The sequence below is a fragment of the Hyperoodon ampullatus genome, assembly GCF_949752795.1.
Source record: "Hyperoodon ampullatus genome assembly, chromosome: 4".
NCBI lineage: Eukaryota > Metazoa > Chordata > Mammalia > Artiodactyla > Ziphiidae > Hyperoodon > Hyperoodon ampullatus.
The window spans coordinates 139780241-139924419 of NC_136917.1; the positions used below are offsets into that span (position 1 = coordinate 139780241).

Below are 144179 nucleotides of genomic sequence, written 5' to 3' on the forward strand. Positions count from 1 at the left end.
TTTTTTTCTTTTTTGGCTGCGTTGGGTCTTCACTGCCGCGCGGGGGCTTTCTCTAGTTGCAGCGAGACATGGCTACTCTTCGTTGCGGTGCTCAGGCTTCTCATTGTGGTGGCTTCTCTTTTTGCAGAACACGGGCTCTAGGTGCGCAGGCTTCCATAGTTGTGGCATGCGGGCTTCAGTAGTTGTGGCTCACGGGCTCTAGAGTGCAGGCTCAGTAGTTGTGGTGCATGGGCTTAGTTGCTCCGCAGCACGTGGGATCTTCCCGAACTAGGGCTGGAACCCGTGTCCCCTGCATTGGCAGGTGGATTCTTAACCACTGTGCCACCAGGAAAGCCCATGTCACGTAATTCTATAATTATTGCTTTTCCTCCATTAGAATGTAAGCCCCGTGCCTTGTCCTCCACAGTATCCCCAACCCCTAGAACAGTGCATAGCATGTAGTAGGTGCTAAGTAATTTCTGTTGCATAAATGAACGAACAAATCAATGAATCAAAAGAGTTAGAATGGTAACAGTATGAGATAGATACCATACATGTAGACTTTGAGTCTTTTAGGAGAGTCGTACTTGGAGGAATTTTGCCTGAATTGGCTCCAGCATATGCTTCATCTTGTATTAATACTTTATGTCACTAAATCTTCTCCACAAGCCTAGACAGTTAAAATTTTCTATGAAAGTAGGCAATTATGTATGGCCCTAAGGATTCATTATGTCGTTTGTACTATTGCACACAGTTGCCTGAGTTTCCATTTAATTTCATTCTTTGTGATCTCCCCGAGCATGAATGCAGAGTTATTAGTGGAGATTAATGACAACACTGGAGAGAAAAATATCCCTACATGTGAGAGCTGTTCTGTTTCACTTTGGAGAGTTATATGAAAAGGAATAACGGGAAATGTTGAGTTGTATTGTTTCTTATTTTCCTTTGAGTCCAATACAATTCAAAAGACAGACATTCCCATTATCTCCTATTTCAAATATTCATAGTTTGTATATGGATTTGAGTTTCAGTAAAAAGAGCTAGTTAACTAGTATGGGACGAGCATTCTATGAAATGGGAAGTGGTTGAGGATTCTTTTAAGCAGAATATGAGTAGACAGGGTTAGCTCTAACTAGTTTTAATAGAACAGTCTATCTGCTGACTTGTCATGATTTTACTGTTGTTTCTGCTCCCAGGGCTTTCCTTCAGAGGCAGCAAATTTAGCTGATTGCCTCCACCACAAGCTTTGTGGGATCCTATTTCTTATACTGGGCAGACTCAGAGAAATTTCCCAGTGGATGGAAGGAGGTAGGTTTACCAGATGGTGGAGAGACACAGGTCATATGAAAACAATCAGCCTGTGAATCCCTCCGCCATTATTACCACAACAAGTGAAGCAGAGTCATGCCTTTCCTGGCTTGAGCTTTCTCCCTTTGTCCCTACCCCTACCTAAAGGCATCTTTGATGTTGATTTTGACTTAACTTCATCTGAAACAAGATGCTGACAAAGACAGTAAAGTGAAGTATGTTCTTTTTGTTTTTAATTTATCGAAGAGTTACATAGCTTACTATTTGTCAGACATTGCTCTAAGCATTTAAAATGTTATCAGGGGCTTCCCTAGTGGCACAGTGGTTGAGAGTCCGCCTGCCGATGCAGGGAACACGGGTTCGTGCCCCAGTCTGGGAAGATCCCACATGCCGCGGAGCGGCTGGGTCCGTGAGCCATGGCCGCTGAGCTTGAGAGTCTGGAGCCTGTGCTCTGCAACGGGAGAGGCCACAACAGTGAGAGGCCCGAGTACTGCAAAAACAAACAAACAAACAAAAAACTGTTACCGGATGCTCTAAGCGTTTAGAACGTTATCTGATTTAATCTTCACATCAACACTATTAGGTCAAAGCTACTTAATGATTAATTAGTTAATTGATTTGTCCACATCACATAGCCAGAGACTAGACGTCCCAGGATTTGACCCTAGCAGAGTGACTCTGGCGTCCACGCTTATAACCACAACTATGCTGCCCTTATGCCACTTGCCTCTGACAGTTTGGGGAGAGCAAAATCTTATCATAACTTTTTCTTTTTAATTAAAAAAAGCTATTTGTAAAAACTGTCAATTAAAAATGGAATAGCAATGGGCTTCCCTGGTGGCACAGTGGTTGAGAGTCTGCCTGCTAATGCAGGGGACATGGGTTTGAGCCCTGGTCTGGGAAGATCCCACATGCCGCAGAGCAACTAGACCCGTGAGCCACAACTACTGAGCTTGCGCGTCTGGAGCCTGTGCTCCGCAACGAGAGGCCGCGATAGTGAGAGGCCCACGCACCACGATGAAGAGTGACCCCCGCTTGCCACAACTAGAGAAAGCCCTCGCACAGAAACGAAGACCCAACGCAGCCAAAAATAAAAATAAATTAATTAAAAGAAGGCTCAACATTTAAAATTTAAAAAAAAATGGAATAGCAACAAAATGGAACGACTATTTCTGTTTTAAAGCGTATCTACCATTTTAGCAAAACCTAGCTTGAGAAAGAAAAATTTTATTTGAAGAAAAGAACAAGTAAAATATTAATGCTTAATGTCCTGGATTTATGTTACACCACAACTATTTGCCAATGATAATTGCACTTTCATTGATAATTTAACAACCTGTTTCAGAAAGTGGTTCTCTTTCACAGGAACATCCATTTATAAGCCTTGTAATCTGTGGTTAATTCCTATAGGATTTCATTCACCCCAAGTTGTACAAACAAAATTAGGCTAGGTTTGTGTTGTATATACATTTGATTGTATGTAATGAAGAATATATGAGCTCAGTATATCTATTATCTAATATTATTTTATAGCAAATTTTCAGAATGTTCTGTACTGTGGGGAATTTGTCTCATGCAATATAATATGAGGCAGGAATTGAAAAAGAGATTATGTGCTTTGAGAGAGGAAAATGTTAAGGAGAACTGTTTATAAAATACATAAACTAACAATGATGAGTTGAAGAATACCTTACCACTAGCTTACATTTTATAGCTCCTCTCATCCCACAGTCTGAGCTCTCAAACAAGACCTGTTCCCTTTATTCCAAAAAAGAAAATTAGGTTACAGATTAATCAGTGGATAGTCTAGAGTGTTGTAGCCAATTTGCAGTAGAGTAAGGACTCAGATTTTCCACTGATTTAAAAAATCACTAGGGAGTATTTCCTACCTTATCAAAACAGCAATGATCCAAAGCATACTTTTAAAGCAGATTAAAAGAAATGTCCAAAACCTATTTGAGAAAGTTTATAAAATTCTCTGAAACTCACAAAACCAGAACAAATGGAAATACCTACCATGTTCTTAAAGAGAACTCTACATCATATAGATGTCACCTCTCCCTACATTTATTTATAAATTAATTAAATCCAAATAAAAATAGCTCTCATAATTTTTTTCAAAAACTAGACAAGTTGGTTATAAAGTCTGGAAAAAGAGATAAGCAATAACAGTAAGCAAAAGTCTTAAAACAAGAGCAATGCGAAGCGGTGGTCTTACAGACATTTAATATATTTTAAAGTCCCTGTACTTAAAATTGTATGATACTGACAGACCAACGAAGTAGAAAATCTAGAAATAGACCGAAGTACATACAGAAATTTAATACATAATAAACAAAGCATCACAAATAATTGGGGGAAATGAGTTCTTAATAAGTGGTTTGGAGACAACTAAAGAGTCATATGAAAGTCAGCTTTCATACCAAGTAAATTAGGGATCTAAATGTATAAAACCACGAAAGTACTAGACACAAGCATAACCAAATTTCTGAATGATCTGAGAGTAAGAAAAACTTTCCCAACCAGAACTCAAAACCCAGAAGCAATAAGCACAAAGACTGATATATTTGACTACATTTATACAAATTTAAAAATAAAAATTTTATAAGGCAAAAAATTTCATAAGCTAGGTAAAAACACAAATGACAAAATGGGAAGATTATTTGAAATTTACATCACAGACAAAAGGTTAACACCCTTAATATAAAAGGATTATAGTGGGCTTCCCTGGTGGCGCAGTGGTTGAGAGTCCGCCTGCCGATGCAGGGGACACGGGTTCGTGCCCCGGTCCGGGAAGATCCCACATGCCGCAGAGCAGCTGGGCGCGTGAGCCATGGCCGCTGAGCCTGCGCGTCCAGAGCTTGTGCTCTGCAACGGGAGAGGCCACAACAGTGAGAGGCCCGCGTACCGCAAAAAAAAAAAAAAAAAAAAAAAAAAAGAAATACAACTGTATATGAGAAATGATCAATAGACACATTTCCAGTAGGGTTTTTCAAACTTGGCACTATTGACATTTTCAGCCAGATAAACTTTTGTTGTGGGAGTGCTGCCTCATAAATTATAAGATGTTTAACAGCACCTCTGGCATCTATCCATGAGATGCCAGTAGCACCACCCTCCAGTTGTGACAAACTAAAATGTTTCCAGATATTGCCAAATGTCCCCTGGGGGGCAAAATCACCTGCAGTTGAGGAACAATGGTTTACAGAAAATGAAATGCAAATGATCCTTAAACATATGAATATTTGATCAACTTCACCCATAATAAGAGAAATATAAATCAAAACTACAGCATATTCAAGCCCTGGGCCGGGAAGATCCCACATGCCGTGGAGCAACTAAGCCCATGTGCCACAACTACTGAGCCTGTGCTCTAGAGCCTGCGTGCCACAACTACTGAGCCCACATGCCACAACTACTGAAGCCTGCGCGCCTAGAGCCTGTGCTCTGCAACAAGAGAAGCCACCACAATGAGAAGCCTGCGCACTGCAACGAAGAGTAGTCCCTGCTCGCTACCACTAAAAAGAAAGCCCGCATGCAGCAACAAAGACCCAAGGCAGCCAAAAATAAATAAATAGATAAATAAATTTATAAAAAAAGAAATAGTTGCTCACTTCAACTGCCAACTTGTACTTTTTTAAGTGTCTGGTTTGGTAATACTCTTATTTCTTGATAAACAGATCCCTTAAAAAAAAAAACTACAGCATACCATTTACCACTCATAAGGCTGGATAAAATCTAATAGTTGATCAACATAATCTCTTCCCAAAGATACAGGGGATAACTTCAAACTATATTAAATGGAAAATACAAGGTATTTTCCCGACCAAGGATCAAACCCTGCAGGTGAAGCACAGAGTCCTTTTTTTGTTTGTTTGTTTGTTTACTTGTTGAATAGTTTTCATTTCATTTTATTTTATTTATTTTTTAACATCTTTATTGGAGTATAATTGCTTTACAGTGGTGTGTTAGTTTCTGCTGTATATCAAAGTGAACCAGCTATATATGTACACATATCCCCATATCCCCTCCCTCTTGCGTCTACCTCCCACCCTCCCTATCCCAGCCCTCTAGGGGGACACAAAGCACCGAGCTGATCTCCCTGTGCTACGCAGCTGATGAAGCACAGAGTATTAACTACTGGACCGCCAGGGAAGGTCCCCAGTTATGCTATTTTAAATGATAAAAATTAAACTTCTGAAAAAAGTACTTCTGAGTCATAGGAAGCACACAAGTTTTGGAGTCAGTCAAAGCTACATTCAAATCCTACTTCCCCATCACTTACCCAGGTGTGTATCCCCTGTGCAGGCTGTTTAACTTCTCTAAGCCTCACTTTATTTGTCAAGTGGATATGAAAATGCCTATTTAACAAGGCTGTTGTAAGCTTTAAAGAAGATCTTAAACACACACAAACACACACACACACACACAAAGTGCTTAGTAAAACAAATAATGAGAACTAAATAAATAGTAGCTATTACAGTTACATAAGATAGACTGACGAAATTTCCTAGCCGTTTAAGATGGAGGCTCTAAAACTATTTTGCTACAAAACTGGAAAAAAGGATTTCAACAAAACATTTTAAAGACTATTTCAGTTGCATAACAAAACATGAACACTTTATGGATCATTTATCAATGTTGAATACAAGTTTCCACTGATGTGGTGGGAACGGATATCTAACTCTACATTCAAGAACTAAAATTACATTACTGAAAATGTCTTGGGTGAAAACAACTGTTGGTCAGTGGAAATTTCAGTTCAGTTTCATACTACCACTCATGAATTTCCATCGCTCCATTTATCACATCACTTTGTTTCTCACTGATTCCTGCCCAGTCTGATATGCAGTTCCCATGTCTATGCCCACATTGTGTGCTCATCCATTATCTCACCTCTAAAACACATTTACAGTTTTCTTTGTCATGTAAATACAGACTTTCTTCAATGCCCAAGGGATATTGGGTCAGGACCCTTCCCCATGCATACCAAAAATCCAAGGATGCTCAAGTCCCTTATATAAAATGGCATAGTATTTGCATACAACCTTTGCTGATCCTCCCATATACTTTAAATCATATCTGGATTACTTATAATACCTAATACAATGTAAATACAATGTAAATGCTATGTAAATAGTTGCCAGCATGAGGTTCAAGTTTTGTTTTTGGGGACATTCTGGAATTTTTATCCAAATATTTTCCATCCGCAGACCCAGAGATATGGAGGCCCAACTGTACTTGGTTGTCCATTTTTTATAGTATAACTTCATAAATTATTAGGAAGTTCATTTCTAGTGTATGATAATTTGGGTAGGCTAACTCTCTCCTATTGCTTTGCAAACACCATTTATGGAACAAACTAATAGTGTAAACATGCCTCAGTCAGTTCCTCATTCTTTGGCATTTGCAAAACACTTTGTATATGTTTGTCTTAATAATAACAATAATAGCTAGTATTTATTGAGAACTCATCATGAGCTAATAACTCTACTAAGTGTCTAAAATGCATTAAATAGCATAATCCTAATAACAACCCAACAAAAAAGGTACTATTGTTATCTCCATTGTATAACATGGAAACTGAGGCTTAGAAAAGTTCAATTAGTTTCTGAAATTCACATAGCAAGTACATGGAGGAATTGGAATAAGAGCTCAGTAAGTCAGATTCTAGAACCCTTCCTATTATTCCTATCATCTATTAGTATTTAGGATTCTGTCTTGTAATTACTGTATAAGCTCTTAATTTTATTTATCAAATAATAAAAATACAAGCTCGGACTTCCCTGGTGGTGCAGTGATTGAGAGTCCGCCTGCCGATGCAGGGGACACGGGTTCGTGCCCCGGTCTGGGAAGATCCCATATGCCGCGGAGCGGCTGGGCCCGTGAGCCATAGCCGCTGAACCTGCGCGTCCAGAGCCTGTGCTCCGCAACTGGAGAGGCCACAACAGTGAGAGGCCTGTGTACCGAAAAAATAAATAAATAAGTAAATAAATAAAAATAAAAATACAAGCTCCAAGCCAGTAAAGATCATGTCTCATTCTTCTGCATGTCCCCAATGCTTTAAACTAGACCCTGGCACATATATAAACAACCAATCTTTGATGAATGAATAAATCAATTGATATCAAACAAAAATGTAAAATTTTCAGTAAAGTTGTTAGATTTTGCTTTGTTTTGTTTAGCAACTGGAGAATTTAGTATTTCCCATTTACCAACAGACTATCATATTGGTTTTTTTAAACATTCTGATTTATTAATTTAATACAAAACCCCTGAGAACTTTACATGAGCAATATTTCAGTAGCCTAGCATTTTTTTTTTTTTTTTTTTTTTTTTTTTTGTGGTACGCGGGCCTCTCACTGTTGTGGCCTCTCCCGTTGCGGAGCACAGGCTCTGGACGCGCAGGCTCAGCGGCCATGGCTCACAGGCCCAGCCGCTCCACGGCATGTGGGATCTTCCCGGACTAGGGCACGAACCTGTGTCCCCTGCATCGGCAGGCGGACTCTCAACCACTGCGCCACCAGGGAAGCCCATAGCCTAGCATTTTTTATGTACTTCAGCGTCAACTCTCTTGCCCCTCTCATAAGTTCCTAGTTGTACTAAAATCCAACTTTCTGCCTACTCTGTGCATAGCCTGAGAAACTCAATGTGGCTAGAGAAAAGCAAACCACCTTACAATGGGTGTCACTTTACACTTATTTCCAGCTACGTAAAAAGGGCTCTTCTTACTGCCTGGCAATTCTCATTTCCCTGGTCCATTCACTGTCTTACTTGCCCAGAAATCTATTTCACACTTCTGTATTCAAACTGCAAACACCTCCTCTGCCTCCTCCCCCTCAGCTCTGGGCTTTAGTTCCTATTTTACTGAGAAAATAGAAGCCATCAGAAGAGTAACTTCCATGTGTTCCCCCCACCGCACCTACTACTCTGCATACCCTGCCTCCCTGCCTGTTAGAATCGGTGAACTGCCCATGCTCCTAGCAAGGACCAACTCTTCAATGTTTCCATGGTTCTCATCCGCTCTCACTTAATCAAGGTCATGGCTTCTGCAGTTGCTCCTACTCACCCCTGCATCACCAGTTTTCCACTCCTCTGGATCCGCAATCTTATTTCATTCTTTTGAAACACTTCCTTCTCTTGGCTTGAGACGTCACTCCCTCTTGGTTCTTTTTCTACTTCAACAACAACTCTTACTCAGTCTCCTTTGCTGATTGTTCCTTATCTTCCAAAACTTCAAATGTTAGAGTACTAAGACCTCTTCTGTTCTCTATACTCACTCGAAGATGAGCTCAAGTCTATAAATTCCATCTATACCCTTATGACCCTCAACCCCAATTTCTCCCTAAACTCCTGCCTCTTATATACAACATCTCCATCTAGATGATTAAAGGCATCTCAAATTTAATACGTCCAAAACTGAACTTTTGACTTCCGACCCCAAAACATACTCCTCTCCAAATTGTTCTCATTCCAATAAATGGCAACACCATCTTTCTTCTTGTTCAGACCAAAAACTTTAAAGTCATCCTTAACTCTTTTCACTCTATCAGCAAATCTTATTGGCACTATCTTAACAATAAGTATAGAATGTGACCACTGTTCATGGCCACTGTTAACATATTAACTGGAATCACCGACATTTTTGTTTGTTTGTTTGTTTTTGTGGTACGCGGGCCTCTCACTGTTGTGGCCTCTCCCGTTGCGGAGCACAGGCTCCGGATGCACAGGCTCAGCGGCCATGGCTCACGGGCCTAGCTGCTCCACAGCATGTGGGATCTTCCCGGACCGGGGCACGAACTCATGTCCCCTGCATCGGCAGGCAGACTCTCAACCACTGCGCCACCAGGGAATCCCGGAATCACCGACATTTTACTGAGAGATGACTAGCCTCCCAGCTGGGATCCCTGCTTCTGTCTCAGGTCTTCTTCAGTCTGCTCTCAACAGAATAGCAGAGAGATCTTTTTAAAAATATAAGTCAGCTCTTCCTATTTCCCTTCCCTTTTCTTTCCTTCCTTATCTTTCCATCCCTAGAAATTGGGTCCTAAAGCCATTAGGAAAAGCAAAGCAAGGTAGGCTCCCCCTAGTTGGGGGAGCTATGGTTGCTCAGAATAGGGTATCATAGCCTTGAGTGCAGTAAGTAGTATCCACATAGGAGGACTTCCTGTGGTGGGAAGTCAGAGCCTTACTGAGGGGAGGACTGAAGGGAGGAGGGCATCCATAGACAGAGGTGGCCCTGGGTAGGGAATCACGGGCCAAGCAGCGTAAAGAGAGGACCAGTGTGGGAGAGCAGTCTTAGCTCAAACAAGGTGAGAAGGACATCCATGCAATAAGGTGGTCTGATACGGGGTGTCCAACAGAGAGGTGTCCTATGAAAGATGAGGAAGGGGTCCACATGGGTGTGGAGGGGATGGCCAGGGATAAGGCATTAGGTTCAAGAGACGGAACAAGGGGAGGAGGACCTTCACAAGGGAAAGTGGCCAGGGAGTATCAGAGCCCAAGTGAGGCAAGAAGGATATCCAAACGACTACTACTGTCTGGACACTAGAGTGTGTCCATACAGGTGAGTGACCAAGTGCAGAGGTCAAAACCTAAGCAGGATGAGGAGGATGTCCACACACAGAGGTAGCCCAGCAGGGGGAAATAAGGATCTGAACAGAAGAGGGTTCCATGCAGGCAGGCAGCTAGTTGTGGGTGTCAAAGCCCAAGCAGGGTGAGGAGAGCATTCACATAAGTGGAGCAGGTGCGTATGACATATTGGAGAACCGGTGTGGTAAAAAGAGCATCCCCTGGGTCGTTGCCCCAGCAGCATTAGGAACCTGGATACCTACATCGGGATTGGTCACGTTAGTAAATATATTTAGGGTAATGTGAGCAAGTTTTCTCATTGTTGAGTTACAAATATGGAAAGAGAGAAAAATAGAACCCCACTAGAATGGGGATGGAATATTGGTGTGAATTTATGGTCTTCAATATACAGAGAAAGAGAAATAAATATAATTATAAATATGTATGTGATTGTGTGTATATACATGCGTGTATGTAGATGGCTGGATTTTTAACAATCAAATCAAGCAACGAACTATTTCCAAGCAACATATCAAAAACAGAAGGGCATAGAAAAGTTGAAAGTAAAATTATCCCAAAAAGGTACACCAGGCAAAAACTAAAGAGGAAATCAAGAGCCAAATTTTGAAGAACTTTATGTGACACACTAAAGACTCTGGATTTAACCACCATGATGGGTTAGGTATAAGAGGTACACTCTAGTTCTTGAACAAGGTACGTTCATGGGTGAGAAATTCACTCCCTGTGGCAACTGGATAACTCAAAGAGTGTTGAAGTTGAGATAATAACTGTAAAACTTTAATCAAAGAAGTACAGCTCATTCAACTGTGAAGAGGTTGGAGAATTTCTTTTCTGCCTGAGGGAGGCCCGGTGACTGCTCACAGAGTCTAGCACAAGGCAGCATTATGGTGAATTCTCCAAGCCCAGAATCTTTTTGTTTCTCCAGAGCACTAACCCAACAGGTTCCCAGAGTTCATCAGACTCGGGGAAATTTACTCTGACAACACTTACAGAATCCCGGTTTATAAAACCAACATGCTGATTCATCAATATTTAATGAGGAAAAACACTCACGGGTCAGGCCGACCAGCGTATTCTCTCCGTGTACCTCCATCAGAAGCCATACCAGAAGATGTTCTAATGAACTTGGAATTTATGTGTTTTTTCTCTTCTCCCTTCCCTTACTCCAGATCCATTTTTCTGCCCTTCTTTGCTTTGCACTATATCCAGAGAGGCTGGCCCCCATGGCCTGTACACACGCCCCTACCCTCCTGGCCAGAGGCTTCTGTTTGGATTCAGCTACTGAAAGGCACCAGCATGAAATTAGAGAGTGGGAAGAGGAAGAGTTGGGATATTTCTTCCTTGCTCCCTCCTTGCTTGGTTCCATTTATCTGGCAGGAGCCTCATCCCTCAAGATCACAACTGCCACTGGGAATCTCAGCATCTGTGCTCCAGCTCCACACTCTCTGGGCTCTGAGCCTGGAAACACCACTTCCTCCTCCAGGTAGGTAATAATTTCCAGTTGTTCTAGTCTCTGTGGACCACCTCAGTATACACTGTCTGATCTCTCAACCTGTTCACACCTCTGTAAGTCTCTTCATTAGAATTATCTGAGCTGAATTGCATTTCCTGTCATTTGAATGAGTGACAGAGCATTTCTGAAACACCAAGCATTCTCATATTCTACTTAGGGTGACCTAGGGTCTCAATTTAAGCAGAACTTAAAGTACTAGGTTTCAGTATTTTCAGTTTTCCAGTCAGGATGAGTTGGTCACCCTAATCCTACCTGACTTCACTATATCTGCTTACCACACCTATATGATTATTTATTTAATGTTTTCTTAAAATGGGTTCATTTTGTTTTCTTATTAGTTTTAAAAGAAACTTTAAATTACTGCCTGAAATAGAAAACTAACATCATTTGCCTTTGATCAATTCAAGAAAATATATTATAGAAATAAAAGTAAATGGAAACTAAGCAATAATATTAAATTTAACTAGAAACTATTACTACTTGTGAAGGGATCTAAGCCTGAAGCCTGCTCTCTCTATACTTAAAAGATTAGTATCAGGCATTAAAGACATACTAGCCCCAAAATTAAACTTTCTGCTTGTTGTATCAGAACATCTGGTAGAAATTTTAAGTGGATAACATTCTCACCACACAAGTCTACATTATTTACGAACGTACATACATTACCTACATCATCTTTACTATGCCCAGTGGTATGTGCTCCATCCTTCGGGAGACAATAGTTTAAAGGATGATCAAACACCTAACGAAGTCAGGCTCTACTACTCTGGTGGCCCAATCTCCACAGTAGATATAACCAGCAGACTAACTGGGTGCTACATTGGCCTGACAAGACCTACTTTACCCATCAATGGTTGCTTCTGACTTTATTTCTATGAATATAAGCCCTATTCTAATGGATAAAGCTTTTTCTTTGAATACAGTAATTCTTTGACAGTAAATAGTCAAATCTTTTAAGCCACAGAACAATTTGGTCTCTTTAAGGTAACTTTGTAAGTCTATGTTATAGTATGCATTTATTACACATTTTAACTCAGAACACAATCTTATTTCTTTCCTTTTCATATTTTTAGAAGGTCACTTACTGTTACATTCATGTTCTACCTATAAATACAAAATGCTCTGGCACCTTGTTGGAGTGGGAGTGGTAGGTATACAAGCTATGGCCAGCCCTAACGTCATAGAAGAGAGGACATTAGAGCTCAGGCTATCAAGATTAAGATGTTTCTCTAGATGGAGAGTGGAAGCAAAGTTAATCTAGGTAGAAGGAAAAGCATGGGAAATAATAAGTAATTCTATCCATTTCATAGAGTTGTTATGAGGATTAAATTAGATAATATCCTTAGACCAGTGGTTCTCAACTGGTAATTTTGCCCCCCGCCCAGGGACATTTAGTAATGTGTCTGGAGATATTTTTATTGTTATGACTAGAGGAGGAGGGGAGGCTGTGACTGGCATCTAGTAGGTAAAGGTCAGGGATGCTGCTTAATATCGTACAATGCACTGGACAGCCCCCCACCACAAAGGCTTTTTTGGACCAAAATATGAAAGGTGCGGAAGTTGAGTATCCCTGACTTAGCCTAATGCCTGGCTTACAGTATGCATTCAGTAAATGTTTCCCAAAAGAGGAGGAGGAGGAAGATCTGGAGGAGGGATGGTGCTGTACAAAGGAGATGAGTTCACTGCAGCTGTTTTCTGTTATGGTGAATGCCAAGCCATCGTGACCTGCTGTCATCAAGTGCATTCCCTAATCTCAGCCACCAGCTGTCTATCTACATGGACAATTGGTCATAGCATGACTAGATAAGAAGTACAAACTGGTGGGCCCTGGAAGTGCAGTCAAGCACCAGACCACAGTGAAGTTTTATAAAAACAGAGAGAGTAATCAAACCTCCCTTTAACTCTAACACACAGCCACCATCCCCTATCCTGTGAACACGTGTCTCAGGCCTGAGAACAATAAATAGCAAGACCCAGTAACCAAGGTTGGCAGTTCACTTGGTCCACCAGCCTTGAAATAGTGAATCATTACAACTCAGATCTGGTGGACCAGACATGTTTTTAAAAGGGACCATAGCACACTATTTAAACAGGTCTTGCATATAAAATCTGGGAGGCTTAAAGACTTCTGATGAACTTTCAATCCAAAGGATGGTGTGGCAAAGCTAAAAATGGCTGGGGACAAAAACAGAGAACGTCCTGATGAGTATATAGCATCAGTGATAGTGCAGTCTTGTTCAAACTAAGCTTCAGCTAACCACACTTTGGCATAACGAAATACAGAAGTGAGGCTCTGCCAACAGAGCTTGAGCCACAAACCAAAGAGCAATCTGCATGTATACATGATGTGGAAAGAACTGCTTGTCAGATGTTGGTTTTTCTCAGCCACAGCCTCACATGCAGTGGTATCATCTTCAAATTATGAAGGACAATTTGATTCTTTAACTGTCCAGGCATGCGGAGAACTAACGAAGCATAATGCCCTGTGTCGACAAGTTAATGTCTCAGCAGGGAAGACCAATTAGGAAATGTGTCATTTAGGGTGCTGTCTATACCTCCAGAATCAACTCAAACAATGTCTTTGTTTGAACTGACATCTCAGTAAGTGCTGAGGCTCTGGAGTCAGACAGAATTGGGTTTGAATACTAGCACCACTGTTCACTGACTATGTAATCTAGGAAAAGCTATTTAACTTCTCCAAACGCCAATTTCATCAACTCTAGAATGAGGGTGATAACTACTTAGCAGAGTTGCAGTGAGAATTCAATGTAATACTTCAGGTAGAATTCCTACCACCACATCCAGTACAGAGTAACTCTTTGGTAAACACCAGATGCCTGTGGCCATCATCTTATGTTCATATATCATCTCCTACATTTGAGAGCAAAGGACACAGGTCCTATCAAACATATCACATGTTAATAACTGTGAATTGGGGCACCAGGGTCCATACACACTAAAAATAGAACTGTAAATAAAAACTCTGACTCATGAATTTGTTCATGATTCTTCCTAAAAGTGGACATAGCCTTTCTTCAGTTTTAATATATCTATTCGAATGTTTGTCCTTCCATAGTTTTTCTCACATCTGTATTGCCACTATTTTGACAATATATATATATTTCTTTTGAATAATTTCTTCTTCATATATTTGTCTATCTTTGCCATGATATTGGCCAACCATCGTGGCAACCTTCAGATACCTGTCAGCAACAGATGCTCCACTAGGAAAAGTTTGCTATCAGTCACTGCAATTGTTCAGTCTCAGAAACTATAATGAGGAAATAAAACCATCTCTTCCTGAAATTCAGAAGTTAAGCTATCCCGAACACCACACATTAGAATATAAATGCCTCTATTGAACTTTAAGCGACAGTCTGCTCCCTAAATAAGTAATGTGGTAAAATGTAAGTCAGTTTCATAGATAGAGACAGAGGAGGAATAGGTTAGAATACCAGAATGAGAGAAAGGAAGGAAAGGGTGTTAATGTAATTAAATTGGTATTTCCCCGAATTGTTTTGTGACTGGGAACTTATCAGTCTTCATCAGTAAGTGAAAAATGATAAGAAATGTCATGAAAGTTAACATTTTCTGAGGGTTTACTATGTCCCAGGCACTGTTCTAAGTCTTTTACATATATTAAGTCACAGTAATCTTATGAAATGGAAACCATGGCACCCTCGTTTTGCAAGATGAGGAAAAGGAAGGTTAGAGAAGTAAAGTACCAAGATCACACAGCTAGTAAGTGGCAGATCTGGGGTTTAAACTCAAGCAGTATGAATCCAGAGCCTTCCCTTTTAACTTCTACACTTTTAACTTCTAATACCTCTAAATGGAAGTAAAGGAATATTGCCTATCAGACACCATTTAAAATCTAGTCAACAACCCATTTCACAAAATAACATTATGAAATGAAATGATACTGTCATCATATAACAATTTAAATGGTTTTACTTCCAGCCAAAGATTAATGTTTTATTTTAAGGAGAGTAAGGAGAATTTTTTAGTTCCCTAGACTTGGACAATTAGCCCACAGAACATTCAGAATTTGGTGATTTAATGATCTTAATGCACAATTTTTTTTCTCCCTAGAGCTTAACATTTTTACCAGAAGGAAGATGAGATTTTTCTCCGAGTAGTCTAACAACTGTAAAGAGCTATCTTAATTTTTTCTAATTTTTTATTACCTTATTCTATTTAATTCACAAGTTTGTGTTTCCTCTTAAATGAATAAACCATGAACTCAATCTTTTTTCTCATTAGCTCATAAGCACCATCTAGTGAAGAAATAGAATAACTACAGAATGATTCTTCCTGGCGAACAGGATTTAATCTGTACTAATAAAGCCTAAGTCAGCACCACTTTATATCACTGTTCTCAAACAGAAGATTTGTTCAATGCAAACATTACGGCTAAGGTTTAAAATATGTATTTCAAGCTGTCTTATTGTTTTAAATTTTTAGAAATTAGAATTAGCTTGCTTTGTATTTCCAACTCCATTGGCCTTTCTGCTATTGTTGACTATATGTCCTTAGACAGCATTTTAAATGGCACATTTTACAGTACCAATAACCCTGGATGGTTTTTGAAATATGTTTTTCCATATCAGCCCATGTTCTGCTTTTTTCCCCCTTCTTTTCATGTATCACATTATGATTTCTTAAATACATTCATCTAATCATTTATCAAGGACAATCTCTGCCCTCCACGAGCTCATAGTCCAGTAAGTACAGACTTTAGGGAAAAAAAGTATTGCAGATGTTATGATAGAGTATAATGTAGTGTAGAATCACTACACTGTAATTAATCAATTCTAATCAGAATGGTCAGAAAGAATTGGCCTCCATTTTGCAATTTCCTCAGAAGGCAAGGAACACATCTTATTCTACAGTAGATGCTCTCTTAATCAACCTCCATTTAACCAACTCACCACATTAACCAAAGCTCTCCATTACATCTATAAAATATATTGACTCATACTCACTGCACAGTGAATGCTTAGGGCTAGAAGGTTTTCTAAACACTCATGAACATCTGTTCCTACCAGCTGAGTTGGATGCTTAACAAGAGGCAGTTGGATTTTGTTCCAAAATATGTTTATGCCAGTTTTAGTTGTAGTTACACAATATTAACTACACAGCTTAAATAATTACTACATCAATCAATCAAATATAAGTTCGAAAACTGGTGTCAAATTAGGTAGGAGTTAGACAAGTGTAGACGATTGTGGGGAAACAACATTCTGGAAGAATTCTGCATTCAAATTGGTTTGAAGATGTTTTTAGATTCTTGCCCTAATTTTTTAAAAAACCTGGAAATCTTAGCTGATACTTATGGGTATATTTTATGCAAGAAAGACAATGCACAGCATTCCTAGGATCTCAAACTTTAAAAGGAAGTAAACATCATAAAAGGATTCATAATCAAGAATAGTATTTTAAAAGTGGCACAGAGGTATAAGAAAGTTGTCAAAGAAGGTAAAATATAACATGAGCTCAAGATTGTGGAACAATAGAACAATAAACTAGGCTCTTTAAATTATATTTACATAAAAATGAGAGGTGAAAGTCTTCGAACCATGGTAGCTGATGCCATAATAACAAGGAGCAGAGGCAAAGTTGATCTCCTCAAATCCTATTTTCCATTCTTCTGTGTAAAGTATATTGAACTTTAGCTGGAAAAGGTAGAAGAGAGACTTTATAAAGAACCTCCTAACTTCTCTACAATGTGCCCAAATGGGACTTGTACATACTATATCCAAGTATAAATTCAGAACACACCTTGAGATTGATGACTGTCGTCAGCCATCTTTGAGGAACCAAGACAAGCAGGAAAAATGCTACAAGACTGATCATGGGCAAATATATTCCTTACTTTCCAGAAATGGCAAGAAGTTGATATTGAAAATGATGGACTGGAAATATACTAATTTCCTCAACAACATTCTAGAACAAATTATTTAAATCTCAGACTATAAGCATCTAAAAAGGGAACAGTGTTGAGTATGAATCATGATTAGTTCATAGGAAACAAACCCTACCAAAACTAACCCATTACTGTTTTTGTATGTTTATTAGGTTAGTCAGTTTCCTATTTCTCTGTATTTTTGGAAAACATTTGACAAAGCTTTTAAAGATACCCTTCTGGACAAAAAGTGAAGAAAAGTGAGTTCAATAGATTTATTGTTGTTTGTACTTAAAATGTCCTGGTTAACAAATCAAAGTTAGCCTTGGAGAAGAGTGTGTAGCATGTGTTGTCCTGTTTCATCCTAAGCCCTACGGAATAAGGAAAATATTTTTCTTCTCAATGAATTCGATGAGAAAATTGATGCCACACTTGCAGGTGACACAAAGTTAGAATGAACAGCCAATGCTTTGAATGGCAGACTCAAGTTCCTGATCCACAAGGATAGAAAATAGGCTCAGGGACTTCCCTGGTGGTGCAGTGGTTAATAATCCACCTGCCAGTGCAGGGGACATGGGTTCGAGCCCTGGTCCAGGAAGATCCCATGTGCCACGGAGCAACTGAGCCCGTGAGCCACAACTACTGAGCCTGAGTGCCACAGCTACTGAAGCCCTCATGCCTAGAGCCCATGCTCTGTGACAAAGAGAAGCCACTGTAATGAGAAGCCCACACACCGCAACAAAGAGTAGTCCCCGCTCGCTGCAACTAGAGAAAGCCCACGCACAGCAACAAAGACCCAACGCAGCCAAAAATAAATAATTAATTTTAAAAAAAAGAAAATAGGCTCAAATAAGTCAAGTTAAAAAAAAGAAAAGAAAGAAAAGAAGTGTAAATGGGAGAGAAATTAATTATCAGCAGCCTGTGTAAGGAAAGAGTTATGGATTTAGTTAAGTTCAATATAATAAAAATAAGTGTCAAAGAGGTAATGTGCTCACAGGCTAAATTAATTACAGTAGTTACAGTAGTAGGACCCTAAAAAAGGAGACATTTTCCATACTGGCTGGTCAATGGTGTCAAATGTTAGAGATGTCCAAGAAAATGAGTTCTGAGGTTTACATTTGGTGATAAGGGCATCATTGTTGACTTTCAAGAGAGTAATTTCTGCTAAATAATTAGGGTAGGAACCAACAACAAAGGTTTTTGAGGCCTAAAAAGAGTATAAGCAAAAGTAAACTACCCACTTGAGAGCCTGATTGGTAAAGGAAAGAAAATAGCATTTAAGTAGAGAAGATAAACTAGTATTGGATTAATATTAAGTTCTCTTGCTTTAGAGAACTTTGCTAATTTTACGCAATTGCGAGCAAAAACCAAAACTATAATTAAAACTAAGAAACAATATTAGTTTCCTTAGATTATTATACAGCTTCAGCTATGCTCTACCTCTAATAATCCATATGGTTTTGTATTTTATTTTAATTCTACATGTATTATATAAATAAGCATATCAGAAAGACTAGTTCTAAGGTAATATAGAGGAACTAGAAAATAGTTTAGCAGAACTATTGGGCTAGTATAAAGAAAGGAGGAGTCTAAATTGTGGATGGAAAGGCAATTTTCTGCAAAAATTTGATCAGTTCTACTGGAAAGCATCAACCTCTACAGGAAACATGGACTAGCATGAAATAAAGAAGTTCAAAAGATAAAGGAGAACTCAGATAATAACAAAAAGGAGAGCCAGAAATAGAGGCAGGACAGAGAATCTGCCCAAACCAGACTAGACAACAGCCTTCATAAATTTCCAGTAAAGAAGGAGAAGTAGTTAACACCAGAACCATGATGTGCTTTTGTAGTCGAATTATTTGTAGCCTGTTGTATGGATATGTATGCATAAGTACATAACAAGATCTACAGCTACAGTATTAGAAAGAGACAAAGAGAGAGAGAGAGAGAAAGAGAGAAAGAAAGAGAGAAAGAAAGAGGAAGGAAGGAAGGAAGAGAGGGAGGGAGGGAAGAAGGAAGGGACGAAGGGATGAAGAGGGAGGGAGGAAGGAAGAAAGAAAAGGAAAACTCAAGAGCAGCCTGCACTTAAAAACAAGTAGTTCATATTCTAGGAGTGATCCTTCTCATGGCACCATGTCAAAATGACAGATTCTGTATTTCTAAAAGGTGAAGAAATCTTTCGGAAAAATTGACTCTGCCAAACACATGCATGATGTTAAGCGAATGTCAAACTGGTACATTAAACTGTACTTCTTTGCTTCTTTGTTTAGAATCCCAAAGAGTTCACAAATTACAAATAGTTCCCAACTTACCAAGAAGTTGTTTTCTAAAAGTTAGTTGGCAAATGGGCTTCCCTGGTGGCGCAGTGGTTAAGAATCTGCCTGCCAATGCAGGGGACACAGGTTCGAGCCCTGATCTGGGAAGATCCCACAGGCCATGGAGTAACTAAGCCCATGCACCACAACTACTGAGCCTGCGCTCTAGAGCCCGGGAGACATGACTACTGAGCCCACGTGCCACAACTACTGAAGGCTGCACGCCTAGAGCCTGTGCTCCACAACCAGAGAAACCACCACAATGAGAAGCCTGCGCACTGCAACAAAGAGTAGCCCCTGCTCACCACAACTAGAGAAAGCCCGTGCGGCAACGAAGACCCAACACAGCCAAAAATAAATAAATAAATAAATAAAATTTATAAGAAAAAAAAGTTAGTTGGCAAATCAGTTCTATGACAGCATAGTACTGTGGTTCAGAGTGGAGCCAGACAGCCCAGGTTCAAATCCTGACTCCACCACCTACGTAATTAATTGAACTCTGAGCTTCCACATCTGTAAAATGGGATACCTACTGAAAGGATTGTTCTGTTGTGATTAATGAGTTATTACATTGAAAATCTTTAGAATCATGCCGGGCACATAGGGAGTATTCAATGAGTGTTAGCTGTTATTATAATTAACACAGTTGTAGGAACAGAAACACAGTTAAGTAGTTCCTAGAACAGGAGGCTCATAGGGCTGTGGTTAAGGGAAAGGACAGGAGAGAAATATGTCACCAGGGGTTTGGTAAATTTCTATACCTTCTCATATGTGTAAGAGGAGACTTCTCTCTGGGTTACATGTCCCAAAATGTTTAGCAGAATACATTTAAATTCCAAAGAACATGTTAAGCAAAAAATAAATAAATAAAAATGCTTAATTAAATTTAAAAATTCAGTGATCAGATGACAATGGGAAATGCTGTATATTATATCCTTTCTTCTTGGAGATTTACAGCACATATTATCAGTGATTAAAAAGAGAAAAATACCATTGAATTTTGTTTAATTCAGCATTTCTAAACTTCTATAACCATAGAACCTATTTTTCTCTTACCTGCCATTCCCATCACGTTTGGGGAAATGCTTCTCCTGGTCAATTACTTCCCAAATATTCTAAATTGAAGAACAAACAGCAGTTATCCCTAAAGAAATAAAAGTGGAGGCTTTTGACTCACAACCCTCAGAGAATTATAAAAATGCTATTCATAAGTGGAATATTGGTTAAGTCATGATTGCTCTTCTTGCTCAACCCATTCAAAGTCAGAATAGCAATGTTAAAATAAAACATAAAGCTCCAATACTTCCTTTTTCTGCTCATATCAGTAAGCCCACTCTAAGCATTTTTTCTGTTCAACTTAATTATTAGACTTTAATGAAGATAAATCTGAGAACTGCAAAGTGTATTAAAGCATTACAGTTCTGACTTATTGTGGTGATCATTTCAGTGTATACAAATATAGAATCATTATGTGGTACACCTGAAACTAATGTTACATGGCAATTATATCTCAATAAAAAAAGCATTATAGTTCTTCCTTCATAAATCCAAAATTGTTTAATTATAAAAGAAAAGGAAGCTTTTAACTATTATTGCATGGAAAAACAGAAATAATTTTTATGGCAGCCCAGTGATGTTTTTACAATGCATGCTAGTACTCATGTCAGCTCTTATTAGTTTTCTTGCTTCTGGGAATGTTTTTATCCATGGGTTAGAATGTAAATGAAGAGGCATTGTAAGGGAGTCCACATTGCTCTAATAAGTCTTAGTTTCAGCATAGCGCTCTTAGCTTTTATTTCCCCTCTTGAAATATCTCATAGAGCTTTTAGAATGCCATGTGCCTGCTTTCTTGCCCACAGTAGTAACGAAACACCCAGGCCAGGCACAAAAATTTCTAAATACAAAGGTAAGAGAAGATTTAATTGTTCAGAACCTCAGTTCATTCATTCATTCATTCAACAAATATGTATTGAATATGTTCCAGATGTCAGAATATATGCTAAGTATTGATGATACCATAGTGGGCAAAAATAGACAAGATCTCTATCCCTTTGGAGCTTATAGTTCCAGGAGGTACAAATATAATTACATATAAAAAAAAGTTGAATTAAAATTTCTCTGAAGAGAGATATTTGGTTCTATGCATACATATAACATGAAACTGATTTAATTGGGGGTTCTGGGACACTTCCCTAAGAAAGTATCAATGGAGTCAATAGCTGAAGGAAGAGTCATAGTTAACTGGATGGCAAAATCAGGGGAGAGCCTAGCAGGCAGGAGTAAACATGTGGGCAAGTCCCTCTGGCAAGCAAGGGCTTGGTAGCAGTCGCTTTCCTTTAGCCCTTTCTCGGGAAAGCAAACTAACAAACTAATCCTGGCTCAGTAGTGAATGACAAAGAATAACGTTATGTGTCCAGATAGTTGCATGTTCATCAATGGAGATGTAAATTCTTAGCTTAGTGGGAAAATCATTATTTAAATAATGTTGAAGATTCAAGCACCAGGACAGACTGATAAGGAAGATATTCTGGGGTAAGCATGGTTTCCAAGTGTCTCCCAACTCATGCTGCTAGAAGAATGACCATCCATGCTTCCACAGGAAAAGGGCAAGTGGAGACAATGGAAAGAAATAAGAAGGAATCCAAGGAAGGGGTAGAAAAAGGAATAGTCAGAACTAAGTTAATGCATAGTTTAAAAAAAAAAAAAAGGAACCAAGTTTGCTATTCATGCTTTGTCATAGCTTGTTTCAGTATTCCACTGCAGTGTAACCAAACACACCCAAACAATAATTTATTATTTCACAGAATTCTGTTTGTTAGATATTCTGGCAAGGTTCAGCTGGTGGATCTCCTGCTCCATGGATGTAGCTCATGCAACTGCCTTCAGCTGGTAAGTCCAAGACAACCCCAATCCTCCAAGACTCTAAGTTGCCTCTCGTGATTCAGCCCAGCTTCTTTATAGCAAAGCAACAGGCTCCCAGGAGGGAACTTTCCAAAAGGCCAAGCCCCAAAGCACAGGCACTTACCAAGACTCTGTCTGCATGTCACTCGTTAATGCCCCACTGCCCAAAGCAGAGTCAAAGAAGGATTGATCCCCACATGCAAGGATGAGTACTCTGGTTTTTTTTTTTTCTTTGAGGTACGCGGGCCTCTCACTGCTGTGGCCTCTCCCGTTGCGGAGCATAGGCTCCGGACGCGCAGGCTCAGCGGCCATGGCTCATGGGCCCAGCCGCTCCGCGGCATGTGGGATCCTCCCAGACCGGGGAACAAACCCACGTCCCCTGCGTCGGCAGGCAGGCTCCCAACCACTGCGCCACCAGGGAAGCCCCAAGAATGAGTGCTCTTTGAATTCCTAAAAATGTTGTATTTCTCTGTATGTGAGCATATACTACACCAAAGCATCACTAAAAATATTTAGCCTTCTCTTTTTATCAAATGTTTAAACATTCTCCCCACACACCCCCCACTCTCTGCCACAAAGAAGACAGATTTTACAAGTGTTTTAAATCCCCCATGGTAGTAAATGATGTCCTCTGGAAAAAGGAATCATTTATTAGGAGAATCACTAACTGAATCTACCATTCAATCTGTTTGTAAAAGGTGGTGAAATGTGATTCACCTAATTTTAATATTTGTTAGGAGAAATGGTTGAAGTCATTAAATGAGATGTTTTGATCATCATAACTTCAATGACTTATGTAAGGAACATATTGTGAAAAATCCTAGGAATGTTATTTTTATTTTACTTTTGCTTGAAAGCAGCATAAGGAAAGCAAAATTGACAAATGGCTATTTGTCAAAAAGCTTATGCATAAAATAGGAACCATAACATTATTGAAACAACCAAGTACCCATAATTTAAGAAAAAAAAAAGAGACTATTTCAACAGTCATGACCCCCAGCCTCCTCCTCACAATAACCTGGAAAATATTAGTCCTCTAGCACGTTTTATTTAAAACATTAATAGCACTTAATAAAAAATCTATATTGTGATCCACATTGGAAGAGAATTACTATCTTTGAATTTTCTTGATTCAGTTTTTACATGCTTTCTCCTCCATTTAAATATTTACGTGTTCCATCCCTGTGTGCCTAATCATCTCTCATTTATCTTCCAGAACACTTCTCTGCAAATGCTCACCAGAATTTCCTACTCTTCCCCAAGCAATGATTCTCTTCTATAAGCTACCTCCATAACTTATACTTACAGAGAAGAGGCCAAACCAAGTCAATGGTAGAGGGGACAGAATTCAGAACATTTCAAGTATAAGCAATTTCTCACATCATCTTCTAATCTAGAAAATGTCATTACTGCTACCATTAGCGCTTTTTATGGCTTATTTTACTTTGAATTGCAACTCCTTACTCCACATCCCTTCCAAAAATATCATGCCAATGATTGATTCTTCTCTCCTTTGAATTCCTTACCTCCATATTTGGAATCTACAGTAGTTTGGCTTTCACCCATCTCATGAAATGCTCCTTTGGTCTCTCTCTTCCCAAGGATTTTTCCTCCCCATATCACAGAAGTAAATGGTCCCCCATGCTCAGTGACTTCACTCTTCTCACGCTCTGTTCCACCTGGACAAGCCCCTCTCATCCTCAGGCTCAGGTACTTTGGGAGCACCTATTATGCTAAGCTCTTCCTTATTGCCCCATGTTCTCCCTTGTAGTCTACTGCAAGTGGTAGCATGAAAATACTAAATCATGGCAGCTTTAAATAGCCGTGATTTAATATCTTCTTTGTTTTGCTCAATTTCCTGCAGTTCCGTGGGGGGAAAATACTATTCCAGAGGCGCAAAAGCTTATGCGTAAAATAGGAACCATAACATTATTGAAACAACCAAGCACCCATAATTTAAGAAAAAAATAGTTAATTGAAAGAAGATATGGTTCTTGTTGTTCCATCTGCCACAGGGTAATTACAGGAAGATTGCGATGCTCTGTTTTCCAATTTCACCAGCTGAAACTTACAATTAATAACAAACACAGAAATCACTGTTTTTTTAAAAAAATATTTCATCAGGACAAAAAAATTAGTTGGGATAGAAACGCTAACCTGTGTCCTTAAAAAGACACTAATTATCAAAAGAGCTGTGTTTTGACCTTGTTTTGTTTCAGATGTGCTCCGACTATGAATAAATGTTTCAACTTTTGGCTATAGATTTAACACCAAAGCACTGCTGATAAACTAACAGAAATTAGATGATAGATCACTTTACATTCCTCACAGGGCAGGGAGGAAAAAACCAAAAAAACAAAAAAACCCTTCCCTAAAACAACACAATGTCTCACTAAATTTTTAAAAATACAGATTTCTGAAGCAATGCAGGTTTTCTCAGGAGAATAATTAAATGACTCCTCCTTAAAACTTCTTTGCTGGAATCATCTGGATCAATTCCATTCCAAATTATTTAAACAATAGAGCACCTACTCCTTTCTTTGTGGAAATAACATTAATATTCCATTTTCACACAAAGGAGAAAAAGTTTATCCCCAAATGTAAATTGTATTTTATTTTTAAAGTTTCACCCCAAATATAAACAGTAATAGGAGAAATTTGCCAAAATATGTTGAGATTATCATATCCTTCACCTTATGTATTTCTTCCTCCCCATTCCACATTGCTTTAAACAATCTTGTAACTTCTTTGATTTCATTTAGTAGAGGATGTCAATATACAAATATATTAGTAACCAGGACTAGGCAAGACAATATATATTTCAGAAGATGCCAGACTTCCACCCCCCTTTGCCTCTGAATGAAGATGTGCCCCCAGGAGTAGGAGGACGAAACACCCTGAATTAAGGTCAAGTTTCTACCACCAGCAAACATGGGAGGTCTGAGGAATTAACTTCATTTATAGAAAAATAAAGCCAGTTTGTGAAAATTCCCAGCAAAAAACTGTGGCCTGACTAGCTGTCAGGTGGGAAGGTGTCAGAGGTCAAAGCAGGCAAGGAAATATAGCAGGTATGGTCCTGGAAAGCAAAACCCTGAAAAGTGGAGCACCTACTCCAAAGTCTCCTTTATTCTGCTCCTGAATAGGAAGCATCCTCAGGATTTAGGCTTTTGTGTATGAGGCGAAAAGAGAGAATGAGTGGAAGGACAAATCCTGACTGGATAACCAGCAACTTCTGTAATGCTATATAAAGAGAGAAGGCACTTGTTTCACATTTCTTCCTATAAGTGGTTGGCATCTTCTGGCTGAAATTTTAACTGGGTTTTTTAAAAAGGTATTTAAATAGTTTCTAATGATGTGGATCTTCCCTTTCATGAGTGTTATCCTTTCCTTCAGCTATTTTTGTTTAACAAACATCAACAGGGTGGGTAGTGGACCTGCTGGCTGTCAGCCAGATCTGGGTTTAAGTCCCACTCTATCACATGGCAGAGTGCACTGAAAACCCTCAGGATGCTGATAGGAGGTTGTCTAGCACAAAATGAGCATCACTAACTAATAGCTACTGTTACTATTACCCACTCACTGAGCTACTAAAGTGAACTATAAGGCAGAGTCTTGCTATCTAGAATTTTTTTTGTAAAAGCTAAGATAAACTTCAAGATAGGGGCTTCCCTGGTGGCGCAGTGGTTGACAGTCCGCCTGCCAATTCAGGGGACACGGGTTCGTGCCCCAGTCCGGGAGGATCCCACATGCCGCGGAGCGGCTGGGCCCGTGAGCCATGGCCGCTGAGCCTGCGTGTCCGGAGCCTGTGCTCCACAACGGGAGAGGCCACAACAGTGAGAGGCCCGCGTACCGCAAAAAAAAACAAAAACAAAAACAAAAACCTTCAAGATAATGAGTCCTGAATACTGAATAGAAGTCAATTGTAATACACAAAAAAATGCAAGTCCCTCCCTCCTTCTGCCCTGCATGGTAATATATTTATTAAAATGGCTTAATTTACCAAAAGATGATACACTCCAGAAGTGTAATAAGCATGACCAGAAGTGATTCATTATGTAGAAAACAGTAACATCTTTCATAGTGACACTACTATCCAACTATTCAACCTGGGTTCATCACTAAAATCCACCTTTGTTGCTACTTTCACGGACAGTATTCTGGGTGAGACGCATTACAGCAAGGACCAAAGCCAGTATAGGTACTCTGAAATTCTTATGTATACAGTATCCTCATAAGATTTTTTGCCATAATCTTTAAATGTTCTATTAGCCTCATTTACAATGATCATTCTAATCTTTATGAGACCAAGTTTCCAAGTTACTATAATTCTATCCAACACTAATGAAGCAGTTATCCCCAGACACAAGGGTGTGGACCTGAAGTATGCCTAAGCTTCCATGCCCATATATATCCCAATGGGACAAAACCACAGAGCTAACTATAATTTGCAAGAATAAAATTTTCCATGAATCAGTAAAGCCCTGAAAGCTTTCAAAGGCCTTTTCTAGAAGGCGTGATTTCTGAAGCATAGCATTCCAGTAAACTTGGAGAGTAGTGACGAAACATTCTAAAGATAAAGCCATGACATTCTGTTTCATCCCTCTGGGGAAAAAGTCATCACCCTGCTGACATAATTTAAAGGAGTTACGTATTTAGTCACACTTTCTCCCATTTCTCTGGAGAAGTTTAGATGTGACCTTTCAGTTCTAACCCTGTGTGTGCAGTAGAGGACTAGAATCACAAGGTCTGAATAGAATTAACCAGCACAAGACTCTGCTGTACTGGTTTAGCCACCGTATTAAACTCCAGAAAGCGCACTCCCTAACTGGGAGAAGGAAGCAAGAAAAAAAAACAAGGCTGGTGAATAGCAACTCACTGGCATTTGGAAAATCACTTCCATGAAAGAACTGGTTTAAATCAAAGTTCACAGGCTAAATGTAGTCCTATACCTTACTGTAGAAGTTTCCAAGTTCTGCTTTTCCTACTGTAAACCAAAAACAAAGTAGGAGGATGGGGGGTGGGGAATGGCCTTATTTCAATTCCTAAATGATTCATTCCATGGGTTTTTACTACCCCGTACATCAGATCACATTGCTGCTGTGTTTTTCATCTTCCCAAATGCAACAGGAAGGAGAATGAGAAAAAGTTTATTAGATACTCCTCTTCCATCTTTATAGTACAGGAAACAGGAGCACTCTTGGCCCCCTGCTGAGTTCTCACTTCCCTTTTCACTTCTCTCCATTGCGAGGGGAAGGAACTGGCCACCATCACCTCAGGTGTCACCTGCATACTCCAAATCTACATCCCCTCCTCAATTCTTCTCAAAGTCCGTGACAACCACTTCTGGTCCCTGCCAGTCCACTGCTGCCACATGGACCTCCCCCCTGAACTCACCAGCACCCTCTCCATTCCAGTGCCTTCATGTCTTTGTTATTCACAGTGACCCAGACAATGCAGCCCAAGCACCCAGTTCTCTGAAGAAGTTGGTCTATGAGTGAAATTTGAAATATCCAGGGGCAAACTGGACTCCATATCATTTAAGCAATCTTTCCATTAGTATTATTCTTCACAAATGGCTTTTGGAAAGAACTGATAAGCAGAGTTCAAGGTTGTAATCTTTGGCAAGAATATGAAGTACAAATATATCATATAGAACAAGGCAGTCATATGCTTTGGCAATCAACATGACCGAGATCCAATATGGTTTTCCACTCTTCCCCCAAATGAATTATCTACTATGATCCAACTGTTTTTTCCTACCACTATCTTAATCATTATATGTAACAGTTTCAAATATTGGTCATTCGAATTACTGTCTCATCATCTATATCACTATTTTACCAGCATCCAAAAGATCTCCATCCAGACTTACAGTACATACCATGTTAAACGTCTATAATTACTTAAATAGTGAAGAAAATAGTTCAACTCCTCAGCCCAATACATAAATCTAAGAAATAAGAATTTAAGAACAGCAATCTTGAGTGCTTTGAAATTCAAATGTTACTATTTTTGCTGCCTTAGTAAATGAACACTTCAAAAATTTCACTTAAAAAAGTTTTTTTTTCTCCTTGTTAATTAACCTAATTCTTCTTTCCCTTGAGAATCTAAAGAGCAGCTGGATTATGAAAGTTGCTGCCACTGGAGTGAAGTTTGGGGTTTGGGTTTGGGTTTGTTTTTGTTTTTTAACCATTCTGCCCCAGTAATATTTGTTGGCAAAGACTCTCAAAAACTGGCAAGAGCTATAAATTAGATATCTGAACTATTCTCCCCTATCTATACAAAAGAGCTGTCCAACTTACCAGTACCAAAATGCTTTAATTAGAAAGACTTATGCCTTAGGGGACTAGAAAATTTGCCTCTAGGTCAGATGAACATATGGGTTATAAGTTATAATTATACAAACTAAGGCTTTGGGATCAGATAAATTGAATTAAACCCTAAAGCTAAATGATACATAATATATCCCATATTTGTGTTGGATAGGAAAACAGTAAAATCTGAAAGTTAGGGTAATGACTTAAATGGAATCAGAAAGGCCAAGGCCCATCTTCCAGATTCATTACCAAATACTTAACTGATATTCACTGGCTCAGGAAAAATGGGAAGTCTACTGCATGAACAGATTAGTCCTCTCTATTAGTCTCTCTATTACAACCCTAGAAAGAAGAGTATATAGAATGATAAAGAGATTTATGTAACAGAAAACTGTCCAAAGTTAGATAGATAAATCAATAGATAGATAGATAGAATGCATAAAGACTTATACATTTACTATATACTATTCCTTAGTTGGATGCGTAACTTAAACATGAGAAAATAAAGGATGGTTAATAAGGCTAAAAAGATAAATCAATGTTAGCACTTTACTGCCTAATTCTTTTTTTTTTTTTTTTGGTAACAGACTGTAGGGTATAATGGATTTTTAAAAAAATTATTTCTAGGGCTTCCCTGGTGGTGCAGTGGTTGAGAGTCCGCCTGCCAATGCAGGGTACACGGGTTCGTGCCCCGGTCCAGGAGGATCCCACATGCCGCAGAGCGGCTGGGCCCGTGAGCCATGGCCGCTGAGCCTGCGCGTCCGGAGCCTGTGCTCCGCAACGGGAGAGGCCACAACAGTGAGAGGCCCGCGTACCACAAAAAAAAAAAAATTATTTCTAGTTGAATTTCAAAAAGACATAGTGAACAAAAGATCAATACAGAATAAAAATAAGTCATATTTACCAGTTATATGACTTATCAGAAGGGGAGGAATAATAAAATAAGATGAACGAAAATTATTTTTGTTGCTTTTAGACCTCACCATAATTAATAACCCAAGATCAACAATCTTTTGGAGTATTACTTTAAGAAATTAAATATCCAAAAATCCCTTGAATCACTTAAACAATAAAGTAAAATAAAACCAACCAGAGCATGAATTTTCAATTCAATTAACACAACTGAATGACAGGATTAGCAAGTATCAAAGAAATGAGATCATCCTAAATTTTTAAAATATAGAAAAATATTTACTATAAATGATGGAAATAAATCCAAGTATAATTATTTTAATTTAAATTGAATGCAGGAATTATCTCAAAAAAAAAATCCAAGTTGCTGCTTCCCAGATATACCTACAACTACTTTGAGAAAAGGAAAAGGGCATGACTCAAGATACTATTTACTTTCTTCTAACAGAACTTTCATGATATAATTCAGTCTTGAGGTTACAAATGACCTGAGATCCATTAACAAATTGCATTTACCACTTAAAAATTAAAAAGGAGTCTTTCCTGATTTAAAACACAAGCACACACAAACAGATCTTAATCTCAGGCACAGCAAAAAAGAAAATGATTACCAAACCAACAAATACTATGAGTTTTAAACTCAATAAACATGAGTATTATAGTAAAAAATTTCACACCAGTTATTTCTTTTTCTGATTTAGAGATACTTTTTACATGTTAATAATTGTTTCAAGAAACTTACTGCCAAATTAATTATATATAGAGATAGATATTCCAAATATTCTTCACACATTCAACCGATACAGAGCTTTTGGCATAATGGCAAAGTCAGGAAGAAAATCTACACTTTTACTGCAAAAGACATAATCTTTACTGGTGCTGAAAAGACATAATCTTTACTGGTGCTTAAATAAAGAGGTAGCTAAAAAGTGCCACCATTTCTCTCAAATGTTATCACTTACATAACACCTTAAAACACACTCTGATTTGGGAAAAAAATTATTCTTCCAAGCAGTTAAGACAGATTAATCTCATCTATTTCATAGTAGCAAAATCTTCCTCAGATATTAATAACAGGCATAATTACTTGATTTTAGCCTTTCATCACCAGAGACAATTGCTACATCACTATGAAAACATGATGAACTCATTTTATTAGTCAAATAGTTGAATTCCATTCAAGTGCACTTAATACAGTACTACACATTATAAATTGATTGAAATTAGAGAGATCTCCAATTGGAAATGGGGTTTAAAAAATACAACTAATACTGATTTCAAATTATATGTTTCATTGGTGTTCTAATGAAACATACAAAGCAAATGATTTGTTTCCAGCATCTCTGAAAGATTATCTAGTACTTTAATGTATTAAAATAGAAGTGAGAAAATACACCCCTGAAATACAGAATCAGAAGTACAGTTTGAAAAATTGAAACTAATTTGATATGTTTAATTCAGATTATGGTTAAATGGTAAGAGGACAACAGCTCAAGAGTTGATGAAAGTTTTAATTTAGTCACATTTGTTGAAAAAACATAAATGCAGGTGGCTGTAATGTTTACACTGAGTCAGACTTTTTCAAATCTATGTATAATGTAAGTCCTAAAAAATCATAAAGACTTAATTTCTTAAAACACTGCTGACTATTGAGGAAAGTCCAAATGGATTACATCTAAAATGAGGCTGTTCCTTCTCCTTGTGTAAAATACTTTTGGAATTCGTAACACAAAAAATATGCACAGGAAGACATTTAGACTTGTCAATCCTTTTTTAAAATTGAGGGATTGCTGCTCTTGAAAATTTTCCCTGTATTTGCTTTGCTTTCTTCAGAGTCTTCCTTTTCTTTCAGGAGCTCTGATATAGATGTGTATCAGCTGTATATGTTAATAATTTATTTGCCTGTTGCCACAAGTGAAGAGGTGGCTTTGTTAGACAACAGCTTGATCTTTATGTTTTACTTCTGGTAGGATTCTCTAACTTTCGCCTGAAGGGCATCACACGTCTTCTTGGCATCGCCTAGAAGCATGGCTGTGTTAGGTTTGTAGAAGATTGGATTGTCCACTGCAGCGTAGCCAACACCTAAGGTCCTCTTCATAACAATGACCTAAGAACCGAAGATTAAGTGAGACGGTGTATTTAACAGACCTGGCCAGGACTTGTTCGACAAACAAACATTGCTCTGCCCTGACTTTGAACAAAGCAGGTACCACTACTAATTCTTTACTACGAAGACTTAATATACACAAGGAGTAGTTTTAAATGCATGTTTACTCTATATTAACTTTAATTCTTTAAATGGGCCCATACTCTTACATCCATTAGAGAAAAGGTCATGTTAACAATAGTATACCTCCAAGTGATAAGTGATTTTTTTCCTCAGTGCTTTTCTCTATAAAGACTATGTATAACACTTTCTAGTCAGAAAAATAAGCATCTTTCTCTGAATGGGCTAAAGAGAACAAATTTAGTGCATAAGCTTCTACTACCCATCCTAAGACAAATGTAGTTGAGTGGGAAAATGGTATGATTCTTAGTCCATTGCTTTAAAGTAAAGGATATCAGACAGAAAGGATATAAGACAAGAGCCCAAAGAGCAATCTAGTGTGTCACAGAACAGAGCTAATGACTAATAGAATGCTTCCATGAAGGAAAATGAAGGGGTAAGTCCATCCATCTCTAATACTGATGTGTTCTAGACATTTACAATTACACGGATTGTGGATGTTGCTGTCCTGTTGAATATCAAGTCAATTCTTCATGAAATGAAAAGCCTTTCTATGGTCTTTTAGGACTCGCAGTCTATTCAAAAATGGAAGCAGAGCAAATTTATTCATGTTCCATATACCATTAATACAGTAATGTACGCTACAAACTCAAATATTGGTGATCAATGCAACTGTCCATACACACATGAACAAGTGCATGTCATATCTACTCACTCACCACAAATACTATGTTTAAAATTCACACATTTACAATAAAGAGAGACAAATTAAAGGGAAAATATACGTTACGTTATAATGATTCTTAAAATGCAGATATGACTTGAGAGTGGTAAAGAGACTTGCCCACAGTTGGGTTGCCCACAGTCGGGGCAGAGGAAAATTTATGAATGTTTGCATTCTCTACAATCTAGCAATTAGCTTTTTCAGAAGTAATGTGCTGTGAGCAGGGCTTGCTTCCTTCCATGTTATTGTTTGGTTTTCTAAATCACCTTTCTTCTGTACACTCCATAACATACAAATTCCCTTTCAAAAAAATTAAATGAAAAAATGTGCTCATCTTCATATGTGAAGGCGATGATACTGACTGACTGTCCTGGAGGGAAGCCATTTGCTTCACTGAACTCGGCCTGGAATTCAGCCAGACTCATCCCAAAAGCTCACAGGTCCTTTTTCATCTGTAGTTACAGATTGTGTTAATCCATCCAGATAATCTCTTTTAGTTCTAATCGAGATCAGGGCATTCACTCAGTTTCTCTGGTGACCACAGAACAGAGAGAAGCTGGATATAGAGAGCTGGACCCTAAATCACTCTAACTCCTGAGCCTCCTAAAAGGCATCATCATTTCTCATCAAGTGACCAAGGAAAGTTCTGTGTATGTGTTTTAAGAGACCTTTAATTATTAGAATGAAACACAAGTCTGAAACTTTACCTGCTTTGATTTCCAGACCTCGAGGACTGGCATGCCTGCAATAATAGAGTTGGGGTCTTCTTGAGCCGCTGAATTAACAGTGTCATTAGCTCCAATTACAAGGACCAAATCAGTGTCTACATAATAAAAGAAAATATAAAAATTAAAAGGGTCACTTTTACTTTCAGGCAAATTATGGTGACCTGACTTTATAACAACAACAACAGAAGCTAGTATTTATAGGACAAACACTTGTGCAAGGCACTGCACAAAGAGCTTTATCAGAGAGGTTCAGTAACTTAGCCAATGTCACACAGCTTAAAAGCAATAGGTCTGGCATCTGAACCTGAGCACCCTGACTGGAGCTTGCATTATTATGCTTTCCCTTCCTTCAATGGATCTACCTCATCTGACTTTAATAGCTCTTTTATGATCCCAAAATGATCTTGCCAGTAACATTAAAGATCTACATTCCCATAAATGGGTGTTGAATATTGTCAAAAGCTTTTTCTGCATCTATTGAGATGATCATATGGTTTTTCTCCTTTAATTTGTTAATATGGTGTATCACGTTGATTGATTTGTGTATATTGAAGAATCCTTGCATTCCTGGAATAAATCCCACTTGATCATGGTGTATGATCCTTTTAATGTGTTACTGGATTCTGTTTGCTAGTATTCTGTTGAGGATTTTTGCATCTATGTTCATCAGTGATATTGGTCTGTAGTTTTCTTTCTTTGTGACATGGATAAAGAAGATGTGGCACATATATACAATGGAATATTACTCAGCCATAAAAAGAAATGAAATTGAGTTATTTGTAGTGAGGTGGATGGACCCAGAGTCTGTCATACAGAGTGAAGTAAGTCAGAAAGGGAAAAACAAATACCATACACTAACACGTATATATGAAATCTAAAAAAAAAAAAAAAATGGTTCTGAAGAACCTAGGGGCAGGACAGGAATAAAGACGCAGACATAGGGAATGGACTTGAGGACACAGGGAGTGGGAAGGGTAAGCTGGGATGAGGTGAAAGAGTTGCATGGACATATATACACTACCAAATGTAAAATAGATAGCTAGTGGGAAGCAGCTACATAGCAAAGGGAGATCAGCTCTGTGCTTTGTGACCAACTCGAGGGGTGGGATAGGGAGGGTGGGAGGGAGACACAAGAGGGAGGAGATATGGGGATATATGTGTATGTATAGCTGATCCATTTTGTTATACAGCAGAAACTAACACAACATTGTAAAGCAATTATACTCCAATAAAGATGTTAAAAAAAAAAGATCTGCATTCCATTTTCAACTTTTAAAATGACTACTTAATATGCAATTCGATGTCTAAAAGAAAATGGTCTAAGAGTCTGTACTATATTAAAGCTGTGTCCATAATTCCTGGAACTGGCAGGTTTCACACATAATTTAGCAACAGTGAAATCTGAAAGGGGACATAAAATTAAAATGGTCTAAATTCCCTCTTTAAGGATCATAATATAAGGTACCTTAGAACTCTGCCAAAAATGCCATGTGAATCTAGACATACACACAATTTCATTATTTTTCTCTAATAAACAGTACTTTTTAAGTTTACAGTGGATACATGCCAGAGGGAGCTGGTTTAATTTTAACAAACATGATCTTGGGCCAAATGTCATTAGCATTCAACATCTACCCAGTGACAGCCACAAAGTCCAACACCTTATCTAGTGAAGTCCTAGTACTTTAAAGAAAACAGAAAACTACTTACCATGAGTTGGTACAACTGAAAAACAGTAAAATCTCAGACACTGGCAAGAATCAGACACTAAATCATCAGCAGAAGCAATTTTATAAATGAGGAACCTGAGGTTGAGTACCTAGTTCAAGGCCACAAGCAAATGAGACTCAGGACCTGGATTCCAAAGCCAGGTCTGTTCCAAATCCCTCTGCAATGCAGTCCACTGCATTGCCTCCCAAGATTTTCACCATCCTTCAGATCTCCTCAGAGGGAGAAAAGTACCCATGCTGCTTACAAATCTGTTGCACCTTTTTCAGTATTGTCTTTCGCTTATTTAATTTCAACTGCATACTTACTAGGAGCAGGTTACTCTTCATCTGACTAGTAGGTCTTCAGTAATCCCACAATTTATGCCCTAAGACTGGCATCGCTCTATTCATGCTAAGAACACCTAAACTTTACCATTATCCCCATCACTTACCTGGGAAATCATGGTTGATCTCATCCATCTCCAACACAATATCATATGGCACCCCAGCCTCAGCCAGCAGCACATTAAGCTGACCAGGCATCCGGCCTGCAACTGGGTGAATTCCAAACCTAGACACGAAATAAATGAACAGCTGGCCTTACTTGATGGGCCGAAACGTACAGAGACCCCAGTATCACCTCCAAATCTGCACGCTTTGTTCTTGGCACCTCTGCTTCTCCTGGTACTATCTGATCTCTACAAGCAGGAATAGAATCCGTCTAGATATATGGTCAATCTACAAATAGTAAGGTTTGGAGATTCAAGATCTCAGTATATACAAACTGTAACTCCTCTCAAAAAAGTAAGTGTGACTTTAGAACCTGACTCTTCCATATATATATATATATATATATTTTTTTTTTTTTTTTTTTTGCGGTACACGGGCCTCTCACTGTTGTGGCCTCTCACATTGCAGAACACAGGCCCTGGACACGCAGGCTCAGCGGCCATGGCTCACGGGCCCAGCCGCTCCGCGGCACGTGGGATCTTCCCGGACCGGGGCACGAACCCGTGTCCCCTGCATCAGCAGGCGGACTCTCAATCACTGTGCCACCAGGGAAGCCCCTTCCATATATGTTTTAAGTTCAATGAACTCCCAACAACATTAATAATATCACCTTACATTTAATAAACATTATGTTCTCTCATGATACTTGATAATTTTTGAATCTTTTTGAAGTCAGCCTGGAATTAAACGTTTGCCATGAAAAACACTGTCATGCACATAAGTTAAAGGCCTACTTTCAGCGAGTAATACGCAGCATTATTCCACATCACAGAAGAAATGTGATAGTAACACGCTGGAGTGTTTAAAAGGCAGAGTCATACACAAATCACATATGTGCTCTTTTATTAAGGCAAAAGAAACTGAAGCATCAAGCAATTTCGTTCAACCACAGCCATAATGGGATCTCTGAAGTCATGTAATCCAACCTCTTGCCCACAGTACTGATCTCTGTCTCCTCAGCACTGGGCACAGTCCCTGGCACACAGGAACGACCAAATAAAAAGTGAGTGAGTGAGTGAATGAATGGATGAATCCAGTGAAGAAATGCATATTATACTACCTCTAGGCAGGGATCCATCTCAACCTCAGCTTAAATACCTTCAGTGACCAGAAACTAACTCCATTCTAGCTCTATTCCATTACTAGAAAATCCCAATAACTATATATATATATATATATATATATATATATCTCATATCACACACACACACGCTCATTATATTAAACCAAAAAGAACCTCCAACGCATTGCTTTCCAAGGTCTGCAGTTTGAGGGTCTACTCCCTCTTTCACATGTGGATTCCTCTGAGCTAACCTAGGATGCCTATTAAGCAAAACATCTTCAATTCTTTCAACTGTTGTTCAATGACTGACAGGACTTCTAGACTCACTGCTGTCCTAGTCATCTGTTCCTATATTGTCACTGTCCGGCTCAAACCTCAGTCCCCCACCGTAAATACAATACGCTGGATGTGATCTAGATGCACAAGGCACAGCAAGGAAGTCATACCCTCAGGCCCCTTTCAGAAGCCTAAGTGTGTAACAGCTCCCACACCACACTGCTGGTTTTTATCACTGACAGTTATTTAAGATGCCCTATTGGAACTCTACTCAGTGCTCTGTGGTGACCTAATTGGGAAAGAAATCCAAGGAAGAGGGGATATATGTATACGTGTGGCTGACTCACTCTGCGGTACAGCAGAAACTAACACACCACTGTAAAGCAGTTGTACTCCAAAAAAAAAAAAGATGCCCTGTTACTTTTCACAGGAGCTGCTGCCAAGCCAGGCATCCCCACTTGTAACACAGTCCCTGTTAGGAACAGATTAAAAAAGCATAGGAATTGACCCCTCCCAAAAGCAGACCTGAAAAGAGCTATAAAATGGCTATTTGTATTGTCCAAATAACTGATATATGGTTTGCTACATCTTTAAATGAAAATAACAAAGATAATCTGATAATGAAGAGCCTGAATTACTGGGGAGCTTGTAATTGGAAAACAAGATATCAAATGATAGGTTCTCTTTAATCAATTTTATTTTTTTAATTTATTTTTGGCCGCATTGGGTCTTCATCGCTACGTGTGGGCTTTCTCTGGTTGTGGCAAGCTGGGGCTACTACTCTTCATTGCAGTGCGTGGGCTTCTCATTGCAGTGGCTACTCGTTGCGGAGCATGGGCTCTAGGCACAAGGGCTTCAGTAAATGCAGCACATGGGCTCAGTAGTTGCGGCACGCAGTCCCTAGAGAGCGCAGGCTTCAGTAGCTGTGGTGCCTGGGCTCAGTAGTTGCGGCTCGCGGGCTCTAGAGCACAGGCTCAGTAGTTGTGGTGCACAGGCTTAGTTGCTCCACGGCATGTGGGATCTTCCCGGACCAGGGATCAAACCCGTGTCCCTTGCACTGGTAGGTGGATTCTTAACCACTGCACCATCAGGGAAGTCCCTCAAATTCTCTTTTATATGATCTTCATTCTGGGACCACTGAAAGTTCCTAAATAATCAACTTATGTTTAAGAAAACAGAAACTCAGGGCTAAAAGGAAACAAAACAGTTATCTCTAGGTGGTTGTACAACAGATTATCATTTTACTTCTCCTCTATTTAAAAATGTTTTCCAAATTTTCTATGAGAATGAACAATTTTATGGTGGGAAAAAATTAACTTCATTTAAAATAAATTAATACTTCATGCTTTTATATTGTGATATAATTTACAAATTTCTTATATATTATTTCATTCTATCCCTAATCATCTTTAATAATCTCCATCAAGAATTAGAATTTAGAGCACCTGATTCAAACCCAGGACTTAGTTAAATAAACTGGGCTTTAGAGCTACATTCCTGTACCTTAAAAAAAGAAGAGAGCAAGAATATATATCAGAGGGGCTGCCGGCATATATTTTGGCATAATGACTAATACTGACTCTTTGAGATGTGCTATACAATTTGCACAACTTTTTTAGTATAGCTAACCTGTAAGTTGAACTCGGGTCTTTCTGCCTCAAGAGTCTTTTCACAACTATACAATATAGGCAGTATAGTCAAGCATTTAAGAGGTATTTTTGTTTAGTTAGTAGCTCAAGTTAACTAGTTACATGACGTTCAGTAAGTTACTTAATAGCCCCCTCTCTCTCAATTTTCCCATAGAGTACTAACCAGCTGTTATTACAAGCCCACATCATGCCAAGGGCTATATTAAACTCTGTAGAAGAGGTTTGAGAAATACCTATTTATCTCTGCTTGAATGGGTGAAATAAGGAGTTCTAAGAATCCAATTTACAGTGTTGAGAAAAACTGAGCACCCAGAAAGTTTCAAACAATACTATAAGCTATAAATTTTTTTAATTTAATTAAGTATTTGCATGGACATAGGAGAAAAAAATGTCTCTTAGTACACAAAGTACCTGCAACAATGCAAAACATTTACCAGCACCTCTTAAATGCTGGGGAAGTAGGTTCTGAAAAATTACTAGGGGTAGGAGGTAGAATGAACTGTATAGAATGGACTATTAATAATCTAAGACTTTAAAAAATTTTTTTATTGGAGCATAGTTGATTTACAATGTTGTGTTAGTTTCTGCTGTACAGCAAAGTGAATCAGCTATACATATATATATCCACTCTTTTTTATTTTTTTATTTATTTATATTTATTTTTGGCTGTGTTGGGTCTTCGTTGCTGCGTGCAGGCTTTCTCTAGTTGCGGTGCACGGGCTTCTCATTGTGGTAGTTTCTCTTGTTGTGGAGCATGGGCTCTAGGTGCGTGTGCTTCAGTAATTGTGGCACACAGGCTCAGCAGTTGTGGTTCATGGGCTCTAGAGCACAGGCTCAGTAGTTCTGGCGCACAGGCTTAGCTGCTCCACGGCATGTGGGATCTTCCTGGACCAGGGCTCGAACCTGTGCCCCCTGCACTGGCAGGCAGATTCTTAACCACTGCACCACCAGGGAAGTCCCTCCACTCTTTTTTAGACTCTTTCCCCAAACAGGCCATTACAGAGTACTGAATAGAGTTCCCTGTGCTATACAGTAGGTCCTTATTAGTTACCTATTTTCTATATAGTGGTGTGTATATGTAAGACTCTTTTAAAAGGCATTTATCATCTCTTCCCTCAGTGGGCTACCTACAGTTTTTTTTTTTTATTGAAGTATAGTTGATTTACTACTTTATTTTGGTGAGAATAAAATTAATAAATAAATAAAATTAATCAGTTTTTGGAAATGTAACAGTTCAACAGTTGAGTAAAAATTTTTAAATGTTCTCTAAAAACAAGATTGGTTTTTTTTTAGCTAGACATTGCTATCCTAATGTCATTGTCTGTTCCAAACCAGGGTTTTTAATCACTCCTGAAAACAAAAGAAAAGAGGCAAAATACTGACAATTCATGTTCCTACTCTTCATGTAGTAACACAAACTATATTCAGCACTACTGCAGCTATTTTCAAACTGCCTCAGAGAAAGCATTTCCAAAATGTTACACAGACTCTTGGGTTGAGATGTCTACTTTAAAATTTTAATACCTTTACAATGGCAATAAGATAAAACATTTGAAAAAAAAATTTCTCCAGGCACCAAACTATATGCTCATTAAATGGGAGTTATTAATACTAACCCTCAATCCTGAACATGAATGTCATTTTAATATTTTAACAATAATATAGAATTTTAAGCATGAATATAAAAAATAGAGAGAAAAATGCAGTATATTGAAATAACCAAAATATACTCCTAAGCCTGCTGATTACATGAATGTAGAAAAAGAAAATGCATGATGAACGAAGTTTCAGAGGTGCTTGATTTTGTAAACAAGCATCACAGTCTCCAGTTCAGGACTTTTAAACCTTTCTTCAATGATTGGGAGGGATGAACAATCCCTTAGGTTCACAGGAAATAACAGAAGCAGTAAGAAAAAGACAATAACAGACTCAGAGAAGGTAAAGGTCACTTATATGTAATAAACAATTGAATTTTTAAAAAGAGGAAAGACTGAATTTGTGTAATCCTTACAAAAAGTGAGAAAGAAGGCAGAGCACAAAGCAAAATAAATGCACATGAAAGAATGACATGGACATGTGTCTTTAAAGGCATGTATGACACTAAGGTGTATAAAGAAAGTAATTTGGACATCAAAATAAATAAGGATAGTCATGGATTATAACCCACTGTGGAAAGTGGGAATTCATGAGTCAAGACCGATAACAGATTCATAAGTCAATAAGGAAAGGAAGAAAGGAAGGAAGGGAGGGTGGGAACACTCTCCCCTATAGTGGTAGGCCATCAACTGATAAATGTAGTGGGGTTATAAAACCACCATTTTGCCACCATCATATTAAAGTCTGGCTCAGATAAAAATCATCAGCAGCACATGCTCAATCTAAGGAGTAAAGCTTGAATGAGGAGCAGGATTTTACAAGGTCTTTAAGAGAGCTCAACAGTGAAAGAAAAAAAAAATCAGTAAAGACTTTCAGTGCTTTCTCTGACAGCTACTTTTTTGAAATTGATCAATAATAAGTAGTTGTCAGAACGTCTGGATACTTTGCTCAATGGGCATTTGGTTAAGTGGGCAGAGTCTGTATTTCTTTTTCTCGCCAGCTAATAGTTCCTTATAATACCTAATAAAATAAATTACCAAGATTAACAAACCAAATCTCAGCCAAGAAGAACTTAAATTGAAATTAATTTATTATGTATTTTAAGGCACTGTTTGGTATACACAAAATATTTGGTGTACAGAATATTTTAACTTTATGTTCTTTAAATATCAAGTGGGAGCAACAGCCAGCTCTACCCACCACGAGTCCCTCCCATCAGGAAACTGGCACAAGCCTCTTAGAGAGCCTCATACACCAGAGGGCAGAGAACAGAAGCAAGAAGAACTACAATCCTACAGCCTGCAGAACAAAAACCACATTCACAGGAAGATAGACAAGATGAAAAGGCAGAGGGCTATGTACCAGATGAAGGAACAAGATAAAACCCCAGAAAAACAACTAAATGAAGTAGAGAGAGGCAACCTTCCAGAAAAAGAATTCAGAATAATGATAGTGAAGATGATCCAGGACCTCGGAAAAAGAATGGAGGCAAAGATCAAGAAGATGCAAGAAATGTTTAACAAAGACCTAGAAGAATTAAAGAACAAGCAAACAGAGACGAACAATACAATAACTGAAATGCAAACTACACTAGAAGGAGTCAATGGCAGAATAACTGAGGCAGAAGAACGGATAAGTGACCTGGAAGACAGAATGGTGGAATTCACTGCTGTGGAACAGAATAAAGAAAAAAGAAAGAAAAGAAATGAAGACAGCCTAAGAAACCTCTGGGACAACATTAAACGCAACAACATTTGCATTATGGGGGTCCCAGAAGGAGAAGAGAGACAGAAAGGACCTGAGAAAATATTTGAAGAGATTATAATCAAAAACTTTCCTAACACGGGAAAGGAACTAGCCACCCAAGTCCAGGAAGTGCAGAGAGTCCCATACAGGATAAACCCAAGGAGAAACATGCCGAGACACATGGTCATCAAATTGGCAAAAATTAAAGACAAAGAAAAATTATTGAAAGCAGCAAGGGAAAAATGACAAATAACATACAAGGGAACTCCCATAAGGTTAACAGCTGATTTCTCAGCAGAAACTCTACAAGCCAGAAGGGAGTGGCAGGACGTATTTAAAGTGATGAAAGGGAAGAAGCTACAACCAAGATTACTCTACCCAGCAAGGATCTCATTCAGATTCGAGGGAGAAATCAAAAGCTTTACAGACAAGCAAAAGCTAAGAGAATTCAACACCACCAAACCAGCTCTACAACAAATGCTAAAGGAACTTCTCTAAGTGCGAAACACAAGAGAAGAAAAGGACCTACAAAAACAAACACCAAACAATTAAATATCAAGTGGAAGAACTAAAGGCACAAAGAATGTGCCCCATCAAAGGCAGAGATTCTATAATTAAATTCAGGGACCCTCATGTGTCATTATTTTTTAATAATGATGAAACAAAATAATTTCCAAAAGAACACATCTTAAAGTCAAAAATTTTAGTTTGAAAAGGTCATTTCACTTTATGGAGGTTCTTAGTAATATAGTTAAATATCAAATTGCATTAATCAGCTGATTTGTATTCAAAGTTAATGCCAATCTGTATTTCAACTGTCAATATCAAGTCAACATTCAAAATTAATGCAGGGTTGTTTTCACACATCAGGAAAAGGTACCCTATCTTCTACCACTGACTAGATCCAATGATAGGAAAACTAAATAACTAGATTTAGTTCAGGGAGTTGCAGCTTAAAAGGATCAGAGGGCACTTGGATAAGGTTCAAGAGAAACACAAAATACCTAACAACTTAGAAAATAACATGCTCTAAGTGAAAAAAGATAAACTGGCTACAAAAAAAAGGCAAAACTGATTTTCAAGCAGACCAAATAAAACAGAAGTTGACCAAATATTCCTCATTTTCATTAAACAGAAGAAAATTGTCTTCAAATGCAAAAGAAAGAGTTGCAATTAACTCAAAAAAAATACTTTCTGTCAACAACTAGAACAAATTTCCTAGTCAGGGAAAGTTTCAGGCTTCTTTTCTGTGGATCAGGCAGAGACAGAGGTTCATTAATCTGAGCTGACATACAAACCACCAGTTCAGTACAAAATGGATTCAAGGGGATTTCACAAATACATGTAAAGGATGGTTGGCTGGCAGTGGACATAGTCACGGCAGTTAGGATAGCTGAGACAGCTCTTCATTCATGGGAGGAGGAGGAGGGATAAAAACTACTAGTAAGAGAGGGCAGCAGCTTTGGTGGAACTGAGGATTCCCAGAACAACTGCAAGACATTGCTCTACCTCAGTCCTATACTAACTGCAATGAATGTGCTCTTTTGAGATCTTCATAGTAAATCTTGGACACCAAAAATTTCCCCTAGGGCTTCCCTGGTGGTGCAGTGGTTGGGAGTCCACCTGCCGTTGCAGGGGACACGGGTTCGTGCCCCGGTCCGGGAAGATCCCACGTGCCGCGGAGCGGCTGGGCCCGTAAGCCATGGCCGCTGAGCCTGTGCATTCGGAGCCTGTGCTCCGCAACAGGAGAGGCCACAACAGTGAGAGGCCCGCGTACTGCAAAAAATAAATAAATAAATAAAATTTAAAAAAATTTTTTTCTCTTAATCTCCCAATCCTTCTGAGCATCAACAAGTGCTTCCTGTTTCCCCCAGGTCCCTTCCTCTCCCCAAAACCTGATGGGTGAGGCTTAAGAAAGACTAAGAGTCACTGTGCTACATGACATTTAAGGTCTGTACTAGCTTCCTATTGCTGATATAGCAAATCACCACAATTTTAGTAGCTTAAAACAACACAAATGGATTATAGAGGTCTGACATCCAAAATCAGTTTCTCTGTGCTAAAAATCAAGGTGTTGGCAGGGCTGCATTTCTCTTAGAGGCTCTAGGAGAAAATCCGTCCCTTGCCTTTTCCAGCTTCTGGAGGCCCCCATTCCATGGCTTGAGGCTACATCACTCTGACTTCTGCTTCCATTGTCACACATCCTTCTCTGATTCTGACCCTCCTTCCTCGCTCTTGTAAGAACCCTAGTGATTATGTGGGCCCACCCAAATAATTCAGAATCCTCTCTCCAGCTCAGAATCTTCACTGAATCTACAAAGTTTCTTTTGCCATATAAGGTAATATATTCACAGGTTTGGGGGCTTCGGAGGTGGGTATCTTAGGGGCCATTATTCAGCCTACCACAAACTCCCTTTCCAGTCCTAAAATTCCATGAACTAGAGATTCTAATTTAGCTGAGTAAACCAATACACACTTTGTGATTTACTTTTGTATTTCAATTCTGTATCCCTCCTTGATTCCAGTAATTTAAAAAAATTTTTAATTTATTTATTTGTTTTTAATACTGCCTTTGCTTATCTTTAAATTGATCCATCTGGCAATCATTTTTATGCTTTAACTGAGGTGTCTTGGTCCAAATTAGAAATTAAAGACCTCCAAATGTATTTGTTATTATTGTAATATCTGATTAGCTGCAGACGGCATAAAGACAATGTTTCTGTTGAGCTGGTTGTGAAGGGTAAACAATCATAAAGCTAAATAACATGTTATGCTGAATATCCCAAAGGACAGATCACTTTATATCTGTTTGCATAATAATTTGTTATAGTAAACTTTAAGAATCTAACGTTGGAAAGAAACACATGCCAGGCTATTACAAGAGAATGCCAATGTTTTGAGAGAAATGACAGAACACACTAAATTTGTAGAAATATATATGTGCAGGCTGATGAGTCAATGTGAATTTACAACAATTCTGGCCCATGCAACTGGCTAATCTTCAAAGTATGGATTAAAGTTAATTATATCAGACACTGGTTGCCCATGACCAGCAATTTCCAGGAACTAAGGGCCAAAGCTCATCAACATTCCATCATCACATGAAGAATATCCAGAATTCCAAAATGCAAAGCATACCAGCCTTTTGGTTCTTCCCTATGAACCATGAAAATTATCTTTATTGTAAAAATGCTTAACAAAACAGGATCAGCTGTCCTTGTCCATAACGTAATTCTACAGAAGGGGAATAACTACTAAAACGCGATCACGGAAAAATCTTCCATGCTCCCAGAACTCTTTCTTTATGCTCCTCCTCCTTACAATGCACTGCAGCATAGTAAATGGCTGAAGACTGTGCTCTCCAAACTGGGAGAAACTTGAGAATAGGAACTGTGTCTTATTTATCAGTTCCCACAGTACCTGGCACTCTTTTAGAGTGACTCAAATAAAGGGAGGGAAGGAAAGGTTTTTTGGGGTTTTTTTTTTGTGGTTTTTTTTTTTTTTGCGGTACGTGGGCCTCTCACTGTTGCGGCCTCTCCCGTTGTGGAGCACAGGCTCCGGACGCGCAGGCTCAGTGGCCATGTCTCAGGGGCCCAGCCGCTCCGCGGCATGTGGGATCCTCCCAGACCGGGGCACGAACCCGTGCCCCCTGGATCGGCAGGCGGACTCTCAACCACTGTGCCACCAGGGAAGCCCGGAAAGGGTTTTAAGGAACATAGTGTGCCCAATAAAGTACACTGACTCACACTTTCTATTATCTCTTTTTAGAGAAAGATTTTAGGGAAGTAGTAAAGAGTAGCAGTTAAAAGTTCTCAAGTGCCACTGCCTGCATTCAAAACATTTGGACAATTTGCCTGTGTGCCTCACTTTCCTCATGTGTACAATGGGATTCATAAGAAAGTCTCTTCAGAGGATTATTGTGAGATTTAAGGGAGACAGTTCATGTAAAGAGCTTTTTATACTTTAGACCAATGCCTGACATACATAAGCCCTTAATAAATGTAACCTGAAACTATAATAGTCTATTGAAATACATTTTGTGATATAAATGCTCATCTGTATTGTTCAAATAAATGCACATTTTTAATGATCATTTACATTAAAAAAACACAAATTTTTACACTAAAACGTGGTTTGTTATCAACATTTCTGAATTAGTTTTCTAATATTTACCTTGAAATCCCAGTAAGTATCAATATGGTCCAATGAAAGCCAGAAATTCTTTGTACTTGCAACTACACAAAAAACTAGAGAAATTATATAGTCAATATAGACTGAGGCCAATAATTGCCACAGTGCACACACTGGCAACTTGGTCGTAGTTAATATTCAAGTGTCGAACAGTGTCAAATTTCAAAAGGCCACATTTAACCCTTCTATAGATACTATTAAGGCAAAAAAGTACTGTTTCCTAGATTGGTTCAAGAAGGCGGAGTAGAAGAACGTGCACTCACTCCCTCTTGTGAGAGCACCAGAATCACAACTAACTGCTGAACACTCATCAACAGGAAGACACTGGAACTCACCAAAAAAGACACCCCACATCCAAAGACAAAGGAGAAGCTGCAATGAGATAGTAGGAAGGGCACAATTACAATAAAATCATATCCCATAACTGCTGGGTGGGTGACTCACAAACTGGAGAACACTTATAACACAGAAGTCCACCACTGAAGGTTCTGAGCCCCACATCAGGCTTCTCAACCTGGGAGTCCAGCAACAGGAGGAGGAATTTCCAGAGAATCAGCCTTTGAAGGCTAGCAGTCTTTGACTGCAGGACTTCGACAGGACTGGGGGAAAAAGAGACTCCACTCTTGGAGGGCACACACAAAGTAGTGTGCACATCAGGACCCAGGAGAAGGAGCAGTGACCCCAGGGGAGACTGAACCAGACCTACCTGCTAGTGTTGGAGGGTCTCCTGCAGAGGCAGAGGGTGGCTGTGGCTCACCGCGGGACAAGGACACTGACAACAGAAGTTCTGGGAAGTACTCGGCGTGGGCCCTCCCAGAGTCTGCCATTAGCCCCACCAGAGAGATGGTAGGCACCAGCGCTGGGTTGCCTCAGGCCAAACAACCAATAGGGAGGGAACCCAGCCCCACCCATCAGCAGTCAATCGGATTAAAGTTTTACTGAGCTCTGCCCACCAGAGCAACACCCAGCTCTACCCACCACCAGTCCCTCCCATCAAGAGGCTTGCACAAGCCTCTAAGATAGCCTCATCCACCAGAGGGCAGACAGCAGAAGCAAGAACTACCATCCTGCAGCCTGTGAAACGAAAACCACATTCACAGGAAGACAGACAAGATGAAAAGGCAGAGGACTATGTACCAAATGAAGGAATAAGATAAAACCGCAGAAAAACAACTAAATGAAGTGGAGATAGGTAACCTTCCAGAAAAAGAATTCAGAATAATGATAGTGAAGATGATCCAGGCCCTTGGAAAAAGAATGGAGGCAAAGATCGAGAAGATGCAAGAAATGTTTAACAAAGACCTAGAAGAATTAAAGAACAAGCAAACAGAGATGAACAATACAATAACTGAAATGAAAAATACACTAGAAAGAATCAATAGCAGAATAACTGAGGCAGAAGCACAGATAAATGACCTGGAAGACAGAACGGTGGAATTCACTGCCATGGAACAGAATAAAGAAAAAAGAATGAAAAGAAATGAAGACAGACTAAGAGACCTCTGGGACAACATTAAATGCACCAACATTCACATTATAGGGGTCCCAGAAGGAGAAGGGAGGAAGAAAGGACGCAAGAAAATGTTTGAAGAGATTATAGTCGAAAACTTCCCTAACATGGGAAAGGAAATAGCCACCCAAGTCCAGGAAGTGCAGAGAGTCCCAGGCAGGATAAATCCAAGGAGAAAGACACCAAGACACATAGAAATGAAATTGACAAAAATTAAAGACAAAGATAAATTATTAAAAGCAACAAGGGAAAAACGACAAATAACATACAAGGGAACTCCCATAAGGTTAACAGCTGATTTCTCAGCAGAAACTCTACAAGCCAGAGGGGAGTGGCATGATATATATAAAGTGATGAAAGAGAAGAAACTAAAACCAAGATTACTCTACCTGGCAAAGATCTCATTCAGAGTCAGTGGAGAAAATGAAAGCTTTACAGACAAGCAAAAGCTAAGAGGATTCAGCACCACCAAACCAGCTCTACAACAAATGCTAAAGGAACTTCTCTAAGTGTGAAACACAAGAGAAGAAAAGGACCTACAAAAACAAACACAAAACAATTAAGAAAATGGTCATAGGAACACACATATCAATAATTACCTTAAATGGAATGGATTAAATGCTCCAATCAAAAGACACAGGCTCGCTAAATGGAAACAAAAACAAGACCCATCTATATGCTGTCTACAAGAGACCCACTTCAGACCCTAGAGACACATACAGACTGAAAGTGAGGAGATGGAAAAAGATATTCCATGCAAATGGAAATCAAAAGAAAGCTGGAGTAGCAATACTCATAGCAGATAAAATAGACTTTAAAATAATGTTACAAGAGACAAGGAAGTATATGACATAATGATCAAGGGATCAATCCAAGAAGAAGATACAACAATTATAAATATATATGCACCCAACATAAGAGCACCTCAATACATAAGGCAAATGCTAACAGCTGTAAAAGAGGAAATCGACAGTAACACAGTAATAGTGTGGGATTTTAACACCTCACTTACACCAATGGGCCGATCATCCAGACAGAAAATTAATAAGAAAACACAAGCTTTAAATGACAAAATAGACCAGATAGATTTAGTTGATATTTATAGGACATCCCATCCAAAAACAGCAGATTACACTTTCCTCTTGAGTGCACGTGGAACACTCTCCAGTATAGATTACACCTTGGGTCACAAATCAAGCCTTGGTAAATTTAAGAAAATTGAAATCATATCAAGCATCTTTTCCAACCACAACACTATGAGATTAGAAATCAATTACAGGGGGAAAAAACGTGAAAAACACAAACACATGGAGGCTACACACTACATTACTAAAGAACCAAGAGATCACTGAAGAAACCAAAGAGGAAATCAAAAAGTACCTAGAGACAAATAACAACCAAAACACGATGATCCAAAACCTATGGGATGCAGCAAAAGGAGTTCTAAGAGAGACATACACAGCAATACAATCCTACCTCAAGAAACAAGAAAAATCTCAAATAAACAATCTAACTTTACACATAAAGGAACTAGAGAGAGAAAAACAAACAAAACCCAAGGTTAGTAGAAGGAAAGAAATCATAAAGATCAGAGAAGAAATAAATGAAATAGAAAGAAAGAAAACAAAGATCAATTGAAAAGAAAGCAAAGAAATTGGAATAAAGCAAAGATCAATAGAACTAAAAGCTGGTTCTCTGAGAATATAAATGAAATTGATAAACCTTTAGCCAGACTCATCAAGAAAAAGAGAGAGAGGACTCAAATCAATAAAATTAGATCAAAAAGAGAAAAACAAATACCGTATGCTAACACATATACATGGAATCTAAAAAAAAAAAAAAAAAAAGGTTCTGAAGAACCTAGGGGCAAGACAGGAATAAAGACGCAGACGTAGAGAATGGACTTGAGGACACGGGGAGGAGGAAGAGTAAGCTGGGACAAAGTGAGAGAGTGGCATGGACATATATACACTACCAAATGTAAAATAGATAGCTAGTGGGAAGCAGCCGCATAGCACAGGGAGATCAACTCGGTGCTTTGTGACCACCTAGAGGGGTGCGATAGGGAGGGCGGGAGGGAGACACAAGAGGGAGGGGATATGGGGATGTATGTATATGTATAGCTGATTCACTTTGTTATATAGCAGAGACTAACACACCATTGTAAAGCAATTATACTCCAATAAAGATGTTAAAATACATATTTTGATCTGAGGGATTACTGGCAATTTTATACCATAGACTGAATATAGAGATGTAAGTGAATACACATGTACTCTTTAGCTTTCCTCTCTTCTACCAAAAGTTTCACTCATTTGACTAATTACACAAATAACTCCCATCACACCCACCCACCTGTCACCATGTTTTACAAGAAGGCAGGCTCAGTGCAAAGAAACACCCCATATTCTTTCAGAAAACCAGAAGCACTGGCTAATTCGTCACCAAATAGTGCCAGCTGTAACTCTGAAACTCGGATATAATGACCCATGCTCTTGCTGTTCTTCCTCATTTCAACTAGCATCTGGATTGGGAACACAATGAGGTTATAAGCGTCTTCAATTCAGAATATCTTAACACCTATTATCTAAGTTCCCAGCAAATGTAAAACTCCACAGGGTCAGGAATTTTGATCTTTGTATTCACTGATGTATTCTCAGGACCTAGAACAGTGCCTGGCACAAAGTAGTATATAATTATTCATACAGTGAATTGTCATTAACATGAATAGTCACGGCTGATAAGAAAGTATTGCAAAGCTGGTAAGAAACTCATAAATAATATCTATTTCTTTATTTAACTACTATACTGGATCTTTTATCTGGCCTAACTTCTACTCTCAGACGCATGTACCTTTATTACTTAATAAATTTGCATGTCCTAGCTCTTCCTGTACCCCAAAACATAACAAAACCCAAGACGGCTGAACTCTTGCTTATTTAGATTACATTTAATCCATGAAAAACAGGAAAACCAGTTAGATCAACAAAATATTTCATCTTCAACTACCTCCAAAGAATGGGTTTCCTAGCAAAAGTAACATATATTTAAACTTATAGCCAGGTCACACAAGGCTATAAAACACTATTAAACTGCAAATACCATTGGCAGCTAGATGTGTTTAGACAGAGGATGAAAAAATAAATATTTATTTTTTAAAACCTGCAAAATAAAAATGTCATGTTATGAGTAGTATAAAAAGTTTAAAATATCCCCCGGACACTTATCTACTCTTCTCTTTTGCATTCCTACCTTCCTTCTACTCTACTCTTCTTAGCATACTATCACATTAAATGGAATTCATTCACTGATTCATTTGTTGATCAATTTGTTCTCTTTATATCTATAAACTTTTGAGAGTGGGAACTGGGCTTACACATTCTTGTATTCTCAGTACCTAGTAATAAGTTTCTATCAATAAATTATTAATAGAAAGATAGAGTTGAACATTAACATGAAAACAATATATAACATCAGTTAGTCAAAGAAGTTGAAAGGTGGTTTCATAAATTTAAAAGCAATAATGCCTTTATACAAAGAAAATCAAGCAGTGATTAGTTGCAAAAAGAAAAAAATATATACCTCTCTCTAAGAATTATTCCTTGGAAAGATTATCTCAGCTTTACAATGAAAAGCCTATCACATCAATCCAAAGAATGGGAAATAAAGAGAAAAAAATGTGTGCTTGTATCATAAGATTTTTGTAATAAAATGCTTTCAGAGATCAAGCATAAATTAGGTGTTCTGGATGCCCGGGAAGCAACAATATCCTGGCCACTAAAGAACAGCTAAGTCAGTGAACTTCCATGACATTCTGAAATGAGCTCTTGTCATGAAATGTCACGTGCTTCATTAGATAATCTCAACTCTCTGTGAGCATGTTATGACTATGGCCAGAGTAAAGGAAAACAGGAGTGTCTCTAAATCAACCATGGGCCATGAAGCCAGACAGACTGTATGACAGATGCAATTTTTCTTGGCACCACTTGGGCATAACTAATTGATGACAATCGTATGTCCACACTGGCACATTTCCATGGGGAATGTGTGCTAATATGTCACCACATCTGGCTGCTAGGCATGCTGGGGTCCGGAGGCACAAAGATCTACTAACAGCAGAGGCCCAGCAGCTGTGCTCAGTGAACACCGTGGGAGCTCCACAGAGTGATGAAAGGACTAAATTACCACAAACTGTAAATACAGATTTATTTCATTAAAATACGAGGTAACCGCTGCAGCCATCTCTTGTTCAAACAGACATTTGCCTCTTAAGAAAAAGCTAGCAACCATGTATATACACAGTCCTAACTTCATAAAGAAAATCTGCATCTCTCCTACGGAAAGATGACACAAATAAAGCAAAATCAACAAAGTTGCTATATTCCCTTAAAAAAAAAAAATCCCCACACGGACGCTAGGAAGGAAAAATATGATAATATACTCTCATCATGTTAGCAAGAATAGTTCTCTTCCATTTAATTCAAATGTGAGATTTACATAACTTATTACAAAGCCCACGTTAAAAATTCAACATATTATAGTCAAAAAAAACCCCTGGACATATTAATATATATTTCATCTTTAATATGAAATAGAGAGATCAATATAAATGGCTTACTCTTCCTAATTCACAAGTAGAGATTAGGCTGACCAATAATTTTATTCTGATCCTACATAATAAATTATTAACAAATTTATGATTCATAACTTATTTGAAAAATTGATGACGATTATATGAAACAAAAGCTCTCATGAAAAGCCTGATGCTCTGGCCACAAAATTACTTCAATAAAAAACAAATTATAACTGAGAAACTCTTCATATATGTTTAATTAAATATCTGCTCTAAATCTTAAGTCAAATAATTACTTTTCCAATGCAGTGTGACAGAAATCCTCCTCCTAAAACAGCAGTTTATATTATGTCCTCATGGATAAAATTCAAATTTTAATCAGGTCAGAAACTAAAATTTCATTTGTCTTATCCCTTTTCAGATGATTCTTTTCCTTCCCTCTTAATTCCTTTCCTTTCACATCCTGCCTTCCGTCAAGCTGCTCAACCTGCACCCACAACCTGGACTGACTGGTGGGTAATAAGAGAGGTATGTCAAATTAATCATTCCCTTCCCTAAGGATAACTAAGACATGAAAGCCATCTTTCTCTGTTTTATTATGATTGCCACTCATCTCCTAAACAGTTATGTGGTGACAGAAGGCATTACTAATACATTAGAATTTTGCACATGTGGATTGAATAAAGAGAAACAATTTCTTTTTAGGAAAATCATGAAAGATTCTGTAACACATCCTTTCCACTTGCAGGTCTGCAAATGCTTTAAGTGGCAAGACTACAACTAAAAGGGAAGCACTGTTTAACACCCTCTATGAAAACAGGAATAAGTCACTAAAATGAGACCTCTTATGTGAAAATGAGAAAACAAAGAGGATGCCTTTTCTCATTTTCTATCTTCAATTCATCTAAGATTTTACCAAACGTGGAAACCATCTACATCACAGAAACAATGGTCCTATCATGAAACAGTATTTTGATTCTGTGTATTTGAAAAGCACAGACTCACTATAGATCACAGAAGGTCAAGAGCAAGAAAAGGACTGAAGAAGGAAAAAAAAGGGTGAGAAGAAAGGAAGAAATAAAATGTAGCTGACACTAAAATATTTTAGATAATCCTCTGATTTCATCATCTAAGTCTCTTTTACCGCTATTAAGAGTTGGGACATTCAAGCTGAAGATTAGGACTCTGCATCCAGTCTGGCACAGACAGTATGACTAGTTCTAGGCACACTGTGGCTTATTTTCTTATCATCTGCCTCCAGACAAAAGTGTAAGATTGACAGCTCAAAGGAATTTTTATTAACAGACATTGACTGTTTTGTCAACATACATTAACATCCTGGTGAACAAACTAATTGTATTTAACAAGAGAGTTATCTTGTCGCTCTGACTTACAGTACCATGTCAGTGAAACTGCTAGGGAACCCGTCTCCCCACACAACACGAAGCAGCTATGCTCCAGGGACAACTCCAGACGGTCCCTTCTCCGCTGCTTCCTAACAGCGGAGTTCCAGAACATGGATCCAAAGATGCGCAGAACAGACGCAAAGTACTGCAAGGGTTCACCACCCCCCGCCCCATTTTTACACCCCACAAAACCCTTTATCCAAGGTCATGGGGAATAATCTAGAAATGCAGAGTCCTTGACTTTGCCATTCTGCTTAATATCCGCCCAAGAGCAGAGTCCAGTGCCCAAATGGCAAGTAGCAGGAACAGCTGCCATTCTAATTCACAATTCAAAAAGTGTACGGCTTTATTGATTACCTATTTTATATATAGGAAAAGAAATTTTTCTGCAGTCTTTTCCAGCCTGAGTGTGAGAGCTTTATCAGTCAACTATTAACCAGCCACAGTTTCACCACCGGGTCTCACCCTTCAGAGACCACTCGTTTGAAATGTTTTTCTTCAGTGTAAACAACAGACACCAAAAAGACACAACTTGACGTGAGTCAGATGCCTTGCTTGACCTCCTTCCCCAAATCAAACCACAGAGAAACCAGGTTTCTATTTTTCCCTACTGATAACTATCCTGGAATTTAGTACAATAAAATTTCCTTTTCTAAAATGAGACTATATTTAGGTTCGAGGCTATCAGAGATAGCAACAACTAACAGGTAAGACTAAGGCTAGAATAGAGTCTTTTACAACTTATAACAGTTTCTCTACCTAGTATTCACAGGTAAAACTCCACTTGAAGAAACAGTCACCTAAAGGAAGTCATCTCTTTTCCTTTCCTTTCACACACGAACTGCAAGCACTTACCTGACTTTTTTGCCCTGTTCGGAGAGCATCTTTACCAGATCAGCAATGGGGTACTGAGCTTTGGCTGCACAGAGACCGTAGCCTACAAGGAACATTAAGAACACAGAAGAATGTGGTTTTATTTCAGATTTTATGAACTACAATTTCTCTCTTGATTGAAACCTATTTTTATGCCAAAAAGGGCAATCAGTTAACAGGACTAGAAGTGAAAACAAAAAACTTACAATATGGACTTTTAAAAATATTGGCCTAAATTTCAAATTCAAATTCTCATGGTCCCTTCTCAGTCTCCTACAGAGTCTGACACGGCTAGGCACTCCCTCCCTACATCACATATCACGCATCTCACATACACACTCACACACACACACACTTGTGCACAGCCTCTCACTCGCTCTCACATAAACATTTTCAAACTGTCTCCCTACTTGGCTTTGATAACATGACAGTCCCCTGGTGCCCCTCCTGACTTTGTCACTACTCTTCCTCGATTTCCTTGAACGGATCTTCTCCTTCTGTACCCCCGCCCTTAAACGATGAAGCTCCCCAGGGCTTTAACTTTGCACCTCATTCTCTCTTTGGAAAATCTCAGCCCATCCCACGGCTTCAACAACCACCTGACGGCTCCCAACCTGTCTCCAGGCTCAGCCCGTCACTGAGCTCGAGTTCAGCCTGTCCGCTGTCCCAGCTCCGCCACAAACTTAACGTCTCCAAATAAGAACTTTAAACCTTCCCGCATGGGCTTCCCCGCTGGCTCAGCGGTTGGGAGTCCACCTGCCGATGCAGGGGACACGGGTTCGTGCCCCGGTCCGGGAAGATCCCACATGCCGCGGAGCGGCTGGGCCCGTGAGCCATGGCCGCTGAGCCTGCGTGTCCGGAGCCTGTGCTCCGCAACGGGAGGGGCCACAACGGTGAGAGGTCCGCGTACCGAAAAAGACAAAACAAAACAAAACAAAAAAACTTTCCGCCTCTGCCAAAGAATAAATAAATGAATAAAGTGCTCCGTATGTCTGATGGCCCTACAGGTATGACCGAAAATCAGCCATCTCCCTTCCCCTTGAACCCCTGTGTTCTGTCCCTCCTCCCTGTGCAATGAATCTCACATCTGTCCCCACTTTCCTACCCTCATTCTTCCAAAGACCAAGCCTCTGCTCAAGGTACTCCCTCTGCCTCCCCCCCAGTGCCATCCATCCTCTAGGGCCCCATACAAATCCTCACTTCCCAACAGTCCTTCTTAGGTTTCCCATGGTAGAAAAAGTGTCTACATCATCCAATTCAGCCCTTATCATAACCCACCGTGCATTATCTATCTATCTGACTTCTCCACTAGATGGAAAATGCCTAAAGGGAAAAGAGCGCTGTCTCTCACTCTCCCCCTTCACACTCCAGCACAGCGTTTCTCAACAGGTAACGCCAAAGCGCTCTGGCTGGAACAAGCCATGCTGCAGGAATGTCCCAGGCTTTACAGAATATTTAATTTACCTGCTCCCACACACCAGCTGACAGTAGCAGCCCTGTCTTGGAGACAAACCAAAACCCCAAACCCACGTGTCTGAAACGCCCCTAGAAAATGATATTGCCCCCACTTGAGAAGGCTTGCACCTGAATATTCAATCCTGCTAAGGTTTGTTATTTATTTACATCTTAGTATATAACCAACCAGCAAACTACCCACATGTCAAAGCAATTGATTTTCTTTATAGAAAACTTCTATGATAGCATGATAGAGTTAAAAATCCTAATCTGGAATCAATGTATTGCCTGTAATAAATACAACGGCATTCTGCGATGAGTAAAGAAGTACTGGGCTAAACCTCAGAAAATTGGGAAATTGAGGCCTGGAGAGATTAACTGACTTGGTCCACATATGTCAATTGTCAGAGGCAAAATTAAAAACAGAAGTAAGGTGTTATGACTCCTAGATGAAGTCCTTTCTACTGGGCCTTGTTACCTCATCTTGTTGGAAACCACATGATCCTCAATGATTTTTTAAATACTTACTTTTGAAAAGAAAGATATTAACATTTACCAACTTTTACTGAGCGAGTCTAACAAGTAAGTTAGACACTTTCATATACTAATTTAATGCTGACATAGGCCCAAAATTTACCAATGAGAAAAAAAATAACCAAGATTCAAAGATGATTTAAACATTTGTACAGAACCACAAAAAGACACAGGTAGAATCCACTACCTCAATTTATAGAATCTCTATGTGATTCCCAAAGTATTAACCTAAGCCAAGAATTCTCAGTACTTTTCACTTAGTAATCACAGGGCTGCTTCTAAATTTCCATTAAGTTTTCAAAAGTGAAGACGTTCCACTTTGATTTTTTTCCCTATTACAAGAAATTATTTTAATGTAATCAATTACAACAGCTATTACAGGTTGTTTGTTTGCTTTGGAGTTTTGGTTTTTTTACCTGGAGTAATAATAATGCTATTAGCTTCTCGAATCATGTCAACTGCACTGTCAAGGTTGATTTCTGTATGTGTGCCAGAAATTTCCATGGGTTTTCCACCAGCTGTTGAAGTGGTACCGTAGCCTCCAAGAATCACATTAGCCAGGGAGCGATTCATTGCCTGGAGAGTAAAATTGTAGCTGTGAGAGCTTAATCCACATAACTTTTGAAAATGGTATGAATCCTGTGTATATGGTATTGAGAATCATTTAAAGAGGCATATTTGATCACCTAAAACATTTTAACCAAATCAATTTGATCTAGCTTCTGAAAATTATTTCAAAAATTTTAATGATAAGAAGACATCTGGGAAATGACATCATTTTTTTCTATAAAATCAAGTGTACACTGATATCTTTTCAGTCAAAATAAATTTTTAAAAATTTAATGGAAAATTACCAGTGATATTGACATATATGTGAAAAACTCAGATCTAGTCATTATTATCTGTGTACTGATTGAGCAAGTTCTACCTCCATATTGACATGTATTTCACCAGAGTAAAAGAGAATGATAGCTATAAGAAATTTTACAAGGTGACTCTACAGATCTCAGGTGAATTGTGATACCAGCTGCAAGCTGTCAAGAGGCAACAGGGAGGAATCAAAGGATAGGGATCCCTATCATTTAGAAGTCTGCTGCCCTCTGTCATCAGGAAAAAAGGAAATGTGGGAGTTGATACTGTCTTATTTTCCAAATCAACTACAGCTCCATGAAGCAATAACAGAAGTGAATGGATTCATCATTAGCCTTCTAAAATATTTCACTTCCAAAAAAGGTAAATGAGTTAGTTTATACACTGCTTCGCTAAAATTTACACCCACCTTTTAACTAGAAAAATAATGTCAGGAAAATGTAAGAGGAAGGCATTTATTGCATGCTCATTTACAATCATCCAACAAAGTACCATCAAACACCACGGCTGGAATATGTGACAATAACGGATCTGGTTTTGGAAACTGTTTGTAGACCTCTAGAGGTGTGGTGGTTTAAAAAAAGACAGGAAGCTAGATGTTTTGAGTAATCAAAAACATTTTAAGAATTCAAATCACTATGTGATCAAAGTAGTCATTCTAAATGATCATAACTGAATGTATCACTTCATAAAGAATTCCAGAAAATTAAATCCTATTTTAAGGGTTGTAATAAACATATCATTGATCCATCAGTTATATTATTTTAAAGCTATATAAGGGTCAACCTATACTTTTAAAAAAAGACAACACTTTATTATTAAAGAGGAAAAAGCACCTGGAGATTTTCAGTGATAAAGAACACATCAGAGAAAAAAAACCATGACCACTCATCCAAAGATAGGCAAGCCTGCTACCACCTTAGGAGAGAGATTTACATATACTGCTGAAGTGGGAACAGAGGCAAAGGCAGGGAAGAAAAGAGCAGAGAAGATGAGCAAAGAGCCACACTTGACTTATCATAAGTTTCAAAGATGTGGATCAAAATGTTGTCAGAATTTTTAAAATTGTTCTTTTGACCTAACCCCATTTATCAGATATAACATTCAGATTTCACAAAGCCCAGAGTCTGGTGGATTTGTCTAAGTTTCTTACATATAAAATAAAGTTCAGAATATCTTTATGCATATTACTAACAGATAAGAGGGTCAGAGAAAAATTAAAGTGATGCTTTTAATTAACTTCTTCATCTCAATCCAACTTGGAGTTTTAAATTCTTAACACAACCTCCTATATTTAAATCCAAGGTTGAATGAAAATCCAAATAGCCATACCTGACACTTCCCAAACATTCAACATTTGCTGATTTTGATAAATCCTTTCTAGTTTTAAATCACAGGATTCTGAAACAAAATTACCAGAAATACATTCTACCAAATTCTTGCCCTTAAAAACTGATTCAAAGGCCAATTTCAGACACTGAGATATTTCTTCCATAGGTAACTTAAAAAAAAAAAAAAGTGAAATGTACAAAGAGGCTCCATCACCTGCATCACACAGTCCTGTATAAAGGGAGGGATGACAGAGGCACAGGATGTAGAAGAATATGACCACTTTAACTTGGTTTAAAAGCAACCCTCCTTTTCTTCCAATAAAACTGAATGGAGTTGAAGGAAAGAATTTCTGAGGACATTTAATTACTGTGTACCCACTTCTGATGGTATCTTACAAAGAGAAATTAGGGAACCACACAGTAGTTTAACAATCAAAGTCAACTTGTTAAATACATATCAACAATCATATCGCCATTAAGCTAATTCCATGTGGTCTCTTAAAAACTAAACTAAATTAATTTTCATCTCTGAATTTACCATTGCAATATCACAGTTCCAACAAATGTTTAGGGTTTAGGGCTTTGTTTTGTTTCCTTTTTTTTTTTTTTTTGCTTGCTTAAGTGACTAATGAGACTATCCTGTGACCACTGAATAGACTGAAGAGTTGCCAGCTTCCAAGACAAAGTATTTGCAACACTGTCCAAGACTGTTCATTTCAAGTTATTAAGTCCTGTAATGAAAATTGTATGCTACATTAAAGAGATCCTTAATTCACATAATTCCAAGCAAACTAAGAAATAAATATGAAAACAAAGGAAAGGTCATAAAATAGACAAAGCAATAACAACATGTATACCACTGACTAGCATCTCTCATTTCAATGCTTTGTAGGTGCTAATTAGTTGTTGCAAGGCAAAAAAAAAAGTTATTTTGGGGGCTTCCCTGGTGGCACAGTGGTTGAGTCCGCCTGCCGATGCAGGGGACACAGGTTCGTGCCCCGGTCTGGGAAGATCCCACATGCTGTGGAGCAGCTAGGCCCGTGAGCCATGGCTGCTGAGCCTGCATGTCCAGAGCCTGTGCTCCGCAATGGGAGAGGCCACAACAGTGAGAGGCCCGCGTACCGCCAATAAAAAAAAAAAGTTATTTTTGGTTTGGCTTTGACCTACTTCATTCTGTTTTCTTTTCATTTGGAAACAAGCAGCAAAGTGCAAAAATCAGAAAATTTGCTCTGAGAATGCTGTTGCATTTTTGTAAGCCTTCTATATCCCAGGCAATCTGGACACTATCTCAAGTAAATGGACTGCAAAATCATAAAGAGTTTAATGTCTATATGACATCTGGATATAAAGCAAATCATTCATTTGAGCTGGCTGTTTGACACTGTGAACATTTTTCAGCTTTTATAATATTGGGTGTTGTGTAACCAAGCATTAGGCTCAGAGGATACCCAAAAGAATTCTTTGTCAGAACAAAAATTCAATTTTTGGGATGCTGATTACACTTAGGGTGCATTCCATTCCCTCTCACATAATAAAACCACTCTGTGCTGGTTTGGACTTGCAAGTTTCCTTCAATAAATAATAAAATAATGAAGGTAAACATACTAGTAATATTAATAGATGTTTGATATGTGGTAGTATTTCTGCTACCATAACCTATCTGGAGAGGATTCCAAAATGTAAAATGAGCTAACAAATAGAATATTCATCTAATGTTCATTTAACAATTATTATATTCATTTGAATGTGCCGGGTGCTAGAGCAGGCTCCATAAACACAAAGGCGAATAATAAATGGTGTCTTAGGGCTTCTCTGGTGGCGCAGTGGTTGAGAATCGCCTGCCAATGCAGGGGACATGGGTTCGAGCCCTGTTCCAGGAAGAGCCCACATGCCGTGGAGCAACTAAGCCCGTGCGCCACAGCTACTGAGCCTGTGCTCTAGAGCCCGCGAGACACAACTACTGAGCCCACGTGCTGCAACTACTGAAGCCCACGCGCCTAAAGCCTGTGCTCTGCAACAAGAGAAGCCACTGCAATGAGAAGTCCGCGCACCACAATGAAGAGTAGCCCCCCCGATCGCCACAACTAGAGAAAGCCCACGTGCAGCAACGAAGACCCAACGCAGCCAAAAAATAAAGTAAAATAACAAATAAATTTTTAAAAATAAAAAATAAATAAATAAATGGTGTCTTAAAATATCTTGTAAAGTGAGAATAATATTTCCTACCTCCAGAATTAGTTTGGGGATCAAAAGAGTTAATATTTGTAAAGCACCCAGCATATTCTACTATGCCCAATTACGAGCAGCTATTTCACTTATATTATTATTATGAACCACTCTGAGCTGCTAAGCACAAGCCATGGAGAAACAGTTTCTTATAATAAACAGTTTATTATAAGAAATAAACAATTTCTTATAATAAACAGTTTATTATAAGAAATAAACAATTTCTTATAATAAAGATAAGAGTCAGTGAGTATTAATGTGAAAAGTCAGAGAGCAGGAAAACTTAGAAGAAAAGGAAATTTCTATCTTTGAAATTGAAAACCATGCAGGTGCGTTTTTGTTGTTGTCTTGTCTGTTTTGTAATAAGTCATAGGAGTAGAACATGAGCAGTAAAACAAGCACTCTGCACATACTGGTGGGAGCTTTCACCGCAGAGTCCTTTGGAGATCAATTTATCAGTATCTACAGCCAACGAAAAGATCTTACTCCATTTAATCAAGTAATTGTACTTATAGAAATTTGACCTAAGAAAATAATAAACAACACACAAGGAAGAATACTGCAGAAAAAAAAAGTTAAGAACAACTGATATCATGGACTTGGATAAATAAATTATGGTATATGTTTGTGATATAATAACATGTAGACACTAAAAGTTATTGGTTAGAAAATTAAACGTTAACATAGAATGTATTTAAATATATACATATGAAAAAAGACAAGAATTAGAATATTAAGTGTTAACAGTTAAGTGGTAATGGGATTATAGATTATTTTATATCCTTATTTATCTTTTTCTATTTCCTTAATGAAAGATGTTTCATTAAACATCTTTTATTTTGGCAACTGAGTAATATTTTTTTTAAAGTGCAAGCTTCAACTGCTCTCAAATCCAAATTACTACAATTTACTATTACAAAAAAAATATCTGACCCAGCATGATACTTATGGTCACAGACAGCTATGAGACCTTGTTAGCCTTACATACAATATAGGAATAAAAAATATCTGAGGTACGCTGACAGGGAAATGGCATGCCTGAGGCAGTGGAAACAGAAAGAAAAGAAACAGAAGAACTACAAAAAACAGATCAAGAAATATGAAAGAATGGATAAAAATTAAGAGAAAGATGGTATAATTACAGAAGCACATGTAGAAAAGAGTACTTTCAACAAGTGCCTTTTATACCTTATTCTAGTTAATGCTACTGCAAAGGTTACTATAGTTACTATAACCAACAATAAAATAAACTAAATAAAGAAGGGAAAGGAGAGGAAATAAAAGACACAGACAGAAATTTGGGAAATACTGTTGATAAATTTAAGAACCTAAAGAAAACCATTTAAGAGAAAAAGAATAAAGATAAGAAGGTACCCATGCTGACACTCCAAGAACTATATACAAGCCCCGACTTCCTCTCCCCATTAAGTATGCCACTGGCCTTGTAAAAATACAAATACTCCCATTTAATTTTAAAATCAGTATTTGACAAACCGTTAAGTATTAATGACAATCTGCTGCCCCCTGCTGGTCATTGAAATTCACCAAATGAAGCAAAGTCAACCTAAGGGTTAAAAGTTCATTTTTAGAGAAAACTATTTCTAATACAACTGAATAAATTTTTCTCCTTCATAAACATTTGTTTTTAAAAACTCCACATCCTCGGGCTTACCTGGTGGCGCTGTGGTTGAGAGTCCACCTGCCAATGCAGGGGACATGGGTACGAGCCCTGGTCCAGGAAGATCCCACATGCCACAGAGCAACTAAGCCCCTGCGCCACAGCTGCTGAGCCTGTGCTCTAGAGCCCGCGAGCCACAACTACTGAAGCCCGTGCACCTAGAGCCCGTGCTCTGCAACGAGAAGCCACCGCAATGAGAAGTCCGCGCACCGCAACGAGAAGCCCGCGCACAGCAATGAAGACCCAAAGCAACCAAAAATACAAAATAAATTAAAAAATAAATAAATGTATTTTTTAATAAATAAAAACTCCAAATCCTGACACTGTTCCAGTAGGAAACACCTGTCCAAACTCCTTGAACTTGGGGGATTTAATTTAAAACCTCTCAGCTTGTTTTGAACTTAGGCTTTCAAATTTTTGTTCTTTACAATATAGCCAAAGCAAACTAATTTTTTATTATGAAAAGATAACTTCAGCATTCAATTTACAATGAGATTTTTCAATTAAAGACATAAGAGGAACTCTGTTGTAAAATAGGGTATTTTCAAAATTGTAATAAAAGAATGAAGGTGAAGTTATTTTTCTGCCTGAGTTATTAATCAGCATAAAGTCACATCTTAACTTCACCCAGTTTCATGCTTGTCCTTTCACAGCCATTCAAAACTATTATTTAGAGAATAATATCTATAATTTGAAAAAGTTTTTTAGTCAAACCTTTAATTATTTGCAGGATATCTTCTTGCCATTAAGAAGAGAATTAGAAACAAAAAGGAAGCTAGGAAGTATGCGTCTTGTTAATTTTTTTTTTTAAATCATGCTGACCACAAAACTTCAAGATAGCCACTCTCACAGATGACGAGTGGGAGTGTAAATTGGAGCAAGCTTTCTGGAAACCACACAGCAATAAGTAGGCAAAGCCCAAAAAATGAGCACACCCTTTCACTTCTAGGAATCATCCTAAGACAAAAATCAGAAGTGCCAAAATGTATTTAGGTACAAAGAGAAAGAAAAATCAAACAACCTTAAAGTACAGCATTAGGGAAAATTAAATAAATCTTGAATATCCATATTCTAGATTAGTATGAAGACCCTTAAAATCATATTTAAGGGGCTTCCCTGGTGGCGCAGTGGTTGAGAGTCCGCCTGCCGATGCAGGGGACACGGGTTCGTGCCCCGGTCCGGGAAGATCCCACATGCCGCGGAGCGGCTGGGCCCTTGAGCCATGGCTGCTGAGCCTGCGTGTCTGGAGCCTGTGCTCCGCAACAGGAGAGGCCACAACAGTGAGAGGCCCGCGTACCGCAAAAAAAAAAAAAAAATCATATTTAAAAAGCATTTTTAATGATAAGAAAGTGGCAAGGCTATAATTTGGAAAATTAAAAAAATTCAAGGTAAAACAGTGTACAATATGATCAGATAAGTAAACACACAGATATGTAATACACAAAGAAAAAGAATAGAAGGAAATAAAATCTTAAGTGTTTATCACCAGATGGAGGGAGTTAGAAGATTTTTCTCTTATATTTAATTTTCCAAATTATCTACACTTGTGTACTTTAAAAGCAGTATGGCAAATTTATTCAAACGAAACACTCTGATATTTCTGCTGGAGAGAAAAAGAACCAACACAGTCATTTTTACTGCAAATAAAAGAAATGGCACACAGGTCCTCACTTGCAGAACAGCATTTCCTTTTCCTCTACTGGCTGTTTCCTTACCACGCACATGATGTAGGACAGTATCGCACCAGAGGAGCCGATGAGCGCACCCACGATGGTCAGCAGACTGTTGTTGAGCAGGAAGCCCTCTGCACACAGGGCCCAGCCTGAATAGCTGTTCAGCACAGTGATGACCACGGGCATGTCAGCACCCCCAATGGCAGCCGTCAAAGTCACACCCTAGCACAGAAACCAGAGCGGAACTCAAAATTCACGCAATGAAAAGAAACCTCCGACACTGAGCACCATGGTTCGTAATCATTCCGGTTTTCCAATTAATACATTGACATGTAAGTTCCACACCTGGTAATGACCGAGTGACCCCTATCGGAACAACTCTCCTACAGATATAACAAGTGCACACGCTGAGCCACAACCCCTGTGCAAAAAAATCCCTAAATCCCTAAAAGGTAGTGATGAAGAGCAGGCAAAAATTGGAGGGGTCTACACTTGGAAAAAAGTAACAGCACTGAGTAAATGTCACAGTTTTTATGACTTTAGCTGATGAGGAGGGTCCTGTTGGTGCCAAGTGAAGCAGCTAAAACTAAAATATAAGCCCAGTCTTACTAGCTTGAAAATCTGAGGATAGGGTTTAGGGTAACTAAGCAATTACTGTATGTCTAAGTTTGTGCTAAGCACTGTAGATGATTTTAAAAATTTTAAACATAAACCTTGTCTATAAAGTATATACTAAGAGTATACTAGGGCTTCCCTGGTGGTGCAGTGGTTGAGAGTCCGCCTGCCGATGCAGGGGACGCGGGTTCGTGCCCCAGTCCGGGAAGATCCCACATGCCGCAGAGCGGCTGGGCCCGTGAGCCATGGCCGCTGAGCCTGTGCGTCCGGAGCCTGTGCTCCGCAACGGGAGAGGCCACAACAGTGAGAGGCCCACGTACCGCAAAAAAAAAAAAAAAAAAAGAGTGTACTAGACAAACATGAAGTAATCAGTGAATGGCACAGAGCTACATACAGCAGCACCATACACTGCTATAAATAGAATGCTAAACTGTGACATACAGACACCTAAAGAATACTGTATGTATCCACATACTAAAGCAGTAACTAGAGAGGAAGAGGGGGGCCAACCTATCCTGAAAGGTTTCACTGAACTCCCTCACTGAACACACAGGGTTTATTAAAAGCATTTCATTTCATATGATTATTTGGTTTGGTATCAGAGCTTCCAACAAATGTGAGAGCAACTAACAGGCAGGGACTCTCTGACACTTATTTTCTAGGGCTTGTCACACAGCAGGCAGCTAATGAACAGAAATGAAACCCTTGGCTTTTTAAATTCCTATTCACCAACACATTGATCCAGTGAAAAGACCCCAGAGCAAAAAAGATGTCACATGTGACAACTTTGACAGGAATTAGTAAGTGAAGAGAAAGAGTAATTTTCTCCTTACACTTTTCTATATTTTCCAGACTCTCCAAAGAGGAATACATAACAGCATTTTGAAACATTTTTATTCCATCGGGGTCTTGAAGAGACAGAAATAAGATTAGACTGTAACCTAACAAAATACTTAGTTCCTCGTTAAGAATGTGCTTCCCATCTCTGACCTCTTACCATGACAGCAGAGAGAGCTGACACAGAGCCCAGACAGGTAATGCCAGTGGTGAAGCTGGGGTCCATCATGAACGGGATGATTCCACCCACGCTAGCAGCCAGAAGGCCAGCATTGAGTAGGTGCCTTCCAGGGAGCAGGAGAGGGGCGGATTTCAGGATACCTAGGGCCAAGAATGCGGGAATCAGAACCTAGAACGTGTCACAAGAAACTCCCTCACAGGCACACACTCTTAAGTGTGTGTCATTTAATCCTAAACCACCAACATTTAACATTAGGATAAAAACATGCTAATTAAAATATCACTTTATATCACCAGCTACTGAAACATAAAAGTAAATTAGAGTTCTTACACATAAATATTAATGGAAGTAGGAAAAGTAGGGCTTGACTTAATTGTCCTTTACCCTGATCACACAACAATTTCCTTACTCTTTGTCAAGGAGTCATGAAAAGTGATTTTTCTTTCCCCCGTATGACCAATACAGAAGTTAAGAGTGGTTTTATTTATTGAAAATGTCAAAACAGAGTCCTAGAACATTAGCCTTTCTGATTCTATCAACTGAGCCCAAGGGAGAAGGGTCCTTGTTTGCCAGTTGGTTCTAAAGAGAAAGCATGAACTAACATCTTACTTATGGTACATCTTCTCCTTTTCTTAGCCCCTTTTTGTTCCTTTTGTAAAAGTTGCCGCTGCTGTTTTATTTATTTTTGGGGTTTACCTTCCTTTTTGACTGTCTCCTCCCCAAGAATATAAGCTCCATAAAAAAATAAAATAATAAAGACAAAGCGTGAGACAAGAATATCGTAGGCTTTAAGTTCTTCTGTGATTTTTAAGTTTCATGAACGTTCCCCACTTAATTCTAATGACTTGATTACTGAGAGACAAGACCAGGTTTTTAAATCACAAACTAGTTTCTCTAGAGACTTGCTTTTTCATGAAAACACTGAAAGCAGCTATGTGAGGTTTTCCCCTCCACTTCTATTTTCATGATTGGCTTTAGCGGTAGCAAAAGCTGCCAGGTTAGCCCCCCAAAATGTGTATTTGTTTTAAAAGTAAGTACTGTATACTAATCACACAAATTTATTCAGTAAGCCTCTCTCTATTCTGGAAAATGTATAAATCATTTCTGTGAACGCTACACCAGCATCTCTAACCAAGGATTATAAAGATGTTATTTTGTTCACACATATTATCAAATGTCAACTAGTCCCTCTATGTGAATTTCTGTACATTAGTTTCCTTCTCTAGCTGTCTGCAGAAGACATGGCTTCAAAGCTTTGTGAGATGTGTAAGGATCAATAAAGGGAAGCCATCTTTATGGAGAAAAAAAGACTTTCAGAGTGTCATACAAATACTCTTCACCTAACAGGTTCTACTACTAAGCTTTTTTTCTGAAATTGAAATGGACCCCTAAACACCCTAAATAATAGATATTTACCTCTATGTTATACTGAATCACTTACCCTGCAATTTTCCATAGGCAACAAGAGACCCACTGAACGTGACACCACCGATGTAAGTACCGAGGTAGGCCACGGTCTTGGTAAGATTAGCTGCTGCATCCGTAGCGAGATGTGGATATTCTACAATGTACTCGGCTATGCATGTAAGCACAGCTGCCAAGCCCACTAAACTGTGGAAAGCAGCAACTAACTGAGGTAAATCAGAAATCTGGATGCGTTTTGCAATTGTCAATCCTGTTGGAAAGTGAAAGTCAAAGAGAAATTAAAACTTGACAGACCTTTGAGAAACAACCCAATAAAGACCACACTTGAATATTACTCAGCCATTAAAAAAAACGAAATCTTGACATGGATGGACCTTGAGGGCATTATGCTAAGTGAAGTAAGTCAGACAGAGAAAGACAAATACCATAGGATCTCACTTATATGTGGAATCTGAAAAAAACAAACAAACAAAAAAACAAGCTCATAGATACAGAGAACAGATTGGTGGTTGCCAGAGGCGGGAGGTGGGACGGGGGGTGGGCAAAATGGGTGAAGGGGGTCAGAAGGTACAAACTTCCAGTTATAAAATAAATAGTCCTGGAGATGGAATGTACAGCATGGTGACTATAGTTAATAAAGTTGAATTGCATATTTGAAAGTTGCTAAGAGACTAGATCTTAAAAGTTCTCATCACAAGAAAAAAAATTTTAACTATGTGTGGTGACGAATGTTAACTAGACTTACTGTGGTGATCACTTTGCAATCTATATATATAAATATCAAATTATTATGCACTTCTAAAACTAGTATAATATTATATGTCAATTATACCTCAATTTAAAAAAACGCCTCTTAAGGTTATTCATCGTTGTCATTAATAAGTATTTATCTGCTTCCTGGCAAAATATTCTCTTACAGGGACTACTCAGGCAAAAACACTGGCTTAAATACCCTTTCAAATAGCAGGCTCTTCCAACACACCTCACCAATGCCCAACTCCAAAGAACCCAAACACAGAGCATCAACGTTCCTTACAACCTTTGAACACTCTCCTGGACTAAAGCGCTTCTTCAGATTACTTAAAGCTCCAACTAAACCCCTTAAATTCCCCCCACTGCATGAATAACCCAGGCTCTCTTCCCTATCAGCCAACATTTGCCCCTGAGCACACAAGGAACAGCTGGAATATGAAGAAGGTCTAGGTTTTCAGGTGAGTGGATGGGAGCCAAGTCCAAAGGTAATGAAATGCAAATATCTGAGTAGTAAACAACCAAATCAGGAGACTCTGGAGGAGTTGCCTGGCTACAGGCAGGGGGAATAGAAGGACTGGGGCTCACAACATTTGCAGAGATCATGCCTAAAGGTTGTCCTGCCATGAACCTACAGCATAAGCATTTTCCTTCAAGTGCTTTTCCAGGGACTGTCCAGAAAGGCTGCACAGCTTTCCCAGGTAAGTGTAAAAGGAGAAGTAAAGCTAATGCTGTGCTTGGTAAGTATTTAACCACCAGCCCCTCAGAATAAAAACGTGCGTGTGTGAATACATACATGAGTTTTTACTCATAAAAATGTATGTAGCACACAATTGTCAAACAATAAAAATATATACAATACTCTTTACTGTAAGTTTCATATAGCCAATTGACTCACAGAATGTTACCAAACTCTGGTATATGTAGCCAACCTAGTGTTTGCAACTGATGAATGAGTGTGGTTCCCACATGAATGCTGGTTGAGATTTTTGTTTACTCTAACGAGTAAGACGAGCGTGAAACAACGAGATGGATATAAGAACTTCACTCACTGTCAACCATGTGAGTGGCAATTTTGCTGAATCTGATCATAGTTTCCAAGTACTGGAAGAATATTTGCTCAATTTTTCTGTGCAATTCACAGTGTAATGACAAAACACACTTTTAAGTTTAAGCTTGCATTATTAATATTTTCTCCATCACTTTATTAGGTCTGGACAATGAACAAAACAATATATGAAACACAGATTCGTAGCATTTGTTGATTTCCATGGTGTAAATACAACTGCCATGGCTGCTCTCAAGCTACCAACATGATGTCATTAAATATGGGTTCAGGAAGAGATGTACAGAAGCCCATCATAACATAGTATTTCTACCACACAGACACAAGACACATGGATAATCTCAAAAGCAGAGATAATAAAAGCTAGTGAATTCATTAGAAAGTCATGAGTGTTTAGGATTATTACCTTTGTTTCTAATTTATTTAATTTTAAGTTTATAAAATTTAATTTTTGATAATAGCTGTTTAATAACCAGCTCGAAAGATTGTTGAAAATTTAACAACCAACCCCAGCACACCACTGAATAAGACTAAAAGAGTGTTTTTTCTGCTGGCACATGTTTTTCACGTTTTTAACAGGTCTCTGAAGCAGAATCTTCTGCTGTTATTTATACCCAGCAGAATAAAAGATGAGCCTATATATAGTACACATATAAGTATTCCAAATCCCTGTTCTATTATCAGCTAACTGGACAGAGTCAATAAAGGAAAACAAGAACTGAGCACAAGGCATTTCTCAGCCCACTCTTTTGACACAGTTGATATTACTCAGTGTTTTAAAATGTTTACTTCTGAATGAGAATTACACCAACTGTGATGACTTTTTGCCAAAAGAATATTTACTGAAGCAACTTCCATTAAGGCAATTTAATTCCTTCATCAATATGGGCCTCAAACAGAAATATGTATATTAAGAAACTGAAGTGCAATTAAAAAGTTCTTACTCCTAAAAAAGTATTCTTAAATCTCTGAGCCTAACTGCCGTCAGGTGTTCAAAGGGCATGGACTTACATAAAGGCAGAAACCCACAAGTGCTTACCAATGGTACCGCCCAAAGCCATTGCTCCAGACATCTGAGCCAACAATTCTGGGCACGGTTTTAGGCCTCCAAGGGTGGCTGCCAGGCCTCCAGCCACCCCAATCATGCCCAATGCATTGCCAAGACGCGCAGTTCCCTGGGTGGAAAGCCCGGCCAGGGCACCAACACAGCACAGGCCGGAGCCCAGGTACACAATCTTTTCAAAGGAAAGGGAAGAGAAAGAGAGAGATTATCAAAACCTTCAGTCTACTAGCTTAAGGAGAACTCCTCTTGAGGAAACATGATTCTCTAAGGACAATTTTAAATTCAGACAGTAGAAGGACCAATATGAGCTCTTTTAAAAAATATTTCAATATATTTTCCTATCCATTAAGGATATTACCATATTAAATACTTTAAATTGTACTTGCAATTATACCATTTATGTACATTGGCTTCTTCTGGACTTGATAGCATACAGATGCATATAAAAGTACCTAAATTTAAATGGAGTTATTATGGGATCTAGACCTGACCTAATGCTGTAAGTGAGCTAACCCCTGAGGTTGTAAGTGCCAGAGACCGTGCTGTATACTTTACTTATGCTGTAACTCAGTCTCATGAGAGTCACAGGAGGAAAGAATCATCATCCTCATTTTATGAAAGAGGAAACCAATGCTTAAAGAGGCTACATAATTTTTCTAAGGGCAAACGATCAGTAAATGGCAAATGTGGGATGCAGACATAAGTCTCCCTGACTCACTGATCTAACTCTTCTCAAAAAAATTGTGTTCATTCAACAAATAGTACATGTTAGCAACAGCAGAAACCAAAAGAGACATGATTTTTCAGCTGTCAGAGAGGCTGAAATAGTCATTGAAAAGAAAGGTATGACTGAGTTTGGAACAAAGTTGAGTCTCTATTATAAATTATATTTAGACATGGAACTTTCAAAGTTTAACTTGATTATTTCTGTTTCTCTATACAGCATGCATTTTTAAATTAGCTTTTTAAAATGCACTGGCATAACATCTCCTGGATCCACAGGGGAAGAAAGTAAGTAGGAAAAGGACTAATAATATCTAATAATAAAAATTTTTTCAAATTTTTTACTGATTATTTCATTGTATCCCTACAATCCAGCCAGATACATAAAAAGGGTACTAATAAACTTCTTGCCTCTTTTTACATGTGGAAAAACTTAGGGACAAACAGGTAAACCCATCCTTGCAGACTTAGCAGGCAAATCTGTCTCTAGAATCCAAGGTCCTGATTCTTAGAGGATGAGAATGCTCTATTTGACAAAGATGTTTCCAAAGTTATTGTCGTATTTGCTTGATAGAATTTGAATTTTGGTAATAATAATGTTAAGTCTACTTGGGATGAAGACACAGTACAAAAATAAAAGCTTTCAAAAGAGACTCTTACTTGTTCAATGTTATAACCACTGTAGAGGGCAGCTAAATATCCTCCAACAAAGGTACCAGCAGGGAGCAGATACAGGTAATTGTATTCTGGGGGGTCGGTGGGACGCTTGAACATGTCCAGCATTCTCTGAGTCACCAGAAAGCCACCTTATCAAAGTAAATATAAAACAGAAAGAGGTATCTCATTGAGCAGCATAATTTTTAAAGGGCTACAATTTTTCTATTTTAAGCACATCTTTATCATCTGGGAATAAATATCATTTTAAGTAACATTTTAGAACCTCGAAATTAGAAGTTATTCTATTATTCAAGCCAGTTACATTGAAGGGAGGAACGCTTAATACATTTAGGAAGAAAATTTGCTATCAGAGTATAAAACCAACTATTTCTGCATGACTAACAATAAACAGCCAGTCAAACAGCTCGGGAATGCAAAAGATCAAAGGCCAGTGTTTTTCTTCTAATAGGTTATTCTGTTTGTTAAACCCTATAATAAGTGATAAAAGAAAAAATACCATATCAGCTGGCACCAGGTCTGTTTGGACACATTAAAGAATTTATAGCTACAAAATACCATCGAATGAGTTTCATATACAAGTGATGTGCTAGGCTTTCAGTTTTCAGGAACATAGGCCAGGATAAGGCAAACGGCTAAAGTTTTATCTAAAATTATACCCATTTAAAGATGTTATGGTGATAGTTCTAAGTCAGCTTAATTCAAAACTATGCCTTAAATAACTTTCCAGTTAACCTGTAGGCATTGTAGTTAACCTTTGGGGCATTCAGGGGGAGGGGTGTTCTCTTATCAAATAGTTTCTAAAACTTACCAATGGGCAAAATAACTAATTTTCCTTCACACAGAGCATTTATAATCTGAGTGAAACATTTTTTAAAGGCATGATTAAATTCTTAAACTCAGAATGTTTGTTTTATATTGATTTATATTTGCTTCTCGTGTCTCCACTAGAAATCGCACTCTGGGTCCTTTCACTGTCCTCATACCTGCAATGTTGACTGAGGATATGAATGCAGCAAGAGCAGCAAGGCCCTGAGAAGTTGTGGAAGGATACAAATGTCCTCCCATCAGCACCAACCCACCAACTGCGGTCAACCCTGGGAAGAAAGCATGGATATATTAAAGAGTAGCTAATAGCCACGCTGCCAAATCAAATGTCATCGCTGAAAGACCTCACAAGCACATGCATCATAAAGGAGAAAGTTCTCACACACATTCTCACTGAAGTACTTCTGTGGGCAAAGAGTTACCAAAACATTTTCTCCTTTTGCATATGAATTTTAACCTTTACTTTCTAGCTCTGTTCCCCTGATAAAGATATAAATCAATAATGTTATTAGACAACGTTGTTCATGGTACAAAGGGACCTCTGGTGGTTACACAACTGGAAAATACTATGCATGAACTATAAATATATGATGGTGAAAGCCCATAGCTTTGGGCTTTCCTGAGCATAGTACTTCTTGGAATTGGACCTGTTCCCGGTGGAGATCCTAAAAGCCATGCCTGTGCAAGAGATGCCCACTGGGGCCATGGTTTCCAAGCCAGAGCAGCTCCTACATCTGTCCACATAGCTGTGTGGACTCTGCATGGACCATGCTGCTGCTGTGAAACACTGTTCCCAAATTTTATCAGAGGAATCCCTTCTTTAAAGGAAATCATAACTGAAAGAAGGAACAGTAGCTCTGCACTGCTTGCAGTGGGAGCAGCCCAAAGGTATGACACACTCCATTGGCCTCTCACTTCCACCGCCACCTCTGCACCCTCTGGGAGCCCGAGTCACCGCAACCACCAAGATGCCAAGCCCTACAATTTGGAAAACACAGACTTTATAAACCTCATGGAAAGCACTCCTAGAGTTGAATCAGCCCTTGAAAACCTAAATTGAGGGAAAACAAGAGGCGAACAAACCTGAGATTGCATTAGTCACAGACATCAGTGGTGAGTGGAGGGCGGGGGTCACTCCCCAGACAGTGTGGTAGCCCACAATGCCAGCCAAGCCAAAAGTGGTCACCATCTGGGAAAAGGCTAAGTTGGGAGCCGCAATGCCCAAACCCAGTATCCCAGTGAGACCTAGAGAAAGAGAGGAAAGAGTGTGAGTTCACATCCAATTACCTCGGGAGGATTAAAAGCACACACACACCCACACACAAACAAACATGTGGGCAGTCAGTGCTTTAAAATTCCACACCCTTGCCAATAATGAGAATTTTTGAGATGTTCCATGACTGGGAAGGGGGGTGGTGAAAGGGAGTTAAAGGTATTGCGAACAAAATTCAACTGCCTGACCACCACTCCCCAAAATAAAATAAATTTTAAACATCTAGTAAAATTTATGAGTCACCTTAAAAACAATTTGCACATTTTCCTCTGTATAACCTGTCCTCTTCCCTGTTTTAACTTTCACTGACAGTGCCACATGTGTTTATACAAGTGTTTTTATTCCAGAATTATAGGCCTATAAAGGATCTACCAAAGCATTTTCTACTTGGGCAACACACAACCTTTATAAGACAGACTTCTGTGAGGCCAAGTTCATGTCACTCTCAGATTTGGCTGAGGAAGAAGGATTTTAAGAGAGTAGGAAGGATTTCATTCACTCCAGCACCTCCCCAAAACATATGGCTTCCACCCACCCGGGACAGAAGTTTTGCAATTGCTCCTGAATCTGGACTGGACTGCTGGCCAGGGCAGTCAGCTCCAGCCTCAACACTAAGTCAGCAAACAGGATTTTACAAAGAAAAGGAAAAAAAAATACGAATAAAATTAAGAATGTGCAGAATACAAACAGTCAGCTCTCAACATACATCTTTAATTATCGCCTTTCCTAATAGCAAACATGTGGATGGCTGTTCTGCAACAGAGGAAAGGGTTACCTAGTGGTCAGTGAAAACCAAATGATAATGGGTGACCAGGAAGCTAGAATTTAACTTTTTTGAATAACGTACTTTTATCCCTTGATATAAACTATTTCTTTATAAGTGGCATAGCTGGAACATTAGCAGTTGACATTCATTTTACTTCACATCAGTCAATAAGACTGTAGTTTTAACGTTTTTTAAATTTTTTTTATTTTTTTCACTGCCCCACACAGCATGTGAGATCTTAGTTTCCCAACCAGGGACTGAACCAGTGCCCCCTGCAGTGGAGGCACGCAGTCTTAACCACTGGACCACCAGGGAAGTCTCTGTAGTTTTAATTTTTATTTTCGTACCCACATACAAGATTTCCAGGGTTCCAATGGATGGCCTGTTAACCATCTGGAGGGAGAGTTAGACAGAATATTGTTTTGTGTTTCAGTTAAACATCAGAGAAGAGCTGTGCAGGGTTATATTTAAGGACATGTTTACTTAAGCCAGACTGCCTGGTTCAAATCCTGGCTCTACTGCTTGTCAGCTGTGTGATCTCAGGCAAGTTACTTAACCTTTCTGTGCTCCAGTACCCTCATCTGTAAAATTATTAACCCTCTCTGTCTTCAGCTGGAAAAAGAAAATAATAATATGCCCACTTTACTGAGTACTTATAAGGAATAAATGAACTAAGGCACGTGAAGTGTTTTAGCACAATGCCTAGCACTCATTAAATGCCCACATTAGTTCAGAAGCACTAAATTACCATAACCTGCAGTCAATTGTGTTGGGCATCTAAGATAGAAATCCCACATCTGAAGGTTTTCTTTTCTTTTTTTTTTTTAATAAACTTATTTATTTTATTTATTTATTTTTGGCCACATTGTGTCTTCGTTGCTGCGTGAGGGCTTTCTCTAGTTGCGGTGAACAGGGCCTACTCTTTGTTGCGGTGCATGGGCTTCTCATTGCAGTGGCTTCTCTTGCTGTGGAGCACAGGCTCTAGGTGCATGGGCTTCAGTAGTTGTGGCCCATGGGCTCAGTAGTTGCAGCTTGTGGGCTCTAGAAAGCAGGCTCAGTAGTTGTGGTGCATGGGTTTAGTTGCTCCACAGCATGTGGGATCTTCCCGGACACGGATCGAACCTGTGTCCCCTGCAGTGGCAGGCGGATTCTTAACCACCGCACCACCAGGGAAGCCCCAGATTTTCTTATTAACTATTTAATAAACTAAAGTCTTTTCTATAATACATTCACTAGTGCTAAATGTGCTATATTTAGTTTGTATAACAGAGGAAAAAGAAAAGAAAAACAGAGAAAAAAAGAAAAGGGAAAAAAAGCAAATCACATTCTTTGAAGAATGCTAGTCAAATAGATTTCTAACATATACCCAAGAAAAACACTTGGTTTTATTATAAAGGAGGAAGTTTTAGGGTACAGAAAAATAAATATAAGGCCACCCTTTTATTCACTGGAATATGCCAATGTCACATCTATTAAAATGCAATAAACCTTGACTCAATAAACATAAGAGAAACCTAGAAAAATAAATCATCATTCATGCCTCACTACATTTCCTTATGAATTGTAAAGAGAAATGGAAATGTACAACCCTGCGGACAATACTCTCCATGCACAATACAGTAATATGGTTTCTTTTTTTTTTAACAAGTAAGAGCAAATAGGGACACTGCTCCATCTATTCACAATGTTCGCAACTAAAGGCTTTTTCAGTCATTTTGCTGAGACTTGCTCTTTATTCAAGAAGAGTTACATATTTAGCTTTAAAACATCTGGACTCACATGGGAATTTGGAGAATGCTGAGGCTACAAGAATTCTGTGTGCTTTGTACTGGTCCTTATTCTTTATAGTTTGCTTTGGTTTTGTTTTTATTTTGGCTCTAAGCAAATCCAAACATTTTTAATTCATTCTATGAGACAGAAACCAATTTAAAATCAAATATCCATATTTCAGACTCTAACAGTTCATAGCCAGAATGAATATTTATCATTATTTTATGATAATTCTTTACTGCCTTCATGAAGGTGAATTAGAAAACAAAGAATCTATGTTAAATTGTAAAGAAAGAGATAAAAATTTTAAAATTGAATTTTTTTTAACTAGGTGAATAACTTACTGTTTATTCTTCAATGCAAATATTTGGTTCCCCAGTCTTACCCAGAGGTGCAGATAATCACAAGTGATTTTTTTTTTTTTTTTTTTTTTTTGCGGTACGCGGGCCTCTCACTGTTGTGGCCTCTCCCGTTGCGGAGCACAGGCTCCGGACGCACAGGCTCAGCAGCCATGGCTCACGGGCCCAGCCACTCCGCGGCATGTGGGATCTTCCCGGACTGGGTCACGAACCCGTGTCCCCTGCATTGGCAGGCAGACTCTCAACCACTGTGCCACCAAGGAAGCCCACAAGTGATGCTTTATAAACCACAAAAAATGGACCAATAACCACATTTACATGCACTTAACACCAACACAATCTAACATACATCAATACTCATTATATTTGATATATATAAAAGTATTAACAATAATATTTTAAATGTTTTCTATAAAAGAAAAGTATTAACAGCCTATGTATTATTTCACACTCATTCAATCCAGCATTTATCCCAGTGCCTGCATCTCTGAGGGTACACAATGCAGTCTCCACATCCACAGAGGTGGGACAGATGACATGTATGTGAAAATTGCTTCTAACAGGCCCAAGTCCTGATGGAATCCAACAAAGGACAACAGCATTTCATTTACTAATTTTGACAATTAATACATTACTCCCAAAATTCAAAGAATTTGGACTAAATCTTCATAGATGGGACCCTCACCTGCTGTATATACAGAAGCTGATGTCACCGTCTTCCTGAAGGGTGTGATAGTAGCTGCTTTTTCAGCCTCCAGCTCAGCCACTGTCCTCTGTTTTACTGGGGCACCTTGAGGAATATTTTTCGGTGTGGGAGCAGGGAAGATCACTTCGCCATCCTAACAGAAATTAGAAAAATAGCACTTTTGAAAGTCAATCCAGCATTCAGTCAATCCAGTGTTGGGGAAAACCTCTACTTTGAAAAATAATTTTAAATAAATATAGAAATTCACATAATTTATAATATCACTTTATATAAATATATAACACACATGTATATAAATATATAATGTCTGTGTCATGCATACACACATAGATGTACAATTAGTATGTGTATAGAACATATAAGGAAGAATACAGAACAAACTTAAAAGCAGATAGGTGGAGGGGAATATTTACTTTTTACTTTATTCAATTCTGGGTTTTTTGTCTGTTTTTTTGTTTCTGTTTTTCAAAAGCAATGCATATTTTAGGTGAGTCACACATGTATATAAATCTTGCAATATTTTTCTTTAAACTGTTCTACATTTTTAAACAATTTTTATTGGCATAAACCCAACACATCGATACTTTATTAGAATATATCCCAATTCCAAAATAGGATTGTTCTGTAAACAAAAATCCTAAAACAAATGTATAATGAAAACACAGGAGAAACAGATCTCTTTACTTACCTTCATCACTACAGTTCCTCTAATGACGTGACCCATTGTACCAAAGTCAAAGTCATCTTTCACTTCAAAATAAAAATTGTCTTTGTCAGAGCTGATGGCCTTCAGGAGCTTGGTGACGTTGTTGGAATACAGGGTGCTGGCCTGAGTGGCCATTCGGCTGGGAAGGTCTGTGTAGCCTATGTGAGTAATCCCCTAAACAAACAAAAATACAGTCAGAAAGGTCTGTTACTAAATGCCCATATTCTTTCTAGGACAGTTCTCAGTCAAGGCTAAGTTCTGAAATTACAAATCTTTATAAATATACACACACACTCACAAATACACGTTTCAAAAGGAGCTTTAAATGTGACTATTTTTAAGTTTAGAAAATTTCAGGCCTCAGTTTCTCTAAATATTTAAAGCAATAAACACTCTCTCACAAATCACTAAAGATATAGGAACAGGTTCATAGATAGAGGAAGCTTTATGCTGTACCTTATGAACATAAAGTTCTCCTGGCTTGGTGGTTTCAAAGTTTCCGCCAGCCTCAGCAGCTAAATCCACAACAACTGAACCTTCCTTCATGGACTCGATCATTTCTTTATTAAACAAAACAGGAGCTTTTTTGCCTAATAAAACCAAAGAAAAGAGTACAAATTACATGGTAATTTCTTAAAACTTTATATTCTAATGATTACAGTAGTCTCTGGGTACCCAGGAATTTAACATCTGAAAATTTAACTCTTTCAAAGAGACCCCCTAAAGTTCATAACACAGGTGAGACTGGTCAGTCTCCTAAGGAAGAAATAGGATGAGTGTGAGCTGCAAAGCCAGTGGGTGGGAGGGAGCCGCTTAGCCAGAGAGCAAGCCTTGTCATTTGCTAAGCATGGACATTTCAGCTAGCACTGCTCTTCCCAACTGGTTTACACCCTGTACCACTCATGAAGAGATCAACATTTTGTCTGTTTTTTTTAAAATGCATAATAAATAAGCTAGTAAGGAAACTATGTGCACCCAAATTGGATGATTCATAAAGATCACAAATGTCAAGGGAACATTCAATAGTAATCTATGAATTACAAAATAGAGTATTTCCAATCATCTTAACCAATGTCACCAGATTTTCCCACATGTTGTATTAATCTACCTTAACTTAACACAGGATAACTTCAAGGAGAGACAGGGAAGTGCCATGAAATGAAAACAGTAGGATACGACAACTCCAAAAAATCTTAGGAACCACTCATACATTTTTATTCCCACTCAACAACTATTTATTCAGCACCTCTAGTGAGTCGAGCTCCATGCCTGGTGCTGGGAATTTACTGGTTGATAAACAGAAAAGATCCCTGTTCTCATGGAGCCTGCCTCTCATGAGATATTTCACATTTTATAATAAATCGTTTACTAACTCTTACATAGAGGATAAAGCACCAAACATAAGGATTTTTCAAGCTAACATAAATTAATATGTTCAACAGGGGTCCACACTGTGGGTATAATACCTTGTTCAAGTTTCATAAAACAGTGTAAATATCTAAGCCAAAAGAAAAAGGAAATAAACTTGCGAGATTGGCCACAGGAAAGCAGAGAATTAATAGCCTAATTATCTTTTTTTCTTCTTTTGAAAGTTTTCAACTCTGTGTCTACAGAATTTTAGTAAAAGCACTGTCAGTTTTATAAATGGAAATCAATTCAAAGTAAAATTTGCATGATAATAATCTGCTTTTCAATCTACTTGACTGGAATATATGTGATTCAAAAAAGAAAAATAACCTTTTTTTGTAGCACATGTGAAAAACAAAGTTGTAAAGATACGTGTGGGTGTACCTCCTTTCTCAATGCAAACCTTATACTTCCAAGATCAAGTCCAAATCCTAAGCCTCCTATTACCAAAGGCCTTTCTCCCCGGGCTGAAGCACTCTTCTTAGCATTTCTTCTCACTACTGCCCCACTGGACCTTCTGCTCCAGCCACAATGGTTTGTTAGAGAAGCTCTGGTTCTATCTTCTGAGTCTCCATGAAAAAGAGCAAGAATGAGGAGATCTTTTCCCAAAGACAACACCCTTTAGTCCTGGTAGTTTCGCCACTTCTCAAAATTCTCTGGAATTACGTATTCCTTTCCTCTACCCTCCCGCACTGTAGTCCACCAAATGTATCTTGAATATTTAAACTTTACTCGAGCATGAGAATTTGGGGATGCAAACAACATACATCTGAGGACTCGTCCCAAAATAAAGGTCATGTTGACCAGCACTGCAGTGATTTAAAGCTCTGGATGATGTGGCTGCATCCACATAAAGTGGCAAATTTAAAGGGCTAACCTGTACTTTGCAGGTATTTACTGTCATCACCACCCACCCCCAGCCCTTGTCCAGAGCCTCTTTGTTATTAACCAGACTCTCGTTTGTCACAGCCTTTCCTCCCACCTTACTTGTACCCTCCAGTCTTAGGTCGACGTGCCTTAAGCTACTCTTTTGGCTATAACCAATTTGGATCCAGGTGCAACCCCTTTGAATTCTAATCACACCAACTTTACGACCATCAACCTCACAAATTTGATTTGGCATCTAACTAATTTCTCCTGCCCTAGAAATTCTGGATTCCTTCTTCCTTCTGAGATATCTATAGCTATAGATCAGACCCTGCATCTGTAATGCTGCCCACTTTATAAGACGTCAAGTGGCCAAAACCATTTAGGCTCCCTAGAAAACATCTGATGTACCACCTATTTCTCTTCTTTGGTTTTACTTATTCAACCTTCACAAAACAATTCTGCAGTGGCTGACACAACACACACACACACACACACACACACACACACACACACGTGTCATAACAGAGATAACAGGTGTTCCGTCCATATTATCACTCTGAAATTCAACCACTTTTGAAAGGATAGCATTTTCTTTCACATAACAGTATTTTACTTAGTACATAGCCAAATAACTGGAGGGTAAGTTAAAAAAATATATTTAAGTTACAGAGGAATGCTTAAAAGACATGGAATTATTACAAGTAAAAGCACACAACGAAACAGTATGTATAGGATGTTCCCATTCAGTAAAAAAAATTTACATATACATATGTATGAATGTTTCAAGTATGTGTGTGTGTATAGATACACACACAAAAAAAAATATTACATATACAATATAGTTCCTAGCAAATTCTATAGAATATAATGTTTAACAATATCAGGACGTCTTTGAGTAGTAAGACTAAGAATAATTTATTTCCTTCTTTGTGCTTTTTCTTATCTCCCAAGTGTTCTAGCAGAGCTTGTTTTAATGTTATACTTTTAAAAATTCAATAAGGGCTACAGGGAATACAATGATGAATATAACAGTGCAGCTGCCTTTAAGAACTCACATGTGGATTAATTTTTTGAAAATTCTGAAAAGTGCAGAAATGCAAATTAAAAACAGAAGAGGGGAAGAAAGGGAGCCAAAAGAGGAGCAGAGTAGCATATAAAAGTTCCAAATGAGCAAATCCTCAAAAGATTAGGTCAAGGGAGGGAAAGACTGAGAAGGAAATTTCAAAATACTATCTTACCCTGATGGCCTACTATGATAAAAATGTAATGTAAGGTAAGTGTGGCGTCACAAAATGGAAGGAACAAAAGGAACAAGATGAAACAACAAAAGGACAATAAGCTAGGAAGGAACAAAAGGAATAAGCTAAGTTTTGGGGGAAAAAACTACCCAAACCTAATATCTTACTTCAAACTAAATTCTGAACTCTATAGGTCAGAATTAATTACAAAAGAAAAAAATCAACCCATAAAGAAAAGAAAAAAAGGAAAAACTTGGTGACTATCTCTCCTGTCTTTGGATTGAAAAGTACTTCCTAAATTTACAGCAATGGGAAAAATTACAAAGGAAAATGTCAACAGGCTTAAATATGAAAAAGGTATGTGTTACTATCCTCAAAAAAAATAAACATGACAAAAAATTAATATAATAAAAATCTCACAGAAATTTAAATAAAAACAAAACACTAAGATCCTAATTGATAAATGAACAGCAAATACAAATGGCCAATTCGAAGAGAATGGTAACAACCAAGTGAAAAAAGTTCACCCTCAGTAAGACTAAAAGAAATGTGAGTACAAAGAGTGAGATACATTTTTGCCCTCAAACTGAAAGAGTCAACAAAATCCAAATACTTCTGAAACGAAACAATTAGATGGAAAATCTAGTAATGAGATTATGAACTGTATAATCTTTCAACAAAGCATAGTAGATCAAGTGTGTATCAACAGGCCAAAAATATTGATATTCATTCATCCAGTAATTCTACTTCTAAGGTTTGATTAATCCTGGGGAAATAAATGAAAATACAGATACAAGAATAAAGCAGAAAAAAAATGTTAGAACATTATTTTTAATTGACAAAAACTGGAAATAAATGAAAAGGCTAACTTTGGGAGAACAGTTAAATAAAATACAGCACATTCAAACAAGAAAATTCCACAAACCATTAAAATATATTTGCGAAGAGTTCTTAATGACTTATTATGTTAAGGGAGAAAACTTATGATATAATAATATTAAGTGGAGAAAGTAAGAAAGGTATTTTATCTTCATCTAACATGATAAAAATGCATGGAAAAAAGGCTGAAAGAAAATGGTAAAATGTTAAAAGAGTATTTTTCACTGAGTAGAAGGATCACAAATGATCTTTATTTTCTACTTTGTACTTTACTGCATTTCCAACAAAATTCACATACTATTTTTATAAAAATAGATAAAGCATAAAGTTTTAAAGTTTCCCCCTTTAAGCTGAGGACAGAGATTAAAGAGTTGCACTAGAAGAATTAAAATAACTTAGAAATGCCCTTAACCAGTCTGTTAACTTACCAATTGAAAACACTGCACTCAAATTCCTCTGCCCTCCCTGCTACAGCAAAGGAAGCTACACAGTTAGGACAGCCTTTCAAAGAGTGAATCCAAACACTTATACAGGCAGACAGGAACATAACTAAGGATGGATAACAGGCAGGAAGATGTGCACAGATTTTTTTATAATATATAACATAGAAAAGAATATATCCAATGTTTAGAGATGTCCCATATAGAGATGTCCCATAATTACCCCAGTGACAGCCCTGTGCAGATCCTTGACACAAGGATAAAAGATCAAATGAGCATATCAGGTGTTTCAAGACAGGACTGTAGAAGGCAGAGAGTTAATAAAAGAAGGCAGGTAAGAGGTATTTTTTTAGAGGCACAGTTGGGCTTTCCCCTTTTGACTGCTCATGTCTGTTAATTTTATCATTTATCTGCAAAAGATGAGACATACAAAAAGACCAAGACTGTTACATCTCTTCAAACCACCCTCCCCCAAAAACCACTGATTGAAAAAATTAACAAGGAGAAAAAAAAAAGTTTAATATATTTCCTGGCACAATACAAATTGTGGGTGAAAGATGTTAAACTTCATGAAATATTTCTTGGTTCCTTATGGTTCATGGACATTAAGTTCCTGGTAAGATTACTCAGCTCCCTCCCAGTTGGGAGTTTATTTCCATACTTTTGCCAAGACAGTGGTAGGACATCATGCACTCACAGTCATCATTCAAGGATTCATCCATTCATTGACTCAAGTAATAACTTAGTGCCTACCATGTGCAGGCTAGATGGGGAAGGAAAGCTTTAGCTCTAAGGTCTAATAGTTTAGGACTGAAAGAGGTTGCATTCAAAGATTAGTGAACATTTTTATTAGGAGAATAGCTAAGATACTTATAGCACTCATCTAAAAGATTTAATTATAGTTTCCCAATTGGATGGCCATTATTTGGGGTGAGTAGAGGTGCCATAGATTAGTGTAAGGCATCCTTGAATCTCTGTGTGCACCCAGAACTGAAAATAGACAGAAAAAAATGCCTCACACATGTGCACTGTTTCTAGACGTATGTATGTATGGCTGTGATTCACACAAAGTTATTCTGAAATGTGACTGAATTCATAGTATCTTTTCATACTCATGTTTTCTCATTAAACGAATACTAAGATGCAGTTTTTAAAGTAGTAAATTCAAAAATTTCTAGAAAAAAATCACTTCTTTATAAAAATAGCTTTAACAACTTAACACTATGCAGCAAAAGAATATACCACTGGACTCTCTACAACAGTAAATTAAAAAAAGAGAGATTTGGCTTAAACTAAATCTCAACAGCTAAAGATTTCCTGGAAAGTTTTGCAATATATTATACCTCTCTGAATAAATCAGGCCTAACCTGATCATCTGAAATCAATAAATTCTCAGATTCTATCTTACTGGAAAAAGAATCAAGCCCTCACAAACAACTTTAATCACACACACACAAAAAAAAAAAAAAAGAAAAGAAAGAAAGAAGGAAGGAAGAAGGAAAGAAAGAAAAATTAATAGGAGAGCACTAAAAATATTAAGAACAAGACACCAAGATGAAAAAGGCTTACCACAAAATTTTACAATAATTCCAAAGAGCATTTAGCATTATTTACTGGAATTATTCAATGGCATTTAATCAGACGGGGAAATTCCTAACTTCCTGGTCTGTAAGGCATCAAATTAAGCAGGCTCAAGAAAAACTTTCTGGGCTTCCCTGGTGGCTCAATTGCTAAGAATCCGCCTGCCAATTCAGGGAACACGGGTTCGAGCCCTGGTCTGGAAAGATCCCACGTGCCGTGGAGCAACTAAGCCCATGCGCTACAACTACTGAGCCTGTGCTCTAGAGCCCACGAGCCACAACTACTGAAGCCCATGCACCTAGAGCCCGTGCTCCACAACAAGAGAAGCCACCGCAATGAGAAGCCTGCGCACTGCAACGCAGAGCAGCCCCTGCTCGCCGCAACTAGAGAAAGCCCGCAAGCAGCAACGAAGACCCAAAGCAGCCAAAAATAAATAAATAAATAAATAAATTTATAAAAACAAAGCAAATAGAAAAACCTTCTGCTTTAACAAGAACATGGTATATTTAACAGTATAGTAATAAAGAGATTAATAATATAAATTATAGAATATGTCTCCAAACCAAAATAGATTTCTCATGAACAAGTACTATAAATAAAAGGATAATTTTTAATGTAACACAATACTATATATTGACTACGTGAAAAACAGAACATGCAAAAATGTTCTGAACTTTAGTATTTATACAGTAAGAAATGTCATTCTAAGCATACAATTTTATACTGAGCACTAGTGTTTATCCAGCATCCTCTTGTCACTACTCTGATTTCCATTTTCCCCACACAGTCCATGAGCTTCAGGAGAAATGACCTGAAACTACTCCAGAGGCAGGCCTGGCTGGCCTAAGGGTAATCTCAGCACCTACTGAAGACCAGTTCAGAAATCCAGGTGTAAGCTGAGGGGCATCTCATTGCCCTGCCTACATGGATTGGTTCAGAAGTGGGGATGTAACCCAGTCAAGGCCAATAAGAATGAGGGAAAGTGTGCTAAGGGATTGTGAAAGAGAAGTTCCCTTGCTCTTCAAGAGGGAGCCATCAGAACGGCTTGCCTTGCCTTCTGGATGTGTGCTGCCCACAGTGGAGGCCTGCCTCTGCTCCTGACCATGAAACCAACTCAGAGAGGGCAGAGCTAAAAGAGGACAAAGCGGCACAGCAGGGCCCCAACGCACACCTACCCAGGTATAACTGGCTCCCTTCACCTACGCAACCCAGCAAATCTCCTTTCTTGTTTAAGGCAGATTGTGTTGGAATTTCTGCTTCTGGCAGCCAAAGGCAGCCTAACTGATACACACCAAAGGCTCTTTTGGAATAACAAAATCTAGATGGGGTTAAAATATTGAGTCTTTTTTCTTTAAAACACATTCCTATTCTTTACGATAGTCTACTTTCTTTCTTCCTTTCTTTCTTTATTTATGGTTGCGTTGGGTCTTGTTTGCTGTATGCGGGCTTTCTCTAGTTGCGGTGAGCAGGGGCTACTCTTCGTTGCGATGCACGGGCTTCTCATTGCGGTGGCTTCTCTTGTTGTGGAGCACGGGCTCTAGGCACGCGGGCTTCAGTAGCTGTGTCATGTGGGCTCAGTAGTTGTAGCACATGGGCTTAGTTGCTCCGCAGCATGTGGGATCTTCCCGGACCAGGGCTCGAACCTGTGTCCCCTGCATTGGCAGGCGGATTCTTAGCAATTGTGCCACCAGGGAAGTCTAAAATATTGAGTGTTAAACTATAAAAATGCTACAGATAAGGACAAAAGGCTTTTTATACATATATGTACACATATTAAAAAAAGAGATAATTGGTTATGTAATAGATTGGATGTGGCAAAAAACTGCTGAACATTTGACCCACTGATCTAATAAGTCTCTGATTCCGCCAGCCCCATGGTGCACAGAGCAACACATGGATACAATCCCTCCATCTCTGTTATCACTAGAGAGGCTACAGATAGCTTTGCTCATGAACATAAAGGGATTCTGACCCAAGCTTAACCAGTCAAGCTTTATATGTGAGTTCTATTCCTGGAACTAGATAAAAATTTTCTCTGCCTAATTAATTATTTGTATAAGGAACCAGAGAGAAAGCCAGGCAGCAAAAACTTGACTGTTACAAATTGGATGCCTTGAGATATTTCTAAATGTAATACATAGGCAATATGATTAGTCAACAGCATGTTTTAGCAGATAAGAGAAATCCTTACAGATCTATTTAAAGAAGAAAGCTAAAAACAAGCCTTTACCTAATAATTAAAGAACACATTTATAAAAATTTTTTGAGGATTACCTCAATAATTTACCTGCCATAGCTGCAAAATTCTGTATAGATAGAAATCAAAATCAGTCAAGCCTTTACCATGGCTTCATAAGCTATGGGAATTCTCAAAAAAAGGAAAACAACCTACCAAACCTAAATGGTAACATAAAAAGGAAACATATATAATATATTATATAATATATATTATATATATAAATATATAACACATTAAATAATATTCTTATATAAATTATAACATTCTTTGTTTTCCCTCCAATACATGTTTAGATGTACATTAGCTACCAATCCCTAAAAAATTAATGAATATTTATTATACATTTGTTTATAAAATAATTAGGAGGTTATTTTTTAAAAGAGAAATAATGCTGTTTATTTCATTTTCCATGTCAGAAAACTTAGGTCAGGGGACTTCCCTGGTGGTGCAGTGGTTAAGAATCCACTTGCCAATGCAGGAGACACGGGTTCGATCCCTGGTCCAGGAAGATCCCACGTGCCAAGAAGCAACTAAGCCCGTGTGCCACAATGACTGAGCCTGCACTCTAGAGCCCGCGAGCCACAACTACTGAGCCCGCGTGCCACAACTACTGAAGCCCACAGGCCTAGAGCCTGTGCTCTGCAACAAGAGAAGCCACCGCAATGAGAACACGTGCACCGCAGTGAAGAGTAGTCCCTGCTCACCGCAACTAGAGAAAGCCCGCGCGCAGCAGCAAAGACCCAACGCAGCCAAAAATAAATAAATAAAATTTAAAAAAAAAAAAACTTAGGTCAGAATGAGACTGACAGAAAAGCCTTAATGAAATGGATATCTTCAAAAAAGTCAGATAAAAAGTTAAGCCATGGTTTTCCACAGTGAAATCCATGCTAGATTGCCATCTAATGGCAATGCTTTTGTAACTTCATGAGTATGTCCGTAAGCCTGATGATTTCAGAGAACATCTTTGACATGCCACATAATGCTCAAGAATGTCTGGACTTTCTGTTGTAACAGTCAATAAGCTTTTCAGTCTGGATACCATTTGCAAGACCAAGAATCACCAATGGACGACAGGTGATTATGCTAATGCTCTATGTGCCAGGCCCTACACTGGGCTTTTTTCTGCATGTAGTCCTCAAAACAACTCTGCAAGATAAAAAGGTTTACTTCCTTTTCAGAAATGAGGAATCTGAGGTTCAGAGAGCCACAGCTGTTAAGCAGTGGAACTGGAATTTGAATCTACTCTATCTGGTTCTAAATCCATGATCTGATTGCCAATGAATGGATTAAACATAAGCAGATAAAATTGAAAACCGGGGAAGAGGACAGAAGCTTTTGGCTCCTCACCAAAATCCACATTTGTTATGGGCTGAATTGTGTCCCCAGAAAAATTCACATGTTGAAACCCTAACCCCCGGTAACTCAGAATACGACTATATTTAGAGACAGCATCTTTAAAGAGATGATTACATTACATGAGGCCATCAGGGTGGGCCCTAATCCAATCTGACTGGTATCCTTAAAATAAGAGAAAATGTGGACACAAAAAAAGACACCAAGACCATGTGAGGACACAGCAAGAAGAGGCCCTCTACAAGCCCAGGAGAGAAGCCTCAAAAGAAACCAAACCTGCCAACACCTTGATCTTGGACTTCTAGGCTCCAGGCTGTGAGAAAATAAATTTCTGTCGTTTAAGCTCCCCAGAGATTTTGAAATTTTGTTATGGCACCCTTAGCAAACTCATACAATGTTCTCTTATTCCTGGGGGCACAGTTAGACAACAATTCCCAGCCTCCTTCATAGTTAGGTTTGGCCACGTGACTAGGTCTTTAGCAGAAGAAATGCGAGCAGGGGTGGTGTGTGCCACTTCTGGGCATCCCATGCACACTCCTCCATGGCCCTTTACCTCTAGCTGGCTGGAACAGAGACAGTGCCCTGAGTGACCTTCACAGCCTCATAACGATGAGGACAACATTTTTGTACCTGAATCCCCAGAGGACCACCTGAAGGAGAGCTGCCCTCCAAGGTGTCAACCACCTATTACTGTTAACTGAGCAAGAAGTGAATTTCTATAATGTCTGAGCTTTTGGGTAAATTTGTTTTAGCAGCTAGACCATCTTAACTAATACTGAGACATAAGAAAGTACAGAGAAAGTGGAAATAAGGAAGAACAGACATGCCCATGGTGGAAAGTGCTGGTTGTAGCTGTAACTCTATCTATCGGGTGCTGTTTCACCAGAGACAGGACAGCCTCAGCCTCCCCATCCTTTTCAACTCAGGGACTGCCACAGAGGGAAGCACAGTGCTTTCCAATCTTGCAACATACTTTGGGAGAAATAACAGACCAAACCAGAAGATAATTCTGTGCCACAAATCTTCCTACCAGGACATTTGTTAAATTTGGCCCAGTCACTCACTAAACGTGCTCAAACACACTCTAAATAGTCAAGATTGATAAATGATGATGGAAAACTCCACAGTTTTGGCATCTTCCTCTTGATGACGAGTTGCCCTGTCTCTGTTGAAAGCTACCAAGAGGTGTATAGACAGCCTGTGGTTACCAACCCTTGATGTTGCAACATTTAAGTATTTGTCTCTGTCCTTCAAAATTCTCAAAACAAATGAAACTCTGTACAAGAAATATTACAAAATTCCATACAATCATACAATGCATTTAAAGGAGGAGAGGGATGGTAGATGAATCAGATTAGTCAGTAAAAGAAAGTTAAATCATTCAAAAAAAGTTGAAAATCCCTGATCTATCACTGTCCTGTAAGACCACAATGTTTACAGAATGAAAAGAACAATCTGAAAAATAAAGCTTTACTTTAGGGAAAGACCTTGTGTAGTCATCAAAACAACATTATCTTTGTGGAATTTCACAAATGAAGAGTATATACTGCTGTATCAATTATTCTCTTGCCTAAAAGAACAAGTGTGAAAATTACTATGGAAAGTTACTCTTTGGTACTATATTTCTACTCCATATGAAAGATGGCTTCAAAGAGACGGGCAGCATCCAATGTTGATTTTCCAGGAGACTGTGAGATCCCTCAGGTTTGGTCTCATATGTGTAAGGCCCTTGAATATCAAGGGAAAACACCCCCTCCCAGTTCTCCAGAGTCATGCAAAATTGCCACAAAGCTCCTTTGATGGGTGTATACTACAGACCCTATCTGATATAGATAAAAATAAAAAGGACTGTTACCCTAATCTGGATCATACCTAAAAAGAGGCCCAAGGATATATGGCCCAAGGGATCATAATTTATAATCAAGCAATGAATATCTTCCCTCCTGGCTGATAGGACACTTCCTAACTCCTGAACAGACCTTCCCACTACTTCCTAATTCTATCTCCTGAGAAGCCTAGCTCAACACCTCAAACTGCAAACGTGGCAAGTGTCCTACTTTTGAAAATTTAAGAAAGCTAGCTTCCCAGTCTTAAATTAGCCTCTGCAGTATTCCTATCCGAGAGTGTTCTTTCTTTCCTTGGATAGCACCAGAAAAATAAAAGGGATTGTACCAACTGAGAACTAAGGAAGGAACCCACATTAGCTCAGGAACCTCTGCTGAGCCACAGCTGTACACAAGGCTCCCTGGTAAGCACCCTCGTGAAAGGGCACGAGAAAGGGCAACTAAAGGGCAGTGAGACTGAGAACTACTGGAATCTGAGGCACGGGCAAATGCTATGAATGCAGAAGAAAGAGTGTTTACTACGGAGCAGGAGACGGCAGGAACTCTGGAGAAACTACTGAGCTCAGTAGGACTTCAAAAGGCAGGGAATGAAGACAGAGACCTACTAGAGAATGGACTTGAGGACACGGGGAGGGGGAAGGGTAAGCTGGGACGAAGTGGGAGAGTGGCATGGGCTTATATATATTATAAGTAAATGTAAAATAGATAGCTAGTGGGAAGCAGGCAAATAGCACAGGGAGATCAGCTCTGTGCTTTGTGACCATCTAGAGGGGTGGGATAGGGAGGGTGGGAGGGAGGGAGATGCAAGAGGAAAGAGATATGGGAACATATGTATAACTGATTCACGTTGTTATAAGGCAGAAACTAACACACCATCGTAAATCAATTATACTCCAATAAAGATGTTAAAAAAAAACAAACAAAAAAAAAAGGCAGGGAAGGGCAAGTACAGCATTCCAAAGAGAAGGAACGATATGTGAAAGGCCTGGAAGTCCTTGGCCTCCTTGTGGAGATAATAGCAGCGAGCGCGACTGAAATCGGGCCCAGAGAGCAAGACATGAGTTTCACATGAGATCCAAAAGCTCAATCAGGACTAGAAACTGAAAGGCAAGAAATACCTTACCAAAGGGTGCAAAATTTAGAACACAGGTAAGGGTGGGGCGGGGAGGAGGGGAGGTGATCCAATCCTGAGGACTTTAGATGCCTTTACCTAATGATGCTAGGAACTTGAGTGGTCCAAGTTACTGTCATTACTAAACAGAACCCCAGGCTTTCCAGTAGCTATGGTTCAACTACGAAATGAGGGCAGGACCTGAGGTGGGGGAGGGGAGAGCAGGAAAGCCAGATGACTCTATGATGCTTATGATTTTTAATTAGGCGTCATCAGGAAAGGTTCTAAATGGAGAAAGTTGTCTCCGTCAGGGTAGACTGAGCGTGTGCCCCACAGTACTCCTAATTCTCACAGGAATTTAGGCAAAATTTGCCTAACACACAGTCACTGCTAAACCACTGTGATTCCTCCTCACACACCCCCACCATAATCCCTAATTTACGAATCAGATTTTTAACCCAATTCAGTTTCTTCCTGATTAAACCTTCCAAGTCTATGAAAAGTCTCTCGAAAAGGGTTTCAGAACAATAAGAATGCTGAAAAAAATCTCCTGTGTCTCAAAAGGTTTACTGGAGGTTAAGAAGCTGCCTGCCAATGCAGGGGACACGGGTTGAATCCCTGGTCCGGGAAGATCCCACATGCCGCGGAGCAACTAAGCCTGTGCACCACAACTACAGAGCCTGCGCCCTAGAGCCCGTGAGTCACAACTACTGAGCCTGCGAGCCACGGCTACTGAAGCCTGTGTGCCTAGAGCCAGTGCTCTGCAACAGGAGAAGCCACCACAATGAGAAGCCTGCGCACCACAACAAAGAGTGGCTCCCGCTCGCTGCAACTGGAGAAAGCCTGCGCACAGCAATGAAGACCCAACACAGCCATAAATAAATAAATAAATAAACAAACAAACAAACAAACAAACTCCATCGGGGAAAAAAAAAAAAAGGTTTACTGGAAAAGATTATGAGCACAGCCTGACCGTTATCAGAGAGGGGGGCTGCCGAACTTTTTAGTGGTAACCCTAAAGGTCACAGAGCTGGACAGGAAGGCTGGGAGCTTTCCCTCATGGGCACAGCACCACAAAATGAGACTGTCCACTAGGCCCTCTCTTGAAGTTACCTGCACTAAGTGAAATGCTAGCCCTGCATCCATCGCCCAACCCAATCGAGGGGGTCTAGACAGTGGTACAAGATACCAGGCAGCATAATAAGTAGCTAGCTACAGCAACGTTTCATTTTACCTAGGAACCTCATAAGTACAACGTTACTGTGTGTCCAAGCCCACTGACTGACGTGTGCCTAGGAGGGATGAACATTTACCAACTCCACAGGATGGCTACCTGAAGCGAGCTCATTGCCCACGTTTCTCTCTCAGTGTTCTTATCCACGCCAGGTCTTCAGTACAGCCGTGAGGATCTCGGTCTAAGGAATCGCAACTTGGAGAACTTCTGACATTTAACTTAATCCCTTTTGGATCCACTCAAGGAAAACTTTAGAACAACTTCTGCTCCAGGAGTCTTTCAGGGGCAAGACACACCATCAGGTGACTTATGCAAAGGTTCAGGACAAACACTAGTAAGGGTACAATGCCAAGGACACTGTTTTTCAAAGGGCACGTGTACCTTTATATAATATTTGCAATCTATTTTTTTTTTTAATGCTCAGAGGTTTTCAGGTTTCAGTCCCCTAGGGATATGAGAGATATTTAGAAAGATCATCTTCTTCCTTATTATATTCAAATTACCTTTTCTCTTTTGGGGGGCTTACCAAAAAAGTAACAGAAAGGTGCTTTTCAGACCAGCCTTGTGAGTGTGAACTCTGGGTCAATCCACTGGTCAGGGACTTTAGGCAAGTTTAAAGTGCTTTGACCAGATGGCTTCAGAAAAGACTGAAAACAGGAAAGGCTCAGCAGAACAGACTCGTAAAACTTCTTCAACAAGTCCTCTTTAACACTTTCATATAATTTGAACTGCTGCTAAGGTACACTTACTGTAAACTACTTATAAAAAATAAGAGGTGGGGCTTCCCTGGTGGCGCAGTGGTTGAGAGTCCGCCTGCCGATGCAGGGGACACGGGTTCGTGCCCTGGTCCGGGAGGATCCCACGTGCCGCGGAGCGGCTGGGCCCGTGAGCCATGGCCGCTGAGCCTGCGCGTCCGGAGCCTGTGCTCCGCAACGGGAGAGGCCACAACAGTGAGAGGCCTGCGTACCGCAAAAAAATAAATAAATAAAAAAATAAGAGGTTAAAGTTTAGTCAACTGTTCACATGCCCTTTTTTTGTTCAAAAAAAAAAAAAAAACAAGATACTATGGGGGGTAGGTCCTAAAAGTCCATATGTGTTTTATACAAGAAGTCTTGATTTCTATAACTTACTTTAAGATTTACCATCAATAATAATTCTATATACTATATCCAAAGTATACTCAGTTTTTTTTTAACCTAGTGACATATACTTTCTTTTTTCTTTTTTAAATTATTTTATTGAAGTTTAGTTGATTTACAATCTTGTGTTAGTTTCAGGTGTAGAGCAAAGTGATTCAGTTTTTATATATAAACATATAGATACAGATATTCTTTTTCAGACTTTTTCCCTCATAGGTTATTACAAAATACTGACTAGAGTTCCCTGTGCTATACAGTAAGTCCTTGTTGGTTATCTATTTTATATACAGTAGTGTGTATATGTTAATCCTAAACTCCTAATTTATCCCTCTACCCTTTTCCCCTTTGGTAACCATAAGTTTGTTTTCTATGTCTGTGGATCTACTCAGTTCTTTATAAGGAGAATGATTTAAAACTACTAGCTTCGGGGCTTCATCATTTACTGCATGAGTAAATGCTTTAGCACCCTCTACTGGCCACTTGTTACATCCAGTCAGTTACCAGCTCATCTCCCCAACAGGCAGCTTCCTTTCAAAGGTCAAATTGTGGCTACAGCAAAAGCCACCCCATCCTTTCTTCAAAGCCACTTGCAACAGCTGAGCCAGAAGCCACCGCCACAAAAGGAAAGGATGAATCCTGAAGTGCTCTCCTGCCACCACCTGTCCGTGAGTCCTACTGTCGCTGGCAGATTTCACAAACACCACTTGTGGACCCTGCCTTGTCTGATCTGCACCCACCTCCAGTAAGCAAACCCAGCCTCATTTCCACACACACACAGATTCTTCTAGGGGCTGAGCCCATGTCACTCTCCCACTGTCTGCTTCATCTAGCCAGCTCCGGTGGGATGGGGATGTCTGGAGAGAAGAGCTCACCCATCGGGTATCACGTGGGTAAACAGGACAAAAAGAAGAGCCTGAAAGGCACGTTTTCCCCCACAAGCTCACAGATATGCTGCCAATCAGCTTCCTGTCCCTGGGTGTATATTAGCCAGGGAAAGAGGGCGCCAGAAGAGAACTTCTCCTTTCCCAGAACCTCATGACAAAGCTGCTTCTCCTAATTTTCCACGGTCCCCTAGAGAAAGCAAGTATCCTTTAGGAGAATCGAACACAAGTAACCTGAACCCTGTAAGTTCTCATTATCTGGCCCACTTTCTTTTAGAAAGGGGAAAAAAATTAGAGTCAGCATGGTATTCATTATTCAATAACAGAAGCAAAGGACAGGAGAGGAGATAGGAATATAAAAGGTAGAGAGTTTCTTCACTCCCAAATCTTGCTAGATCAAGCTACTGTTTACTGTTTATTACTGATTAATAAATGCTGGCTGGTTTGACATCAAGCATCTATTCTTTAGAAGAGGATGTTGTAAAGGATTAAAAAGTAAGTCCTGCCATCAAAGAGCTCACGATTTGATTGCAAAGACCAAACAAGTCAAAGGAAGTAATTACAAAGTAACAAAGCATCATAACCTTTAGTAAAAAATATATACGGGAAATTCCATAAATATATATACACACACACAAAGTCCCCCTCTCCTTCTCATGTATAAAAAAAATGATCATCAAAATATTAATAATGGGACTTCCCTGGTGGTGCAGTGGTTAACAATCTGCCTGCCAATGCAGGGGACACGGGTTCGAGCCCTGGTCCGGGAAGATCCCACATGCTGCGGAGCAACTAAGCCTGCGCACCACAACTACTGAGCCTGTGCTCTGGAGCCCACAAGTCAAAACTACTGAAGCCTGCGCGCCTAGAGCCCGTATTCCGCAATAAGAGAAGCCACCACAATGAGAAGCCCGCGTACCACAACGAATAGTAGCCCCGGTTCGCGGCAGCTAGAGAAAGCCCACGCGCAGCAAGGAAGACCCAACACAGCCAAAGATAAATAAATAAATAAATAAAATTTAAAAAATAATAAATAAAATTTTAAATATATATATTAATAATGGTCACTCTGATAGAACTTCCAATCTGTACTTTTTTCCTTCATATTTTTCAGTGCTGTTTGGATTTCCTACAATAGAAATGTAGTATCTTAACAAAGAGAACAGAAATAAATTAAAAAACAATTATCAAGGGTGTAAACAAAGCAAACTGCTTACAAATATAATACTGTACACAGAATATGATCTATGAACATAGATAAAAATACACAGAAGAAAGACTGGAAGAAAATATACGAATTATTAATGACCGTGTTTGTCCAGGGGCCACAGTGATTTTGTCTTTTCTGCCTTTCATGTGCTTTCTCATTCTCTAGAAAGTAAATCAATCTTTATTTAAAGAAATGCAAACGTTAAACAATTATTCACCCTCATTTTAAAGTATCATTAGTAAAAGTGCTTTATCGATAACTTTATCGTCATAACTGACGTAATGACACACCTGGAATAAGTGCTGTGCTGATAAGGATATCCACCTCCTTGCACTGCTGAGCAAATAGCTTCATTTCGGCCTCAATGAACTCTTTGGACATCTCCTTTGCATATCCTCCTTGTCCCTCACCAGATTCCTTCAAGTCCACCTCTAAGGGCTCAGCACCCAGAGACTTGAACTGCTCCAAAGCTGCGGCCCTGGTGATTATTGAAGGGAAAGCAGTAGTTATTTCAGGTCCTTAATACAGAAATCAAGATCATCATTTACATACACATTTTTAAGAAAACTCTATGTATTCAAAAGTAGAAACTTTCTTTTGAGGTCTCTGACCAGACCGTTTGAATTTTTTTCTAAAGGCAGGTAACACCCTTATGATAATATTTTTTTCTGGAAAAAAAAAAAAACTATAGGAAATTCCAACTCTTACTTAGTTAAGTTACAAAAGGAATTTCACTACTGCCAACTCCAGTCATCAGTTAGTAGAGTTTCTTGACAGTGGTCCCACTGTTGATGATGTGAGATCTGACCTACATTCAGATTTGACATCATTCAAATCACTCAAGTTGAGGTTTTCACTTGTAAATGTTCTGACTTAACGGGGACTTTTCCCACATAAACGACTCCTTTATTTAGAAATATTGTTACAAAGTGATTTTTGCCCCTAGTCCTCATTAAATTGTGTTTGAGAAAAGGGTTCTATAAATGGCATAAATGGCAAAATGTGAAGAGCCAGCACATTTAACTTATGTCAAAATACATTCAGTTTAAAAATAAATAAATAAATGCTAGCCAAGTTTTGTGTACTAGTTGGGAAACCAGAGCCAACAAAGCTCTCAGCTCTGTGGCGGACAGTGTTTAACTCACCAACATCCATCCCACTACAGTGAATCCCAAACTTCCCTAACGACAACAATCGCTCCAGGCACTTGTTAAAAATTCAAATTCCCAGGCCCCTTCCGAGACCCACTGAATTACAATCTCCAGCAGAGGGGCCAGGAGCTCTATTTTTAGCAAGAGCTGTAGGTAATTCTTGCCGTAACGGAAGTTTGGGAAACAGTGGACTGAGCCCAACAGTTCCCTGGCAACTGTCATGGTCGGGGAGTAGACACAAAGGTAGGATAATGAAGGCAGGGCAGAAAAGGTAAGGCATGGATGAACAAGAGCTTCTCTCCATTTCTGCTGACTTGAAGGAGGAAGCTTGTAACCCAGATTGCCTGCGGAGGTCAACTTGTGACCACAGGGGGAATCAGCCAGAGCTGAGGACAGCAGAGAGGAGAGACAGAAAGAACCTGGTCCTGGATGGCACCGACCAGCGGCTGCCTCTAGTGTGAAAACAGAGCCCTTTCCATGGATTTTCACTTCGGAGAGATAACACATTTTCTTGTAGTTTAGGCCAATTTGAATTGGTGTTATCCAAAGGGATACAGGTTTAAAACGTTTTAGAAATGTCTACTATTTTTAAAATTTATTTATTTATTTATTTTTGGCTGCATTGGGTCTTCATTGCCGCATGCGGCCTTTCTCTAGTAGTGGCGAGCGGGGGCTACTCTTCATTGCAGTGCGCAGGCTTCCCATTGCAGTGGCTTCTCTTGTTATGGAGCACGGGCTCTAGGCGTGCGGGCTTCAGTAGTTGCAGCACGCAGGCTCACTAGTTGCGGCATGCAGGCCCTAGAGCGTGCTGGCTTCAGTAGTTGTGGCACGTGGGCTCAGTAGTTGTGGCTCGCGGGCTCTAGAGAGCAGGCTCAGTAGTTGTGGCGCACGGGCTTAGTTGCTCTGCAGCATGTGGGATCTTCCCGGACACGGATCAAACCCGTGTCCCCTGCATTGGCAGGCGGACTCTTAACCACTGTGCCACCAGGGAAGCCCCAAGTCACTGTATTTCTATACAGTGAATCTTGTGCAGCCATTAAATATATTTGCAGAGAAGTAAAGAGCTTCATGACCTACTGCTAAGTTAAAAAAAAAAGTAAAAAAGTAAGTTAAATAGTACTATTAGTAAAATTACATTTTTAATTAATGTGTAAAAAAGGGAACATATATAGTAAAATGTTAATAGTTATCTCTAGCAGGGTTGTAGGGTATTTTATTTTCACTTTTTGTACTTTTTTATATTTTTCTGAATTGGGAGAATAAGCATTTTTACAATCAGAAAGAAAGTAAACTGGATAAGTTATTAAACTGATTTATATCTCTTTTAACATTATGGAAAATAGGGTTATTTATTCCTATTTCATATACTTACAATAAAGAACAAATAAAATAAAGCATAGAGCACAGTGCCTGGAAGAGAGTAAGCATTTAGTACAGGTATCTGAAAACTAAAGCTCTTGACCGGCCAATTGTTTTTGCAAATAAAGCTTTTTGGAATACACACCAAAAAAGGAAAGTAAAGACTTTATAAACTTTGTAACAGAGACAATAGGCAATGAGTGGAATTTCCTAGTTATTGTCTGAAAGAATTTAGAAAATCACACCCATATAATAGCGCTAGGCAATGAGTTGTCCTTAAGTTTTTAGGATATTTAACTGAAAATAATACCATTCAGTTTTCCAACAAGAATTTATAATCAAGTGTGTTTTCCAATATATTTAGATTTCACATTTATAACATGATACTAACCCCCAGTCTCAAAAGAGTGATTAGATTAACTAATGAGCTATAATTGTAAGAAAAGCATTACATCTGATCAGCCACATCTTTCTTCACTGTATACTTATCTTAATAAACTGCAAATAAAAATGAAGTTAAGCAACAGCTATATTCTAGCTGTCTACTCTCTACATAATCTAAACCAAAGACATCAACATAACTTTTATAAATTCTCAGTGGTTAACCCAACACTGAGTTTCACATCATGTCCAAGTCAAATATATACACTTCCACTTTAATAGCATTGTCCACTACAATGAAAACTTGAACAACCTACTTTTGCCAGATTTGGGGGGTCTTCAATAACTTCACATCTGCAAACATTAAAAATTAAAAGCTAGGACTAATGACATGCTTAACTGTAGCTATCCCTGGCTTGTGTCCTGGTTACTTCAGAAATGCCTTTTCTCATTTCAGCAAGACAGCATTTTATCAGCACATCACCCCTCTAAACTCCCGGTAAGCACTGTAAACCATATTCTATTGGAACAGTCTTTACTCTGAAATGTCATATTCTTTTTAACTTTGAATGGTTGCATTTCTTTTTCATCATTCTATATTCAAGATTAGCAATGGTATTTTTCCTCTACTGACTTCAACTGATAATAACTAACTACATGTTTCAACCTTAAAAAAGTAATGGAACACATAAATGATAACAATACTCAATAAGCACATAATAAAAGCTAGTATCTAGTGTCTTCTGAAATGAAGAACAATTTTAATTGAACTTCTCTTTAAAGAAATTCCAGGAAAATGTTGATACGTCTGCGTTAAAGAAATATGCAATGAATATAATCAAGTACTTTCACCTGGCGGCTCTACCGCTGCCCAATCAGCTTTATCTGCTTCCGTCTGTTGGATGCCGAGCACATTCCTCACCCCCCACCCCAGTCTGCTCTCCAAGATGTCTCCCATACTACTCCCCTTCTTCACACTCACAAACATCTTTGTTCATGCCCTACCTAGTGACTAAACACATTCTGAGCAGAAATAAAACACAGTAGAGCAACATGTTAGAAAGTCAGGATACAGAGAACTCTGGTCCCATTGCTAACCTACATGAAAATACAAGACTGAGTGTGAGCAGTTCATTTGCAATTTTTAAAAATTATTTCTGCTGTACTGGGCCCGAGTCCTTAAATTGTTTTTTCCACTAAGTAATACATTTTCACTTTGAGTTAACTTTGAGCAAATGGATACACTTTTAAATGAAAAGAGCTTACAGAGCAGTTTCAGCGTGCTACTTCAATCTGCAAAAGGAAAGCATAACATCCACCTAAAACAAAACGTTTTTAACTTAACAGCAATCACTAGTAAAGCCCTCACCTTGTGTCAAATCCCCGAACAATCGCACCCATCGACTTTGCTGCACCTGCAGAGGCCAGCCCTGCCACACCGCCACCGACTATCAGAATCTAGGAGAGAAGGCAGAACCCGTATGTTTTAAATAAAGTTCATGATCAACTGATTATGTAAAATCATCCGCTAGTAACTCTCAGGGCCGGGTACACAGTCAGCACGCAGTAATACACCAGGCGGTGCTGGTGGTGATGATCAGCCCTGAATAAAGGTACTGTGTGGATAGGCTACTCTGTACCTGGACCACCGCTGTTTTTCGGGGGTTTTCTTTCTTAGTTGCAACATACGGGATCTTCCTTGCGGCATGTGGAACATTTTGTTGCGGCGCACGGGCTCTTTGTTGCAGCGCAGGGGCTTCTCTCTAGTTGTGGTGGGCAGGCTCCGTATTTGCAGCACGCGGGTTCTCTAGATGTGGCTCGCCGGCTCAGTAGTTGCCGCACGGGGTCTTGGCTGCCCCGTGGCATGTGGGATCTTAGTTCCCCAACCAGGGATCGAACACCCAAGTCCCTTGCATTGGAAGGTGGATTTTTTTTGGAAGGCGGATTCTTAACCACTGGACCACCAGGGAATTCCCCCGGCCCACCACTGTTTTAAAAAGTTTTTTAAAGCTGATGGCAAAGGCCAAAAACTTCACTAAAACTAGTGTGACGCTCAGCATCTCAGTATAAAAGCTGCATACAGCACCATCAGTGTTACATATGTTAAAGACTGACAGGTTCTTTCCCACACTATCAAAGCTCTTTGTACTAATACTATATATTATAGTATTGTAGCTCCTTCTCCCCTCTCATATTGTAAGGTTTTCTATGTTCATAAAATATCAAAATACGTTTCAAAGACGGGTACAACTTTGGTGAAACACCTACTCCTATTTTGAGCTTCTAAAAGGAATAGCAGGTGACCAACCACCTAATTTTGATCCACTTTCAATGAACTGCACCTGAAATCTGAGGCAATGTAACTAATCTCCCTAACCAAGGAAGGATCAGAGCCAAGAAAATCATAGAATTCCTCAGAAACAAGAGTCTCCCCGCCTTCTAAGAAACAAACTAAGAACAATGTAATCTGGAATGGGCCTTCCAGAGAAAAGACCTATTATACTTCGCAGTCAAAAAAAAAAAAGCCACCCACAGAAACAGTGAAGTTTATAAATTCCCACCCACCCATCAGGCCCACTTCTTCTGCCTCTTTAAGAAGACTAGTCTATAGAGGGGTGGGATAGGGAGGGTGGGAGGGAGGGAGACGCAAGAGGGAAGGGATGTGGGAACAGATGTATATGTATGACTGATTCACTTTGTTATAAAGCAGAAACTAATAAAAAAATAAAAAATAAAAATAAAAAAAGAAGAAGACTAGACTAGTGGAACTGTGCTCTGGTGACCCCTGGGCAGTGTCTCAGAGATTATGTGAATTGATCTTAATGGGAATGCTTTCTCTGGGGGGTCTACAAGAAAGGGTACAAAGAGGGACCAGAGGAAACAAGATGCTGCTGGGCTCCAAGGCACCAATCCCCACTCCACACACCAAAGCCCCACCACCACTAAAAAAAAAAAAAAAAAGAAATTAAAATAAGTAAAAGTCATAGGACTGGGCCAAGTTATCCTGAATCAAGAAATAACAAAACACCCCATGATTTAAGACACAGAATCCATTCTTCAAAAAGGGAAGAGGGGCTGGAAATGGAGTTAATGATCCATCATGCCTAGGTTATGAAGCTCCATAAAAATCACAAAAGTACAGGGTTCCAGGAGGTTCTGGAAGCTTCCAGGAATGGTGTCCAAAGAGGGCATGGAAGCCCCACACCCCATCCCACATACCTTTCCATAGTCATCTCTCTCAACAGGATGTTCATCTGCATCCTTTATCATAGTCCTTCATAATAAACTGGTAAATAGGAAGTAAATTGTTTTCCTGAGTTCTGTGAGCACCTCTAGCAAATGAACTGAACCCAAGGCGGGTTGTGGGAACCTCTGACTTATGGCCAAGTCAGAAGCACAGGTGACAACCTAGACTTGTGACTGGCATCTGAAGGGGGGTGGGGACAGTCCTGTGGGCCTGAGTCCTTAACCTGTGAGATCTGATGCTATCTCCAGGCAGATAGTTTCACAATTAAGTGAAATTGCAGGGCACCCAGCTGGTGTCACAGAATTGCTTGGTGTGTGGAAAATCCCCACACATTTGGTGACTGGAAGTATCAGAAGTGAAGTGTTCCATATGAAAGTTAAGGAGAGACACAGAAGCAAGAGTGAAGTTTTTCCTAAACTCCTAAATCAGACATTCCCTCATCTGCAAGAGGATCTGGGACTTCCCTGGTGGTGCAGTGGTTAAGAATCCGCCTGCCAGTGCAGGGGACACGGGTTCGAGCCCTGGTCCGGGAAGATCCTATGTGCCACAGAGCAACTAAGCCCGTGCGCCACAACTACTGAGCCTGTGCTCTAGAGCCCGCGAGCCACAACTACGGAGCTCACGTGCCACAACTACTGAAGCCCACACGCCTAGAGCCGGTGCCCTGCAACAAGAGAAGCCACCACAATGAGAAGCCTGCGCACCGCAATGAAGAGTAGCCCCCGCTCACCACAACTAGAGAAAAGCCCGCGCACAGCAATGAAGACCCAACACAGCCATAAATAAATAAATAAATAGATAGATAGATAGATAAAAAGAAAAAGAGGATCTGAACTCTGTAACATGACCTATAAGAAAGGCTCCACATCATCCAGCCCCGACCTACCTTTCCAGCATCATCTCAGATCACTCCCTACCTTGCTCACCACACTCAAAGACCAATGGCCTTCTTTACTCTCCTAGAAACACTGAATTCTTTCCCATCACGGCACTTTTATGTGTGCTATTCCCTTGGCCTAGAATCATGAACCCCGCTTTCTTTCTTCTCATCCTTTAGGTCCCAATCAAATGTCAGAGGCACCTTCCCCATCACCCTAACTACAGTAGCTTGCTCCTATGACTCACCACCATATCATGCTGCTCCTTTCTTTTATATCTAAAATGATATCCCATATGTGTTTGATGGTTTATGTATCTCCTCGCTGTGGTCCCTACTATGTGTAAATTTCTGTGGCAGGGATTTTTTGCCTTGTTCATGCCATATCCCCAGCTACTAGAACAGTGCCTGGCACATCAAAAGCCATCAACCGATTGATTTTGGCTCATTCTAGACATGTAAGAACACTCCATGTTTAAAGGAAACCCAAATAAAATATTATGCAAGCTACTTTTTTTTTTTTTTTTTGGCCGTGCTGCACAGCATGCAGGATCTTAGTTCCCCAACCAGGGATCGAACCCACACCCCCTGCAGTGGAAGCACGGAGTCTTAACCATTGGACTGCCAGGGAAGTCCCTAAGCAATCTACCTTGATAAGTCCATCTATTGTCCAATTCTTCAATATCAGGAAAGTGTTTCTGACATGTAACTAAAATCCCTTAAGCTGCAATTAAATTTTCAGTAAAGAGAGTCACTTTCCCACCTTTTAAAAGCTGACTGCTTCTCCTTCCTTTACACCTCTTGTCTTCTGTTTCACTTTTTAATCCCTTATATTAACAGCTTTCCTCTCACCTTCCAGATAGATTCTAACCAAAACTGAGTAGTGGATTTGTGCATCAAAGCATTCAGCCAGTCTAAGAACAGCAGCCAACTTCTGGCCACCATGAGGGTCAGACCTTTTCTTACGATCCTGAGAAAGAAGTCAGATGTAATCACTTTACCTATCACACCTCTGTGCTGTTTACTCATACTCTCGTTAAGTATTCTGGCCTCCACTTGAACCACGTGCCACCGTCTTCACCTGGTCTGTTTTTAAAGCCATGTATAACTAGATTTCTCAAAGCTGCTATTGTCTTTTTTTTCACTTTTTCTAAGAGATTTATTTTGTGTGAGAGCTCTGAGTTGATATAACAAAGTAATTAAGAGCAGGAAGCACCAAGTAAACCTGTACCCTACAGAGTATACTCTGCAGATAGATGACAACGTTTAAGGTCCTGTTTCCTATACTTTGCTGAAAGGCTTACACTATTATTTAGAGTCCGTGGCCTCAAAGGGTCACAGCATAATCGATTCTTTCACCTAGCCACCACCACCTCTCATCAACTGCTCTTCTCTGCTCTCAATATAGACTAAAGAAACTGCACCCTTTCCCCCTGCCAAACACCCTGATTATACTGCCTACTATTTCCTGTCCTCTTGACCCCAAATTTGGAAAGTGAGAAAACCAAGTCTTTCCTGAGCCAATGTGTCACAATCATTGGGAAGTTGAGAATCTGCTGAATGTATCACGAGGCTTTTTAAACAACTACTAATAAACAAGTCATCCAAAATCCCTTTAAGAATTCAAGTTAGAAGGTGAAAAACAGAAAAAAAAAAAATTGAACTTCCAGAAATGTCAAAATTCATTGTTTTCAAGTAACCTTAAGTAGCTTTGAGGCTCTGCCATATATTTGCATATGACACGAACGTCATAATTTGCAAACAAAAAATTTTTAAATAACTATTTAAAAACTATAATACCCTTGCCTAATTCATAGTATGAAGAAATATTAAAGTTTTACCTACCTTAGCTGGAGGAACTTTTCCAGCAGCTGTTATCTGACCAGTAAAAAAACGTCCAAAATGATTTGCTGCTAGCACAACAGCCTTGTAACTTAAGAAAATAGAAAAATAAATGGATAAATAATTCTATAAAATTAAAGAACTTAAGTTTACACAGGAGAAATTATTAAAGAATAAGAATAATAGCTAACATTTTTATAGTGACTACTATCTGTCAAAAACAGTTCTAAGTGCTGTAAATATGTTTTTAGCTAAAGAAATGCTCTACGTATCAAAAACTAGTAATTTATACCACCTTTTCTTTAATAGGATATTTTTATTACACTAATTTCATTTCGTATTACATTAATTTCATTCTCATATTATTTTATACTTAAAAGGCACTTTTGCACACTCTCAGTAACACACACTCTACCTTAACATTATGATACAAAGATTAATATCATAATGCAAATATTATAATGATAAGATCCACCTGCCAATTGACAAAAAAAAACCTTTCCCTGGTCATATTTTTGTAAAATAATACTTGATATAATAATTAATGCAAAAGCATGGAACAGTTACCACTATTACTTTAAGTTAAATCATATTAGAGCAGAAAAATATTTTAATGATTACATTATTTGTTAGTTTTGAATCCAAGTGATAGAAATTTTCAGAGAGCAAACTTGATAAAGATTCAAAGGCCACTATAAGGAATTAATTTTGGAATTAACGTTTTAAAAGATTCAGTTGTTATACTGGAAAAAAAACAAAAACGAGACTGATTACACAGGAAATGTACAAGAAAACGTTGGTAGTGGGAAAAGGTGATAAAAATGGGCCTGTTTTTGACGAAAGCAAAAAGGCTCAGAATGAATATCAGTGAACTAGAAGGAGAGTGTCTTCACGGTGATACAGCTGTGTGTGTGAGTTAGATAATGATTTATCACACACTGTATGGGTAAGTATACTAGGTGATTCATCTCAAACTATGCCTTTTGCATATACCAGCTCAGGACGTAAGACAGTGATTCTTTAAACTGTGTCCCTGGATCCCCAAAAGTTCAAATTTCAGCCAACTCTGGGGCCACTGTGGCTGGGATGGAGAACAGAGAGGGAATTTTTCCACTCTGTTCTTCTTGGATTTGTTTATACTGCTTCATATTTCATTTGCTCAAAAGATTCTGCAGCAGAAAACCACTGATCTAGAGCTACTGGTGGGGATAGCCTTTCACACATGTGCATTTCACATGACAAAAATCAACAGCACCCTTAAAACTTTACGTTGTACATTTCCTATATAAAATTTTAAGTCCCACATTGCATAACTCTTCCAGAAACTAAATAAATATGACAAAAGTTTATTTTGTCCCTTAGTATTAATTCACATCACAAAAAATATCTTCAAACCAACCATTTGTCATATTACATAAGGACAAAATGTGTTGTTAACTTGTCATTTTTGTTTACTGCATCTCATTTATATCAAATGTGAACAAGGTGAAACCCAAAGTAGAATCTGTGGCACATCTGATATGCTACATCTAAGATATGAAACCTAAGAAAACTTTCAGTTCATGTGTTAGCTTTAAGAGTCTATTCAGGTTAGTCTTTTTTCATGCACTGTTTTATTTTTTAAACATTTTTATTTGTCGGTGCCTCATTCATATTAGCAAGTTGTCACTACTAAGAGTTTTCATGCTTAAAATCTAATTCAACAGGCTTCTTAGATGAGCTGATTTCATAAGCATCATCTGACTTCCAGATTTTTCCCACTCTCCAGGCAGAGTCAGCAATACACTGTACTCACGTAGTTATTCCCATCCCTGCCCCGTGGCAGGCATGGTTACTCAGTCAGAGCCACATTCCTCTGAGCTGATTGGGCCTTGGAATTCTTTTATACACAGTGGTCCAGGCAATCAATGGGGAATGAATTAGTGCTGGTGGGCGAATGAAGTTTATTGCCATCTTGGCCATAGTTAGCCCTCAGTTATCAATATGGGTTTTGACACCAGATGAAACTTCCTCAAGTGCATGCATTTTCCCTGTTCATTAAATATTTTATAAATTTACCTATGTAAAACCTAATTAAAGTGGTAAATCTACCAATATGTATATGTTAGATTGAACCATATGAAACTGCTAATATCCAACCATTTTTGACCCTATGACAACAGCAATTTATGCTAACTAAACTTACTGTGGTAATAATTTCACTATATATATATATAGCAAATCATTGTTTACACCTTAAACTTATACAGTGTTCTATGTCAGTCATACTGTAATAAAACTGAGGAAAAAAACAGTGATTTCAACCTAATATATACAAAAATATACACATATACACATACACACATGAAATACAGTGTATCCCTGTTAAAGTACAGACAAATTCCACAGAACAAAATTTGGGACATTATGTATTCAGAAGTCGGAAGTACTTTCCTAGCATAGACTCAGAAGCCTTATAATTAGTAAACTAAAAATAAGACTTTCTACATTGCACCCTTTCCCCTTCTCCTTTATGACTAACAGTCTAAAAAACAGTACTAGATCTATGTGAATTTTAAATCATTTGTTCTAAATTGTTATCACTACCCTTGCTATCGACTTCAGTAAAATATGAGTTTACTCTACTAAGGTTTTTGGATAATTAGAAATTACTAACACTATGGTTTACTTACCATACAGTTTTTCATGAAAACAGATATTAAGATATTGCATTTCATTAAAAAAAAAAAAAGTCATTCCTTTGGTGGAAGGAAATACTACTTCCCTTCTCCCCATGAAGATTAAGAAGTAGTGTACAATAGCATGCAAAGTGAAGAGCCATTTCCCACTGATGACTGGGAAACAATACAAGTCTTAAAAATAATTTAAGTGCACTCTCAGAAGGCTGCAATCTCCAACAATCATTACAAGTAAAATCATTGTAAGAGAGAAGAGCCACAGTGAGAGTGTTTCTATAGTACCATTGTGCTTTTGTTCAGCTGGAATGGAAAAGAATCAACTTACCCAGCAATGTTGGCCATGGAGCTTAGCGCGTCGTATCCCTGAGCAATTGTGACTCTTGGAACCTGGTCCATTGCCAGAACTGTAGTTTTCCTTTTGGAAAGTTTATTTAGCAAGTCTGGATTTTGGGCTGGGTAAATAAAACTAATCAGTGTTCCCGATGTTTTTAAAAGGTCAGCTTCATGAACACCTAACGTTGGGTTAAGCATAGGGGCTCGCACCTAAGAAAAAAGTCATCACCAATTAAAAATGTAAATGCCTTTATAATATTTTTAAGTAAACAAAACAATGAAAATAATATGCCATGATTGAAATAACACTCCAGAAGTAATCTTTCAGCAATAAATTTCTGACTCAATTCCTAAACAAAATAAAGCACACAAAGATCTATGCCACCTATCACCTCACTGAACCTATGACCTGGTCTGAGTAAGGAGCACACATACCTGGAAAGTATTGGGACAGGTTTGATAATGACAGGTAGAGCAGTAAAAAAATATGTAGGTTCTACAACAAACCTGTTCTCCCAAAATCTATTACTCTGGTAAAATTAAGACATATTAGAATAAACAGGCAGGAAGTTTTTGTTGTGTGTTCAAAGATTCAACTCTTGTTAATTTTGGCAAGCACAAACATTTGGAGTAGTGAGAAGTTAAGAACAACATAAACTAAAATATCCATGGTAATATGTATCAATTTATGTCACCTTAAAATTCCAGAAGAATATTTATAGATGAACACAACTCAAACTAGGAGCCTTACTGAATTGGGTTTAAGCAAAAAGCTACAATATATTCTGTTAAGTATCGGTCAATGAACACACACTGCACATGCCTGAAAGTTTCAAACGTCCACTTTTTCAAGCCAAATTTTTTAAAATTCCACTTAAAAAGGTGTTTTAAAATGTGTTTCACATCCCTGTTTAAAATCAATCTTAAAGTATATCATTTCATTAGCTCCCAATTTGCAGCAATAGTGCTTTTAGGCTAGTAAGCACAGAAAGAAAAAAAAAAAAAACAGCTCTGAGACTTATGTTTTAAAAGGAAACAGAAACACAAACACTGGGTCAATACTGTCATTTCACAGCATTTCATCTCAATTTACCTATGAGACACCTTTATCTGTTATTCCCATTTCAGTTGTTGATCTGGTGATGCATGTGATTTTAGGTTCTGGACTTTAATTAAGACTCTCTGACAAGGTCTATTTTTCCTCAGTGAGAATCTATAATATAGATTTAATAAAAATTAGAGGACAACTTTGAATTAATTCTCCTGGCCCCTATCAAATGCTCAGCTGAGACTGTTGACATCTGAGTGAGTTAAGCCACTAAAACGTTTCCCTGAAGGTGCTTTTTGGGTCTCTAGTTCCTCAGGATATTAACAGACTTGACTCAAAAAAGAGACCCTAAGATCAAGTAGTTTATTAGTACAAGTATAAGGTTACTTAAGTTTTTATATTATAGGATTTCTCAGTGCATTTAACATGCTCAAACACATTGTGAATCCCTAGAAGGAACACAGAGCATTTGAAAACTTACGTGCACCCTACTAATCCTTTTTTGTGGGACATCTCAAAAGGTTTTGGTCCCTATAACATACATTACAATGGATTATACTCATTTTTCTATTTTCTCTAAGCTCTTTTATTATACCAAGTTACATTACCGAGTATACCTAAACACTTAAAAACTTAAACTGAATTACTATTTATCTCCATATCATATTGTTATTAATTTTCTATAGAAGAAAAGTTTTGTGTCTCTGCAAAAAACATGATTTAAGACCCTATGAAGTTATTCAGTGGACTGTATGTAAAAAAAAAAAAAAACGATGTGATTGATTTCCCCTTAGAAATTAATGTAGGAAAAAAGCAGGTCTATCCTGAAAAAGTAAGAAGCTTATTTTAACCAGATAATCATGCTTATTTAATCCATACTTCCTTACTTGCCTTGGTTACAGAAGGCTTAGGATTTAAGTTAATGTTCAGATACAGTCTCTCTTTTCTCTACATGATATTTTACTTAAGATTTTATTTGTAAAGCTCCTTAGCATGTAGACCTCTATTACACATTACCTTAGGACCTTTTATTAAAGCAGGTAAGGCTGCTCTAAGCCCAACATTGCTTTTTCCAGAATAGTCCTCCCTCTCTAGAAATAGTACCTACGTCAGTTAAATCACTGTTCCTTCAAGGTATCAGAAGATCATTCTACATTCGGTCCCAGGAGGAGTTCCATGCCTCCTTTCCATTCTAGAAGCAGTTAAACACTCACCTGAGGGTACTGTGGACATATAGGAACCATGTACTGCAAATTTTCCCTAGGCAATAAGAAGGGAATTTCCACATAGCAAATGTAAAAAGGAAGATCACTTCTTCTTTTCTCATGGTTAAATATAGGTCACAATGCCTGATAAAAGTTCTACTGGAACATGAAGAATATTCACAACATGCAACCATTTCTTTGAGAAAAAAAGCATCATTTGAAAGTATGAAAAACTATAAGCATAGAAGAGGTATTTTAATCTTTCTACAAGAAGATTTAGAAAAGTCAGCATGCCATAAATGGAAGGGGGAAAGGAATAATTACTTTGACCACCAAATCAGAAGCCAGCACTTCCTTCGCTCCTTGGATCTGGGCACCTGCTGCTCTGTAGTGATCATCTGAGAACTTGGAAGCTTCGCCAGCACCCGATTCCACAACAATATTAAAACCCTGCTTGACCAAGGCCTGAACACCAGCAGGAGACAAGGCCACTCGCTTCTCATTTTGGAAAATCTCTTTGGGGACCCCAATAGTCAGTTGCTTATATGGAATTCCTACAACAAAAACAAAACCAAAAAAATTTGGTAAATAACAACACCAAAAGTCAGTGTTTTAATAATACAGTTCAGAAAACAGGAATGGGCAGTCTGTTCAAAATATACTGCACATACAGGTTGCTGTTCAAAATGATGTTCCTGATTCATACTCATAATTTTTTGACTTTTTTTGATAAGATGACTGGAAATTTTTATATCCACTCTCCTGAAAATCCTAAATATTTTATTTAACCAAATGGCTCTCTTCAAGGCCTATAACCAGCTTAGTTTATTCTTAGGGAAAAATACGTTGAAAGGCCACTCAACAGGCTAACCCCACTCATCTAACTAACCCTCTCAGGTTTATGGTCTCCTGGTCTTTACCTTTAAGGAAGACAGAAGTAATTAACTATTTTGAAAAACAATCCTACACTAGACACTTTGATGGCCTGCCACACCCAAAGTCCTTTTCTTGGCAATTTGGCCACAGGCGATTCCTCATAGATTTCCAAGTGTTGTATCTTAAGACCTTCCATTCTTGGCCACAACTGATTAGACCAGGGGTGGGCAGCTGGGTCAGAGATAACAGTCTACAGGCCAGACCTAAGGAAAACCAGCAGCCCATGAGATGACTTATACAGGAACTCTGCCCGAGGACACTCCATGTTGGCCAATGACTATCCAACCCCATGAGGTTCTCTCAAAGGGAGTTTGGATGCAGGACCCACCGAAAAGGATAAAGAGAGTAGAATGGTGCAGCAGCTATTCATAAACACAGCCATGAGATAATCAAAGGGAGGTGAGCAGCCACAATAGTAGAAACATCAGTAGTGGACGTGCAGAGGAGTCATGGCTATGAAATCCAGAATAACATCCCACTTTTCCAAGAAGTAGATGAAGGGTTTCCTGGGCTCCCATACTTCCCAAGAATCCATAAAATAAAAATAAACCCTCATCACAAAATATAACCTGATGTGATTGTGTTGCCTGCAACACAAAAGAACCTGTATAACACAAGAGTTAAATTATTTATATATGGTTCAGACCAGACTTAGCTAAAGTAGACTAGTTTCTTCTGTTGTTTTACTCAATATATGGACACAAACAGATTTTTTTTTAATGAAGAGCGTCTGCTTCTATATAAGTTTTACTAAAGTTTAGAAAACCGACTCTAGCAATCTAAACTCTGAATATATATAATAAAAAAATAAATCAAATTATCTCTACAGAGTAATTTATTGAGACCTTAGAGAGACTAAATGAACCTAAAATAGCTGCATTTGGACATACAGTCTTAGATCCCACACTGTTTAAGCAGTAATAATTGACAGTAAGCCAAAGGCAAACATATGCTGAATCTTGCTCTCTACTTAAAAGAGAGGGAGGAAAATAATTGAAAGCTGGCAAATATCTTGAATTAATGTGCAAAAGTAAATCACATAAACTTATCTGGAGTTCACTTATCTGACAACCTCAAATTATCTAGGTCCTACATATAAGCCAAGGAAGCTACCAAAGACAAATGAAGTCGTATCAAAAGGATTTAGGATCCAACCTCAAAGGGCTTCCACTGGCCAAGTATGAGCCAATTTGAGCATCAAAAAGATAATTAATTGAAAAGTAGTAAAATACATCTAAAGATGTTAAAATCCATGAGTTCAGGATAATAATAAATATTTCAAAATTCAAAAAAATAAATATTTTCTAAAAGCTTCATTGGTCAACTCTGGAGAAAGTAAGGTGTGGTAGGCAGAATCATGGTCTCCCAAATATATCCATGTCCTAATCCTCAGAATCCAATACATGGCAAAGGAGAATTAAGGTAGCAGATGGAATTAAGGTTGTTAATCAGCTGACCTTGAAACAGGGAGAATATCCTGGATTATTTGGGCGGGCCCAATGTAATCACATGGGTCCTTAAATGTGGAAGAAGGGAGCAGAAGAGTCAGAGTCAAAGAATAATTTGAAGATGCTACCCTGCTGGATTGCAAGGCAGAGGAAGAGGCCATGAGCCAAGGAATGCAGGAAGTCCCCAGAAGTTGAAAAAGGCAAGGGAACAGATTCTCCCCTAGAGCCTCTGGAAGTGAGGACCATTTCAGACTTTGGCCTCCATAAGTGTAAAATAATACATTTGTGTTATATGAAGCCAGTAAGTTTGTGATCATCTGTTAGAGCAGAAGTAGAAAATGTATACATAAGAAAACCAACTGATTAGCAAAACTAGTAAATAATGGAAAATAATCAAACATCTACCCACCCTTCCAGTACAATCTCAGAGTAACTAAATACAGTTGGCCCTCCGTATCCATGGATTCAACCAACCACAGATCAAAAATATTAAACAGAAAAAAAAATTCCAGAAAGTTCTGAAAAGCAAAACTTGACTGTATTAGGCATTATGAGTAACCTAAGATGACTTAAAGTGTACAGGAGGATGTGTGTAGGTTATGTGCAAATACTACACCATTTTATATAAGGGACTTGAGCATCCACAGATTTTGGTATCCACGGGAAGTCCTGGAACCGATTCCCCATGGATACCAAGGGATGACGTAATAAAGGGAAAGATTTTTTAATAGAAAAATTCTAGCTAATAAATGAAGATAAAATGATAGAATATCACCATTTTAAAGCCCCTGATAAAATCACGATTTACTTAATGATCATCAATCAAATGACTGCTACAGCCTTTGAGTGAAAAACTTTTAGGGAGGGCTTCCCTGGTGGCACAGTGGTTGAGAGTCCGCCTGCCGATGCAGGGGACACGGGTTCGTGCCCCGGTCCGGGAAGATCCCACATGCCGCGGAGCGGCTGGGTCCGTGAGCCATGGCCACTGAGCCTGCGCATCCAGAGCCTGTGCTCCGCAACGAGAGAGGCCACAACAGTGAGAGGCCTGCATACTGCAAAAAAAAAAAAAAAAAAAGAAACTGATGGGAACTTCACAATAGATGGATCACACTGACAGCATCTAAACTTACTGATTAATCTTCTTGATGTGCTGCAACAAATAGTACACAGCATCACCTATGAAGTACACTTGCCAAAAAAAGCAAACCTGAGTCTGATCAAGCCTCTAGCTCTAGCTAAATGTTACAGAAAATACAAGAGACAGAGAAACTGGTTAAATAATACTAAGGGAATTCAATAAGCTAAACCTAGATAGAATGTGAGAAATTCTACAGGACAACTAAATTCTTCAAAAAATAAATTAAAAAGAAAACAGAGGAGAGGAACATACAGACCAAAAGAGACCTAAGAGACAAGCAAGCAAATACAACACATGGACCCTGTTTGGATCACCATTTGAACAAAGCAACTGTTAAAAAAAAAAAAAAAAAAAAAAAAAGATAAAAGGAAAGAAAAGAAAAAATTGAGAAAATATGAATACTGACTGAAATTACTTTTCATGCTTTTCAATGTGGAAATGAAAGTGTGGTTATATTAAGGAATAAATAGGACCCTCATCTTTTAGAGGTAAAAAATAATTATCTAGGAAACAGTCAAGAACCAGAAATTAAACACACTAAAAAAGTCTTAGGCATAGTTGATATAGAGATCTTGAAGTCTGCGCTTTCACTCACAAGGACAATTCCCATGTGCTCAATGTAGTTATTGGCTTTTACTTTATACACAATTTTATCACACTGGATAATATGGCTTTTCAGAACACTTAAAAAAAATCTGAAGATAAGGCTGAGGGCTCTCAGAGGCAGGCACCCTGCCAATAGTGACTTGTCATGAGAGAACAAGAAAAGAGCTGTGAATTCTACAAAAGTCAGACATAAGAACTCAAAAAACCTTGGGGCTTCCCTGGTGGCGCAGTGGTTGAGAGTCTGCCTGCCAATGCAGGGGACATGGGTTCGTGCCCCGGTCTGGGAAGATCCCACATGCCGCGGAGCGGCTGGGCCCGTGAGCCATGGCCGCTGAGCCTGTGTGTCCGGAGCCTGTGCTCTGCAACAGGAGAGGCCACAGTGGTGAGAGGCCTGCGTACTGGGAAAAAAAAAAAAAAAAAAAGAACTCAAAAAACCTAGCAGTTTAGGCATCCTTAATGCACAAATAGTCCTACAAACAAAAAGGTAATTATTCTATATGGCAAAGACTTCTGGTTTCTCTCAAATAACCACGCTGTTCCTCCCTAAAAATAACAGAATGCTATTTTTATTTGAGTATGTTGCCATGTAGAATAAAAAACTAAATGGCCAAGTCTCCCTTAGAGCTACATATTGCCACCTGTCTGAGTTCTGGCCAATGAGGTGTAGACAGAGTGCTAGGAGGGTCTCTGGGCAAGATGCTTAAAGGGATCTGACTCAGCTTAGAAGATTCCCCTTTGACACTCTCCTCCTTCTGGCTTGCACCCCAGAACACAAGCAAGTGGGGGTCCTAGCAAGGAAGGCCTTGTAGGCCACTAGGAGACTTCAGCTCTTACTCTGTGTGACCTAGGAAGCTAGTTGCAAATTTTGAATAGAAGAGTGACATGATCTTTCATTTTTAAAAAATTATTCTCATTGTCATGTACAGAACAGACTGTTGTCGGGGACAGAAGTAGAAAGCAGAGACCACTTAGAAGACTAATGCAATAATCCAGGTGACAGATGATAGTGGCTTGGACCAGGATGACAACAGTGGTGATGGTGAAAAGAGGAGAGATTTTAGATAAAAGGTAGAGCTGACCTATACCTATTATGCGGATCTGGAATGTCTCCAAGGTTTCTGACCTGAGCAACTGAGATAAAGTTGCCATTTACTAAATCAAGAAACATTAATGCAGATCAATTAATACACCTAGTTCCTAATTCCTGAGCATAGGTGAGCCATATATGTACAATTCCCCAACACCGACCAGGAAAGAGGAAGAGCTGCTAGGAGAAATGGATACTATGAGCAATAGTTTCCTGGGTACAACTCAACTGCTTTGACTTTTTTTTTCTATTATATTTTCTTTTCTGTTAGCACTGACAGTCAGGAACTTCCATACATGGAAAATATAAGAAAGCACTCATTTCGTTTTTTACTCAAAATGATCACTGGCAAACACAGGGCTGTAAAACTGCATGCCTTATTTTATCTATCATCAGGAGATCTATTGGCTCCTATGATGTGAAGTGAGACTTTTTACCTGGTTTTACAGGGGCTTTACACCACAGCGCCTGATGAGTATGAAATGTTCGTAAAAAATCCTTCTTCCTAGGTAGAACCTTACAGGACCCCAAATTGCTAAGGAAAGGGCAGGAACAGCCAGTCACCACTGTTTTCAGTAGGTTCGCCATGTTCACAGGAGCTCCCAACTTTCTGAATCCCCAATTTCCTTGAAGGTAAATCACTAAAGGAAAGAAAATGAAACATTTCTGTGCTGAGAAAAACATACTTTGCCTTTTGTACATCAAAAACATTAAAAAAAAAACTAATTCAAAGAGGTTGGAAAAAAACAGTTAAATGTGGGCATCTACAATGAATTTATTTGCCAAGTCCTTTACTTACAAAAGATGCTTCAAAAGGTTGTTTCCAATTCAGGTATTTAAAACTTGGAATCTGTTTTCCCACTTAAATTGTAGTTATAAACTCACTATTCAATTCCAAGCCTAGGTCACATAAGTCTAATTGATCCTTAATGTAGCTGGAAAGATTTTAAAAAATGCTATAAAGTCCAGTCACATCTTACATGGAAGTTACTAAGTCAGCTTGTCCAGCAAAAATTGCATAAAGTCAAAATTACCAATAGTTTCCCTTAGATTGTCTAAAATACTGTACAATACAGTAGTACTTGTTTAGCCACCACGCTATACAGAAAACACCCACATACTTTTCAGTGCATCAGGATATTCATCCTGTGAGATACCCCCCCAAATCCAGATTGACTGAGTGAATGAGAGATTCGTGTTTGTTAGGTGTACATCGCAAGAAAATTAAACATGCATGGAATATGACTCCAATTTTAAAAAAGGAAGAAAAATTCCATGGTTAACCTTATCACATAGGTTTGTGCTTGCAGATATGGGCATAACTAGGAATTCTCTCAGTGGTTCCCACAAGTGGCCAGTTTTTGCCAGCTCTTACTGAGCTAGGTGAAGGGTCATTGACCTTTGCTGTTTCTGAGGCTTCAGTGGTTACCTCCACCACCCTCCGTAGCAGATCCCCAGGGGTACATAGCAGGCACTCCCACCATCCCCCGACCCCCAATGCTCTCTTTCCTTCAAAAATGGGAAGAAGTAGAGGGCCTGGAACTCCATCGATCAACCTCAGCTAACTCCACTAACTATGCCTTTAGGTTCTGCCCCATCAGGCGGGCCCTCCTGGGGTCCAGCACCCAAACCCAGCAGACTCCATAAACATACTTCCAGCCTCCAGAGGAAGAAGGGTCTAACTCATTTTTTATGTCATAACTACCGCCACAACTCCCTGAAGCAACTTCCTACAACACCAGAAAGCAACAATGGGAACAGAAGTGCTCGATCCATGTAGGGCTTATTCTTAAGATGTCCTTTAATTCAACAAACATGTACTGAGGGCTGAGTCTCAGAGGCACAGCCATTAGGAGCATCTGTAGAATTAAACTGGAATAGGTCACAGACTTGGAGATAAGAAAAGTCAACAAGTAATAACACGGCAAGCAGAGTAACACAAATCCAAAGTTCCAGGCAACAAAGGAGATCATGTCCTCCTACAAGGTTAAGAAAAGGAAGGGAAAGGCATTTGAGAAGGAGAGAATACTATGAAAAAAGCCAAGGAAGAGGGAGCATGGAAGATGTGTTCAGGCATGCAATCAAAAATGTGAATAATTCTTTGCATTCAAATAGAGGCTTTTATATTTTCATAGCATTTCCATATATGTCATTTCATCGCAGTCCTAAAGCATTCCTGAGTCAATAAATACCTTCCTCATCATTCATAGGTCACTTCTAGGGTTATTCATGGCTGAGAATAGAGAGCAAATAAGTTCAGAATTCAGCCACCCATTGGAAACATTCACTGAATCTATGCCAAGAACTGAGGGAGATACAAATATATATAAAATATAATTCTTGGATTTTGGAACCAAGATGGTGGAGTAGAAGGACGTGCTCTCACTCCCTCTTGCGAGAACAGCAGAATCACAACTAGCTCCTGGACAATCATCGACAGGAAGACACTGGAACTCACCAAAAAAGATACCAGACATCCAAAGACAAAAGAAAAGCCACAATGAGATGGTAGGACGGGCACAATCACAGTAAAATCAAATCCCATAACTGCTAGGTGGGTGACTCACAGACTGGAGAACACTTATACCACAGAAGTCCACCCACTGCAGTGAAGGTTCTGAGCCCCACATCAGGTGTCCCAACCCGAGTGTCCGGCAATGGGAGGAGGAATTCCTAGAGAATCAGACTTTGAAGGCCAGCAGGATGTGATTGCAGGACTTCGACAGGACTGGGAGAAACAGAGACTCCACTCTTGGAGGGCACACACAAAGTAGTGTGCTCATAGGGACCCAGGGGAAGGAGCAGTGACCCCATGGGAGACTGAACCAGACCTACCTGCTAGTGTTGCAGGGTCTCCTGCAGAGGCGGGGGGTGGCTGCGGCTCACCGTGGTAACAAGGACACTGGCAGCAGAAGTTCTGGGAAGTACTCCTTGGCATGAGCCCTCCCAGCGTCCCCCATTACCCCACAAAAGAGCCGAGGTAGGCTCCAGTGTTGGGTTGCCTCAGGCCAAAGAAGCAACAGGGAGGGAACCCAGCCCCACCCACCAGCAGTCAAGTGGATTAAACTTTCACTGAGCTCCGCCTACCAAAGCAACATTCAGCTCTACCCATCACCAGTCCCTCCCATCAGGAAACTTGCATAAGCCTTTAGATAGCCTCATCCACCAGAGGGCAGACAGCAGAAACAAGAAGAACTACAATCCTGCAGCCTGTGGAACAAAAACCACATTCACAGAAAGACAGACAAGATGAAAAGGCAGAAGACTATGTACCAGATGAAGGAACAAGATAAAACCCCAGAAAAACAACTAAATGAAGTGGAGATAGGCAACCTTCCAGAAAAAGAATTCAGAATAATGATAGTGAAGATGATCCAGGACCTCAGAAAAAGAATGGAGGCAAAGATCGAGAAGATGCAAGAAATGTTTAAAAAAGAACTAGAAGAATTAAGGAATAAACTAACAGAGATGAACAATACAATAACTAAAATGAAAACTACACTAGAAGGAGTCAATAGCAGAATAACTGAGGCAGAAGAACGGATAAATGACGTGGAAGACAGAATGGTGGAATTCACTGCTGCGGAACAGAATAAAGAAATGAAGACATCCTAAGAGAACTCTGGGACAACATTAAACACAACAACATTCCCATTATAGGGGTCCCAGAAGGAGAAGAGAGAGAGAGAGGACCAGAGAAAATATTTGAAGAGATTATAGTCAAAAACTTCCGTAACATGGGAAAGGTAATAGCCACCCAAGACCAAGAAGCACAGAGAGTCTCACACAGGATAAACCCAAGGACAAACACACTGAGACACATAGTAATCGAACTGGCAAAAATTAAAGACAAAGAAAAATTATTAAAAGCAGCAAGGGAAAACTGAAAAATAACATACAAGGGAACTCCCATAAGGTTAACAGCTGATTTCTCAGCAGAAACTCTACAAGCCAGAAGGGAATGGCATGATATACTTCAAGTGATGAAAGGGAAGAACCTACAACTAAGATTACTCTACCCAGTAAGGATCTCATTCAGATTGGATGGAGAAATCAAAAGCTTTACTGGCAAGCAAAAGCTAAGAGAATTCAGCACCACCAAACCAGCTCTACAACAAATGCTAAAGGAACTTCTCTAAGTGTGAAAAACAAGAGAAGAAAAGGACCTACAAAAACAAACCCAAAACAATTAAGAAAATGGTCATAGGAACATACATATCGATAACTACCTTAAACGTGAATGGATTAAATGCTCCAACCAAAAGACACAGGCTTGCTAAATGGATACAAAAACAAGACCCATATATATGCTGTCTACAAGAGACCCACTTCAGACCTAGGGACACATTCAGACTGAAAGTGAGGGAATGGAAAAAGATATTCCATGCAAATGGAAATCAAAAGAAAGCTGGAGTAGCAATTCTCATATCAGATAAAATAGACTTTAAAATAAAGAATGTTACAAGAGACAAGGAAGGACACTACATAATGATCAAGGGATCAATCCAAGAAGAAGATATAACAATTATAAATATACATGCAACCAACATAGGAGCACCTCAATACATAAGGCAATTGCTAACAGCTATAAAAGAGGAAATCGACAGTAACACAATAATAGTGGGGGACTTTAACACCTCACTTACACCAATGGACAGATCATCCAAAATGAAAATAAATAAGGAAACAGAAGCATTAAATGACACAATAGACCAGATTGATTTAATTGATATTTATAGGACATTCCATCCAAAAACAGCAGGTTACACTTTCTTCTCAAGTGCACATGGAACATTCTCCAGGATAGATCACATCTTGGGTCACAAATCAAGCCTCAGTAAATTTAAGAAAACAGATATCATATCAAGCATCTTTTCTGACCACAACGCTATGAGATTAGAAATCAATTACAGGGGAAAAAAACGTAAAAAACACAAATACATGTAGGCTAAACAATACATTACTAACTAACCAAGAGATCACTGAAGAAATCAAAGAGGAAATAAAAAAATACCTAGAGACAAATGACAATGAAAACACGACGATCCGAAACCTATGGGGTGCAGCAAAAGCAGTTCTAAGAGGGGAGTTTATAGCTATACAAGCCTACCTCAAGAAACAAGAAAAATCTCAAACAATCTAACCTTACACCTGAAGGAACTATAGAAAGAAGAACAAACAAACCCCAAAGTTAGCAGAAGGAAAGAAATCATAAAGATAAGAGCAGAAATAAATGAAATAGCAACAAAGAAAACAATAGCAAAGATCAATAAAACTAAAAGTAGGTTCTTTGAGAAGATAAACAAAATTGATAAGCCATTAGTCAGACTCATCAAGAAAAAGAGGGAGAGGACTCAAATCAATAAAATTAGAAATGAAAAAGGAGAAGTTACAACAGACACCACAGAAATACAAAGCATCCTAAGAGACTAATACAAGCAACTCTATGCCAATAAAATGGACAACCTGGAAGAAAGGGACAACTTCTTAGAAAGGTATAACCTGCCAAGATTGAACCAGGAAGAAACAGAAAATATGAGCAGACCAATCACAAGTAATGAAATTGAAACTGTGATTAAAAATCTTCCAACATACCAAAGTCCAGGACCAGATGGCCTCACAGGTGAATTCTATCAAACATTTAGAGAAGAGCTAACACCCATCCTTCTCAAAGTCTTGCAAAAAATTGCAGAGGAAGGAACACTCCCAAACTCATTCTATGAGGCCACCATCACCCTGATACCAAAACCAGACCAAGATACTACAAAAAAAGAAAATTACAGACCAATATCACTGATGAATATAGATGCAAAAATCCTCAACAAAATACTAGCAAACAGAATCCGACAACACGTTAAAAGGATCAAACACCATGATCAAGTGGGATTTATCCCAGGGATGCAAGGATTCTTCAATATATGCAAATCAATCAATGTGATACACCATATTAACAAATTGAAGAATAAAAACCATATGATCATCTCAATAGATACAGAAAAAGTCTTTGACAAAATTCAGCACACATTTAAGATAAAAACCCTCCAGAAAGTGGGCATAGAGGGAACCTACCTCAACATAATGAAGGCCATATACAACAAACCCACAGCAAACATCATTCTCAATGGTGAAAAACTGAAAGCATTTCCTCTAAGATCAGAAATGAAACAAGGATGTCCACTCTCACCACTATTATTCAACATAGTTTTGGAAGTCCCAGCCACGGCAATCAGAGAAGAAAAAGAAATAAAAGGAATCCAAACTGGAAAAGAAGAAGTAAAACTGTCACTGTTTGCAGATGACATGATACTGTACATAGAAGATCCTAAAGATGCCACCAGAAAACTACTAGAGCTAATCAATGAATTTGGTAAAGTTGCAGGATACAAAATTAAGGGGCAGAAATCTCCTGCATTCCTATACCCTAATGATGAAAAATCTGAAAGAGAAATTAAGGAAACACTCCCATTCACCACTGCAACAAAACAAATAAAATACCTAGGAATAAACCTACCTAGGGAGACAAAAGACCTGTATGCAGAAAACTATAAGACACTGATGAAAGAAATTAAAGATGATACCAACAGATGGAGAGATATACCATGTTCTCGGACTGAAAGAATCAATATTATGAAAATGACTATACTACCCAAAGCAATCTACAGATTCAATGCAATCCCTATCCAATTACCAATGGCATTTTTTACAGAACTAGAACAAAAAACTTAAAATTTGTATGGAGGCTCAAAAGACCCCGAATAGCCAAAGCAGTCTTGAGGGAAAAAAACAGAGCTGGAGGAATCAGACTCCCTGACTTCAGACTATACTACAAAGCTACAGTAATGAAGACAATATGGTACTAGCACAAAAACAGAAACGTATATCAATGGAACAGGATAGAAGCCCAGAGATAAACGCACACACCTATGGTCAACTAATCTATGACAAAGGAGGCAAGGATATACAATGGAGAAAAGACAGTCTCTTCAATAAGTGGTGCTGGGAAAACTGGACAGCTACATGTAAAAGAATGAAATTAGAACACTCCCTAACACCATACACAAAAATAAACTCAAAATGGATTAGAGACCTAAATGTAAGACCGGACACTATAAAACTCTTAGAGGAAAACATAGGCAGGGCACTATTTGACATAAATCACAGCATGATCTTTTTTGATCCACCTCCTAGAGTAATGGAGATAAAAACAAAAATAAACAAATGGGACCTAATGAAACTTAAAAGCTTTTGCACAGCAAAGGAAACCATAAACAAGACGAAAAGACACCCTCAGAATGGGAGGAAAATATTTGCAAACAAATCAACGGACAAAGGATTAATCTCCAAAATATATAAACAACTCATGCAGCTCAATATTAAAAAAACAAACAACCCAGTCCAAAAATGGGCAGAAGACCTAAATAGACATTTCTCCAAAGAAGACATACAGATGGCCAAGAAGCACATGAAAAGCTGCTCAACATCACTAATTATTAGAGAAATGCAAATCAAAACTACAATGAGGTATTACCTCACACCAGTTAGAATGGGCATCATCAGAAAATCTACAAACAAATGCTGGAGAGGGTATGGAAAAAAGGGAACCCTCTTGTATTGTTGGTGGGAATGTAAATTGATACAGCCACTATGGAGAACTGTATGGAGGTTCCTTAAAAAACTAAAAATAGAATTACCATATGACCCAGCAATCCCACTACTGGGCATATACCCAGAGAAAACCATAATTCAAAAAGACACATACACCCCAATCTTCACTGCAGCACTATTTACAATAGCCAGGTCATGGAATCAACCTAAATGCCCATCGACAGATGCATGGACAAAGAAGATGTGGTATATATATATAGAATGGAATATTACTCAGCCATAAAAAGGAACGAAATCGGGTCATTTGTTGAGACGTGGATGGATCTAGAGTCTGTCATACAGTGAAGTAAGTCAGAAAGAGAAAAACAAATATCATATAGTAACACATATATGTGGAACCTAGAAATATGGTACAGATGAACCAGTTTGCAGGGCAGAAATTGAGACACAGATGTAGAGAACAAATGTATGGACACCAAGCGGGGTAAGTGGAAGGGGGGTGGGGGTGGTGATGTGATGAATTGGGAGATTGGGATTGACATGTATACACTGATGTGTATAAAATGATGACTAATAGGACCTGCTGTATAAAAAAATAAATAAAATTAAATTAAAAAAAAATTTTTTAAAGATAATTCTTGTCTTGTGGGAGATTTTGAACTACCATTACTAAGGACCTAGTCCTATCCCAACTTTCCCACTTACCCTAGTTTCTCTTCTTGGATCATCCCAGCTCCCCAACAACCACTATTCTCACTGGTCAGGCTTAGCCAGACCTCATCAGCAAAAGAACAAAGCTGGCTAGAATACAGGCCGGGTATAGTCTAAGCCTGCCACTCACTCACTGTTTGACCTGAATCTCTCAGCACCTCAGTCTGCTCATCTATAAAAGGAGCACAGGAAAGCTCCTTTGTAGGACCCCATTAGGCTCTAGAAGTTTTATGATTAGATGAGATTTTGCAGTGCTTTAAAGCTGGAGTCCTATTTCATGGCCTGGAGCCTGGAAAATTAGCCCTGCCTGCTTGAAAATGTCACTAAACCTAAATCAATTAAAAATGACCCTGAAAGATATTCAGAGAATATTTGAACCATGCTATCACAGCCTAGTACTTGTTTACATCAAAGGTAGTACAGGTGACCCTTGAACAACAGGGGTTTGAACTGCATGGGTCCATTCCTAGGCGGCTATTTTTCAAGAGTAAATATTAACAATACTACAATATACACAGTCCGTGGTTGGCTGAATCCTCGGATGGGGAGCAACTGCAGACACAGAGGGCCCTTATTCAAGAGCCAAGTGTATTCCATCTTAATTGTCACATTTTCCCCTATCTTCACTTTAAAGCTCTCTGCTGTTTTATTATCCATGTTTCTATGGCTTTTAAGAAATGGAGAAAAACTTTACAACTCAAAATTGAAAAAAAAAAAACGGTGTTTTTAGTATGGCATTCATACAGCCGTTTAATGTAAGTTATTTTGGTAAATATCTCCCCTAATAGATTAAAATCCTTGGAGGCAAGCACCTGAGAGAGGATAGTATTGAGGCTAAGAGGGTGAAATCCTGGTTGGAAGGCACCACTCTGCAACGCATTAGCTGTGTCACCCTGGCAAGTCACTTCTTTGTGTCTGATTTCACCACCTTTAAAATGGGGGAAATAATAATGGCACCTATCATACAGGGTTATTGTGAGGATTAAAAGGACACAGTATCTTCATTGCTATCAGTGTTCACTTTGGTATTACCTCTGGCCCAGTGCCTTGCACAAAACAGAGGAAATCAACAAGTATTGTTTGACTGAGTGAATGAATAACTAGGGCTAGGTAACCTGAAGCCTGGGGATCCATGAACACAATTCTCCAAGGACCTTCAGAAATTTTCCTTTAAAAATTAAATGCTGGGACTTCCCTGGTGGCGCAGTGGTTGAGAGTCCGCCTGCCGATGCAGGGGACACGGGTTCGTGCCCCGGTCCGGGAAGATCCCACATGCTGCGGAGCGGCTGGGCCCGTGAGCCATGGCCGCTGAGCCTGCACGTCCGGAGCCTGTGCTCCGCAACGGGAGAAGCCACAGCAGTGAGAGGCCCGCGTACCGCAAAAAAAAAAAAAAAATTAAATGCTATGTAGTTTTGTGGAAAAGTGATTCCATCAGCAAAGCTAAGCAGCCTGAGCACACTTGCTGATAAGAAAGCAATCCTAAACTGTCCATTCAATTAAAATAAAATTAAAAAAACAGCCAAAGTTTGCAAGTAAAAGGGGTGCCCTGGAGAAGAGAGAAATAGTTTAAATTAAAGCACACAAGCCTCACCGTTCCTAACAGAGCCTGTCCTACAAGACTCCTTACAAACAGATTCCTTAAGGACTTCCCTGCACCAGAGGGCGAATAAAGGACGCCTGCAACTTTAATAAACAAGTTACACTTCTAAAACGAGACACACCAACCAAGGACACAATACCCTACAAACGCTTAGACTGGCAGGCAGCGTGACTTCGCCCAAAGCCACGGGTTCAGCTCCTCCCTCTGCAACTAAACTGCCACCCTGCTGGCATCTGCCCCGGACCACTATTTATAACCTTCCCGGGAAGCCGATTGGCCGAGGCGGCGTAATAGTCATTCCGCCTCCGGAGTTCGAATCAGCTCTGACCCCTCCGCTGTCTCTCCCGTATTGCCCGCCCCGGCCCCACTCTCGGCCCAGTAGAGGCATGCCCCGACCACCAGCCCGCCTCAGACCTACACTCACAACTTTCGACACCAGCTGTGTCTCCAGCCAGTCACCCACCCCAAATTCCCTCCGGGTTCAAGCACAATTTCGGGGCGTCCAGGTGCCACCTCTCTGGGTGCACCGCGTACCAAGAGTCCTCTATGACCTCCTTCCCTTCTTCCATCCTGTAACATGAAACAACCCCGTACAAGTCCCGCCGCCCCACAAAGCTCCAAAATCTGCACCTGCACAGCTGACACCTCGTTCCCTGCCCTCAGCGAAGACGCGGTTTTCGAATCCACCATCCCCCACTTGCTTCCACGTCGCCCCCGCTCGAGACAAGAAAGGGGGCCCTCGAGGCACAGTTCTCCTTCCCGGCCCAAGGCTCCCGAGGGTCCACCACGAGCCGTGGTCACTGCCGACCCCGCCCCCTTCGGCTCCTTGACAGGTCTCCTCCGCGGGCGCCGAGATCTTCTGGACCAGCCCCGCGCCCCTTCCCCAGCTGCGCCCCAGGAGCGCGCCCGGGCTGCCCGCGCCTTGACGCCTACCTTGGCAGGGAGGCCGGGCGGCCGCGGGTTGCGAGGGGACGCCGCGCTGGCAGTCCCGGGCTCCAGCCCCGCGGCGCGGCGCCTCCAACCCGGAAGAACAGCCCCAAGCCGGTGGTGGCTGAGGCCACGTGACGACGGCACAGCCCCCACCCCGGCCCAGCGCCCTCTCCTCGCCTGGCCCTTCTTCCCGCCCGCCCGCCAGCCCTCTCTCCGAATGAAAAAACGACCTCACGAAATGCCCCTTAGCGCACAAAGGCCAGTTACCCCAAGGAGCCCTTCCCTCTCCTTGGTGGCAGCCAAAAACCTCTTTGTCCCGGGCTCGACCTGCGGCCCCCCCGCCCGCGCTTTCCCTCGGCCCGTCCTTGTCAATCAAACCTGGAGCCCAACGCAGGCGCTGAAGTTTCCAGGGCTACATTGGTCCTCTCCTGGAGAGCCAGTTACAAAGTGTGATCGCCTCTCCAGTGTCCCACCAGAACAAATGAAATAACAGAACTCCACTTTTGGTACCTGACTTTCCTCTAGCTGTCTAGGAAAAATCAGAACTTCTAAAACAGAAGACCAAAAGGCAAGTGGGAGGAGGTCAGGAGGTGGTGAAGGGCGGGAATGGGGGCGTTTTTTTTTTCCATTCCGGACGGAGGGTGGAGTTAAATTCCTCTGAAAAGTCAAGGCCCCAAAATTAACACACATCTGCTGACTGGTCTTCCTAGGCACGCCCACAGAAAGTCGTGTGCTTCTGTTCGTAGAAGAGCCCTTGGTGGACGTTAAGTGTCCTGACCAGGCCTAGGCTGATTTCGGCAAAACAACTAAAGGACGCTGAAACGTAATGACTTGTGTTACTTAGTCTGCAGGTGTCTTCTGATTAAAAGTGGGAATAATTAGGTAGAGAGTATAAATTGGTTCACTAACCCAAAGCTGAATCATCACGAGGTGTCAGTATGGTCACTGCATTTTTACTTTAATTGAAATATCTAAGATGAGTTAAAAATTATGAATCTCAAAGGCATGAGGCAAACATATTCCATATCCTTAAAAAGAAGTAAACTACAGGGAAACCCTTATTTTGAGAACTTTTCTTGTCTTTAACCAACACAAAAGGTCATACAACTTGAGGACTTCCGCTGCATCCAGACGAGGTAAAAACACTGTTCCCGTCCTGGAAGAATTCACAGACAGGAAAGGACACAGCCTCATGTTTTAAAATAATAACGGTGATAAGTGCAACCCTAGAAACAGTTTCAAGATACTGCAAGTACAGTAAGGCAGGAGTAGTTGATAAGGATTAAAACTAAGCTCCTTTCACAATATATGTAAGTCACATCATTATGGTGTACGCCTTAAACATATGCATTGCTGTGTGTCAACTGTATCTCCATAAAACTGGGAAAAAAACTAAGGTAGGTTGAAAACACGTATTGGAGGGTGGAGCAGGGGTTTGCTTCTTTTCTCTCCCAAGGCTTAAACAGTGGTCCCCAGCTGGGGACAATTTTATCCCACAGTGTCAGGAGACATTTTGGTCATCACAGCTGGAAAGGGGAGGCATCTAATGGGTAGAGGCCAGGGATGCTGCTAAACACCCTATATTACACAGGATAGCCCCTTACAACAAAGAATTATCTGGCCCCAAACATCAACAGTGCTAAGACTGAGAAACCCTGGCTTAAATAAATGCTCAATGGCTTATTTAATTTGATTTAATTTGTGATTATATGACTGGAGAGCAAATCCAAAGATGATATATCGATTTTCACTTTTTCTGTTAAATAGTAAGTATATGGTAATTTTATTTTTTTTCATAAATTTATTTATTTTAATTTTGGCTGCATTGGGTCTTTGTTGCTGCGCGCGGGTTTTCTCTAGTTGAGGCGAGCGGGGGCTACTCTTCGTTGCGGTGCGTGGGCTTCTCATTGCAGTGGCTTCTCTAGTTGCGGAGCACAGGCTCTAGGCACGCGGGCTTCAGTAGTTGTGGCTCGCGGGCTCAGTTGCTCCACGGCATGGAGGATCTTCCAGGACCAGGGCTCAAACCCATGTGCCCTGCATTGGCAGGCGGATTCTTAACCACTGTGCCACCAGGGAAGCCCAGTATATGGTAATTTTAAAAATCCATTCTGCTCATTTGTCCAATGTAATTTGAGTGCATTGCTCCAGATGAAAACATTTGTCATTTGGAGGATTCTGTTTTAGGCTTTAAGCTCCTACATAATAATTACAATATAGTCATAGGAATTACCAAAGAAAATAGGAATATTTCCAAAAGTTTGTTTTAAGTTAGTTGCTTCTGAATCTTAGACACTGTCTTGTATAAAAATTTTGCAAAGATTTTGTATCCCCTATTAGGTGGTGAGGACTTTGTCCATTTTGATATCTGCTCCTTCCTCCTTGGCCTTCTCAGCCTTCAACCCCACTTAGAACAGTACTTCTCACATATATGCACGTTTTCATTACAGGTTGTTCTGTGATTGGATATTTTAATTTTAAATATATTTTTAAATCAAGATACACATCAAAACTTAAACCCTCTAAAATTTAGGAGACTTTGTACCCACAAATGCTTAAAGATATTATTTGATATTTAGTCCTTACCTATCCAAAGCAAAAAAGATTTAAATCTTTAGAAGAGTGTAACACACCATTAGAGTCAGCTTTGAAGCCTCAAACCACAGAGGTGCCCAATAGCCAAAAATCAAAATGTAGGCTAAGCCTGAGAAAATGTGTGATCAGAAACCGAACTCTACGGATACACCAGAAATACAGCTACACGTGGAACAACTCCTACAGAACACCTACTGAACGCTGGCAGAAGACCCCAGACCTCCCAAAAGGCAAGAAACTCCCCACATACCTGGGTAGGGCAAAGCGGAGAGATTCCCGCACAGAGGATCGGTGCCGAGCGGCACTCACCAGCCCGAGAGGCTTGTCTGCTCGCCCGCCGGGGCGGGCGGCGCTGGAAGCTGAGGCTCGGGCTTCGGTCAGAGCGCAGGGAGAGGACTGGGGCTGGCGGCGAGAACTCAGCCTGAAGGGGGCTAATGTGCCACAGCTAGCCGGGAGGGAGTCCGGGAAAACTCTGGAGCTGCCGAAGAGGCAAGAGACTTGTTCTTCCCTCTTGGTTTCCTGCTGCGCGAGGAGAGGGGATTAAGAGCGCTGCTTAAAGGGGCTCCACAGACGGGCGCGAGTCGCGACTGAAAGCGCGGAGCCCAGTGACGGGCGTGGGACGCTGGGGCTGCTGCTGCCGCCGCCAAGAAGCCCGTGTGCGAGCGCAGGTCACTGTCCACACCGCCCTTCCGGGAGCCTGAGCAGCCCGCCACTGCCGGGGTCCCGGGATCCAGGGGCGGCTTCCCTGGGAGAACGCACGGCGCGCCTCGGGCTGGTGCAACGTCACGCCGACCTCTGCCGCTGCAGGCTCGCCCCGCACTCCGTGCCCCTCCCTCCCGCCCGGCCTGAGTGAGCCAGAGTTCCCGAAGAGGCTGCTCCTTTAACCCTTTCCTGTCTGAGTGAAGAACAGACGCCCTCCGGCGACCTACACGCAGAGGCGGGGCCAAATCCAAAGCTGAGACCCGGGAGCTGTGAGAACAAAGAAGAGAAAGGGAAACCTCTCCCAGCAGCCTCAGAAGCAGCGGATTAAAGCTCCACAATCAACTTGATGTACCCTGCATCTGTGGAATACATGAATAGACAACAAATCATCCCAAATTGAGGAGCCAGGAGTCAGTACTGTGCCTCTGAGGTGGGAGAGCCAACTTCAGGACACTGGTCCACAAGAGACCTCCCAGCTCCACATAATATCAAACGGCGAAAATCTTCCAGAGATCTCCATCTCAACACCAGCACCCAGCTTCACTCAACGACCAGCAAGCTACAGTGCTGGACACCCTATGCCAAACAACTAGCAAGACAGGAACACAACGCCACCCATTAGCAGAGAGGTGGCCTAAAATCATAAAAAGTCTGCAGACACCCCAAAACACACCACCAGACGTGGACCTGCCCACCAGAAAGACAAGATCCAGCCTCATCCACCAGAACACAGGCACTAGTCCCCTCGACCAGGAAACCTACACAACCCACTAAACCAACCTTAGCCACTGGGGACAGACACCAAAAACAACAGGAACTACGAACCTGCAGCCGGCAAAAAGGAGACCCCAAACACAGTAACATAAGCAAAATGAGAAGACAGAAAAACACACAGCAGGAGAAGGAGCAAGATAAAAACCCACCAGACCTAACAAATGAAGAGGTAATAGGCAGTCTATCTGAAAAAGAATTCAGAATAATGATAGTAAAGATGATCCAAAATCTTGGAAATAGAATAGACAAAATGCAAGAAACAGTTAACAAGGACCTAGTAGAACTAAAGATGAATCAAGCTTCGATTAAAAACACAATAAATGAAATGAAAAATACTCTAGATGGGATCAATAGCAGAATAACTGAGGCAGAAGAACGGATAAGTGAGGTGGAAGATAAAATAGTGGAAATAACTAATGCAGAGCAAAATAAAGAGAAAAGAATGAAAAGAACAGAGGACAATATCAGAGACCTCTGGGACAACATTAAACGCACCAACATTCGAATTATAGGGGTTCCAGAAGAAGAAGAGAAAAAGAAAGGGACTGAGAAAATATTTGAAGAGATTATAGTTGAAAACTTCCCTAATATGGGAAAGGAAATAGTTAATCAAGTCCAGGAGGCACAGAGAGTCCCATACAGAATAAATCCAAGAAGAAATACGCCAAGACACATATTAATCAAACTGTCAAAAATTAAACACAAAGAAATCATATTAAAAGCAGCAAGGCAAAAACAACAAATAACACACAAGGGAATCCCCATCAGGATAACAGCTGATCTCTCAGCAGAAACTCTACAAGCCAGAAGGGAGTGGCAGGACATAATTAAAGTGATGAAGGAGAGAAACCTGCAACCAAGATTACTCTACCCAGCAAGGATCTCATTCAGATTTGATGGAGAAATTAAAACGTTTACAGACAAGCAAAAGCTGAGAGAGTTCAGCACCACCAAACCAGCTTTACAACAAATGCTAAAGGAACTTCTCTAGGCAAGAAACACAACAGAAGGAAAAGACCTACAATAACAAACCCAAAACAATTAAGAAAATGGGAATAGGAACATACATATCGATAATTACCTTAAATGTAAATGGACTAAACGCTCCCACCAAAAGACACAGATTGGCTGAATGGATACAAAAACAAGACCCATATATATGCTGTCTACAAGAGACCCACTTCAGACCTAGAGACACATACAGACTGAAAGTAAGGGGATGGAAAAAGATATTCCATGCAAATGGAAACCAAAAGAAAGCTGGAGTAGCAATTCTCATATCAGACAAAATAGACTTTAAAATAAAGACTACTAGAAGAGACAAAGAAGGACACTACATAATGATCAAGGGATCGATCCAAGAAGAAGATATAACAATTGTAAATATTTATGCACCCAACATAGGAGCACCTCAATACATAAGGCAAACACTAACAGCCATAAAAGGAGAAATCGACAGTAACACAATCATAGTAGGGGACTTTAACACCCCACTTTCACCAATGGACAGATCATCCAAAATGAAAATCAATAAGGAAACACAAGCTTTAAATGATACATTAAACAAGATGGACTTAATTGATATTTATAGGACATTCCATCCAAAAACAACAGAATACACATTTTTCTCAAGTGCTCATGGAACATTCTCCAGGATAGATCATATCTTGGGTCACAAATCAAGCCTTGGTAAATTTAAGAAAATTGAAATTGTATCAAGTATCTTTTCCGACCACAATGCTATGAGACTAGATATCAATTACAGGAAAAGAGCTATAAAAAATACAAACACATGGAGGCTAAACAATACATTACTTAATAACGAAGTGATCACTGAAGAAATCAAAGAGGAAATAAAAAAATACCTAGAAACAAATGACAATGGAGACACGACGACCCAAAACCTATGGGATGCAGCAAAAGCAGTTCTAAGAGGGAAGTTTATAGCAATACAATCCCACCTTAAGAAACAGGAAATATCTCGACTAAACAACCTAACCTTGCACCTAAAGCAATTAGAGAAAGAAGAACAAAAACATCCCAAAGTTAGCAGAAGGAAAGAAATCATAAAAATCAGATCAGAAATAAATGAAAAAGAAATGAAGGAAACAATAGCAAAGATCAATAAAACTAAAAGCTGGTTCTTTGAGAAGATAAACAAAATTGATAAACCATTAGCCAGACTCATCAAGAAAAAAAGGGAGAAGACTCAAATCAATAGAATTAGAAATGAAAAAGGAGAAGTAACAACTGACACTGCAGAAATACAAAAGATCGTGAGAGATTACTATAAGCAACTCTATGCCAATAAAATGGACAACCTGGAAGAAATGGACAAATTCTTAGAAATGCACAACCTGCCAAGACTGAATCAGGAAGAAATAGAACATATGAACAGACCAATCACAAGCACTGAAATTGAAACTGTGATAAAAAATCTTCCAACAAACAAAAGCCCAGGACCAGATGGCTTCACAGGCGAATTCTATCAAGCATTTAGAGAAGAGCTAACGCCTATCCTTCTCAAACTCTTCCAAAATATAGCAGAGGGAGGAACACTCCCAAACTCATTCTACGAGGCCACCATCACCTTGATACCAAAACCAGACAAGGATGTCACAAAGAAAGAAAACTACAGGCCAATATCACTGATGAACATAGATGCAAAAATCCTCAACAAAATACTAGCAAACAGAATCCAACAGCACATTAAAAGGATCATACACCATGATCAAGTGGGGTTTATCCCAGGAATGCAAGGATTCTTCAATATACGCAAATCAATCAACGTGATACACCATATTAACAAATTGAAGGAGAAAAACCATATGATCATCTCAATAGATGCAGAGAAAGCTTTCGACAAAATTCAACACCCATTCATGATAAAAACCCTGCAGAAAGTAGGCATAGAGGGAACTTTCCTCAACATAATAAAGGCCATATATGACAAACCCACAGCCAGCATCGTCCTCAATGGTGAAAAACTGAAACCATTTCCACTAAGATCAGGAACAAGACAAGGTTGCCCACTCTCACCACTCTTATTCAACATAGTTTTGGAAGTTTTAGCCACAGCAATCAGAGAAGAAAAGCAAATAAAAGGAATCCAAATTGGAAAAGAAGAAGTAAAGCTGTCACTGTTTGCAGATGACATGATACTATACATAGAGAATCCTAAAGATGCTACCAGAAAACTACTAGAGCTAATCAATGAATTTGGTAAAGTTGCAGGATACAAAATTAATGCACAGAAATCTCTGGCATTCCTATATACTAATGATGAAAAATCTGAAAGTGAAATCAAGGAAACACTCCCATTTACCATTGCAACAAAAAGAATAAAATATCTAGGAATAAACCTACCTAAGGAGACAAAAGACCTGTATGCAGAAAATTATAAGACACTGATGAAAGAAATTAAAGATGATACAAATAGATGGAGAGATGTACCATGTTCTTGGATTGGAAGAATCAACATTGTGAAAATGACTCTACTACCCAAAGCAATCTACAGATTCAATGCAATCCCTATCAAAATACCACTGGCATTTTTCACAGAACTAGAACAAAAAATTTCACAATTTGTATGGAAACACAAAAGACCCCGAATAGCCAAAGCAATCTTGAGAACGAAAAATGGAGCTGGAGGAATCAGGCTCCCTGACTTCAGACTATACTACAAAGCTGCAGTAATCAAGACAGTATGGTACTGGCACAGAAACAGAAAGATAGATCAATGGAACAGGATAGAAAGCCCAGAGATAAACCCACGGACATATGGTCACCTTATCTTTGATAAAGGAGGCAGGAATGTACAGTGGAGAAAGGACAGTCTCTTCAATAAGTGGTGTTGGGAAAACTGGACAGGGACATGTAAAAGTATGAGATTCGATCACTCCCTAACACCATACACAAAAATAAGCTCAAAATGGATTAAAGACCTAAATGTAAGGCCAGACACTATCAAACTCTTAGAGGACAACATAGGCAGAACACTCTATGACATAAATCACAGCAAGATCCTTTTTGACCCACCTCCTAGAGAAATGGAAATAAAGACAAAAATAAACACATGGGACCTAATGAAACTTAAAAGCTTTTGCACAGCAAAGGAAACCATAAACAAGACCAAAAGACAACCCTCAGAATGGGAGAAAATATTTGCAAATGAAGCAACTGACAAAGGATTAATCTCCAAAATTTATAAGCAGCTCATGCAGCTCAATAACAAAAAAACAAACAACCCAATCCAAAAATGGGCAGAAGACCTAAATAGACATTTCTCCACAGAAGATATACAGACTGCCAACAAACACATGAAAGGATGCTCAACATCTTTACTAATTAGAGAAATGCAAATCAAAACTACAATGAGATATCATCTCACACCAGTCAGAATGGCCATCATCAAAAAATCTAGAAACAATAAATGCTGGAGAGGGTGTGGAAAAAAGGGAACACTCTTGCACTGCTGGTGGGAATGTGAATTGGTACAGCCACTATGGAGAACGGTATGGAGGTTCCTTAATAAACTACAAATAGAACTACCATATGACCCTGCAATCCCACTACTGGGCATATACCCTGAGAAAACCATAATTCAAAAAGAGACATGTACCAAAATGTTCATAGCAGCCCTATTTACAATAGCCCGGAGATGGAAACAACCTAAGTGTCCATCATTGGATGAATGGGTAAAGAAGATGTGGCACATACATACAATGGAATATTACTCAGCCATAAAAAGAAATGAAATTGAACTATTTGTAATGAGGTGGATGGACCTAGAGTCTGTCATACAGAGTGAAGTAAGTCAGAAAGAGAAAGACAAATACTGTATGCTGACACATATATATGGAATTTAAGAAAAAAAAAAGGTCATGAAGAACATAGGGGTAAGACAGGAATAAAGACACAGACCTACTAGAGAATGGACTTGAGGATATGGGGAGGGGGAAGGGTAAGCTGTGACAAAGTGAAAGAGCGGCATGGACATATATACACTACCGAACGTAAGGTAGATAGCTAGTGGGAAGCAGCCGCATAGCACAGGGAGATCAGCTCGGTGCTTTGTGACCGCCTGGAGGGGTGGGATAGGGAGGGTGGGAGGGAGACGCAAAAGGGAGGGGATATGGGAACATATGTATACATATAACTGATTAAATTTGTGGTAAAGCAAAAAATAAAAAAAAAAAAAAGAAAAAAAAAAAAAAAAAAAAAAAAGAAACCGAACTCTAAAGATAACACGTTACCAAAACCCTGCGTCTAGTTAAAGCCAGGCCAGAGAACAGGTCAATTTAATGTGTTTTCATTGTGGTTATTTAAACAGTTATCAGCAGTTTGTTTTTTTCAAATTTCCCTTTTATAAGTAATTATTAGCAAAGTAAACAACTCCAATGAGATAATATGCTTAGACTCCAGGGATTTTTAATTATACAGACACTTGACAGGTTTTGTAGCAACCATCACTAACCTCAGTCTCAGCCATCTTCTCTCAGGCAAACCAATCAAAAGTGTTTGATTGTAGGAAGCAAATATTAACTGACTGAATGAACTTACACTAATCAACATTAATTGGAAGAGGATAGAGGAGAACTGACAATAAGCAGCCAGCACAAAGTTAAATAATTGGCAATTTAAGTTAAGTAAAACAAGTTTGCATTTAGAACTGTAAGCATCTAAAACACCAGCTCTAAGCACACCTTTGTTCTCTCCACGCAGTAAGTGCCAGTGATAAAAATCTATGTTTTTTTAATGAATACAAAAAATTATTTATTTAATGATATCTTTGGGGGCCTGGGAAAATGGTGAAGGATAGGAGCTATATTAATATCCTAGGGCTGCCGTAACAAATTACCACAACCTGGGTGTCTTAAAAATGACAGAAATATACTCTCTCACAGTTCTGGAGGCCAGAAGTGTGAAATCAAAGTGTCAGCAGGGTTGATTCCCCTGGAGGCTCTGAGGGAGAAAATATCCCATACCTCTCTCCTAGCTTGTGGAGAAAGCTTCTGGTTGTCAGCGATCCCTGGTGTTCCTTGCCTTCTAGACACATCACTCCAATCTCTGCCTCCTCTTCACATTGCTGCCTTCTCTGTGTGTCTCTCTGTGCCCAAATCTCCCTCTTCTTCCTCTTACGAAAACATCAGTCAGCGGATTTAAGGTCCACCCTAAATCCAGGATGAGATACTTAACTAATTACGTCTGCAAAGACTGTATTTTCAAATAAGCGTAGTCACAAATTTTGGGGAGACACTGTTCAACCCACTACAGGGGCAGTCTGTGTGTTTAAGGGTACAAAATGTAAAGACGGGTTTTTGTTGTTTTTTTAACATGGGTAGATTTACTAGCTGTTGAGTTTAAAGTGAAAGTTCAAATTATTTGGGGGAAATTCAGGTGAAAGTTGTTTTGTATTAATAATTGGAAGAATTTTCCTATAAACTTGTTTGCTTTTTTAATAAAGACTCAACCTACTTGAATTTTTCCTTCAATTTTTAAAAAAATATAACTATATATTACATAATTACCATTGTCAAACTACTTGATCATAAACTCCATAATACCAGTTAACATATTTATACTTAACTTTTTATTTATTTTATTTTTTTAACATCTTTATTGGAGTATAATTACTTTACAATGGTGTGTTAGTTTCTGCTTTATAACAAAGTGACTCAGCTATACATATACATACATCCCCATATCTCCTCCCTCTTGCGTCTCCCTCCCACGCTCCCTATCCCATCCCTCTAGGTGGTCACAAAGCACCGAGCTGATCTCCCTGTGCTATGCTGCTGCTTCCCACTACCTATCCATTTTACATTTGGTAGTGTATATAAGTACATGCCACTCTCTCACTTTGCCCCAGCTTACCCTTCCCCCCACCCCGTGTCCTCAAGTCCATTCTCTACGTCTGTGTCTTTATTCCTGTCCTGCCCCTAGGTTCTTCAGAACCTTTTTTTTTTTCAGATTCCATATATATGTGTTAGCATACGGTATTTGTTTTTCTCTTTCTGACTTACTTCACTCTGTATGACAGACTCTAGGTCCATCCATCTCACTACAAATAACTCAATTTCATGTCTTTTATGGCTGAGTAATATTCCATTGTATATATGTGCCACATCTTCCTTATCCATTCATCTGTTGATGGACACTTAGGTTGCTTCCATGTCCTGGCTATTGTAAATAGAGCTGCAGTGAACATTGTGGTACATGACTCTTTTTGAATTATGGTTTTCTCAGGGTATATGCCCAGTAGTGGGATTGCTGGGTCGTATGGTAGTTGTATTTTTAGTTTTTTAGGGAACCTCCATACTGTTCTCCATAGTGGCTGTATCAATTTACATTCCCACCAACAGTGCAAGAGGATTCCCTTTTCTTCACACCCTCTCCAGCATTTATTGTTTGTAGATTTTTTGATGATGGCCATTCTGAGTGGTGTGAGGTGATACCTCATTGTAGTTTTGATTTGCATTTCTCTAATGATTAGTAATGCTGAGCATCCTTTAATGTGTTTGTTGGCAATCTGTATATCTTCATGGAGAAAAGTCTACTTAGGTCTTCTGCCCATTTTTGGATTGGGTTGTTTGTTTTTTTGATATTGAACTGCATGAGCTGCTTGTATATTTTGGAGATTAATCCTCTGTCAGATGCTTCATTTGCAAATATTTTCTCCCATTCTGAGGGTTATCTTTTCATGTTGTTTATGTTTTCCTTTGCTGTGCAAAAGCTTTTAAGTTTCATTAGGTCCCATTTGTTTATTTTTGTTTTTATTTCCATTTCTCCAGGAGGTGAGTCAAAAAGGATCTTGCTGTGATTTATGTCATAGAGTGTCCTGCTTGTGTTTTCCTCTAAGAGTTTTGTAGTGTCTGGCCTTACATTTAAGTCTTTAATCCATTTTGAGTTTATTTTTGTGTACGGTGTTAGGGAGTGTTCTAATTTCATTCTTTTACATGTAGTTGTCCAGTTTTCCCAAAGCCACTTATTGAAGAGGTTGTCTTTTCTCCATCGTATATTCTTGCCTCCTTTATCAAAAATAAGGTGACTATATGTGTGTGGGTTTATCTCTGGGCTTTCTATGCTGTTCCATTGATCTATATTTCTGTTTATGTGCCAGTACCATACTGTCTTGATTACTGTAGCTTTGTAGTATAGTCTGAAGTCTGGGAGCCTGATTCCTCCAGCTCCATTTTTCTTTCTCAAGATTGCTTTGGCTATTCGAGGTCTTTTGTGTTTCCATACAAAGTGTGAAATTTTTTGTTCTAGTTCTGTGAAAAATGCCAGTGGTAGTTTGATAGGGATTGCATTGAATCTGTAGATTGCTTTGAGTAGTATAGTCATTTTCACTGATTCTTCCAATCCAAGAACATCATATATCTCTCCATCTGTTTGTATCATTTTTAATTTCTTTCATCAGTGTCTTATAGTTTTCTGCATACAAGTCGTTTGTCTCCTTAGGTAGATTTATTCCTAGGTATTTTATTCTTTTTGTTGCAATGGCAAATGGGAGTGTTTCCTTAATTTCTCTTTCAGATTTTTCATCATCAGTGTATAGGAATGCAAGAGATTTCTGTGCATTAATTTTGTATCCTGCTACTTTACCAATTTCATTGATTAGCTCTAGTAGTTTTCTTTTAACATCTTTAGGATTCCCTATGTATAGTATCATGTCATCTGCAAACAGTGACAGTTTTACTTCTGCTTTTCCAATTTGGATTCCTTTTATTTCTTTTTCTTCTCTGATTGCTGTGGCTAAAACTTCCAAAACTGTGTTGAATAATGGTGGTGAGAGTGGACAACCTTGTCTTGTTCCTGATCTTAGAGGAAATGGTTTCAGTTTTTCACCATTGAGAACGATGTTGGCTGTGGGTTTTTCATATATGGCTCTTATTATGTTGAGGTAAGTCCCCTCTATGCCTACTTTCTGGAGGGATTTTATTACTTAACTTTTTAAATGTTGCATTTGATGAAAACTCTAGTTCAAATACTTTTTAAGCAGTTTTGTGAACATCATCTCTTTGTAGATCTCCTTTTAATGCTAGATGTTACCCGTAACAAAAAAGCAAAAACCAGATTCTGGTTTTCATCTTACCACTTTCCTATCTGCTCCTACTTCTTTAACCATTCTTTCTCAGTTCTTTCACTGCTTAAACCTGCAAATGTTCTCTTGGCCCTCTTTCCTTTTAACTTTAATATTGTCTTCCTTCCAGTTTAATGTTAACTGTGCTATCACAACTCCCAGAGCTTAATGTCCAGCCCCAATCTCTCTCCTAACCTCCAGACTCATGCAGCCAACTGCCTGCTGGTCATTTCGACTGAGATATCCACATATATCTTAAACTCAATATGAGAAAATTCCCTTCTGATCTACAGAGGACTTGTATTTAGAATATATAAAGAACTCTCAAAACTCGACAGTTAAAAAAAATCCAAATAGAAAATGAGAAAAAGGCATTAAAAAATTTCACCAAAGAGGGATATAAGCACCTGAAAAGATGTTCAACATCATTAGCCATTAAGGAAATGAAAATTAAAGCCACAATGAGACATCACTACACATCTATATGAATGTCTAAAAAAAACCCAAAAAGATAGTGACAATACCAAATGCTGGTGATGATGGGGAGAAGCTGGATAACTCACACATCACTAATGACAATGTAAAATGGTACTCATCACTGGAAAACAGTTCAGTGGTTTCTTAAAAAACTAAACTTGCAACTAGCATATGACCCAGAAATTATACTCCTGGGCATTTATCCCAGAGAAATGAAAATTTATGTTCACACAAAAACCTGTACATCAGTGTTCATAGTAGCTTTATTCATAATAGTCCCGAACTGGAAACAACCCAAATGTCCTTCAACAGGTTGAACAGACTGTTGTATATCCTTACAATGGAATGCTTTTCAGCAATGAAAAGGAATGAAGTATTGATACACACAACAGCTTAGATGAATCTCCAGAGAATTATGTTGCGAGAAAAAAAGTCAGTCTCGAAAGGTTGCATACCTGTATGATGCCATTTATAAAACATTCTTGAAATAACAAAATTATGGAAATAGAGAACAGATTAGAAGTTTCTAGAGTTAAGAAGGAGGGTGGATGTGACTATAAAAGGGCAACAGGAGAGATCCTTATGATGATGAAGATGTTCTGTATCTTGACTGTATCAATCTCAATATCCTGGTATAGTTTTGCAAAATGCTACCATTGGGGAGAAGTAGGTAAAGAGTACAAATATTCTCTTTGTATTATTTTTTACAACTGCAGGTGAATCAACAATTATCTTAAAATAAGATATTTAATTTAAAAAATAAGCCTGGCAGGTGTAGTAAAATATTAATGATAGAATCTAGGTGCCAACAGAAAGGGCAATGAATACACTGTGCCAGAGCTAGGGAAGCAGAATATGCCTCATACTTGACATTTATACATTAAACATTGACATTCCTAATTGTTTTTTGAATGCCAAATTTCAAAGCTGAAAACAGTATTTCCAGCTATTACATTACCTTCCTGCTGGCCAGCAAGCACTTCAGTTCAATTAATTGAATTGTACAATTAGTAGAATATTGTACGTTGTAACTATTCACCAGAACTTCCTCTAAAATTTTTAACTCTCATATCTCATGCTCGGACCACCACTTTCTTTCCAACTCCTTTATTTCTTTCTTTTGATCCCCCTTTGCTTTCCAATCTCTCACCCTCATCTTCAACCCTTCCTCTAGCTAGCTGAAACCATGAACAGCCTGTCAGCCTCTTCTGCCTTAACTGCACCATGAAATTACACTCCCACTAACAGGCTTCTCAGTTTCCACATCAGGTTGGGAAGAGTTGCCAGAGAAAAGTCACGAAATTGTTCAGAGTGTTACCCCTACAAGTCCCTGGTCTCCAACCTCAGGGGGACTTTCGGTACCACGCAGCTGTCTTCCTGTGAGCACTCCCCCTTCCTCATCAGCTGCCTCTCCCAGAGCAGCTTTTACAACTGTTGCCACTCTCCTCAAGTCCCTTCTTTTATGTCTCCCACCCTCAAAGTAAAGACATTTCCTTCTTTTTTGCTGAGAACATGGAGACCGTCTGAAGTTTCCAGCACCTTCCCTCTCCTGCAGTTTATCTGCATTTGCTTCCATTTCTTAGTGACATAGCTTTTCTCCCATCTCAAATTATTCCTGCTGCCTGTACTTTGAGTTTATGAACTGCTATCTCCTCTGGTCCTTTAATCTCTCAATTTCCCCCCCTTTTCCCTGATGTGTTCCCTTACCTCATTGTCTTTGGCTAACAAACTAATCTTTCTCCCATTAAAACAAAACAAAACAAAACAAACCCATAATAGCAACAAAAACATCCTTAATACACTTGTCTTGCAAACTTCTCATATCTCTCCCGTTTATTTCACAGTCAAGCTTAGAGCTGTCTATACTTCCTAATGCTGGCAATTGCTTGCACCCAAATCACTCACAAATCTATATTATTCCAATTGCTAATATCACTGGAATGCCTATTTATTAATTTATAGTGAGAAATATAACCCAAACAGAGTAGAATGTTTGTATCAGTGTCATCCACTTATTCTGGAGATAAAGTATAGCATATTGTCTCAGTTTGTGGACTCTTGACTTAATAAAACTGAGTTGCTCATTAACTATGTGATCTTAGGCAAGTTAATTAACGTCTCTGAATCTCAGTGTTTTTATCTATAAAATGGGGTAAGTAATAGAACCTACCTCATAGGGTTGTTTTGAAGATTAAATGAGATAATCCATGTAAAGTGTACTTGGAACAGAGTTGGTGCTAAATATTAGCTATTATTGTTGCTATTTTTCCTCTCAAAATGCAAATTTATCCAGATAGTCAAATTATAGTCAGAAGATGGCTTGGTGAAGGAGGGTGTGGTTCCCAGAGGCGGTTGTTCATTCAGCTCTGTAATGACCTCGAACAGCACACAGCTGCCTAAGTGACTTCGGGGCTCAAACTCAGGGAATGGGTGTGCTTTCCTGGATTCTTTAGAATCCTACTTTTATTTGACATCTCCACACAGTTTGACACTCTTGGGCTTTCCCTCTTTAATCTTCTATTCCTCACTGTCTTCTCTCAGTTTTTGTCCTATGTAAACAGAGTAAACAGATTCCTCTTCTTCAACCTAGCCATTCAGTTTGATGCTTCTCTTTCCTCTTCTGCCTCTATATACTTTTTCCTAAGTTATCTCATTTCTTCCTGTGGCTTCAGCTGTCAAATCTCTAACTCTAGGCAACATCCCTCTGAACTCCAAGTCCATGACTTAACTGTTGACTGAACAATTCCACTTGGACACTCTGGGTGCCAAGTGAAATGTACAAAATGGAATTAGTACGAGGCCCCTGTTTGGTGAGAGTGTGCTTTCCTCTGGTTTTCTCACTCTTTGGGACTGAGGCACCAAAGCCAGAAACCTGGGAGTCATCCTTATCTCTGGCCTCTCATTAATGCTTTATACACATCTGTCAGCTTCTTTAACATCTCTTGCATTTGGTCCTTCTCTCCAACCCCACAACCATTACCTTAGTAGCCATTATCACTTCTCACCGGAATTTCTGCTACAGCCATCAAACAGGCCTTCCTGTTTCTAGTTTCATACACTTCACAGCTACTAATCTCACACCTCTGAGGATCCTCACACCTAGAACTGTGTCTGGCATTTAGTAGACATGCAATAAATATTTCCTGAAGGAACAAATAAATGAATTCCTATCCTCATGGAGTTATAGTCCAGCTAAGAGATCAACATTAAACCAATGTGTGCACTAGATGTTGGGGAAATCCCAGGCAGTTTCCTGGCTCTTGAAGATGGATTGGAGCCCTGATCCAGATGGGAGTCAAGTGCTGACTGGCTGGGGCTACATTTCATAGCAGGCCCAAGAGACTAGGAGAGGAAGATAATTCACACAAATGAGACCCAAGAGAACAAACACATCAGCTAATTCTTCTCTCTGTTAATGAGGCCCCCATTAATTTAAAATGATATATAAGTTGCCATGATGATTTGGGCAGGGAAAAGTGAACAGAATTAGCTAGGAAAGAGTTGGGAGTGATGGAATAAAATGAAATAAGGCTTATTTTTTAAACTTTTTACTTGGAGACAATTGTACATTTACATGCAGTTGTAAGAAACAATACAGAGAGATTTCATTTCCCCTTTACCCAGTTCCCTCTGATGGTAATATCTTACATAACTGTGCATTACTATAATACAATATCACATCCAGGAAACTGACAACATACAATACACCCACCTTAGTTTTACATGCACTCATTTGTGTATGTGTGTGTGCACACATGTAGTTAGTTCTATGCAGTTTAATCACATGTGTAGATTCGTGTGATCACCACCAGTTAAGACCGGAATAGTTCCATCGCAAGGATTCTTCATAGTACCTACTTTTAATAGCTGCACCTACTTCTCTCCAAACTCCACCCCCTCCTTAATCCCTGGTAACCACTAAATTGTTCTCCATCTTTATAATTTTGTCACCTTTATAATTTTGTCATGTATAAATGGAATCATACAATAACCTTTCGAGATTACTTTCTTTTAACTCAGCATAATTCCCTTGAGAGCCATCAAAGCTGCATTTATCAGTGGTTTTCTTGCTGAGTAGTATTTTATGGTATGAATACTACAGTTAAACCATTCACCCGTTAAAGAATTTATGTTGTTCCCCATTTGGGCTATTATGAACAAACCTGTTATAAAAATTTGGGTACAGATTTTTGTGTGAACATAAATCTTCATTTCTCTGGAATAAATGCCTAATTTGGGCTGCTTTAACAAAAATACCACAGACTGGGTGGAAGCACATCACTTAGCTGGTTTCACAGGTTCACAGCTGGAGAGGATCTTCGCCACTTTATAATAAGGATTGCCTTTTCTCCGTGGTCCAAAAACATCTTCATTTCTTTCTGATACCTCATCAGAATCACCTTTAGTGTCCATACTTCTAACAACATTCTGTACATGATTATTTGTATACTCTAAGAAGATGGAAGCTTTCTCTACAGCTCTCTTTCCCTTTCTCAGCCCTGACCAGCATTACCATTAACAACCCCTTCATGGCAATGTCGACTTTTTCTAGCATGCCTCAAAAACCACTACCAGCCTATACCCATTAACCAGTTCAAAAGCCTCTTCCACATTTTTAAGGTATTTGTTACAGCTGCACCCCACTTCTGAGTATCAGATTCTTTCTTAGGGTTCTTCAGAGAAAGAGAACTAATATATATAACATATATATAATATATATATATATTATATATATATAATATATATATATATATGATTTACTATGAGGAATTGGCTTATGTGCTCAAGGAGGCTGTGAAGTTCCATGATTTAATGTCTGCAAGCTGGAAACCCAGGAAAGCTAGTAGTGTAGTTCTAGTCTGAATCTGAAGGCCTGAGAATCAGAGCAACAGTGTAAAAAAATCCATCCAT

General features: G+C 39.1%; 1 protein-coding gene and 1 long non-coding RNA gene across 3 annotated transcripts in view; both read right to left on the reverse strand.

Moving 5' to 3' along the window:
- Positions 1 to 378, reverse strand: part of LOC307052949 — a 4113-nt gene extending 3735 nt beyond the window's left edge. The window contains exon 1 of the long non-coding RNA XR_013810886.1: positions 1 to 378. This exon is cut by the window's left edge and continues 65 nt beyond it. This is a non-coding gene — a long non-coding RNA (uncharacterized lncRNA).
- Positions 379 to 31696: 31318 nt separating this feature from the next.
- Positions 31697 to 115380, reverse strand: NNT (nicotinamide nucleotide transhydrogenase; the record flags this gene model as incomplete). 2 transcript variants are annotated; one of them, XM_079704056.1, is made up of 21 exons in its annotated part: positions 31697 to 31846; positions 33398 to 33513; positions 35580 to 35698; positions 54503 to 54584; positions 56926 to 57085; positions 64330 to 64509; positions 65900 to 66060; positions 67362 to 67595; positions 70201 to 70396; positions 71608 to 71753; positions 72609 to 72719; positions 73534 to 73695; positions 77304 to 77457; positions 78013 to 78204; positions 78487 to 78620; positions 95747 to 95934; positions 99717 to 99805; positions 104317 to 104404; positions 107317 to 107534; positions 109902 to 110131; positions 115230 to 115380. In XM_079704056.1, 21 exons carry the CDS (start codon positions 115378 to 115380, stop codon positions 31697 to 31699), a joined length of 3261 nt encoding a protein of 1086 aa, XP_079560182.1. The 2 variants fall into 2 exon arrangements, with proteins under 2 accessions (XP_079560182.1, XP_079560183.1); XM_079704057.1 differs by lacking the exons at positions 72609 to 72719; positions 73534 to 73695; positions 77304 to 77457; positions 78013 to 78204; positions 78487 to 78620.
- Between the last annotated feature and the right edge of the window lie 28799 nt (positions 115381 to 144179).